This window comes from Callospermophilus lateralis, chromosome 14 (assembly GCF_048772815.1).
Source record: "Callospermophilus lateralis isolate mCalLat2 chromosome 14, mCalLat2.hap1, whole genome shotgun sequence".
Taxonomy (NCBI): Eukaryota; Metazoa; Chordata; class Mammalia; order Rodentia; family Sciuridae; genus Callospermophilus; species Callospermophilus lateralis.
The window spans coordinates 44,481,673-44,625,851 of NC_135318.1; the positions used below are offsets into that span (position 1 = coordinate 44,481,673).

The 144,179-nt window shown below is 34.7% G+C and overlaps 2 protein-coding genes across 4 annotated transcripts; both read right to left on the reverse strand.

Moving 5' to 3' along the window:
- Nucleotides 1-659: 659 nt before the first annotated feature.
- Nucleotides 660-65,036, reverse strand: Ppp4r3b (protein phosphatase 4 regulatory subunit 3B). 3 transcript variants are annotated; one of them, XM_076833166.2, is made up of 16 exons: nt 64,507-65,036; nt 62,943-62,998; nt 51,991-52,089; nt 46,073-46,696; nt 38,393-38,470; nt 37,305-37,421; nt 35,342-35,458; nt 24,612-24,743; nt 22,958-23,060; nt 19,885-19,926; nt 17,846-18,004; nt 14,444-14,613; nt 12,405-12,544; nt 11,825-11,988; nt 10,289-10,491; nt 660-2,367 (listed from the first exon to the last, which is right to left on the reverse strand). In XM_076833166.2, the coding sequence occupies exons 1-16, from the start codon at nt 64,646-64,648 to the stop codon at nt 2,272-2,274; spliced, it is 2,442 nt and encodes an 813-aa protein (XP_076689281.1). In that variant the 5' UTR covers nt 64,649-65,036; the 3' UTR covers nt 660-2,271. The 3 variants fall into 3 exon arrangements, with proteins under 3 accessions (XP_076689281.1, XP_076689283.1, XP_076689282.1); XM_076833168.2 differs by having other exon boundaries at nt 11,825-12,009; nt 64,507-65,028; XM_076833167.2 differs by lacking the exon at nt 37,305-37,421 and having other exon boundaries at nt 11,825-12,009; nt 64,507-65,034.
- Nucleotides 65,037-71,069: 6,033 nt separating this feature from the next.
- On the reverse strand, nt 71,070-116,568 carry Pnpt1 (polyribonucleotide nucleotidyltransferase 1). The gene is made up of 28 exons (XM_076833298.2): nt 116,402-116,568; nt 110,651-110,711; nt 109,830-109,904; nt 108,779-108,884; nt 107,815-107,864; nt 106,660-106,723; nt 106,509-106,556; nt 105,492-105,605; nt 98,616-98,802; nt 97,925-97,976; nt 97,509-97,566; nt 95,581-95,677; nt 95,026-95,128; nt 91,160-91,230; nt 89,414-89,450; nt 86,988-87,054; nt 86,789-86,878; nt 85,668-85,721; nt 81,222-81,328; nt 80,712-80,783; nt 80,553-80,616; nt 79,635-79,718; nt 78,698-78,781; nt 77,707-77,813; nt 77,548-77,603; nt 76,414-76,492; nt 73,622-73,669; nt 71,070-72,239 (listed from the first exon to the last, which is right to left on the reverse strand). Exons 1-28 carry the CDS (start codon nt 116,560-116,562, stop codon nt 72,081-72,083), a joined length of 2,355 nt encoding a protein of 784 aa, XP_076689413.2. The 5' UTR covers nt 116,563-116,568; the 3' UTR covers nt 71,070-72,080.
- Between the last annotated feature and the right edge of the window lie 27,611 nt (nt 116,569-144,179).

Sequence of the window (144,179 nt, forward strand, 5' to 3'; positions counted from 1 at the left end):
TGTGGACTCCTATAGTTGAGCTATCAAGGTATGTTTTATTCTCATGTGGATAAGATATGTACCATGAAAACTCATCCTGTATTTCAAGAAAACATTCACATTTCTGCTATAAGGTTTCCATGATGAAGTTGATTTAAAAGTTTGAGACTCAAGTCAGTTTTTTAAAAAGGAAAATTGAAGTACTCATAAGATACAAAGATAACTTCCCACTGGAAATTAAAAACTTGAGTCAAGAATACATAGGGAAATAGTTTAGGTTTGGGCTGCTTTTAGATTATAAGAAGGAATTTAATAAAAACTAAGAAGCTTGATAAAACTTGCTTGAAAGAGTGTTTATATGATCTTGGTTGAAAATAACCTCACTTGTGTTATGAAATTGTAAGGTTTTTATTGTATGTATACCTGTAATCAAAGAAGTAAGAATAGCTTTTTGCTGTGATCTTTGGTGCTGAGATTCTACTTGCCCAAGGCTCACTTTCTATAAGTAATCAGTGATGTTAAAAGTGCAGTTGACCTTTATTGGTTTAGGGCTTTCATTCAGACTGTTGTATGATCTAGTGGCTTATAATAAATTTATGGATGATAATTTTATTGGCTTTTAAAAGATAATTTAAAGTGGAGTTAATTTATATTTATCATAAAACAAACACAAGCATCAATCATGGAATTACAGGGTCACATTTTAATTCCTGAATTTTACAGTTCAGCATTAATATCACCACATGTATACAAATGGTGTAAAACAAGTACAGTGGTATTTTTAATACAAAATAAACATCTGTTTTATGGAAAAACTATACTTCATATCTACACAGACAGCCCATCTTTTCCAAACAATAGCCAAAATTAAAATTAACTACAAAATCTCCAAAACAGGGGAAACTGCTTCAGTTTAAGCTATTCCAGGAAAAAATGGACCCATTAACACATTACAAAGGTGATCTAAAGACTGTAGCTGGAATTACTATTTTTAGATTTTTTTTTTTTTTTCCAAATGCATTAAATTGTAGTTTGGGGACATTTTTTCTCATCTCAGCGTGATCTCAGATCATAGATGAGCAAACTAACATTAAAATATTTACAGTTAACTGCTGTTCTAAAAATAAAACATTGTAACTGTTTGCCTCAATTTGTTATTTTAAATTCCTTTAGGTACATGGAATGTGCTTTTAGTCTTTTAAAAAAGCAGCTGTTTGTATTACATACACCCTTGTCTGCTTGTGGGAAAGTTTCCTGTATTGCATGTGACTTGACACTTAACTCCTTGGATCAAAATGGCTTCTGGATATTGAACACTACAATTCAGCACTGTTTTTTTTTTTTTTTTAAATTAGTCTTTATAAATTATGCTTTAATACTTGCCTTCAGCTCTGAAGATAAACACTTTTTACTAACAAAGCAAAAAGGGACTTCAGAATTTATCTTCTACAAAGGATTGTACTGGTAGGTTACTGAAAAACATTCTGTTCTGTCCATTTCCAAGATTCTGAAGAGGATCATTATAGAATACTAACAAACTGTTTTCTTGGCTACTATTATCTCAAAAGTGCTGATTTTAAAATTTTATTAACAAAACTATCCATTTTGAATGCAGCTTATTTTTGTCAAAATACATACTGAAAATTCTTGGTGTAGAAAATTTAACGTGTGCTGTAATACAGGGTGTATTTCCCTCCAACTACTCACAAGGTTGAATTTCTGTGAAGTCTTCAAAGAAATGGTCCCAAAAGCTTGACTACTACTTCTTTTTTTTTTTTTTTAAAAGAGGCAACTGATTAAAACAATAACATGGCCAGCACCATTATACAAGTAATGTTATTGGGTTTGCAACTGAAGTTTTGTAACGTTTTTCTAGACTGGATACCCCCCAGAGCAACCCTGCATTAATATTATTTTACCAACCTTTTCCCTCCCCCAAACCTGAGACTTTCCTTGCTGAGAAACTATCTCCCAGGTTCTGGTAACTAGCCTTTTTTTTTAAATTAAAAAAAAAAAAAAAATTTTTTTTTTCCCCATTTTTTACAGCCTGAAAAGGCAAACCCCTTAATTACTAGCAAGCAATCAAGTTCCTGGGAATCCTGTTTTTTTTTTCTTTTTTCTTTTTTTTACAGAACTAAACTCTCCTAGATGATATATTGAGGATCTTCTGCTACTCCTTGTATATTTATAAGTTCAAGTGAGAAAGCTTTCTGATTCAGATTTTTCCACTCATTGAACAGTTGCAGCATTTTAGTAAGAAGACCACACGTTGGGAGTCCCCCAGTAAATATTTTATGAGCCAAGACGAGGTCTTTTCCTGGGGGATGTTTCTTCTTCTTCATCTTCCTCTTCATCATCTGGATAATCCACTAAGCCAACCAAACTTCCCTATTGAAGAATTAAAAAAATGTTTTAAACAGGTAACTTAAAAAAAAAAAACTTATTGGTACAATTATTAGTACAAATGTTTTCACTAAAAGATATTAGAAACTATTTTTCTAAATCAGACATATCTGATATTAACACATTGGAATTTAAGAAAGGAACTGCCTGAAATCATGAACATTTACTGAGTACTAATTGGTAGCATACTCAGTAAGCCTCAGCTTTTCTACTATTTCTTAGATTTTTAATGAAACCTCAGAACTCAATTCAATTCAGCAAAACTTCACTGTGGGGAAATAATGTCTGTAGTCTGTTCATGTGTGTATTTTATTACTTAGTACACATTGTTTTCATTCTGCTTTTGAAGAATAGTTTAAAAGGCTGAAGACATCACTAACCAGTAACATCACCTGGTTACTAAAAGCTAATAATTGAAAATAAGGATGAGGCAATTCAAGGTTTTGACCTTTTATGAACAACGGACTCCTTTTAAAGTCCAATTGAAGCTCTGTACTCTCCAGAAAATTGTAGCAGTCCACAGAATTGCAATTACTTTGAACCAATTCCATGAAACTTAACAAATGTTCCACAGGTTAAGAGGGCTAACTGTAGACATTATTTAGTTCAAACCCTTCAGACCTGTAGTGGATGAACAAATACAACTGAAGTATAACTCATCCTTCATACCTAAGAATATAGGCATCTGGTGTTAACATTTTATCAGAACATAAGAGCACCTAGAATAGTTATTAGAAAGTCTGTGAACTAAATATATTTGTAAGAATCCTACTTCTTCTCAGCAAAGTCAGAGGTGGGTCTGAAGTTCTAGTAAGCAAGAGGCAGCATATTAATACATTGATTGTAGTCTTGAGTTCAAATTGCAATGTTTTTACTATATATCTGCACGAACCTGGGCAAATGACTTAATCTCTCTATATTCAGTTTTCTTCATCTGTAAAATTTGCATAGTAGTAGTATTTAGATCTCACTGAACTAGTTGAAGATTAGATTGAAAACACAAGATATAAAGCACTTTGGCTGAGTACTTGGTATGTAGTGTTCAGTAAGTGCTATTAGCTACCATTTATCATTATTTCTGTTATTTGGTTTCTAAGTCACACAAATTGGGAGAGAAGAAAGAAGAACTGCAGTATAAAAAGGCATCAGTGATATTCACAAAGATGACCGTGAGTTACCAATACATTTTAATTATGCGTAAGAAGATGTACCATAATGTACAAATATTTCAGTCTCAAATGGTTAACACCTAAATGATATTTTTTGGCTTAAGATTAATAAATTGTCTGAAAAGCCCACCAAAACAATTTAATTTTGAATTTTATTCATATTTCAATGCATATACATACCAAAAACATACATTTAAAAATCATGTTTACAATAAAAATAAGAATACAAAATGTGAAATGTTGGAAGTCAAAAGGCTTATATAATCCAGATGTACCCTATGAAGTTGGATAGATTCCATATTTTTAATATATACATCCAGAAATTTATTATTTCAAAATATCAAGTTGTTAATAAGTACAGGTACCCACAATCATGTTCTACTTAAAAATACATGGTAGGAAGGTTCTGATGTTAGCACATAAATTCCATTTTATTATTTTAAAACTTTTGTATTCCATTGTATGGACTCAGCAAACATTTTCTGTTGACGTTTGGATTGTTTTTAAGGAGTATTCTCTTAAAAATTTCATTTTTTATAATGATTTTTCTTATTAATGAAGTTGAAAACCATTTTTGTATGTGGAATATTATATGGATAAGATGTGAAGTTATTAAGGATTTTTGCACTATAAATTCATCTAGTTTTTTCTTAGCACTAATTTTTAAAAATCATTACATCTGTGTAATTTTAGAACTTACATTGACTATAGCTGTTGGAAGATCGATAAATGCATTTACTGTGCCTTCTAAAACTTCACTAAAGTATTTGAGAACTTACATTGACTATAACTGTTGGAAGATCGATAAATGCATTTACTTCTGCCTTCTAAAACTTCACTGAAGTGAAAGAAATTTACCCTCAAAGAAATGAAGAGGGAAAAACAGCATAGGAAAGCTAAGGAATATTTGGACAAGAAAAATCAGAGACAAGGTAACTCTTATAATAGAAACCAGAACTAAGTATCTATAATGAGATAAAGAAATGAGAATCAAATTGATTTTTCTTAGAGAACTTCAGAAGACTCAACAGCAAAGGTACAAAAACAGTGGGGGAAAAGAGGGAAGACAAGTAAAACAGACAAACGGGTCATTGATTCTGTCCCTCTGATAGCCACGAAATCTGTGTTCTTCTATCACCACCATTTATAAAGAAAATAGACTCTATAGAGAAAATAACTCTATAAAGAACTTTGGGACTTCAGGCAAAGTAAAGGGCAAAGGTAAGATGCCAGGATGAAAATGGGATAAACTTAATTCTGCAAAACTGAGCAGGCACCACCACTCCCCTTCTTTTTTAGGCTCAGAACACCTCAGTGAAGCTTATACTTCCCAGGTGTGGTAGACTAGCTATGCTGTAACAATTAGTTCCTACCCAAGCCATTGGAGCCATCTAAGTGGGTGGTTAAACTAACTACCTTCCCCAAAGTACTGCTCTAAGTCCACATCATAAAAATGACCCTTTTAAAGTATAGAATTCAGCAATTTTAGTAAATTACAACCATCATTACTAATACACCATCACTACTAATTCCATCACCCTCCCCTATTCCTAAAAGTCTCAAACCGCGTTAACAGTCACTTTCCAGGGTCCGTCCGAGGTCTTTTTTTCCACGGATTTGTGGTGTGTGGTTTTTGTGATTGGTTTACTTTGCTTGTTTTCGAAGTTTAATCTATATTGTAGCATATATCAGCACATCATTCCTCTTCATATCTGAATAATAAGCATTATTTGGATATACCACATTTTATTAAACTAGTCATTAGCATAGCTGATGGACACTTTCTGGCTATTCTGAATAATGCTGCTATTAACATTTATGTACATGTTTCAGTTTTCTTGAATATATACTGGGATGTGGAATTGCTGGAATCACATGGTTAACTTGTGTGTTTAATTTTCTGGGGAACTACCAGACTGTACTCTGAAGCTGCTGCATTTTTACCTCCCCATCAGCAAGTGGGTCACAATTTCTTTGCAACCTTGCCAACACTGCTTTTGTCCATTTTTTGTTAAAATTACAATCATCCTAATGGGTGTGAAGTGGTACTTTATTGTAGTTTTGTATTTCCTTAGCTGGCTAATAATGCTAAATATTTATGTATTTTATGTATTTTCTTTGGAGAAATGTCTATTCAAATATTTGTCCATTTCAAAACTGGGTTGTTACATTGAGGTATTGGGTACCTTCCTTATATGATCTGCAATATTTTCTCCCATTTTGTTGATTGTCTTCACTTTATAGTAGTATCCTCTGAAGCACATTACTTTTTAATTTTGATGAAATATCTAAGATATCCCTGCCTAATCCAAAGTCATGAACATTTACACCTGTGTTTTCCCTCAGGGTTTTATGTTTTTAACTCCTATGTTTAGTTCTTTATTCATTTTGAGTTGTTTTGTACATGGTGTGAGTTAGGGATCCACCATAACTCTTTTGCATGTGGATATCCAGTTTATAACATCATTTGTTGATCCTTTCTTTTACTGAATTGACAACTTGTTAAATCTTTTTCTTTTTTGTTTCTGAGACAAGGTCTTGCTATGTTGCCCAGGTTGGCTTCGCACTCCTGGACTCAAGCAAGTCTCCTGCCTCAGCCTCCCAAGTAGCTGGGACTATAGACTTATGCTACGGTATCTGGTTACTTATATGAAGCACCAAAAATGTAAGGAAAATATCAAATACAAAACAAAGGAACCATTAACAAAACAAAAGTTAAAAAAGGAATCAAGACAAATTATGAAGAGACAATGTAATTTTTTTTCTGAAACAAACCATTATCTAAGTAAATTATCACTATCATCTAAGTAAATTATCACTATGCTTCAACATCCAGTAATTAGAGAACAACAGTATTTAGTATGTATAATATATAACATTAATGATATAAATAACTCAAATCTGAAATGGAATTCAAGAATCATCCTTCACTGAAGGAAATAAAACGATAGTTTTTATATTTCCCTTTTGATATTAACAACTTTTATCTCACCTAACTGCCTTGATCAATACACCAGAACAACAGCAGTGTTAGTGGCATTTTGTCATGTTCCTGATTAAGTGGTATTTCCTATGTACAAAACTAGCTTTTAGTAATGGAAGTATATATCAGGTTAAGAAATTATCCATTTATTCCTATTTTACATTTGGAATAATTATCAGAATTATAAACACATTCTATGTAGAAAAATACATGTATGTGAAATGATGACTGTAGGTCACATTGTTGCAGTGCTTCTAACTGCAAAGAGCAGGAAATAACTTTAATGTCCATTAATCTGGTTTAATTACAGATTAAGGTATATTCATCCTTTTAAAGTCTATGGAGGAGTTTTTCTAATGTTTTCACATGGAAAGATCAAGTGAAACTTTACATGAAAAAAAAATGAAGGGTTGATTTTTTTTCCCCTGTGAATTGTAGCAAAAGAAGTATCTATTTTAGCATTCACTAATCACATTAAGAAGCTACTAAGTTTTTTCCTCAGAAAATGTGTATATAACAAAGTGCTTTGTGTCTTTATAGCATTCAAATCTTTAAAAAGTATCTTTTAAAAAATTTCATTAGGGGGGCTGGTGCTATAGGTCAGTGGTAAAGCGCTTGCCTTGCATGTGTGAGGCACTGGGTTCATCCTCAGCGCCATGTAAAACTAAAGTGTCTACAGTTAAAAAAATATTAAAAAAAAAATTTCATTAGGACCTAAGTCTTGCCCATCTTCAACTGTATCAATTGACACTGGTGGTGAAATAGCTAAACTAAAGGCCACTGGGATAAAGAACCTAACATCTTTAAGGAATGTGGCCACAGTTTTTCAAGAGTATTGTAAACAAATTAAACTAGTGCTTTACTTCTATGAACTCCTATCTTATTTAATTTCAAAATTTTGTGAAAATCTAGTGTAATGGGGCAATTAACGTGTTTTAAGAACTGTTTTTATCCCAAAAGACACAGAATATATTTTATAATCTGTTGTTAGTGACAAAGCGTTGGAAAACACATTTGTGCTTGCACTTAATTGAAAAAATTGTCTGGAAGGATAAGGAAAAAAAAAAAAGGGACAGGAAAACACAGAAATGATTAGTAGGACAAATCCAGAAGACTCCATCCAAATAATAACTTATAGTGAAACAGCAGAAAATGTTCCAAAATAGAAGGACATGACTGTTCAATGGAAGAATGACTGTTAAATTTTCAAATGTAGGGCTAAAACCCTAAATGCTTTCATGAAGAAAATAAAGTCACACAAAAAGGATGAGGAATAAGAATGTCTTTAAAAACTCTGGACAGCAATAGCTTCAATTTTTTTTTAGAAAAATTATTGCCAATCTGGTTTTGCATTCAGTTAAATTGTTAATACTCCATCAAAATGAGACAGGAAATCAAGAAAAAAACAGAGACATAGGATTTGGGAAACAAATAATATTACAAGACAGGAGAGAAGCAAAAATAAAATCTTAGAGTAAAGGTAAAAAAAGGAAGCCTCAAGACAATGGCTATGTAGCAAGTTTTGAGAGTAGTCTAGATTGGCACAGAATGAAAGATTTCAAGAGAAAAATGCACGAAAATAACATAAGAAAAGTCCTTCAGAATTAGCAATGGACACATAACTATTTTAACAAAAGAAAAGGCAGTACTGATGTTTACTCTAGAAAAAGTGAAAATTTATAAAGACTAACACTACAGAAGAGTATAAAACAAACAATATTTATGTTGTCTTCATTATCACAAACTTATCAAACACTTTTTAAAAAATTACGATAAAGAGAGAAATAAAGTGAGGATGCTGTAAGGAGTATTCAAATGTGAAGATAAGAAAGCTAAATATTCATTCCATAATAAGGAATTAACAAATTATGTCTGAATTTGATAAACAACACAGCAGCAATAACATATTACTTACAAAAGTAAAAACAGCTATTAAGAATATAAAGCACCAGCTGCTGTGGTGCACAGCAAGTTGGGAGGCTGAGGCTGGAGCCAGATCACAAGTTCAAAAAGCTAGTTCAGTAACTCAGCGAGGGCTTGCTTCAAAATAAAAAATTACAAAGGGAAGGGGATGTGACTCAGTGTTTGAAAGCCCTAGGGGTTCAATTCCTAGTACCAAAAAGAAAAAAAAAAAAAAAAAAAAAATATATATATATATATATATATATATATATATATATATTTTTTACAGAAACATAGTACTGACTTTTAAAAACAATATAAATGTGACCAGTATTTGACTTTTGAAAATAAGTACATGTTTTATGTTGATTTAAAAAAGAAAGTGCTAAGTAGTAATCTAAGCACGATACATTTACTAAATAATTTAAAATTTCTTAACAAGCTTTATAAAGCAAATGCTGATATATCTCCATATAAAATCAGATAACTAAGGCCTGGAGAAATAAATAACATATTCAAGGTCAAATAGCTAGAAAGAAGCAGAGCCAAGATTTGAACCACACAGTAAAATTCCATGGCAGATATTCTTAATGTCTTGATATCGATATATTCAATATACTTACTGAAGAGTGAAAATTAATTTTAAAAATTTCTAGTTAAAAAAACCAGAATGTTTCAAACAGAATCTCATTGAAAATGCTACTTATGTTATATTTAATCAAAAGCCTACCTCAATACAATACTGAATGATTCATTAAATTATGTGCATGTACAAACAAGGCATAATAAATTATGTGTAACTATAATGCACCAATAAAAAAAGTTATTCTACATTTCTGCTAAACAGTAAACTCAAAGTATATTTCCTGTTCAAAACAAGATGTATTCCTTCAGTTAAGTTTTGTACTACTATAACATTTTCTTTGTTTTCAGTCTATCTATATATATATATATACACATACTGATGTCCTATATTCTAATGCATTTTAATTTTTAAGTCACTCTTTTTTTGTGAAAGAATGGTTTCATGTAGTGAAAAATCTAAATAAACAATAGTTTGATATAAAATTTAAATTTGTTTATAAAAAAAATAAGCAATGGGAAGTACATTTGCTGTGAGAATTACAGATATATTCTTAATATCCTTAACCAAAGATTCATTTACATTAAGAAAAATATAAACCAATTTTTAAAACGGCACTATGAACAGACAACACACAAAGGAGAGAATTCAACCTTACTACTATAATAAGTGACACATAATTGGAAAAGAGATATTACATACTCTACCTAACTGGAAAAGATTAAGAATAATTATAACAATACTGACAAAGCTGCGGTGATTCAGGCACACCCATATACTGCTGATGGGAAAATAAATTGATACAGACCTTTGGAGATGAATTTGACAATATGTGTGAAAACATTCTAGTACTTTAACTATTCAATAAAATAATGTAAAATACAACTAGTAGTCAAATCAGTGAAATATGAGAATCAACTTAGTACTAAAAAAACAATTAGGTATGGGGAGGGATGGGGAAGGATGCTTACATATATTATGATATACTAAATAAAATGAGATTCTACAGTCAATAACATTTTAATAACACAACATTCTTATAATAAACAGAAGCAGACACACAATGTGTTTATAGGAGTATTTCAATTTTGTGTCAGATAAACTCAGATCTGAAGAAAAGTAAATAAATATTAACCATCATGTTCTGATGGTTTAACTTCTTTCCTCTTTGAAATTGCTCTGATTTTACAAATTTTCTTCAGTAAACATGAAACAATTTTACAGATGGAAAAGGCAAAGTTTGTTTTTGTGTAGTGCTAATTCACATACCTTGGTGGCTGTTACTGACGTAGTCAAGTTTGTAGTTTTGGAAGAAGACCCATTAGAACTTGCTGGTGCTGTCTGAGCCACAACAGATTTACTGTTTGTACTGTTTGTTCCATTAGCAGTACTCGCAGAGTGGGAGAAAGTAAATTTGAAGCCACCAGAAGATGTCCTTTTGGGAAGGTTTTCCTTATCTTCACTTTCTTTTGCTAAAAGCAAAAGTAAAAATTTGAGCCTATATCAATAAATAATGCTAAATCAAATCATTTGAAAATAACAATTAAAACATCAAAATAAAACACTGCCTTTGCTTTCTAAGAGGATAGCATGTGTATGGTGATATCTGTATAACCTGGAGTCCCAGAAATATAATTTTGTGAGCATCAGAGTATTAAGAATCATATAAGAGGGATGTGGCTCAAGCGGTAGCGCGTTCGCCTGGCATGTGCGGGGAGCTGGGTTCGATCCTCAGCACCACATAAAAATAAAATAAAGATGTTGTGTCTACCGAAAACTAAAAAATATTAAAAAATTCTCTTTCAAAACAAAAAAAAAGAATCATATAAGAATCAGCCATTCTATGCTAGAGTTCTACAATGTTGTACTGTTTTCTTGAAAAGATTCAGGTACTGTCTACTGTCTGCCTCTTCCTTTTATTGTCTTCTGTTCACTGACTCTATACTTTATTCCTTGTTAAAACCTAATAACCTCCCCCACAATTAATACTTAAAACATCTATGATCAAGTCTATCAGTGTCTCATTCCCTGAATATTCCAGTTTCCTTATATTTCTTTTATGGTATAAGCATCCAGCCCCTTTAATATCCAGTTACTTCTATTTCTGTATGTGATTCTTAACAGCATGGCACTCAACACTGACTGCAATACTTAAAAGTATGGCCTTACTGCTGCTTTCAACAGTAGTAAGAGTGGTACCTATAAGGATTAAGAAGAATCTGTCTATCAAAAGGTACATATTCCTTGTAAGTCCAGGAAATGCTTTGTCTTTTAACATATAAATTTTTATTAAGCATTTAAATGATATTTGCAAGACAGTATTCCAAAAATGCCAACTCCTCAGGACCAAAATTAAAGTGATTATTCTGAAAGATAAGTAATAAGATCTTAGTTTTATAAAACAAGTTAGACATATCTGAATGTCGGGGGAAATTTAGCTTTTTTTCTTAATTATTTTCTTTAGGCAAGTTTTATAAAAGCTTTAAAATTTAGAACAAAGTTATTTCTTTGAGCTCAGTTGTCTAAGCTTTAAAAAGTGAAGGTAAAGTACTACAGAATATTTCTTTGAATCTATATATTTTTTATTATTTAATAATAACAGAAATCCTCAAATAATCTAGTAATAAAAATCCCTAGAGGAATTTTAGTGTAGAATAAAGCCCAGACTCCATAGAAGGAAAAGTGTTAGTAGATGATAAAATTTCTAAATAAAAACCAAACATGAAAAAAAAAATGCCCATACAGATAAATTTCTGTACTAAACAAAAGGAGGCACAATTTTTTAAAATTTCAGAATGTTAATACCTTTTTTAGTCTCCATAAATTTTTCATAACTATCTGGAAAATCATCTTCTGGCTTAGATTTTTCAACTGGTGCCACAACTGCTTTTCCTTCGTCCTCTTCATCTTCATTAAACCACATTTCTTCATCTTCTTCCAAGGCTTTTGCATCTCTGCGAAATCTGTTACTACGCAATATAGATGGTACACTGTAAGAAACATATCACAAATATTGAGTAATGATTTAAAATTCATGACTACATTAGTTCCAAGAGAAACTAAGGTAATTTTAACTGTGTGCAAATTATATCAAAATCACCTCAGTCTTGGTACAAAATATAGTCCAATTCTCCAAAATATTTTCAGATATTATAAACTCAACTAAAAATTCATCTTGAGTTATCACACAGGGTAGCAAGTCATCATAAAACGGATTTGGGGTTACTTGATTATTTGGGGTAAGGAGGAAAGTCTGTTCTCTTACACAACCCTGTGCTATCTAGTGACAGAAAATTCCTTGGTAAATTTCAAATAAAAAATCTAAACTATGGAAATGTTTGGATTCAATCCTGTGAGCTATAAGTACAATATACTCCAGCAATACCTGTTCAGTTTCTGATTTTGTCTGTCTTTTTCTTGTTCGTATTTAGTCTTCAATCCTTTGAATGTCTGAACATATTCAATCGATTCAAGTGCTTTATAAAAGTTTTCAACTATATGTGCAGTCAGAGACTTGATATCTTCCTGTATAAGCACAAAATTTACATTTCAAATACAATACAATGTTTGTTAGAAGAAAAATTTTAAAAAATGTAGTTCCAAAGCTGATTTAAAAAACATTTTTCAAAATCACTTTCCAAAAATAAATGTCCCAGTTTCTTTATACATGAACCAGGACTCCACAAAAAACTTGGGAAAAAGGAGAAGCAATTCACTGGAGCCCTTTTTGGAGACTATAAAGAACATTTGAAAAGTAAATAGATTTAGTTTACATCTTTGATTTTTTGCATTTTTGTAGCACTTCAGTTTAAAAAGCACTTTCACATACAATTTAACTTGATTCTCACAATTCTATTTCATTTTATTATACTGTTTTCTAAAAACACAAAATGAGACAGAGAGGCGGCTGGGTGTTCTGATTAAGAGCACATGGCTTATTACTAAAGGGCAGATGTTAAAATCATATTTTAACATCAATTTAGTGACTTCTGTTTACCAAAATAGCATGTTGTATCTAAATAATAAAGTAGATTCCTTTGACAATAGTACACACATAGTACCAATGAAATACATATCTGGAATTCTACTTGTTTATTCCTGCTATATACTATTTTATACGGACCAAAAGGATAATTTTGGGAATTCAATATATTTATTACTCAAATTTACTTTCAGAAAAATGTAAATTCAATTATGATACTAGGGATGGGATTGTGAACCAATGTATCATTTTGTCAGTATTAGATAGGAAAAAATACTTGTAATAAAAAAGTACACAAGAATATAAAAAGCTCTTGATTCCTTAAAAAATATGCTATGAACCTGGGTTCAGATACTAGTGAGCCAGTTAACTGCATTCCTTCTTTACTAATATTCTCAGAAAAACAATCTAGTTAGCCAAATAATCTTCATATGAGAATAACATGTAATCAGTGGAAATCACATTTATTAAGAAAAAACCAGAGAGTAAATTTCTAGCTGTCATTTTTTTTTTAAATGTTCTTTCCAATAATGTAGCCATTTCCTTGATGGAATAATTTCTGTGTGTATATGTGCAGTAGAGGTAAATTTGTTGTACTGATTAATTTGTTGTACTATCTTATTTCTATAGTTCAAACATAGCTCTCTCAAGATCTTTTTATGACACATCTTTTGTTGCCTGAAACTGAGACATAGTTTCAAATACTGATTGTGCTACTAATCAAATGAAAGCTCTTGATCACTTTGGTTATCTTAATTTCCTCATCTGCAAAGTAAGGTAACTGAAGGAATACATCTAATCCTTGTCTTTCTGGTCTCTCCAACTTAAAAATTATAAGATCTCATCATATCTTTTATGTATTTTGCATCAATGTCTACCAAATTATTTCACAATCTTATCTATCCATTTTTTTTTATTACTACCCTATAACAGAAAACTACCTTAAATCACCTGAATGGTATGCATGATTGAAATGCTCATATATGCCAAATGCGATCCTGAAACATTTGGCCAGTAAAAATGGAACTGACAAAACTAAGTAATTGAGGGGCTATATATGGCTCAGTTGGTAGAATGCTTGCTGTGCATGCAGAAGGCCCTAGGTTCAATCCCCAGGACCACAGAAACAAAACAGTTTACACTGAATTTCACTTTTAGGACCTGGATTTGATCCCCAGCAACAAACATACACACACCAAAAACAAAACAAAACACACTAAACTATAACCACATGGCAAGTAAGAATATAATAGTATCTGATTTTTAAAAAAACTTTAGTTTATTAGAATAGATTCTAAGACACTTAGAATCACAATTTTAGGAGAAAAGGGGGAATGAAGAAATCACTTGTTTACATATTATTATTTTACTTTTACATATAATTACTTCTTCACAAATAGTTAATTTTTTAACATATGATCACTAAGAGTTCTTTAACTTACCACTCTTATAAATTCAAACAACTCAATAACAGCTGAATTCAACAGATTGTACCGAGTTCCATTATCCAGAAGAGCATTTATAACTGGCTCAAAAAGATTTCCTTTGGTGATGTAACGATTGTAAAATTCATCTTTAAGGCCAATTATCCGTCTCATAAAGCGAAGAGCACCTAATTAAACATAAACAAGGGAATAAGCTGATGATTTTACTATAATTTATTATTTTAGAAGTATTTTTTGCCATAAAGTAGTATATACATTCTTCTAAAATAAAAAGTAAAATTGTGCACTAAAACAATTGGGTTTTGAGAAAAATAAAGAGTTCAGGGAAGATAGGTAAAAACTGGTACAACTTTATAGCCAGAATTAACAATATCACAGGAAAAAGTATCTGGGAGATAAATAATCCACTTAGGTGGTCAGCTCCATGGCAAAGAGAAGGAAAAAAAATATTAAAACCCTATAAATGACAATGATGATAACACTTAGCAGTGCTTGGTAGACACCGTAAAGATAGTTCAGTATGAACTGGGGGGCAAGTCTGCCAAGAGTCAAGATAGCCTTTCTGGGAGAAGGAAATCTGAAGGCAGATGTTTCCAGATTTTCTGAAAATACACCAAAGGACAATATAGGATATCTTAAAAAAATCTTTTTGTTTCATTTTTTAAGTTTTCCAATGAAGGTTATAATTCCTCTCCCATGATTCTAGCTCTTCCTGCCTTGAAAAAAACCATCTGTGAATTACCGCTACTTTCACATTATAATAACATTCCCTTATTTACCAACTGTATGAACTATTTTTCCTTGGGAAAGCATGCAGTGTGGTAGATAAAAATATATTTATAAAAGAAAAAATAGCAATGAGCATCTCATATTTTAAAATATTAAAAAAGAAATTTCTCTTTTAACGAGCTTTTCCTAGCTAAATAAATTTAGCAATATCATTACTAAAATTTTTAGGGAACACAAAGGATTGTGTTTTTAATCTTTTTTGTATCTGATATTGTAACCTTTCCCTCTTAATTTATTCTACAGATAACATCAATTGTCTGTTCAAGAATGGAAGTTGGTTAAATGATCCAGTTGTGCCTGTTCTAAGAAGCTCAAATATCTGAGAATAAAATAGAAACAGGTTACATAAGGTATAAATGTATGTTAACTGGAACACCACCAAACAAATGTGGGGAGAAGTGCTAGATTTATAATATCACCTCTTTTTGTGGCAGGATAAAAAATATTTCATTTAGGATTAACAAAACAAAACAAAAAAACCCCAAAACCGAATAACTGACAAAGGTGTGAACAATCAGGCACCCATAAACTACTGTGAATGAAATGACATGCATGCAAAGCTACAGTTACAATGTAACTATTAATGACAATTCTAAAGCAACATATTTAAATACTGGAAATTCATTCCATTAGAATATAACCATGTTAATGGGAGTACTGCACAATCATCAAAAAGTACTATTTATCAAAAATCAGATGGGAAAATCTACTATGAATACATTAATGCTTCCAAAATTAAAATTCAAATAGAGTAATTCTAATCAAGATGAACTGAAGAAAACAATTTTTAAAAAAATATTTATTTTTTAGTTGTAGTTGGAAACAATACCTTTATTTTATTTATTTATTTTTATGTGGGGCTGAGGATCGAACCCAGGGCTGCTGCACATGTGCAAGGCAAGCGCTCTACCGCTGAGTCATATCCCCACAGCCCCTGAAGAAAACAATTTTTAAGATACTGCGCAAGGAAAAAATTTGAAGAGTAACAAAGAAAATTATGAAAAAGAAAAAAGGGGGTACTCAGTAGGTTCTTATAATAGAAACATTTTAACCTCCCAGTACTGGGAACCTGGGTAGTTTACCACTGAACTAAATCCCTAGTCCTTTTACAGGCGAGTGCCACTGTGCCCAGCTCTACAACAGACATATTATAATGGCACAATAAACATTGCTATTATTTCAACTGATAAGATTAAAGAATAGACAGTCCATAATTAAGACATAAATGTATCTGTTTAACTTACTGTTTAATAAAGGTGGTATTTTAATTTTGTGGGGAAAATGTGGTTTATTTAATAAAGGTGTTGGTATGGTTGTCTTATCCTTCTAGAAAAGAACAAATCTAGACCATCACTTCAAATCATATCAAAAACCATCTTTCAGATGCATTATACACACACACACACACACACACACACACACACACACACATATGTAAAAAATGAAAGAATAAAAATATTAGAAGAAAACTGAAAAGAACACTTAGAACATAGAAGACTTCCTGAACAAGACAAAAACAAAAAACTATCAACAAAACAAAACCAAACCCCAAAGACCAGGAGGAAATAAACTGTATTTTTTATTAAAGAACTCTTAAGAAAAAGATAACATGTAATTCATAACAGAGATAAACGAATATTGTACTAAAATTGGGACAATGCAAATTAAAACAAGAATGGAATACCACATTATCATCAGATTGATACCATTTTAAAAAGGCAATAAAAGTATAGGGATATTGTCAAATGCTTCAAGTTTTGGGGAAAGAAATCTGGCAGCTATATGTTAAGTTAAAAAAAATATAAAAATATATGTTAAAAACTATGAAGTATACAAGCACTTTATCCTGGCAATCTTATTACTGGGAAGCTATTTTACATAAATAAATAAATCAACATATAAAAAAATTAGTATTTCAGGCTATTTACAACTGTAGTTTGGAGTGGCAAAAAAGCAAAAATAATCTTGCAATCCATTCACTAGAAAATGATACAACAGTTTATGAAAGAGATTATGAAATGATCTGCTATCTTTAGGAAAAAAATTAATCTATACCATATCAACTAGCTTAGAGTACCAAGATTGAGAGGCAAAGAAATAAGTATGTTAATATGATTCAGTTTCTGTACAAATAAAAACAAAAAATCCTATGTGTGTGAATATGTTTACGTAAATTTGTATAGGCACAGAGAAAGGAATGAAAAGGAAAAAATGTATACAGTTAATAGTAACATTGGCTATATTAAGATTATAAAAATAAAGGAGGTCAGGGAGATTAAGTCAGTAGAACATGATAGTCTCATGAGCAAAGGGAAAAGATGGCAGGCCTGGTTCTATTAGTGAAATGCTGTCATTGCATTGTATTGTACAACAACAAAAATTAAGCTAACTGGGTGCCTGATTCAAGTTGGGAACCACTGTAATCTACTCCCCTGTCCCTTTAAGAACAGAGAAGATCAGGACTTCTTACAATCATCTCATTAATAGCATACACACTGCTCAACAAATAAATAGAAATAACTTCAAATGGTAATTTAGCTATCATCTCTACCAAAAATGTTGTTTCTTAAAAAAACATTTTACAGAATGTCCATTTAAATTGTTACTTACACAAGGCCAGGAAAGTGTGCTTCGAATTCATCAAGACCAAAACTCTTCTTAGCAAGTCCTTGTTCATAATGTAGTTTTTTATATGGTATGTGTGATGTTCCACACAAAATGTAAGTAACTCTAAAATTAAGGCAAGTAGCTGTGCTGTTTGATAATTATCTAAAAAAGAAAGTCATCTCATGAAAATAAAATATTATAATACATCTTAATAGACTAAATAAGCTTATATCCTATATATTAGAGCCATTTTCTTGTCTGTTTTTATGACAATTAAGAAGGCTGTAGATGTATACTTTTTCTTAGACGGACTATCTGAAAGTATTATCAGTTTTACCTACTAAGTAGATATTTTCTAACAGAAAGAAAACAATCTGAATCTACAAATGTAATATAACCTTCATTTCACTGAGTTTTCTTGGTAATGCTTCCTTAGTAAGTATTATCATTAATATTAATGATGCTATAAAAGGGTTGATACTAATGTTTTGTCTAACGTGCTCAATACAAATCTCTTAAGAAAAATTACTACGCTTTTTAAAAAATATTTTTTAGTTGTAGATAGACGATACCTTTCTTTTATTTATTTTTATGTGGTGCTGAGGATTGAACCTAGTGCCTCATATGTGTAGGGCAAGCACTCTACCATTGAGCTACACTGCAGCTCCAACTATGCTTTCTTTGAACACATCTAAGGGAAAGATATTTTTGGCTATTTGAATATAAAGTGAAAAAATATTACATTAAAAACTATTAATTTTAAAAGCATCAATTCATGATATCCATAAAGAGAGGCCTACTGAAATAAACTAGTGTGCTTTTCCCCCTCAAGAGGCTTTGATTTGTAAATTCAAGAAATAATTATGAATTGCTATCAAATTTTAATGTGTATTAAGGACTTATATGGATAATTATGCTGTATTACAAATGTTTTAGGCAACGAAATAGGAAATATTAAACTGTGAAAAAACTGGAATCACAGCCTTACAAAATAGAAAAAAAAAAAATTAAAATCAACATCTCCAAATACAATTTTTTCTTTAAATACAAAAGATGATAAGCACATACCCTGTGGAAATATAAGCCCATTTGGAGTAATGCAACATTCTTTTTCATAACAAAATGGCCATAAAAAATATAATTCTAGTATTTCAAAGATTGCTTCCACTTTAAATGCAAGTAAGAAGTTTTACTTATTCCCAACATAAATAGCCAGTATGTCACAGCCAAAATTCCTCACCATTAAAAAATAATTTTTTATTTTTCAATTCTACAATTGTATTTTAAAAAGGATGCATGGTGTTTAACAAATATCTTGTTTACCCTTTCCTACATAAGGTGAAGAAATTACTCATATCTCTACATCTCTCTTTCTAACCCAATTTAATTTCTAAATAGTCTCCTTATTTGAAATTGGTTCTCCTGGAATTTTTAATTTATTTTTCAGTATTGGGGATTGGATCCGGGACCTCGTGTATGCTAAGCAAATACTTTACCACTGAACTACATCTTCAGACCCCATTCTACATTATTATTAGAGACAGAGGCTCCCTAAATTGCCCAGGCTGAACTGGAAATTGTGATACTCTTGTTTTGGCTTCCTGAGTGGCTGAGATTACAGGCATGTATCCCCTTACCCAGATCTCTCCAGGAAATTTGATGAACCTGGTAGAAAAGATGAAAAGCTAGGTGCACATAGTATAGTTTCCATACTACCAGACCCACACCTATTATACCTGTTCCAAGTGGAAATAACAATGTTTAGACTTAGATTCAAGGATAATAAGAACAGACAATACCTTCTTCAAAACCATAACAGAAAATACGCTGCAAATTTACAGAAAAAAACAACTGTTTTTTCCATATTTTGTATTGAGCAGGTGAAATTTCTTCTTTATAATAAAGAAAAAAGTGAACCTATTATTTGATTTTATCTTATGTTGAAAATAAGCTTTCCTTAGCCTTATATAAATGCTTTATACTCTGAGAAAGAAATAACTTAGAATTTGTTATTAGTTCAGAAAATATGAATTTATACTTACCAGGGCAAATTGTGTTGTTTTTGTTAGATCCAACTATGTTATCTAATAAAAAAAATTTACAATTAACTACTTCAGTAACAATATCTCATACCGCCCAGATACTTTATAATATGTAAAACTCATCTTTAATCAATTACCTTTAACCTTCATAATGATCATTAAGAGCTGGCTGCCTTGGTTAGTTATATACATCTATCTGTAATCTTTCAAAAAATCAGGCGCAGATGTGGAATTATTAAAAGACAACATAGGATAAGTATTCTGATAAAAATATAAGTGAGACCATAACCAAAGATAAGACTGACTGATAAATCTTCTTTTATCTCCCATTCATCATTAACAATCAGGATATTGTTATATCCTCTGGATCACATATTTTAAAACAGAAAATACAGAAATTTAAAAACTCTGGAATAACACATGTTAATGATATGCTTTAAAAAAATAAAAGTAGGACATTTTTTCAGGCATATATAGTTTATCAAGCACATATAGGTATACTGCATAGGAAAACGCATTGCACAGAAAAGCAAATTACACTGTATAAGAATGTATACTGAAGCATTCTTTTAATAGCAAAAAGCTGGACACAAAGGTATATGAGAAGTGGAATAGCTAAATTATAGCCTACTCACACAAGAGAATACTGTGCAAAGATTTTAAAATGCTATTTATTTGAAAATAAATAAAAACTCAAGGTATCAATATGAATAAATCTCAAAAGTAGCATCAAATAAAAGGAAAGAATGCAGGTTAATATGAATAATCAGAATAAATTTAATATGAAAAACAATGCTCTATTATACATATAAAAAGCATATGCAAATATAAGTGATAAACTCCAAATTCAGCATACCTTGAGGAATAGGGGAGTGGGGATAGAATGGGAATGAGAATTTCAAGGGGCATATTTTCATTGAAAAAAATCTGAAAAGAAGTTTAGTAACTTATTTTTTTATAAAGCCAATACAGAGTATGAGTATTTGTCCTATTATTTATTTACTTCTGTTTGCTGGAAGTGTTTTACTTTAAAATGAACATTAAATTGAATAATTATAATTTACATAAATGGAATCATTCTATAGTAAAATCTTCTGTGATGTGTTTTTGTACCCATTCAGTTCATATTTTTGAGAACTACTCAGTTGATACATCAAGATTCATTCCAATCACTATAACTCTGTATGGTATTCCATTATATGAATATACCATGCTTTATTCAATTCCCTACAACAAACAATGCAGTAACATTCTTATACCTACCATGTATATGCATAAACACTCCCTATGTTTATAGGGACATATAATCAGAAAAAAAGTCTATGGTATTATAGGGTGTGTCTCTGTTACAACTTTTTTTTGGTAAAATTCTGTTTACTTTCTCTTAATTGATTTCCAATGTTTTCAAGATAGTTGCTAATACTCTAGTATGCCCCCACATACTTGCTTCTTCTTTTTTGGTACTGGTGATTGAACCCAGGGGCACTTTATCACTGAGACACATCCCTGAGTCCTTTTTTAATTTTGAGATGGGGCCTCGATAAGTTGCTAAGGCTGGCCTTAAACTTTCAATTCTCCTGCCTCAGCCTCCCAAGGTGCTGGGATTATAGGCATTATCACAGAGTCTGGATGCCCCCGCTAATTTCTGATTTCACAAATTCAGCTGTATACTTATCTAAGTCCTTTGTTTAAGCTAGCATGTGTTATGGCAACATCATAATATGATTTAAATAGGTGGGCTCAGTGGTATACTCCTGTAATCCCAGCAGCTAGGAAGGCTCAGCCACTTAGGGTTTCACTAAGTTTTTAGGGCCTATCTCAAAATAAAAAATAGAAATGGCTGGGGATGTAGCTCAGTGGTTAAGCACCTCTGGGTTCAATCCCTGGTACCAATCAGTAAATGAATACTGCAGGCTGATGAAATTTAAGATAGCTAGAATATCTACAGTTAAATTGGATATAGTAGATATCAACTAAAAACTGATGCCGAATTAAATATATACCTGAAGATACTACTTAAAACTGTAATAGGATTCTGTATTCAGACTGCCTTAAAAATATCTTTACGTTTCCACTCCCCTTTAATAAACTGAAACCAGAATTTGCAGCTGATAAATTACAGTTATAATTTATGCAATGAAGATAATAAGGGAATACAACAAAAATGCACATGAAAAGCCCTTTGCCCCTTTATACTAGCATATGAATGTACATTTACAGGTTCAATGAAAATGTTTGAAGAGCCAGGTGCAGTGGTGAATAACAGTAATCCAAATGACTCGGGAGGCTGAAGTGAGAGCATTACAAGCTGGTGGCCAGCCTCTTCAACTTAGTGAGATCTTATCTCACAAAAAGGGTTGGGGATGTAGCTCAGTGGTAAAGTGCCCCTGGGTTCATCCCTGGTATCAAAACAAAATTAAAAAAAAATCATTATTTGCTTTAATCAACTTTTTGCTTAACCCTTCAACCAATTTCTGACCCTGACATTGTAAAAATAAGAGGGCTTTCACATAATGTTAAACTGTTCTTCGGAACTGATGGTTCTCATAGGTTTTTGTTTTTTGATCCTGGGAATGAAACCCAGGGATACCTTATCACTGAGCATACTTGCTCCTTACATTTTTTTGTTTTGTAAGAGAATTTGCTAATATGCTGAGACTCACCTTGAATTTTTGATCCTCCTGCCTCAGCCTCCTGCATCACTGAAATTACAGGCTTGTGGCACTGTCCCCAGCAGTACCCTCAGATTTCTAATGTAGCAATACACTGTTTGCTCTTAATTCTCTCCAGATAATCTATTCTAACTCTGGGGACAGTCTCCTTTTTTAAAGTGTCTCTGTCTTTCTCTCTTTCTCTCTTTATCAGTGTGTAATACTCTTAGCCACATTTTTTATATCATTCTCTTCCACAGACACTCAGAAACAAGGAAAATCAAGAATTTTACTGCAGTATAAATATTTCAGTAGTAATTTCCCTGTCACATAAAGCACGAAGTAAACAGCATGTTAGTTTTAATATTTATTTTACTCGTATTTAAAAATAGAAGTCCTAAGCAGATAAAAAGAAAACCTACCCTTTTCACATTTGTCTTCTGAAGTATTAGTTAAAAGTGGTGCTGTTAGGACATGCATACAATGATTGTAGAAGAAGTTTAGAAATTCACTTTTCTCAGTTTTCTGAAACAAACAGAATTAAGAAAACATCTTTAAGCATTATTAGTGCAGGTCATATACTAACAACACATTTTAAGATAAGGTGAAAAGAACCAAAAACTAGTTATATAATGTGAAAGAACCAAAAAATGGTTATAGTCACTTTAATACTTTTTTTTTTGCAGAAATGAAAAACCAAGTCTTTTATATTATATATTAAATAAAAATGGAAGTATGATAGAATACTAAAATGTTTTTCAGAACAATTGTTTTTTTTTTCAAAGATGCTGGTGATATGAAATGTAAGAACAATCAATCTTCCATACAACATGGTAATTATAATTCACAGACACGTATTCCATACCTGAAGTTGCTAAAATTAGACTTTAAAGTGTTCTCGCCACACATAAACTCGAAGTAATTGTGAGGTAAAAAATACAACCAACTAACCAAACGTGAGAACAGCATATATCTTAATAGTCACTACTGATCATTTGTTTCTTATTGTATAGCTTCCTGATTCTTTTCCCAAGAATGTAACAAAGAAACAAAAGAATAGCAATGGTTATTAAGGTATATGCTATTCTCACTTTGCCCAACAATGTTTGGTTAGTTGCATAAAATTCTTTCATCTTTAAGAGTATAATTCAAAAGCAGAAAAAGATCTGTTTCTAAAGAAAAACCAAAAACACTTAAAAAAAGAAAACAAAAACAAAAAAACAAACCAAACAAACAAACAAAAGAAAGAAAGAAAAAGAAGTTTGGTATGAGCTACCACAATAATAATCCCAGCAAGTTGGGAGCCTAAGGCAGGGGAAAACACAAATTTGAGGCCAGCCTATTTCAAAATAAAAAACAAAAAGGATTGGGAGCTCAGTGGTAGAACATCTGTGGTTTAAATAAAAAAGAAGGAAAAAACAGACATGAACACATGTGCCATGTGATTGGTAAAGTGCTTAAAATCAGGAGGCCTAGATTTCAATACCTATCCAAATTTGAAAAACTGCTGAATTAATTTATTAAGCCAATATGCAAAAATATGAAAATTATAATTATTCTTTAAATTTTAATAGTTTACAATTTAGAAAATAATATCTTGACTTTTTGCCATTATTTTTCACACAATTGGGCCCACAAATTAGGAAAGATTTAAAAAGAATGTACATATTCTCTAATTTCAAGGGAAAATAAAAGTAAAAAGGGCTGGGGATGTAGCTGGGTTCAATCCTTTAGTACTGCCAAAATTAAAGAGAAAAGAAAAGAGATCCTTAAGAATACATTCTTCTTTTGTGATAAAAACAATGTAAAACTCACCCTTTATTACTTTATAGTAAGCAGTTTAGTTGTTTCAATGATATTCACAATGCCATGTGTGAATTTTTATGATGTTAACAGATTATCAAGACTTTAATAATTATAAACTCGTATATGATGCAACTGAATTGCTACAAGAATACCACTGCTTCTTGAATACTACGTATACAAAGGAAGGAATTTACTATTTGTCAAAATCTCATTGCAAAGCCAGGTGAAACTGCCCATGTCAAAATTTTTAATATCAGGGTGATTTCTTACATTAGTTGTAGCCAACATGTTCTCTGGATCAATTAGAGTACGAAGAAGTCCCATTAACTGAACTGCACCTCCTAACTCAGGATCAGTATCACAGATCATCTGTTCAATTACTACATTAATAAGAAGAATATCCTGAAAGAAAACATGTTTCCATTAAACCCCTGTTTGGATGTAAGACAAATACACCAACTGAAAGAACAATATCAGAATCATATAAAGAAAAAAAAACAAACACAAGAGTTTCTTTAAACTTTTTTCTTCCTAGAGTTTTTCAAAATTCTGAAAACACTACACTGAAAAAATATCACTCCAAAAGAAAGAAATTAAGAAAAAAAAAAGAATATGCCCCGGCTTATAGGAAAATAAAAAACACAATATAGTGAATATTGTTCACCAGAGGTTCTACATTAGATTCTCATTCTAGATTTCAGCCTCAGGCATAAATTTAGAGGTTGACTAAACAAGTAGATCACACATTGTGTTATATTAAAACACAGAAAATCTGAAAACCACTCAGCAAAACAAAACAAACAAAAATGACAGACAAGGAGTATAACCTAGTAATGTAACTCTTTATAGGAGACAAGTGGATGAACACTGTTATATAATTATCTAATATTAAGTAGATTTGCTATTTTAGCTTTAATTTTAGAGTCAGAAAGCAACTGGCAATACAAAATATCTTTGCATTCTATAGATAAAAAGTAGAAATTCTAAGCATAACAGGACAAAAAGTGATTGGTATGTCAAAAAAAGTTTTGACATTAGCTCAGTGGATTTGAGGAACATGTTCTGAGAAATGCATTATTAGGCTATTTTGCTGTTGTTCAAACATCACAAAGAAGTTACAAAACCCAGATGGCACAGCTTGTCATATACCCAGGCTATATTTATAAATATATGGTATGGCCTACTAAATAAGATAAATCAAGCACAAGAGGAAATGATGAAATCAAGAGATGAACCAAGAAAAAAATGTACGGGGATGGTCCCTTCCTAACATAGCATATTGTTTTGTAGTGAGAGTTTTTTTTTTTTTTTTTTCCCAGAGACAGGATCTTGGCATTCTTATCCAGGCTGGTCTTCAACTCCAGGGCTCAGGCAATCCTCCTGTCTAAGCCTCCCAAGGAGCTGGGACTATTGACACATTAAATCTGTGTTTGAATATGTTTATGTAAATTTGTATAGGCATAGAGAAAATGAAAATGAGATATAAAGGAAGTTAACACTAGTTATTTTAAGGCCATAAAATAAAGGAGGTTAGGGAGATTAAAAGTCACTAGTAAATGAAAGTTTGATGAAGTAGATGGAAAAGAGAGCAGGCCTAAAAAATTATTTTTAATAGGTACATATACACTCTAAAATAAGAAAAATGTAGTTGTTTATTATCAAATGTTATGTAATATACATAATAATTATGTGCTATTTCTTCAAAGAAGAATTACAAAATAAATTTCACAGAGCTATGCACTATAAAGAAATGATAAATGTTTTAGACAGCAAATGTGTTTACCTTGATGTAAATATTACACAGGGCTGGGGATGTTACTCAGTGGGGTAAACCATTTGCCTAGTGTGAGCAAGGAATTGGGCTTGATTCCCCCTACTACACACACATACACAAATTGACCCCCTATTACACACACATACACAAATTGATAAATGTATACACATATTGAGACACAAAGACCTCATAAATATGTACAAAACAACAATGAGTGTTGGTGAATATGTGGGGGAAAAGATACACTCATACACTGCTGGTGGGATTGCAAATTAGTGCAGCCAATATGGAAAGCAGTATGGAGATTTCTTGGAAAATTGGGAATGGAACCTCCATTTGACCCAGCTATCCCTCTCCTCAGTCTATACCCAAAGGACTTAAAAACAGCATACTACAGGGACATAGCCACATCAATGTTTACAGCAGCACAATTCACAATAGCTAAACTGTGGAACCAACCCAGATGCCCTTCAGTAGATGAATGGATAAAAATATGTGGCATTTATATACAATGGAATATTACTCAGCAATAATAGAGAATGAAATCATGGCATCTGCAAGTAAATGGTTGGAGTTGGAGGAGATAATGCAAAGTGAAGTTAGCCAATCCCAAAAAACCAATCGACGAATATTTTCTCTGATATAGGAGGCTGATTCATAGCAGGATAGGGAGCGGGAGCATGGGGTTAGAAATGATGGTGGAATGCAATGGTCATCATTATCCAAAGTACATGTATGAAGACACAAATTGGTGTGAATATACTTTGTATACAATCAGAGATATAAAAAATTGTGCTCTATATGTGTAATATGAATTGCAATGCATTCCACTGTTACATAAATTATAAAAAATTAATTAAAAAAAGTGTGCAAAATAAAAAAGTATACAACTTGGGACTCAACCATTAATTAATACCTCAAATAATTTGCTCTATTATATGTAATCCTCTTATATAAACACACCCATATAAAACATTATCACAAATAATGGATTTAAGTTATACCTAAATAAAAACACAGTGGCAAGGGCAGGGTTGTGGCTCAATGGTATAGTGCTTGGCTAGCATGTGTGAGGCACTGGGTTCGATTCTCAGCAACACATATAAATAAATAAATAAAGGTCCATCAATAACTAATAATAATAAAAAACTACAGTGGCAAAGAAAGACTGCTTAAGGTATAGATCATTTATTGAAGGAACTGTGTTCACTGAAAGCCCCATAGTTTGTTAACTTGTAAAGAGAAAAAGACAATTTATATATTTCATAGTGAAACTAATAGAAACAACTATAGAGAGCTACAGCTTTTAGGAGATAAAAGAACTGCTTTTAAAAAAATCTTCTATAAGAGCTCTCTCTCTGACAAAGGTATAAGCACCACAGAATCTCATTCTTTAGAACATTTTCAAGACAGTAAAACTTGAGAAAGGGTATAAGGTCACCAGGTGAAAGGAAATCTTCAGGGTCACAGATTATACTTAAATTTAAGATCTTCAGAATCTATAAAATCAAATAGTTTGGAAGCCTACTAAATAGTTTAGGTAGCTTAACTGTCAAATAAACTTCAGAATAAGCAACCTTTGTGATTATTCAATCCCTATACTTTACAGAACTTATACCAACAAGAAACAGGCTACAGAAGCTATCTAAAGCCCTCAAGGAAAGGCATCTTCCACTGCCTATCTCAGATATAGCTAGCCATAGCTGGGAGGGAGTCAGGGCTTTGGAAGATAACAAACAATTCGTAAAATATGAGTTAACCACAGATCTAGAGGTTAAGTTGCATAGAAAAAGAAGTAATAGCAAGATATTCCTATCCCTGAGGTACCCAGTCTCAGCAGTTAGTCAACTTTAATTCATGACTAAATTCACTTACAAGTAGTACAGTGGTCCTGTGGGTAACTGGTTTATTAAGGACCACCAACCCCACAGATAACAAAAATCTTGATGTCCTCAAGTCTCTTTTATAATACCTAAAATAATGTAAATGCCATAAAAGTTATCCATGGGTTGTGTAACTTCACATTTAACAAATATCAGATAAAAAATATTGGTTAAAAAACGTTAGTTACAATGGACAAATACATATTTTTTCCTTGCCACTATTTCCTAACCCAATACAACTACTACTTACATGGCATTGAGATTGGATGAGGAATGGATGAAGCACTGGATGAGGGATGATTTAAAGTATATGGGAGAATGTGCATGGGTTATATGTGAAGATTATGGTACTTTATATAAGGGACTTGAACATTAACTGATTTTGGCATCCTGGCCAGGGTGAGGGGGAGTCCTGGAATCAATTTTCCAATGATACCAAAAGACAATGGTATCTGGTAGATTTTTTGGGTAGCATTAATTGCTACAGTAGAAATCCAAATTTGTTTCCTTGTTTCTTCAACAACCACATGGCTCAGGAAAGAAAACTCATATTCAAGGAGTTTCAGGAGGATAATGAAAAATAAGGATAATGAAAATTAATGGAAAATGCCTTCTTCTAATGTCAATGACTTGGTCTTAAACTCTTATGGAGGAACCTTAGTTACTCAATTCCAATGTTGTATCACCAAAAACTATTTTAGAGAATCTCCTCTTAAAAGATCCCAATATCTCCTTCCCAATGCCTGTTTACTCGTGTTTTCCTTGCTTTTGCTCCTTTTCCTAAACTGCCATTGTAGCTTCTGCAACTACAACTTTCAATTTATAATGAGTCTTTAGATGCCACTATTGATTTACTTGGTGTTCTGAGAAAGAGGTCTAACACAGGAGTCAGCAAAGTACAAAACTACCCTACTGATTCCTTGCTTTATAATAAAAATTTTACAGTAAAACATTAATTGGGATAAAGCCACACCCATTCATTTTCAAACTGTCAATGGCCAGTTTACGCTACACTGGTAGAAATAAGTAGTTGTGACAGAGACCACAGGACCTACAATGTCCTATTTTGCTATTTGGCACTTAGAAAAAATAACAATATTCAAGTGAGTTTAACCAGTCTGGGAAATATTTCAAAGTTCTAATTCTAAATCAAAGTTTTAAGAAAAATGATGCCCCTGTTGGTTTTATTCACTCCAACATGAAACCATTCTTACTTAGAAGCAAATACTTTGCTTTTAAAGTACATCTTAAGCAGCCTTAAGAATAATGTCCCAAACCACACTGAGATCCCATCTCCAGTCAGTACGGCAATTATCAAGAACAATAAATGCTGGTGAGTCAGGGAGCAGTGGTGCACACCTGTAATCCCAGCAGCTTGGGAGGTTGAGGCAGGAGGATCCTGAGTTCAAAGCCAGCCTTAGCAAAAGTGAGGTGCTAAGCAACTCAGTGAGATCCTGTCTCTAAATAAAATGCACACACAAAAAAAGAGGCTGGGGATGTGGCTCAGTGGTCGAGTGCCCTCGAGTTCAATCCCTAGCACCCCCCTCCCCCCAAATAAATAAACGTTGGTGAGGATGTGGGGAAAAAAGGTACATTCATACGTTGCTGGAACTGCAAATTGGTTGTGACCACTCTGAAAAGCAGTATGGAGATTCTTCAGAAAACTTGGAATGGAATCACCATTTGACCCAGTTATCCCACTCCTCAGTATATACATACCCAAAGGTATATTTTAAGAAATCAGCATATTACAGTGAGGCAGCCACATCAGTGTTTATAGTAGCTCAATTCATAGTAGCTAAGCTACAGAACCAACTTAGGTGCCCTTCAACAGATGAATGGATAAAGAAAATGTGGTATACATACACAATGGACTCAGCCATAAAGAATAATAAGCCTGAATGTTCTCTCTGGTATGTGGATGCTAAGACACAGTAAGGAGTCACACAGTAAGTGGGGTAGGGAAGAACAGAAGTTCATTGGATTTGACAAAAGGGAATGAAGGGAAGGGATGAGAATAGGAAAGACAGTAGAATGAATCAGACATAACTTTCCTATGTTTATATATAAATATACAACCAGTGAAACTCTACATCATGTTCAACCACAAGAATGGGATCCTAATTAGAATAAGTTATACTTAATGTATGTATAATATCGAAATACAATATACTGTCATATATATATCTAAAAATAATATTGCCCAAGTTGGGAGTATGGGAGCATATGCCTGTAATCCCAGCAACTAGACAGATGGAGGCAGGAGGATCACAAGTTGATGGTCAGTCTCAGCAAATTATCAAGGCCCTAAGCATTGTAGTGAGACCCTGTCTTACAATTAAAAAAATTAAAAAGGCAGGGGATGTAGCTTAGTGTTAAAGCACCCCTGGGTTAAATCCGAAGTACCCCTTCCCCCAATCATAATTCCCCAAATAATTAGATAGTTTGGGATACCTAACCATAGAATTCTGAAATTATTCAGATTCTGAGCTACATCTCTCATATTCTGATTGAGGATCAGAATTCAACATGCTTTATTTCGCTGATTCCTATTAATCCTTTTGAAACTGTGACACATCCTGTAATTCTATTGTCACTATCAACCAATGGTAATGATTACAAATTTACATGAAAATTTTCTGACACTTTGTTAAGACAAGGAAAATATTAGCATTTGTGTATATTAGGTTCCAGAAATACAGTTAAAAAAGAGAAGAAAGAACAGGAAGAACAGGAAAACTATTCTGAAGTAGTAGAGTAAAAAACTGATAGATGTGTAATGTTTTGAACAACCAATAAAAAACGAAGCATAAAAAAATTAGATAAATGATTACCACAAGTATATATATGTATGTGTGTGCATATGTCTAATACTTAAACCTATTCTGACATTTTAGAAGAAAATAACAATAACAACTCAAACTTTACATTAGAACTTAATGATCCAACTCCTTAAATCTCTGAATTGGTAAAAACAAGCTGGACAATGACAAAAAAAGCTCATTTTTAAAAGTTGGGTATGGTGGCACGTGCCAGTAATCCCACCTACTCTGGAGGCTGAGGCAGGAAAATCGTAAATTTTTTTTAAAAAATACTTATTTTTTAGTTGGACACAATACTTTTATTTATTTATTTTTATATGGTGCTGAGGATCAAACCCAGGGCCTTGCACATGCTAGATGAGTGGTCTACACTGAGCTACAACCCAGCCCCAGGAGGACTGTAAATTTGAGGCCACTCTGGGCAACAAAGTGAGATCCTGTCTCAAGAAACAAACCAAAATATCAGAACAAAAGTTAGGTATAATTCCCAATATGACACAATGAAGGAAACACAACATCTGAACCATTTCTGCCACAGAAAAACAACTTGATAACTGTGAGGATACATAAGACAAACCCAAATTGTTGGGACACTGGATCAGAAACTTTGTTTTTTTCTCAGCTAAAATAGAGATCACTGGGCAACAGACGAAACATCATGCCATCATTTCTATCTTTTTTTTTTTAATATTTCTTTTTTATTTGCAGCTGGACACAATACCTTTATTTTATATATTCATTTTTATGTGGTGCTGAGGATCGAACCCAGGGCCTCACACATGCTAAGCGAGTGCTCTATCACTGAGTCCCAGCCCCAGTCCTCATGCCATCATTTGTGTACCTTATTCTTCAATGGTTTAAAAAGAAAACAGTACATGTGTAGGTATATATGAGTGTATATAAAAATAATTAAAAGAAAAAAAAAGCAAATGACAGATAAAATGGTAACAACCGGGGAACCACTGTGAAGGGTATATGTGAGTTCTTAGTAGTCTATTATTTTTATCTTTGCTACAAATTTGTAGGAGGATCCCAATTAGCTGGGTCTGTGCAAATTAGCAAGATCCTGCCTCAAAATAAAAAAAAAACTAAAAAAAGGGTTAGGGATATGGCTCAGTAGTTAAGTGCCCCTGGGTTTAATACCCACTATCAAAACCAAAACCAAAAACTTTTAAAAATGTGGAGAAATTTTAAGAAATGAAATGTGGTATTTTTCAATACAAAATATTCAACATTTTACAAAAGAAATTAGCTTGTGGGTTTCTTTTTTTTTTGTATCAGGGAGGGAAGCCAGGAGTGCTTAACCACTAAACTATACCCTCAGCCCTTTTTAATATTTTTATTTAGAGACAGAGTCTTACTGAGTTGTTTAGCCTTGCTAAGTTGCCAAGGCTGGCTTTGAACTAGTGATCCTCCTGCCTCAGCCTCCCAAGTCACCGGAATTATAGGCATGTGCTTTCAAGCCTGGCGTAGTTTTTATAACTTCTTTTCATGACAAATCTCAGAGATAGAGAAAATCTCAAAGCTAAAGAAAATAACATAATAAATTCTATGTACCTATCATTCTACTTTTGCAATTATTAACTCATGGCCCATCTTGTTTAACCTGTATACTTCCAACCAAATTATCCATATCCTCTAAAAATTATTTTGAAGCATACTCCATATAAAATGATAACTATAATATTTCAGTATAAATCTTTAAAAAATAAGGACTCTTTTAAATAATAATTATCATCTTCAAAAATTTTTAAAATTCATTCTTAAATGAGAAAATACTTGCCAGAATAAGTAATAATAGTGGCATTACTAATCCTGTCAGATTCTATAGTAAAGTTCTACTCTATGTTTCAAAGGCAATTAGTACAAAAATGTGTGCAATCTGTGGCATAACAAAAAGACAACAGTTACTGCGAAACTGATCCTTCTCAGAAACAATAACAGCTGTAAAAAAAACTTAATATTTCCTTGTGCCTTGCACATATTCGAATACTGTAATATATGTTGCTAAAACCAAATTTGCTCCTTAATAGGAGTAAAAGTTTCAATGTTGATTTTTTTCTAAAGGGCATTAAAGTATCAACTATTCAACAAATATATGTTATCTTCTTTTTTCTTCTTAAAGGTCCAAAACAGAATTCAGTATGTAGGGCTGGGACTGTAGTTCAATGGTAGAGTACTTATTTTCATACACAATCCTCTGGGTTTGACACCCAGCATTGGAGGGGAAAAAAAAAAAAAAAGTAGAATCCTCAATCTTAAAACATATCTCTCTTCTAGGCTAACAATTACTTTTAAGACAAGGAAAAGTTCAAATTATAAAATTTTTAAGTCTTAGAAAATTCAGAAAATGAAAGACCTTGAAGACTATAATTTTAGAAAAAAGAGAAGCCAGGTTCAATGGCATATGCCTATCACCATTGCTATTTAGAAGGCTGGAAGGGTGAGTGGGTGGATATTAAGCCCAGGAGTTCAAAACCAGCTGGGAAACACAGGGATATCCAGTCAAAAAAAAAAAAAAGAAAAAAGGAAAGAAACTGAAAAAGATCCTTTAACTGTTTCTTCTCTAGTCTTATCCATCAATTAAATGAAAACAATATAATATTGCCAATGAAAACTGGAATCAAATTTTTGACAGTTAAAAATTCTAGAAGTTAATTATTTAGGATTATCATGATCTGAGTGAGATTTATGGTCACTTTACAATGAATGCCTTTAATCACACACATCACTAAAGATAGAGCAATGGAAATGTTAATATATTTTTCTTTTTTTAAGACAGCAATTTTTGGCATGCTGAGTTATTTTTTTCCCCTAGTACTAGAGATAGAACTAGGGTCTCGAACATGCTAGGTAAACAGTCTATCCCTTAACTGGAATCTCAGCCCAGGACCATTAATTTCAAAGTTATCTTCTAAAAAGAATGGTATTTTTCTTTATTGTCTAAATATAATTAGACAATCAATTCCAAAATTCCTTTAAAAAAAATTGGAACTGGGTAGTGACATGTTACTGTAATCCCAACAATTTGGGAGGCTGAGGTAGGAGGATTGAGATTGCAAGTACAAGGCCAGCCTCAGTAACCTAGTGAGGACTTTGTAACTAAGTGAGACCATGTCTCAAAATAAAAAAATAGAAAGGGCTGGGGATATAACTCAGTGATAAAGCACCCCTGGGTTCTATCACCAGTACAGCAAACAAACACAAAGTATTAAAAATACAGGAAATAAAATTTAAGTAGACATTAAGAGACACCTAGGTGGGGTTGGGGGCATGGCTCAATGGCAATGCAGATGCCATTGAGCCATGCACCCATGTGAGGCCCTGGATTCCATCCCTAGCACCATGGAGAGTGGGAGGATTTAAAAGAAAAAAAGGAAGAGTAAACAAGAAATATGTAAAACTGTAATTTCTAATTAACTCTATAATTGAGTTAACCAAAGTAAAATTGGGAATCAAACACCTTCCTTCAAGGCATAGTTACACTTCAGTTATCATCTATTTAACACTAAAACAATTTTACATTATAAGAAAAAACACTTAAATTACAGTTACATGTTCATTTGTCCTTAAAATAGTTTGGGGGAAAATCCTAAATTTTCTCCAATGGGAAGACACAACATTGGCCTCATCACTAAACTTTCATTTCCAAGAAAATTTAACAAGGGAAAGCAATTTCTTAGCTAAAAGGACCTGACTTGCAAATATCCTAAGGATCTAAAATTCCATTTCTTTAACTCTTCAAATTAAAAAGAAAAAAAAAAAAAGAAAAAAAATCAACATTTAAGAATCTGATTTGAGGACTGGGAATATGTAGTTCAGTGGCAGAGCACATGCCTACCATGTCCATGGCCTTGGGTTCAATTCTAAGTACTGGGGGAATAAAGAAAAGAAGCTGATTTATGCTAATACTGGTTTGTTAAATATCTGTTTTTTCTTTGCAATAAACAAACTAACTGTAACATATTCTGAATTTGCCAGTCACAACTGATCAGAAATGTATTATTTTTGAAAATTTAAGATTACAGTTATGTGTCACGAGCTGTGGGCTGTGTGTAGACATAGGGATACACCACCTGATGCAGGTGAATTTTCCCCTCAAATTCTGCCTAAGAGCCCATAGAGCACCTGAGATGGGTGTGACCTGCCAAGATGTCAATCAACCTGCAGACTGCAAGACATCACAAAGCAAGACTCCGCCCTTAAAACCTTACCCCTGTTTTTGATGTACCTACCCCCTTAAATAAACCCTGGAGCCATTTTGTCTTCCTCTAGTTCAAGCATCCATGTGGACTAGATCTACCAGGGGTTTTGGTTTTGTAAATATATTTCTGAGTGTTTGTGTTTTATTATTTGTTAATTATCTGAGATATTAAGATTTAGGGTACCTAGGATTCCTCTGGCCAAAAGAACCCCGCAATGACACGCTGTCTTCCTCCCTAAAATTATGCTTTTTCTCACAATAGTTTATTAACACTATTCCACAAACAATTCACATAGAACCCCAGAATTATTACTTACATCATCACTCTGCTGGGCTTCTTGCATTACAAATTCTCGAACCATAGATGGACTAAACTCTACTAGATAAGAAAATATATCTGTAGCAGCTGATCTGACTTGCAAATCATCCATGCCCTAATAAAAGGAAAGCTAGGTTATTTAGAGACTGTTAACATTTATTCTTGCATTTACCTTTCCCCCATTAAACCCATGTATTACCTCTAAGGTTGAATTAAGACATTGAACTGCAATCAAAATACACAATTTCTCCATCATTTTCTTTCTTTTTATAAATATTACAATTCTGGGGCAGCTCTCTGATTAGTTGTTGCTGGTTTTTACCATCACAAAGAAATATTCAGATTTTAAATATAAGAATCAGCATAAGATTATAAAGCAACGCTTTAAAAATGCTACCAAAGCTGGGAGTGGTGGCACACACCTGTAATCCCAGTAGTCAGGAGGCTGAGGCAGGCGAATTCAGAGTCCAGAGCCAGCCTCAGTAAAAGTGAGGTGCTACGCAACTCAGTGAAATCCCGTCTCTAAATTAAATACAAAATAGGGCTAGGGATGTGGCTCAGTGGCTGAGTACCCCTGAGTTCAATTCCAGGGAACACCCCCCTCAAATAAAGCTGCCAAAAATTCAGAAAGGGGATTTATTAAAAATATATTAAAAAATTTGAATATGCTTCCATCAAAGCCTTTCAGAATTCTGTCTTTTGTTCTAGACATAACAGGATTACTCTTCAGCAACTGACTCCATCTTCCTTGATTTGCCTAATAGATGATGCTTTTGAAAACACTTCTAGGGCACTTTTATCCCTTTCCCATAACTTAGTTTTCCAAGGCAGTGACTGTGGAAACAGTCCCTGCAGTGCTTAAAGTGTGGTTCAGGGAATCCTATTGAGGGGTCTAATACTCTTTTTTTTTTTTTTTTTTCAGGAAGTGTACAGATTAAAACTATTTTCATAGTATTAAGTAATAGATATTTTCTTTTTCATTCTCAATCACAAATACAGTGGGATTTTCCAGAGGCTACATGATGCGATAGATCTAACAAGTTAAACATAGCAGTAGCTATGGGAATCTAGTTATATACTATGAAGACATTAAAGGGATAAGCAAAACAAACAAAAAATGGGCAAATGATGCCATGCTCTTCACTAAATTATTTTTGATTTGGGAAAATTTTAAGTTTATGTTAATATATAATGGATTATTTATCAAATCAAAATGAATAAAATTTTCTCATTTTAGTCAGGCACAGTAGGGCTCACATGTAATCCCAGATATCTGGGAGGCAGAGGCAGGAGAATCACATTTGATACTGCCCTGGGCAATTTAACAAGACCCTGCCTCAAAATAAAAAATAAAAAGGGATAGGGATATAGCTTAGTTGTAGAGCACTTGCCTGGTATATACAAAGCCCTGGATTCAATACCTATACCACCAAAAAAGAAGTCTCATGTTAATTTTTCATTCAGTAAATGCCAATGGATAAACTCGTATCTAAATTTTGAGAACCATGCCCTGAACCCATATTGTAATACTAGACTCCTGGGTCCAGTCTGCCCTCGTTCCATTCACTGGTCTAAAAAAAAGATATTAAAGAAAAAAAAAAAAAGTAAAAAAGAAAAAAATATTTTATTGGCTTCTATGAAACATACTTGTTACAGAAAATATAATGATCTTTCAAAAACATGAGATATTTTTCTTCACTCAGAGATGTATCATATGCAAATTATAACACTGGTATTATAAATTAAATAAAAATCTGAGAGCTGACATCGTTGTTGCGGTTAATCATTTTCAGGTGAATAAAACTAAATTAAAGAATTCAATATGTCTAACTAAACTCTCTTGAGGTGTCAAAAAATAAAGAATGTAATACATTGTACTACAATGAATTCTTTCCCATCCATAATATAAATCAATTTCAAATTCACAATTCCAAAAGCATGAAAAGAAACCATATAATTACCATTACAATTTCAAGAGCAGGAAGAATTCCCAATTTTGCCAAAGTTTTGAAAAATGCATCCCTGTTTTGAGGTTGTAATGTTTGAGAAAATGCACAAAATTCCTTGAAAAAATTAACCTGTAATGTTAAAAATTATAGTGAGAAGATGATAAACATAAAAATAAACTTGGGCACACTATAATGTGATCTGCCACAGAATAAAATTCACCCTTCTGAAGGATCTTGTCTTTTCATAGTATCCTGGCTTCCCAAAACCTACATTAAAAGAGATACTAAAAACTAGCACCCCCATTAAAAGTAGTATTTCTCAAACACTATTCTTTCTAAACACATTATAGTACAAGAGTGCTAAATAAGCCATTTGAATAGAGACCATCCTATAATAAACTATAGCTGAGTTCCCAATGAGCCCTCAAAAACATGATATAATTTTACAAGTAGAAAGGACATCAGAGATTCTGTTTTAAAACACTGATTTTACAAATGAGAAACCTAAGTAAGCTTGTAATAAATATAACTACAAAGATGACTCATAGCTTTAAGTCATCAATTTTTCATGATTTCCTAAAAATCCTGGAATCTGATTATATTTGAAAAAGGAGCAAACATCTGGTAATCAGCAGTCACTATTCTTTTTTCCCAAACATGTTTTATATCTAAAAATAAAGTTTGTAAATACATTAGAAGATGAAAAATATTTCCAAAAAGACAAACCATGATTCCCTTATTCAAGAAGCATCCTTATACCTCTTGTTTAAAAAGCAAAGAATCTCCCTATGTAAATATCTGTAAAAACAAAAATGTGTGTGGGTTTATAGTTCTGACACTTATCTGATTTTGGGATTTATGAGACACTCAAATTCCCTTACTGGGGGAAAAACACATTGGAACATCTCAAGTTTTCTAAAACATATACAAGCAAATTTTAGAAACTTTGAATGATCATTATATAGTTCAACCTAAATATATATCTTTCATTCCATACTTATTGTTAAAAAAAAAAAAACTCTTAACAAATTCAAGATAAAAGCTATGCATGTCAAAAGGGAAAGTCCTCTTGAAGAATGAAAATTTCAAGAACAGCTTACCAATTCACGCCTTTTATCATCATCTGTAGCCTCATCTGTTAATTGTGCAAAAACTTCAGACAAAAATTTCTCATCTTCCTGCATGAAAACAATTACTATGAAATATTAACAGAAGTATGTTATGTTCAATTATGATTTACACAAACTATAATAAAAATTGATGAGAAGTAAATAGCATTTTCATTCCTGAAACCTAAAATTTCAGAGTATATTTATAATTTTCCATAAACTGAGTATATCATTCACTTCTAGTTATACATTCAATAATATATTAATTTAGCTAGAAATCTCACTTATAAAGGACTTTTTTTTTTTTTTTTGTACCAAGGATTGAACCCAGGGGTATTTAACCACTGAGCCACATCCCTAGCCCTTGTATATGTATTTTATTTAGAGACAGTGTCTTGCTAAGTTGCTTAGACCCTTGGTAAGTTGTTGAGGCTGATTATGAATTCGTGAGTCTCCTGCTTTAGTCTCTGGAATTGCTGGGATTACAGGCATTACCACTGTGCCTGACTGTAAAGAAATCTAAACAAAAAGAGATGTCTAAAAGGTGTGGCAGCAACTCACTTTGATACTTTTTCCAGTACCCTTTCAGGGCCTACTTACTCTTTATTTTATGTAAACACAATTCATAAAGTCAGCATACACAGCAATACATGGGTGCACCCATATGTATAGCAGCAAGTCACAATAGTCAAATTATAGAATCAGCCTAGATGTTCATCAAACAGATAAATGGATAAAGGAAATGTGATATGTGGATGCTAGAGAATAAAAAAGAAAAAGAAATAAGGGGAAGGGGGAATCTCATGAAAACAGAAAGGAGACCAGTAGAATACAAGAAAGAGACCAGGTGGAGGGAAGAAGGGAGGAGGGAAAATATTTCTGGGTAATGAAACTGATCAAATAAGGTTATGTACATGTATGACTATGTTGAGAAAACAATAGTTCAGCCACAGCGGGGTATGCCTATAATCCCAGTTATTCAGGAGGACGAAGCAGGAGGATCTCAAGTTCAAGGCCACCCTTAGCAATTTAATAAGACCCTGTGTCAAAATAACAAAAGAATAAAAAGAAATAAGTGGTAAAGTACTCCTGGGTTCAATCCCCAGTATCCCACCCCCCAAAAGCAGGTAAAATTATAAAGTCATTTAAAACATAAGAACTCAGTATAACAGTCTACAGATAACTGGAGCAGAGTCTTACATGTTGTTGTGGTCTCTAAGAATATAATTTTATGAAAAACCACTACATTTTACTTCATTTTGATGACTCTGAAGTATTAAGACAGGTAAATATTAATTTCCCTAGGTACTGCTTAAAAGGAAAAACAAAACATATAGCAGAGTATGTATTTTTTTAAATTTAAATGTGTCTCAAGTTCCGAGGTTATAATTAAAACGTTACTTGTGGTTGTATTTTGGTGATTGATTGTGTTTTTTATTTTTGCTTCACTATATTTTCTAAAATAAGCAGAACACGAAATTATAAAGGAAAAAAAATGTTGTCAAGATTGAAATTCACCTAGGTGCTGTGGTGCACACCTGTAATTCCAGTGATTTGGGAAGCTGAGGCAGGAGAACGGCAAGTTTGAGGCCAGTCTCAGCAGTTAAATGAGACCCTAGCTCAAAATAAGGAAAAAAAAAAAAGACTGGGAATATGGCTCAGTGGTAAAGTGCCCCTTGTTCAGTTCCCAGTATTGCCAAAAAAGAGGAAAAAAAAAAAAAGAAATTTGCTTTGGGAGATTTATATCAAAAACTGCTAAAAGAATATAACTGAAATTGATGCGTTTAAGCTTTAGTTTTATTTTCAGAATTCCTTCTCAAATAGTTTCCATTAGTTTTAACAGCATGTTTTACAAATGTTTGTAGCAATAATATATGGAGAGCTGAGAGTAAAATCAAAAAATACCTAAGGATGTACTTCATCACTTAAATCCTTTCTTGAAATACACTGGCTTTCATCAATGAAAATCACTGGGAGACTGGGGATGTATACAGTCCAGTGGTAGAGTTTTTGCCTTGCATGTGTGAGGTTCTGAGTTCAATCCCCATCACCAGGTGGGGGAAATCACTAGATACAATCCTAGAAAGTATAATATGCTCACCCACTAACCATCAATGAGTGCTATTTAAAGACAAACTCCTTCATTTGCCTAACTCAAAACCATGTTTCCTTCCTTACTGACTTCACCGATTCCTTATGTACTCTGGCCTGCATCATCCATCTTCTGAGGAAACTCAAATGTGTATGCAATCTATCATTTATTCCTCAATCACTTTTTCCCCAAATAATTCTGGTCTCAACATTTCTTTTGGGGGATGGGGAGAATACTTTAGCAGGGAACTACATCCCTAGTCCTTTTTATTTTTTCTTTCCATAAAGGTTCTCACCAAGTTGCCTAAGGTCTCCCTAAATTGCTAAGGCTCACTTCAAACTTGTGATCCTCCTGCCTAAGCCTCTCAAGTCCTGGTATTACAGGTGTGCACCACTGAGCCTGGCTGGTCTCAATATTTTTAATTTAATAAATAAGTACATATTTACCTCCATTCGCACCTTCTATAAATTCTTATCTTCCTATATCTCTCCCAATTAAATCTTCATCCTTTCCTGTCTGAAGATTAACTCTGTCAGAATATTTTCATAGGAAAAAAGTTCCAACTTCTTGATAAATGCAATTTGCCAATTAAATTCTTCTTATATGACTCAGTACTTGTGAGCTGACAGCTGGAACTACATAAAATATTATACATAGAAGTAATCTCAAGTGTTATAATTCATCGGAAGAATGCTTTCTGATTCCTAGTATATTTTCTATGGACTTCAGCATTATTATTATTGATAATATTTCTTAAGATACACAAATAAACTGTTCCAATGTAAATTAAGAAAGTAAATTAAGACAGCTTAAAAGCCCATCACATAGTTGGAATGCTTTTTTCTGAACTTGCTCCTCAAACTAATTAAACTAATCCCTTTAGATCTTTTAGTTTTTCTTTTCTACTTGGTTTTAAGAACTTTTATTTAAAAAAACACAATTGTGTGGGATAAATTGTATGTGGCTGTTTTTCCAGGTAACACAACAAAACCTTGTGGGAGGCCAGGTGTGGTGGTGAATACCTGTAACTACAGTTGTCAGGACGTTGAGACTGGAGGCATACAGGCCAGTCTAAGCAAATCAGCCAGTATCGTCTCTCAAAATGAAAAAATAAAGAGGGCTGGGAGTATAGCTCAGTGGTAATGGGCCCAGGGTTCAATTCCAGTATAGTAAAAACAAAACAACAATAACAAATCCCACAAAAAATCAAAATAACACAAAACAAAACAAAATACCTTGTGGGAAAAAGGGGTTACTAGAAGTTGGTGTGGTGGCGGACGCCTGTGGTTCGGGAGGCTAAGACAGGAGAATCCTGAGTTCCAAGCCAGCCTCAGCAAAAGTGAGACACTAAGCAAATCAGTGAGACCCTGTCTCTAATAAAATACAAAATAGGGCTGGGGATATGGCTCAGTGGTTGAGTGCCTCTCAGTTCAATCCCAGGTATTAAAAAAAAAAAAAAAAAACAAAAACAAAAAACTATTTCTAAAAGTCTAAATCAAACGTCTTTGCAATCATGTAAAAACAGACAAAATGAAAGAGAACCTGTTCATCATTTTTAGAATCACATAAATAAATTTAAATTTAGATCAAGCTTTGTGTCATCATTCAAAGATTGCCTAGTTCCATGAGTGGACTTATCTTAGGCTAGCTAGTAAATTCAGAATTCAGGTCTCCCAAATAATAAGACAAAATAAAGTCACACCTAGCAAATAAACTTTGGATAGGTTCCTGAGTTCAAACTTAAGAATGGAACCAAGCAAAACTCAAGCAGAAAGGACCAAATCTAGTAAGATAATTTACTATGTTCAGTCTTATACCTGAATCCAAAAAAAGTCTTAAACACAAAAGAATCACATCATAGCAAAGGGCTTTTTTCTTTTAAAGTTATTTCTAGATTTTATGTATTTAATTAGTAACTGAAATCATTACTATAACCTTATTAACTACAGAATATGTGGGGGAAAAAAAAAAAGAACCAAACCACTAATACTGCTGGGTTTGTGGTATGCTCAACTTTTACCTATGGAATAGTGAAAATATTATATTCAAACATGTTAAGGAAGCAAACAACTGACAACAGTTAGCTTTAGATCAACTCTATCATTTCCAGTAAGGGGAGAAATTAAAACTTATTGTTGTGAGAAGGATGTCATTCTGTAGTTATTTGTGAGGAAATGATCTCATTTTATTGGCTTTTAGGGATTTAATTTATAAAATACTTTTTGAGCACAGCAGGGCGGTCCACACTTGTAATACCAGATACTCAGAAGGCTAAGGCAGGGGAATAACAAATTCAAGGCCAGAAAAACCTGCAATTTATTAATTCGATCTTAAAATGAAATAAAAAGGCTGGGGGGATAGCTCAGTGGTAGAGCTCAATCCTCAGTATCATGGAGTTGGGGAAAGTTTGAAGCATATTTATTCATTCTGCAACAGGGGTTTTGATCTATAATTAGCTAGAAAATTCAGATGAACTAAAATTTAATGCTCCTATCTTGACGATTTAAGAGAATGTCCACATGTATACTAGAGCCATTATGTACTTCAATGTAATTTCTCAGTTAATTAACCTAATTTAAGCTATTATTTATATGAACCTTTGTACTTCCTTATTTTGGTCCAGTTAGATAAAACGCATACATTTTCACTTGCCTTATTTAATTCATGCAACAGCAGACTAACACTCACTTAAGAAACCACAGATATGCATACTAGAAAACCTGAAAACACCTAATACCTAACTAGAAACTTCTATAAAGAAACCCAAGTTGGGCTTTAGGCAATGAGTAGAGGCTATGAACCACAATCTTAATTACTTTCCTTCTCATACATCTTTTTAAGTAGAATTCAGCATTACTGCTAGCACATGAGCCATAATTGACTTGTAAATACTAGATAAAAAACCCAAGCTCCTATGTATTATAAAAGAAACTTAATTATGTGCATGTTTAACCTTCTTCTCACTCTTTATAGAATAATGAGAAATTTCAGTTTGGAAAACTTATAGTTTGTAAAAGAATCATCTGGAATATATTCTACACTAAAAATAAAGTTACAGTAACAGAAAGATAAATATTGGTTGGAAGTGTCACAGAATAAAGTCAAACAGGTAGTTAGTTCATAGTACTTGGGCATTTCAGAAAATGAATCTCACGAACCAGAAATGAGTAAGACTTTCTTTTTTTTTTAATTCTTTCAAATTCTATTTATTTATTTATTTATTTTGGTACTGGGGATTGAATACCAGAAACATTCAATCAATGAGCCACACCCCCAGCCCTATTTTCTATTTCATTTAGAGACAGTGTCTCACTGAGTTGCTAAGCACATTGCCATTGCTGAGTCTGGCTTTGAATTTGTGGTTCTCTGGCCTTAGCCTACTGAGCCACTGGGATTACAGATGTGTGCCACCGTGCCAGGCCAAATTTATCTTCAGTTTTGTAGTACTGAACTTCATTTTGGGGACTGAACACAGGAGTGTCCTGCCACTGAGCTACACTCCCAAAACTTTTCATGAGAAAGGAACTCACTAAATTTCTGAGGCCAATCTCAAACTTGTGATCTTCCTGCTTTTGTCTCCTGAGTACCTGGGACTATATGTATGTGCCCATAGTACCTGGCAAAACTTTCCTTTTTTTAAAGTTACAGTTGATTTATATTATAAATCTCACAAACCTGTTATAAAATATAAGATGACAAATATGTATCACAAATATTTATAGATTAACTTGCACAAATTTTTTAAAGTATAAAAGAGCATTTGATGATTCATTGTTAAGGGTTTGGAAACCCTTCTGAAATCAAAACCAGTTAACTGGAAAGCTAATTTTAAGATCCTGACAATAGGTTCTTTACATCAACTATAGATAGTGACTCCCATCTCCTGAGACTGTAATCATTTTGTCTATAACAACATCCTGAATTGTATAGTATGGTTTACAAAACAAAACAAAACAGGTCTTATATATTATAAAAAGAACCTGATGTGTAAGTTTAAACTCCCTCACACTTACTGCAGGAGAGTAACAAAAAACTCATTATTTGTAACAATGATTTGGAGACAGATATCCTATACAAAATATAAAGTAACAATATAAAGGTGAATATTGGATGGAAATATCATAAAAATAAAGTCACATAGCTAAGTACAAAGTCTCAATGATTTGGTCTCAGGATCCCTTTAAACTCTAAAAAATTATGGAGAGCCCCAAAGAGTTTTATTATGTGGGCTACATTTATTGATATTTAACACAATTAAAATAACAAAGGAAGCCTTTGAAAGTATTAATTTTTAATAAGCCATTATGTGTTCAAGTAATTATATATATTTTTAAAATTTTTAGTTGTAGATGGACATAATACCTTTATTTTATTCATTTATGCGGTACTGAGGATGAAATTCAGTGACCAACACATCTAAGTGCTCTACCACTGAGCTACAACCCCAATCCCTCAAGTAAATATTTTAAGTAAGAAACAACTATATGATTCTATATTTTTAAAGTTTAGAAAGGAGAATGGCTCTTTCACGTTTTTTTTTGCAAATCTCTTTAATGTCTGGCTTAAAAGACAACTAGATTCTTCTCTGCATTCAATCTGTTGTGAAACACTGATTTGGCTTTAGTTTATGAAAAAATAACACACTGACATGAAGCTGAAAAAGGGAAAGTCTCATGAACTCCTTTGAAAGGGTTTCAGGGACCTCCAGAGTTCACAGACCACATTTGGAGAACCATTACCCTAAGTATATAACAGCTGCTCAATAAACTTAGTGACTGTTAAGGAAATAACAATGATAATTATGTAGGAAATTGTTTATACTCTAATATCACAGTGTAAAAATCTTCAAATGCATGATTATTATATAATGAGAATGTAAAGGAGTAACATGATAAACTCTTATTTACAACTGAAGAACAAAGAATAAAATCAACTTTGCAAAGTCAATAACCTAAGTATCATTTCCTAAAAATTACTCTTTTTCAATGTTGGTTGCACATTGAAGTTATCTGGGACATTTTTAGTACAAATACTCATACAGACCCCAATAATAATTGTGTTTTTCAAAATGAAATAAAATATGTTAAAAAAAAATAGTTGCATAAGGTGAGGGATGCTGCTTCAGTGGTAGAGTGTTTGCCTAGCAAGTGCAAGGTGTGGTGGGACATGCCTTTAACCCTAGCTATTGGGAGGCTGAAGGAGGAGGATTGCAACTTCAAAGCCAGGGTAGGCAACTAACTTTGAAGATCTTTTCTCAAAATAAAAATAATAAAAAAGACTGGGGATGCAGCTCAGTGTAAAGTGCCCCTGGGTTCAATCCCCAGTACTATAAAAACAGGGTTATTCATAACGTAACTCCATTTAAAAAACACAAAAAACTTAAAATAGCTGCATGAGAATACTTACAAATACAATTTGTGTTAAAAAAAACTTTTCTCCTTCACAAAACAAGATAAAGTCAAATTTTCTATGCTTGATAGTACATTTAAAGTAAACAAAGTAGTATTTTTGAATACCAGCTTGACATACGAAGGAACTACATATCTGAAAACAAAATCGTGAAGAATTACTTTACTTACCTGCAACATGCTGACTATTTCAACTTTGTTGAAGAAAATAAAAGATGTGAGAGTAGAAAGAAAATTCTCTTCAAAAACCGATGGTGTAGGCAAAATGATGTCCTGAATATACTGTACCCTGTAAGTCTGATGTATTTTTTGCCTTAGTTCAGAGTCTGTAATTGGTATAACTTCTTTAAACTTTGCAGTTTTGGTCAAGAATTCTCTATGTCTTTTTGGCTGAGCCAAAGCAGGATCATATTCAAGGCATCCCACAACATCCATGATACACTCATCAGAAAACATCACCTCAAAAAGAGTTGCCTTATTTAGGAATAAGATTCCTCTAATAATTTCATACAAATGATGTAAGCCTTCAGTGTTTTCTAGGTTCTCACAAGCTTGAAATAGCTGCAGTAGTTTTTTAATATAGCCTTCATTTTCCAAGGCCAGAGCCAGCTTTTCCCTACGGATAGGTGAGGAGAGAACTGAGGTAACCAAGTCAGCAATCTCTTCAAGTTTGTTGAGTTCACACGTGGGCAGGTCAATTAGATGACTGGTTTCAGGCATTTCTTCAAATCGTTCTTCTTCTGATTCATCAATGAGGTCCTGTGTGACTTCTACTGATGGGTCCTTACCTTGAACCTAAAATTCAGAAGTAGAGCTGGTTATCTTAAAATTTAAAAGAATTCCAACATTTTGGAAATCAACACACTGACCAGTGAATTTAAGTAGTTTAGAGTTACCTGAGTCTCAAGTAACTGACCACAGATAATTTCACCTCTTAATTTTCCACCCTATATTTTCAGGATAGCCTGAATATTTCAGCTGATATTATATAACTGTATAGTCATTTGATCTTCACTATATCCAATAATTTTCCATTTTAAAGAAGACAAACTCTTCTATTTCACCTCCCCCGACCCAGCCACTAAGTATGATATTTAGCAACCCATCAGTGTCACACTGGCTGGGATGAGGATACTACTAAGTTTAAACCAAACTAAAACCTCATTCCTTATAATGAGTGAGAAAATAAGATTTCTCCAAAATGCCTTTGAAAAATACTTTGCTTTTGCTACAAACCAAAAGAAATAAAGTCTAATTTTAAAAAACGATATTCAGCCAGGCGCAGTTTAACACACCTATAATCCCAGCAACTCAGGAGTCTGAGGAAGAAGGATCAGAAATTCAAGGTCAGCTTCAGTCACTTAGTGAGACCCTGTCTCAAAGTAAAATCTAGTAAGTGCTGGGGATGTAACTCAGTGGTAAAACATCCCTGGGTTCAATTGCCAGCGTCATCAAAAATGAATAAAATAAAAACCCAAGAGAACAATATTCATTTAACATCTGTGATAAAGCCTCCAACTTTTAATCTATATCAAAATTACAAAACAATAAATAGCGAACTATTATGATTCAGATTGTCAACTCAGGTTAAGCAAGGCTAAAACAAATTTTCTATAATAAAGTACTCTATTCAACAACAAAAAATAACTTTTCATAAAATTTTTCTAATTAACACAAGAATGCAACTATTGTCTTCTCCACTTCAAAACATCCTAAGTAGAAATGGTTCTACAAATTTCTGTATCCACCAAAGCAACACATGAAAAAAAGATCTAAGAGTTTAGAGAAATGTAGATACACAGATGCACATAAGTTCTTTTTCTACTAGAGATGAATATTTTTACTTTTGATTTTTCAACAGTGTGGCTGGGTTTGGGGAAACTGACACATAAGTAGCAAGATCATAGAGCAATTCACATAAAATGCAAAGATGATTCAGAATTTCCTTCAGTTCTTGGTGTGTGTGTGGGGGGGACTTGGGTGGAGTGAAGGGGAGCAGGAAAAGAATTATAAAAGTAGCAGTACTTGAGATCTTCAGAAGCCAAAGATGGGTAAAATTTAGATAGGCGATAAACTATCTCAAAACTCAAAACTCAAGGGAAACTGCACAAAGGCAGAGAGACAGAAATATATGTGACATGCAAATGCCAAATACCCAGACTGGAAATGTAAACTGATGGCAAATCATGGAATGACAAGCTAAAACACTGAGAAATTATGCAGGAAGTGTAAGTACAGAACCTTCTTAGAAAGTTAATGTGGTTGAGCTGGGGATTAGAGCTCAGTGGCAGAGTGCCTGCCAAGCATGCCCAAGGTACTGGGGTTCGATCCTATGCATGAACAAACTGGTGGGGGGGGGGGGGAAAGAAGGAAGGCCATGTGTGTGTGGTGGAATAAATATGGAATAAATTTTAGACTACAGACAAATTAGAGCATTATTCTAAAGTTTACATGAGCAACTGATTTTGGTGGTGGTGGAACAGATAAGAGAATGGATAGATGAGGAAAAACTAGAAGAGGAATCACAAATGTCTATATAGTATAAAATGTGTTACCAGCAGGATTACAAATTCTTGCATTAGTTATGTTCTTCAATACACTTATTTTTAGCTGTATAACTTAAACTGGTCAATAAAATGCAAGCAAAAAAAAACCAAAAAACAAAACCCACATGTAATATCTGGGCAAAACTTTTAAAATCCCAGCAACTAGGAAGCTGAGGGAGGAACATTCAAGTTTGAGGACAGCCTGGCAGTTTAGCAAGACCTTGTCTCAAAAAAAGAAAAAAGTTGGGGGAGAAGAGTGGTGGTGTAGATAGATGGCAGAGCACCGCTGGGTTTAGTCATCAGTGTGGTACAGGAAGTCAGTGCTCTGATGTTACTTTCCTTTCCACTTTGCAATATTTTAAAAAAATTAAAATGTGTTCTCTATCAGTCTGGCCCCTGAGTGTCTGTCAGAAGCAAAGTATCTTTCCTTCTAATCCTGGCCTACACTGGTCAAATAGGGAGATGCAAACCCAATCCAGAACCAAAAAGTAAAACATAATTTATAGGAACAATAACTAAATGTATAATCAGCAACATACACAAATCTTTCAAGTAATCTATACAATAATTAACCCTATAGGACTATCAGAGTGGCCAAAGCTAACATTCCTTCAAATGTTGGAAAACTTAGCATAAAAATCAATGACAAAGAGGAGAAATAGTAACTGAGGGCAAAGGAATTAATAAATGGGTAACGCAACAAAAGAAATTCAATGTTAATAACTGTGTCTCAAGAAAGGTTCAGAGCAAGATGATAGGATCTCCTAGCTCAATTACAACAGATGCCTAGAATGGTGAAATATTATGTCTTCCAAGATCATCTCTGCTCTGAGAACCTGATATAGGTGAATGGAAGCCTGTAAACTCTGATGAATGACATCTCTGACATTTTATCATATAATATTATGATGAACTGGACTGTTAATGACTGAAGTCTAGTATATGCTAGTATCTATTAATTCTTACTTTTCAGGTTATATCTACTACCATACTATAATATGCATAACACTGGTACAGTTGATTAAACTACTTTTATGTATGTACATAAATCTTATAACAACAATATTGATTATTTATTAAGTCAATTGACAAATGGGAGTTAAGCTTCCTGAGGATATGATGCCAACAGAAAATGACTAGCCTGAGGAAGAACTGGATTTTATTAACTACTGGCTAAGCTGTATGCTAAACAGTTCTGTACAAATTTATCAAAATGTATAAATTACAGTAGATCAAGAAGGGAAATGAATAATCATATTAGTAAACAAATATAAAAAGTATGTTGTGGCTTTATAAAACAGATGAGCTGTTTCTTATCTATCTCTACCTTATACTGGCTCTTTCAAATGACAGGCACATTCACACTCATATTGCTCTGTCATTTAAATGATTATATTAGATGTAGATCCTTAGACAGTCATGATCATTTTGATGGGAAAAAACCTTGGCAAAGAGATTGACCTTTCCCAATGAAAGGTTTGGATCTTGCTCAGCTTCTGAGAGATAATCTTTCTGTACCTGAACTATTCTTTCTAAAGCTGTGACTTGGTTTACCAAGGAACATCAGGCTATTCTGGATATTCTAAGCTAATGATATGGTTTATGATAGAAGGTAGTCTTCACTTTTTGAGGTGTTGAAGACTAAGGTTAGCCATGCTTTTGTGACTGATCCCACTGAAAACCTTGGACACAAATATTTGGGTAAGCTGCCCTGGCTGGCAATACTTCATGAGTATTGCCATACCTGGTTGCCGAGAGAAATAAGCACTGTCTTTGTCTATAGGAGAGAAAACTGGAAACTCAAGCCTGGACATAACTTTCCTGGATCCTGCTCCATGTATCTTTTTCCATGTGGTAATCTTAATCTACATCATTTCACTATAATAAATTGTAGCCAGAAGTATATTAGCTTTGTTCGGTTCTTACATTCATTTCAATGAATTATATTGGACCCTGAGAGTGGTTTTAGGGATCTCCCAAACTACCTGAGTAAAAACAGTACAATACACATTTTAGCAAAAAAATTTTAGTACAAATATATTTAGTCTTTAATAGTATATAAATATTCAAAACCACAAATTAAACAGTAAATACTAAGGTGGAGAACAAGGTATAACCTATATGTTGATCACTGCAAAATATTATCCATCCTATAAATACATGTTATAGTGAATATATCAATCAACATCCTAGTTCTTCACAAGGCGTTTATCTTCTGCATTATTTTTTTCTTCTTTAAATGTTTACTGAGTACATGTATAGTTACCATGTTAGCTACCATGCTATTACGAGGGAGAGGAAAAGAGAATGAAATAAAACATCACTTTTGTTAGAATTTATAATTTAAGAAGGCTATTCTTATATACTTTCATTAACATTCTGAACAATCTCAAATACTTTCTTTTATTTTGTCAATTAATAATTTTAAATGAGTGATTTTTCACTTTTAATGTTTTCTCTATAATATTTTTTATAAATTAGTGATTTTAATAGTTCATACCCTTCAGTATGTTTTATTATTTACATGGGTCAGCCCCTGCCCCACTGCATGGAAGAACACATGATCCAAGCTCATCTTAAATCAAGAACAGAAAAGCAAATATTTGTTGCATGCATTGTATATGTCTACAAGTTAAGACTTAATTTCTTAAGTCTTAAGTTAAATCTCATTTTATAGAAAACTTCTCACATGAATTCAAAACTTCTCACATCAATTCAATCCTCACAGAACACCTGGAAGAGCAAAGAAAAAAAAAACAAAAACAAAAACAAAAAAACAAAAACCAGGACCCTTTCACCATCATCCACAGGTTTAAAGGCAAAACAGCAACAAAAACAATTTTGGTTTTTTCTATGTATAGTTTATATGAATCACAAAATTTTATTTATTAGTTTTTAATTGTTTATCAGTGGAAACTATGTTTAATATTGTATACTAATAATGCTCTAGCAACGTAAGATTCACAGTAAGATACAAGGTAGAAAAGAAACAAAGCAACCATTCCCAGTTAAAAGTTTATTGATTCAGGGCCTCATATCAAATAATTCTTTTCTAGAATGGGGAGGCTCACACTACACTTTCTTGAACCACTTTATTAAATTATCTGGCACTGTTATTAGCAGAACCAAGGGAAAAAATGATTGTATTATTATCAGATCCATAAACTAATTCAAAAAACTTAAGTACTAAAAATCATTAGAGGCAGGTGCAGTGGTACACATCTGTAATCCCAGTGACCCAGATAGGAAAATCTCAAGCCTAAGAGCAGCCTCAGTAACTTAGTGATGCCATAAGCAACCAAACCAAGTGAGACTATGCCTACAAAAAAAAAAAAAGTGGGCTGGAGATATGCTCAGTGGTTGGGCACCTCTGGGTTCAATCTCCAGCACCCACCAAATAAACAAACAAATAAATAAATAAAATTTCAGGACTCTGGAGGGATGTAGTTCCGTGATAGAGAACTTGCCTACCAAGGCCGTAAGTTTCAATTCCCAGCGTTGCAAAGAGAAAAACAAAAATTAAAAAAAAACCCAAAAACTTACCTGACAAATTTTTTCCCAGATCTCATCACAGCCAGCTTTTTCCTGAAAACTTAGAGCCAGATCATAGTTCTCAGCTTCTGACCAAACAATTAACGTATCCTGTTGAAAAATAAAAGATTTCTACATCATGATGACAGCAAAGATATGTACAAAGTGTACATAAAGTTGAAGAGAACTGAAACAGAATAGCAGTGACAAATGCCGTCTGATAAGCATAATTAACCTATACTCAAATGACTTTAGTAATATACTGGCAATGAAACAGTACTTTGGTATTCAAAATAACATTGATGAATTTTCTAAAACAAACAAAAAATACTAAAACAGGTTAGTGGACTTTGTATGTTACCAAGATAAAACTTAAACGGACTAGTTATTCTTGGCTAAAGTTGTAATGTAGACAATTCTAACCATCTACTTTCTATTGTTTCCAGAAAGTCAGCTGCTCCATTCATTAATGGCCTACATGTTTGCTCTTCCTTTTTAGCTAGTTGTCAACTAGTTAAAATCATGCTGATGAAAGCCAACTATACTGGTGCATGCCTGTAATTCTGTAATTCCATTGACTTGGGAGGTTGAGAAAGGAGGATCACAAATTCAAGGTCAGTATCATCAACTTAGCAAGGTTCTAAGCAACTTAATAAAACCCTGTCTCAAAAAAATGAAAGGCTGGAGATGCAACTCAGTGGTGAAGCACTTCTAGGTTAAATCGTCAGTACCCACCCACCCCCACCAAAAAAAGTATGCCAACTAATACCTGAAAAATGTTAATGTTTAACTCTACTTTTGGCTTTTTTTTTTTTTAAATTGGGAAAAGCCTTTAAGACCTTAAGCAATCTAATGGTGAAATGAAATCACTCATTCTACCTACAAATACTACCAAGAGCACCCACTGGTCTGGCAGCTTAGGTTGTAGAAAAATTAACCCAAGGTTTAGCTTAAGTGCCTTACTACAATGTCTTCTTACATCATATTAAAAAGATTGCTCCTTTAAATACAGGTTGTCAACCACTATATTAGAAATTAAGGTTTGGGTTTAAATTAAAACACATACAAAAATCACATTTAAATACTAAAGTCACTATGCAATACTCAAATATTTCAGGATTCATAGTAAAATTAAAAAAAATTTTTTTGGTAGTTGTAGATGGACAGAATGCCTATATTTATTTTTTTATGTGGGGCTGAGGATGGAACCCACATGCTAGGCAAGCACTCTGCCACTGAGCTAATAAAGCCCAGTCCCTCATAGTAAAATTTAATAGAGCTACGATGCTGATTTTAAAAATAAACATGAACTGAACATGATGGTGCAAAACCTATAATTCCAGCAGGTTGGGAGGCTGAGGCAGGAGGATTGCAGATTCAAAGCCAGCCTCAGAAACTTAATGAGGCTCTAAGCAACCTGTCTCCAAATAAAATATAAAAAAGGGTTGAGATGTGGCTCAGTGGTTAAGTATCCCTGGGTCCAATTCCTGGCACACACATGCACACACACACAAAAGGCAAACAAACAAACAAAAAGCAAAAGTGGGCTGGGGGTATAGCTCAGTTGGTAGAGTGCTCGCCTTGCATGCACAAGGGTCTGGGTTCAATTCCCAGCACCACAAAAACAAACAAACAAACAATAACAACAACCCAAAACCAACCAAAACCCCAAAACCAACCAACTAAACAAACAACCCCAAAAAGCAAAAGAAACAAACCAAACCATGAACTTAGTTATACCTCCACCAAAAATATAATCTAAAAAATACCTTATATTTAATAATTGTTCATCTGACCAGTACTTTTAAATATTATGGCCTGATATTAAGAAATGTAAAACTAGGGATAGGGATGTGGCTCAAGTGGTAAGGTGCTCGCCTGGCATGCGCGGGGCGCTGGATTCGATCCTTAGCACCATATAAAAATAAAATAAAGATGCTGTTGTTAGGTCGGTGGCAGCGACTTGGTGGCAACTTAGAACAAAGCAGCCAGCGCGGCTTTGAACATAAATCAGATGCCGGTGGAAACGCCTGTCAATCAGCAGGACCCCCTGGCCAATCCTGGAGTTCAGCCAACTCCCCTGACCAACTCCAAGGGGGAAAGGGACCCTAGAGACACCTTTTCCTGTCCCAAGCCCTTCCCTTCCTGCTGTAAGCCCCATAAAAGTCCAGTCCGGTAGAGCTTCCACGTGGTTTCTCCTCAGACCCTTCCCCTGTCCCCTCTGTGGGACTGATAAGAGTTCTGCCCGGGAGTGATATCTCAATAAAGCTCAGCGGCCCTTTTAAATCTGCCAACTTTGGTTGCTGCCTGCCCACCCTGATCTAACAGTTGTGTCCACCGAAAACTGAATAATAAATATTAAAAAATTCTCTCTCTTTAAAAGAAAAAAAGAAAGAAAGAAATGTAAAACTAGCTGGACACAGTGGCACTTACTTGCAGTGTCAGTGATTTGTGAGGCTGAGGCAGGAGGACAAGTTCAAGGCCAGCCTCACCAACTTTGTGAGAACCTAAGCAACTTAGTGAGACCCTGAGTCAAAAAAAAGGGAGGATAGCCCAGTGTCAAAATGCTGCAGGGTTCAATCACCAACACCAAAAACAAAAAACAAAATAAAATTTAAAAGGGCTGGGAATTAGGTCAATGGTAGAGTACTTGATTAGCATGGGCGAGGCCCTGGGGTTTGATTCAATACTGCAAAACAAAAGAAAAAATTAGAAATGAGCCCCATATTAATAAAGACAAAGCCTTGAAAATGAAAATATTGGTACTTTTTGACTCTAACAGTACATGAAAAACATCCCTTAATTAATCCAGGCCTCAGATTAATACTTCTTATATGCTATATAATAAGGTAAGAATAAATGGAAATCTGTGTTATCACCAAAGTTATCTACTCTAAAGTTTTTATCAGTTGCTCTCACCATCTATGTAAGAGTTTTTCAAACCTTTCTGAAAATTTCTAAAACCATTTTTATAAACTAAATTTTACTAAGAATATATATACACACACGCACATACGTGTGTGTATGGCACCGCCTCCTCAGTCTCTAAATACATAAAATGGAAATAAAAGGCTTAAAGATAAAATAAGCAAAATTTTTGAATATTTCAGTTACACTGACTCCACATTAATAGACCGCATTTAAGACCCAATATGTACTTAGGGTATAATATACTCATAAAATGACAGCGGATATATATTTATATTTAAAAACAATCCTTTATGCTGGGTGCAGTGGTACATGCCTCTAATCCCAGAAATTCAGGAAGCTGAACATAGAATTACAAGTATGAGGCCAGCCTTAGCAACTTAGCAAGACCCTGTCTCAAAAAATAAAAAGGTCTGGGGAAAGGTACACTTATACATTGCTGGTGGGACTGCAAATTGGTGCAACCACCTGGAAAACAGTATGGAGATTCCTCAGAAAACTTAGAATGGAACCACCATTTGACCCAATTATCCCATTCCTCCCTATATACCCAAAGGACTTAAAATCAGCATACTACAGTGACTCTGCCACATCAACATTTACAGCAGCTCAACTCACAATAGCTAAGCTATAGAACCAACCTAGGTGCCCTCAACAGATGAATGGATAAAGAAAATGTGGTACATATACACAATGGACTTTCTCTCAGCCATTAAAAAAAGAAAAAGAAAGAAAGAAATTATGGCATTTGCTGGCAAGTGGATGGAATAAGAGACTATCATGCTAAGTGAAATAAGTAAATCACACAAAACCAAAGTCTGAATGTTCGTTCTCTCTGATAAGTAGAGGCTGACTTATAATGGGGGAGGGGGTGTGCCACAGTCTGGCTGGGCACAAAAATAACCGAGCCTCCACTGGGCACTTGTAGGTTCAAACAGGAACTACTTTATTGCCCCAACTCTCACCGGCACTCCATGCGCTCTTCCAGGAACACCACACACCAACCAGAACTCCCTCTACCGGACCTTCACCAACCACCGAGAACTCTCTAGGAATCCCCACTAGAGCTCAACCGGAACTGGAACTCCGGGAGAACTCAAAAATAGCAGGCCCCTGAGGCATCAGGAGCCGCCCTATTTATTGCCGGACAGCAGGGGTCTAATATACAACTGAATACACATGGAAATCTGTGTTAGCACCAAAGTTATCTACTCTAAAGTTTTTATCAGTTGCTCTCACCATCTATGTAAGAGTTTTTCAAACCTTTCTGAAAACTTCTAAAACCATTTTTATAAACTAAATTTTACTAAGAATATATACACACACACACACACATACGTGTGTATGGCACCACCTCCTCAGTCCAGCATCAACCAGTCACAGCAATTATACACAGCTTAACTTCTTAATGGCTCACTGGCATCACCTACTTCTGGCAAAATGCCAGGGGCCATTCCGACTTGGCAGTGGCTCTCAACAGGGGTGGGGCCCAGGAATTCACTGCATTGGACCTGCCAGAGTGGGGGGAAGAGAGAGGGATGGGAATGGGAAAGACAGTAGAATGAATTGGACATAATGTTCCTGTGCTTATATATGAATATACAATCAGTGTAACTCCACATCATGTATAACCACAAAAATGGTAAGTTATACTCCATGTATATATGATATGTCAAAATACATTCTACTGTCGTGCCTAACTAAAAATAATAAAAAATTTTTAAAAACGGGCTGGGAATATAGCTTAGTGGTAAAGTACACTGGGTCAGATTCCCAATACCATAAATCTAATATCCTTTAAACTTTTTAGGAGTGGCAAAGCTCTTGTCACGAGTTATCAGATCATTATCATCATCTCTATTTTGTCACACAGCTCACAGCTAACACTAAAAGTGTAAATATCAGTCTGGACCATTTGTATGTACTGTTTCAGTCTTTTTTCCATTTTGTTGGGGTTAGAATAGTTGGACTACAATAATTTGTACCTACTGAACAAAGTAGGTACAACATATTTTCATCAAAGAGCTAGTTTTCTCTTGGAATATCATATTTTTGACATGATCACCTGTTTAATAAACATGAATAAAACTCAGTTATCTTCTTTTGATAAAATATGGGAAAAGAAGGTTTCTTCTTCTTCTTGATGCCAGAGATTGAACCCAGAGGCGCTTAATTGCGGAGCTACATCCCCAGGCCTTTTTTAATATCTTAATTAGAGACAGGGTCTCTCTGAGTTGCTTAGGGCCTTCCTAAGTTCATGAGGCTGGCTTTGAACTTGAGATCCTCTTGCCCTAGCCTCCTGAGTTGCTGGTATTACAGACCTGTGCCACTGAGCCTGGCAGGAGATTTTTTTCTTAATTCCTTCATATTGTATATTTCATTTTGACATCACTAGTACTACAAAATGAAATTCATAGCCCTTCTTAGAGGTATCTTAGGCATTTTATATTCAGGATCTAACCACCTTCTGAAAGAAAGTACAGCTGGGCAGTGGTGTTGAACACCTGTAATCCCAGTGACCAGAAGGCTGAGACAGGAGGATCATAAGTTCAAAGCAGCCTCAGCAATTTAGTGAGTTCTAAACAACTCTGTGAGACTCTGTCTCAAAATAAAAAAAGCGCTAGGGATGTGGTTCAGTGGTTAAACATCTCTGGGTTCAATCATCCCTGGTACCAAAAAAAAAAAAAAAAAAAAAAAAGTAAATCTGGATTAGGACCTGAGTACTATTCTCAGCTTCACTGTTGACTATTTCTGTGGCTTTTGGCAAATAATTTAAACTCTTTGATCTTTCCTGAGAGGAAAATCCTGCCTACATCAAGAATGTAATTATCATGAACACAGTTCTTTTACTGAATTTATTATGTCTAGGCCCTGTGCTAAACCATTTTTCATATGTTAACTTGTAACTACCATAAGATAGGTAGCTTTAAAAGATAAGGTTCAGAGAAAAAAATTGTTCTAAATCACATAGCTAAAAATTTTCCTCATTCTCCAATCTTTCCAACTACGTATTCTTCCACTTTATTGTGTATTCATTCTTCCTACTTACAAAGGTCTAATCCATCAGCATGCGCTGTCAATTCCATCCTCAAAATATATCTCAAATCTCTCTGCCTTTAAACACCTTCACCACCACCATATTCAGTCACACATTATTTCTTACTTGGACTAGGCAATGATCTCTCAACTAGTCTCTCATTTATTGCTTCTTTCCAATTCCACCGACTTGATATTAAGATTTTCAATTATGTCACTCCCCTACTTAAATTCTTCAAAAGCTTTCAAATTTAATATAAAAAAAATCCAAACTAGAGCTAGGTACAGTGGTGCACATCTGTAAACCCCAGACACTCAGAAAGCTGAGGCAGGAGGATCACAGTTTGATACCCTTCTGGGCAACTTAGTCCCTGTTTCAAAAAAAACAAAACAAATGAAAAAAAACAAAAAAAAAACAAAACAAACTAGAGAGTGACCACAAGCAAAACTCAACCAAGTATTATTGGATCAATGAGTAAATGTAGATAGTTCAACAAGGCTTAGTTTTAAATTCTGTTTTTAATTTATATTTACTCCCTCAAAGGAGGTGCCCTCTTGCAGCTAAAAATTGATGATTTTTAAATTAGAACCTCTTTTCCTAAGCTACCATACCACTAGTCCCAGATGTCATTTATAAAATTTTCCTTTATTATTTTTTTTACTACCACTTCAAAGTCTAATGAAAAATAGCAAGACACAGGACAGTATATTGTATGCTTTTATTTAAGGGAGAATCTATGTATGATTGTGTGCATTTCTGTTTACACGTTCATACTTCAAGGAAAAGAGATATGTGTATATATACATATACAACACACACACAAACTCAAGTGGTAATACTGGTGGCTTGCTTTTTTTTGAGACAAAGTCTCCCTAAATTGTCCAGGCTGACCTCAAACTTGTTAGCTACTGCGATTATAGGTGTGTACCCAGCATGTGGGTGGCCTTTAACAAAGAAATTATATGGATAGAGGAGATTTTGTTATATACATTTTGAAGCCTCAACAACTGAAGAGGCTTAGTCAGGAGAATAACAAGTTGGTGGGCAGCCTCAGCAATTTAGCAAGTACCTACACAAATTAATAAGACCCTGTCTTAAAAAGTAAAAAAGGACTGGGGATATAGCACCCCTCGGTTCAATCCCCAGTACCTTCCTCCCTCCAGAAAAAAAATTTTATTTTTAATTTTAACCATGTATTACATAGTCAAAATAGTTCCCCCCTCCCAAACAAACAAGCCTCAAAATGAATAATTAATGTAAGCCTGCTCAACTTCCCATTTTCTTCCAATTTTTCTGGTCCCAAAGACTCAAACACAAGATAGAATCAAATTCTATCTTGTTCATACTAAAAAATTCACCAAATCTTCTAGCACTTTAAGGAAAATATACTGGATCTCTATCCCTTTTTTTTCAAGCTCATAAATCATACTTTCATGTATTTTAATTACTGCAAAAGGTCTTGCTACCAAAACCTCTTCTGCTCTGCCTACCCATTTTATTATTCACAACATTATCACACTGTTTTCCTTAAACACAGTATTATTTTCATTATCTTATGCTCTTAGAAGAACCTATAGTGGCTAGGTATGGCACAACACATCTGTAACCCCAGCTATTCAGTATGTGAAAATGAGTCAAGTTCAAGGCCTGTTTGGGCAACTTAGGGAGACCTTCTGTGGGGGGAAGAGGGGAGGTTGGGAATGTAGGTCAGTTATACAGCACTCCTGGGGTCAAATCACAGCAGCAGCATCAACAACAAACCCCAGCCCAATAGTTGCCACCCGCCCCTCAAAGCAAACTAAGCTCTCAAAAAACTTACGCCTTTTATAGCTGGTGCTCTAATTCCTTCCATTACAGTTCTTTCAGCAATAACCACCACTAAGACTGAAATTTTTCTGATTCTGGCTTATATCAATCCATCCCATCTCTAATTTTCTACTGCCCAAAGCTATAAAATATAAGTTTACTGTTTATACATTTTATGTTGGCACATACCTGTTTTACAACCCTAGTCAAGACTCTTAACCTTTCTGTACATTAGCTGCCTCTCCATGAAATCTTTTTGAGGGATGGGTTAAATTATTTTACTAGCAATATTATCATCATTCTGCAACTGTTTCATTTGTGATATTTGCCAATAAAACTGAGGTGAGGATTTCCTTCTATGCCCTTCCTAACCCTAACACACAACTATGTTAAATATAATAAGTAAACTTACATTCTTATGACTCTGCTTTCCATTTTGACAAGATCAGTGGAACTGATTTCAAATAACTTAAAAATTTTGACACACATCAGGCACTTTTTTTCACGCTGTATTATATAATCATTCTTTTCCCAATGTGTTTAAAAACATAACAAAGTGTAGTAACAAAGTACATTCCCTTCTCATTAACTTCTTCAGTATTACACACAGTAAGGAAGAAAGCAATGAGAATGATATTCAGTATTTGACATTCAACAACCTGAGTTTATTTAATATGTTTAAATGTAGCAAATCTACAAATACTCCATTCACTCATAAAGCTTTTAATTAGAACTCCCTAATGAATAATCTACTTTATGTAAATTTTAGAAATACTTTTCTAGATTAAATTACTGAAAAACTCAAAGGATGATGTTTAAAAATTAATTCTCATGAATAAAAAATACTAATGTATTTGGAAATCTCAATTTGTATACTTGTAAAAAATGCAAACCAAATTTAAGATTTTGGTGAAAATACGAGAAACCACATCTACTACAACGAAACTAAATTTAACACTTAATTCTTTTAGTAAAGTGCATTTGATTTAAGTAAAAATAAAGAAAATAAAAAACCAGGTTACTCCACTTGCAGGTTTTTCATTTCTATACAAAGTTTTTCCATACCAAAGAATTCCCTGATGAATTTCAATGTTATATAGTAAAAGCAAACTACAAAGCAAACAAAGCAAAACAAAATAAAAACTAGCATTGAGAGGTGGTGTGCTCCTGTAACCCTAGCAACGCAGGAGGCTGAGGCAGGAAGATCGCAAGTTTGAGGCCAGCCTCAGCAACCTAGTGAGACCATGTCTCAAAATAAAAAATAAAAAGGGCTAAGGATGTGGCTCAGTGGTTTAGCACCTCAAAGTTCAATCCACAGTACCAAAAAATTGTGGGGAGGGGAAAAGGGTTTGAGATATACAGCTCAGTGGTAACATGTGTGAAGCTCTGTGGAAAAAAAATGCTCAAGATATGGTAAACATGTTCATATATTCATGACAAATGTTTGATTTGTCACCAAAAAAAGATATATGACATTTTCTAAGTAGAGGAAAAAGCTATTAATTGAATACTAAGAATTTTAAAATATTTTGAAGAACTAATTATATACGAACGTTTTTAACAGTAAAACTTTTCATTAGTTGTGCAACAGACATAATTTTAGACCCTTCACTGTTAAGTATTTGTTTCTGGGAATCCACATTTTCAGATATCTTGAACAAAGTACTTGATGCTGTAAATGTAATTCTACAACAATTTCTCTTTTCCTTAAAAAAAATCCTCTGCCATAATAATTTTATATACTATACATGCAAAATTAAAATAATCCAAATGTTTGGTGGGTATATATCACATATTAGAATTCAATAGTGTGGGCTGGGGTTGTGGCTCAGTGGTAGAGTGCTTGCCTGGCCATGTATGAGGCATTAGGTTTGATTCTCAGCACCACATATAAATAAATAAAATAAAGGTCTACCAACAACTAAACAAAAAACAAAAGAACACAATAGTGTCTTAAAAAAAAAAAACCCAAATATATCTACATTACTAACACATAGAAATCTTCAAAATAAATGAGTGGAAAAAAAAATGCAAGTTGCAGAGTACATGTAAGAATATATGACAATTGTGTAAAGTTAAAAAAAAAAAACATAGAAGACCTCATACTATCTTTGGATCTTTATATATGCAGAAAAGGTATAATATCATCTACAAAAAAGAATATACATCAACTTTAGAACAGGGTTATCTACAGGGAAGTAGAGAATGGATAGAATGGGATGGACACAAAGTGGGCTTTAACTCTACCCATAACGTTCAACATTATAAAAAGATTTAAAACAGATATGGCATATCTTTTTTAAACTGGGAATTGAATCCAGGGGCACTTTTCCACTAAGCTACAATCTCAGCCCCCAACCCCCCTTTTTAAAATTCTCTACATCACATAGGGCCTCATTAAATTGATGAGGCTGGCAACTTTCCTGGCCTCAGCCTTCTAAGTTGCTGGGATTACAGAGTATGTCCCATCATGCCTGGCAAATATGGCATAATGTTAACATTATTAAATCTAGTGGTGTTACAGATATCCATTCTAATATTCTCTTTACTTTCCAATTATGATGCATTTCTCATAATAAAAATTAAACACATTCACACAAAAAACTTTAATCACTGCTACCATTTTCAGATTAAATAATTAGGCACCTTAAAACACAGCACAAGTTTTCTTTCCCAAAATAAGACAATAAATGTACATGGGAAATGCTATATAACTGGCAATGTACATGTCCATACAGTACCCACTGATTATTAAAAATACACAACAATCAGAGATCAGTACTTACATGCTTCTACTTCAAAAACTTTTACCTGAGTTAAAAGATTTAATTCCCACTAGAAACAGACTTCCCTTCAAATTTTCTTTTATGCTATTTCCTTCAATCAAAGGTGATTCTGAATAAAAGGTTTAGTGTACCAGGTATAAGAGAGATCCAGCTTACTGCAGTTAAGTCTAATGAATACAGTGTATACTAATATAAACTAAACAGTGGCTCAATTTAATAATTAAATTATTGACAGTACAAAACCCTCCAATTTTCAGTATGAACCTGTCAACATGGAAGGGAATCACACATGGTCTCTTTGTTTACGGAACATTTTTTCCTTGTCAGGAAAGCATTCCCATCTTTGTCAGGTTAATATTTCCTTGGTGACAGATGAAGTCTTTCAAATTAAAAAAACAACTACTTGCCTGTTGTTTCTGATAAGCAGTGTTTGGATTTATCTTTGATTCTAAGAGTAGTGATCCTGAAAGATAAAAAATAAGTTTCAAATTATAAAACTGTGAATAAAAAACTAACACATTAAAACATTAATAACAACAAGCAGGGCACTGTGGTACAGGCCTGTAATTCCAGCGGCTAGGGAGGCTGAGACTGGAGGATCTCAAGCCAGCCTCAACAAAAGCAAGGTGCTAAGCGACTCATTGAAACCCTGTCTCTAAATAAAATACAAAATAGGGCTGGGGATGTGGCTCAGTGGTTGAGTGCCCCTGAGTACAACCCCCCCCAAAGAAACCAAATAAAAAAAAAAATTAAAAAAAATTAACAACAACAAAAAAATCTTTTCAGGGCAGAGGTTGCAGACAAGTGGTACAGCACCTGCCTAATATGAGCAAGGCCCTGTGTTTACTCCCTAGTACTACATAAAACACAAAAATCCCAAACTGATCATGTCTTTCCACTCTGCTGAACACCTTAAGTAATTTCTCTCCAAATATATGCTTCGTTATTTAATTTACAATATTTCATTGTATCCCCACCTACTCCTACAGGAAAAAAAAATCCATCTAAAACTAACACCCAGACCAAGAAGATGAGGAGATGGGATGATTATTTAAGTTTCAATGAAATGAAAATTTTAAGGTCAAAATGACCATTTGAAATCAAACTTTTAATAAAAAGTTGCTTTTACGGTATTTCCAGTTTAACAAATAGGATAAATTATGAGGGACCACGACCAAGATCTGTAAGTATTCAGTATACAAATTAGTGTTGCATTTATCCTTTTCCTAACCCTAAGAACAAAAGAATGCCTTATAATACAGAAATAAATGCCCTTGACTGTTTAGCTATATATTTTATAATTTAAAAATACTTCACATGACTCGTATCATCAATCAACGAAATCGAGGAGTTTACAATCTGCTTTGGTACCCTTGCTGAGATTGTGATGTATCCACTTTTTCATAGCACACTCTACAAAAGCAGCCCGGAGGAATCCCAGACTAAAGATGTATGTGTTTGTGCGTGCACATGTATTGTGGCAACTAATCTGCAATAACCCCAGGAAAAGGAGCCTTCTGGTTTTCCGCCACACCTGTCGACTGTAGCAACGAAATCGGTTGCTTAAATTTAGTGTTAAAAAAATTAAAAGAAAAATTAAAAGGTACTCATAAAAGTTTCGCTAAATCTTTTGTACAAGACACATAATGGATAAGAATATAACTGATGGAGGTGTCAGCTCCCCAGGGTAGGCAGATCACTATCGCTTCTCTCAGTACTTCCTCCCACTCTCTCTCAAAGGAGGAACTGGAGAGGAAGGGGTCAAATCCTTAATAGGGATGGGAGGCGGGGGAACGGAGAATCTGCGTCTGACCGAGGGTAAATCCAGGCAAAGTAGTTTGTTTTTACCAGATGAGCAGGCTCGACACCAATCGCTGTCCCAAGAGATAATAGGAGTAAACGGGCTTAGGGCCTAAACCTCGGGCTGCACCCCAACGGAAGAGACTTATTCTATGGTCCCAATAACCTTACCGTCGGACTCTGCCCGAACCAGCAGCGACATCCCCTTGAGTTCCTCCACATAAGTGGAGGAGACGTGCCCGGTGCCTCGGTCGTCCCATTGCCGGTCTTCGTTCAGGGTATAAACCTTCACTCGTCGCCGTGTATCCGACATGGTGGCTGCTGTCCCCACTGCTCCGCCCGCCGCCTCCTCGCTCACCTCTTCCGCGACCCTCACTCTTGAGAGACAGTAGTGGCGGCGGCGGCGGCGGCGGCGGCGGTGGTGGTGGTGGCGGCAGCGGCGGCGGTGGCGGCTCTGGAGAGGCCCCAGTTCACCATGGCTCCAGAGGTTCAGCCGCGAAAAGGGTTGACAAGAGCCACTGAGACCCCTCCACTCGGAGTCCCCGTTATCTCTTACTTCAGCCCCGCACACCTCCACCCTCCCGTCCCTTTGCCCCCCAGAGCTCGCTAGCTCTCCCGCCGCCGCCGCCGCCGCGGTAACTACTACAGATCCGCCATCTTGTAACCCGATTCTCTCTGCCTTTCTCTTCCTCCTACAGCAGGCTCGTACGGGCTGTCCTAGCAGGGGCTACGGCGGCCGACGAGTCCAAGGCAAGGACTCCTCCGCACGCGCTTCCCGGGCCCGAACGCTCGGCGCTATCGCGAGGAGGGGTGTGCCTGGGGTGGGAGGGGCTATGTAGGCCTTCCTTCACTTCCGGTCCCCCCCTTGCGCGAGATCTCGGTTGGACGGGAGGTTCCCGCGAACTCCCCGACTCCTCCGGCGTTGAGATTTGTTTGTGCGGCGCGTGATAGCCAGGTGTGGCTCGGGATTGGTAGGGCTGGTACTGGCACGCGAGCTCATAGATCCAGTTTTGAGGAAAAAGGGAAGCCAGCTTGAGAAGTACATGTCCTTGAACAGGACTAACCCGAAGCAAAAAGGAAAAAGACGTGCTTGCAATCCTTAGTGGAAATTCGCCGTCAGCCAGAGACAAAATTTAAACTTTTTTCCTATGAAGACGAAGGAATGCGGTGCGCTTTCAGCCTAACTAAAACTCATTATATAATAAATTATTACAGTTGAGCCTCGGTCCAGGAAATGTTATATGGATACCAGATCTTTAGGAGATTTTTATGTCCTACACAAGTGTTGAAGGTTTCCTATTTCCCGCCAATGCCTTTTACCATTAGTCTCGTAGTAGTTGGCCATTTGAAAAGCAACGTTTCCACTTCATGAAAATACAGTAGTTATGTTACCAAGAAAAATAAATTTGTAGGTAAGGGGAGTGGGGGAGCTACCTTCTTAACCCATCAGAGAATACTGGATACCTTCGAGTCTCTCCTGCGGGCATTTCCTGAGTTTTCTGTCTTTCGCACTGAATAAGTGAAGGAGGAATTCTTGGCATTCATATCGTCATACATTGTGTAGTGGATACAGGTGACTCACTGGGTCTTAGTACATGTCGCTTATTTAAGTCCCTTTATTTGTTATCTAACACGGTCTTTAGAACCCTTTATCCCGAAAGATGAAAACCGAGGTACAGACCTTGACCCTGTAGTGCATTTTGGGAGTTCTAGTCATCATTTATCAATAATCTTGTCAAAACGTGCTCATGTTTTGACCAGATTATTTATTACTTATGTGTGAGTACACTAAAAAGTGAGACAGTGCCTTAAACAGAAAAGACGCCTGGAAAAAATTAAATTCTAACTTGAAAATCTGGATCAGCTGAACGTGGTGGCGCATGCCTATTATCCCAATGACTAAGGAAGATTAAAATAGGAGGATCTACGTTCCAGGCCAACTTTAGCAATTAACCGAACTTAGTAGGTCTCTGTCTCAAAAAAGTAAAAAAAGGAGTGGACTGGGGATGTAGCTTAGTTGTAAAGAGCCCCTGATTTCAATCCCCAGAACAAACACAAAAATCCGGATTTCTTTTCTTTAATCTATAAAGAACTTCAGAATATGAACTTTGTTATACATAACAATAAATGCTCAATAATTGCTGTGATTGATGTGCACAAAATGTATTTTAAACCCCAAAATAATTGTCTTGGGTGAAGATTTAGAGACAACTTTTGAGCCCACTGTTAGAGGACACTTCAGCCTTAAATCCAAGACCTTTCTACACTCCTTGAATATAGTCTTAGGAGGATGTAGCTTGGGAAGAGGATTTAGCAGACCCTGGAAATAGGCTACAAAGTGGAGAGTGAGTTTTAGGTAGACATGTCCCCTTGATTCCATGGACTTCTTGCCCCTGGGGAAATGCAGGGAAAGAGGCCCCTAGATTAATCCCTAGTATAATAAATAACAAACAAACAAACAAATAAATACAACTTTTTCCACCCAAGGTTGTTTATATTTGTAGGTGCAGAACCCCTGAATACAGAAGGCCAACCATAATCCCTTTCTGGTATCTTCTTCTCTGAGGACCAGAGCTGACATAGGTGGTACACTGAGTGGTGCAAACAAAACAAAACAAAAAAACAGTAAGATGAGATTTGGAGAGTAGTGGAATGGCTTTACTCAGAACTTGGTGTAAAGTGGCCACCCTGGTGATAACTTTATCAGTAGTGATTATAGGAAAACATATCAAAAGAGAGGACTTACTTGTCTATGTGACAATTCAGACATTTAAAAGATATGGGAAAAACAATGTTTATTACTAATGCAAGTAATACTTTGCAAACTCTTAAGGAGAAACTGAGGGCACTTCAGTTAGAGGCTAACCTTGGAAGCCTGGGGCCCTCTGTGGAGCTTAACAAAGAAGCTCTTTTTGCTGCAGTGCAAGAGTAGACAAGGGATTGGATAGTCATAGAGCTTTACAGATCCTAGTTGGGAAAACCTGAATCTTTGAAACTCGGATGGCTTACGATATTGGCTCTAAAGACACCTCTGGACCCTCAGAGCTTGCAGAAGCACTTCATAACTTCTAGTAAGAGAAAGCACTTAACTTCCTGCAGTAAAACCTCTTTCACAATTGATCTCATTTCTCTTCTGGCTGCAAAGCCATAGAAACCAGGTTTAAATCTCAGTATAATCTATGTGGGGACTTCTGGGTCTGATAAAGGAGGAAGAACTACATATTGAAGGAACTGAAAAGCTAGTATGTACTATCAGGAGCCAGAAGATTACACTTGAGATGGGATTAAGGGGGCTGGAATTAAGACTGGCTAAACAGGTACTTTTTTGGGGGAGATGTAAACCTTAGCAAGAACCCCAAGGAGCTGAGGTTGTAGCTCAGTGGTACAGTGCTTGTCTAGCATGTGTGAGACAATGTGTTTGATCCTCAGCATGACATACAAATAAGTAAACGAACATATAAAAAATACAATATTGTTAAAAAAAGAGAACTCCAGGGATTGGGGCAAACTCACTGCCTAGGAAAATAAAGGCTTATAACTGAAAGCAATGAAAATGAGCTCACACCACAGAAACTTCTTTGACTTCTGGGAATAAAGCTATTTATTTTGGCATGTTCATGCAGTTGCTGTTCACTTATTAGTACTAATTTTTTTACAGTACTGGGGATTGAACCCAGGGCCGTACATGCTAGGCAAGAGTTCTTTCCCTGAGCTATACTCCTAGCCCTGTCTTAATTGCTTTGAAACAACTTAAAAATTGCTTTTTAGATTATTATCTGCTAGTTCTTTCTCCCCACCCCCTTTTAATCTCATCATGTTGATTAGTACCTCCAGACTATTGAGTTACAGTGGCGATTCTTGTTTTGTTCCTGACTTTAAAGGTCATGGTCATGCCTCTATTGTTAAATACCTATTTGTAATTCCTGATAGATTCCACTTACTGATATAAGGATATTTCCTAATATTCTAACTCTCCAGGAACTGTATATCATATTTATTTATTGTTGTACCAGGGATTGAACTTAGAAGTGTTTAGCCACTGAGACACATCCCTAGCCCTTTTTATTTATTTTTACTTTTGCTAGGGTCTTGCTAAGTTGCTGAGGTGATCTTGAACTTGTGATCTTCTTGCCTCAGCCTATGGAATTGCTAGAATTAAAGGTGTGTCACTACACCCCAAACTGTACATTGAATTTTATAAATTATCTCTTTTGCATCTGGGTAATCATATGGGTTTTCTCTTAATATTTATTATTTTGTGTGTATGCTACCGTGGATTGTACAGAGGGGTTCTTTACCACTGAGTCACATCCCTAGCTCTTTTTTATATATTTTATTTAGAGATAGGGTCTTACTAAGTTGCTTAGAACCTCGCTAAATGCTAAGGCTTTTAACTTGTGATCCAACTGCCTCAGCCCCCAGAGCCACTGGGATTAAAAGTGTGCACCACCACACCTGGCTCCTTTTTTAAATTTTCAGACAGGGTCTCACTAAATTGTTTAGGGTCTTGCTAAACTGCTGAGACTGGCCTTTAATTGGTGATCTTTCTGCCTCAGCCTCCCTAGTTGCTGGGATTACAGGCAGGCACAGTAACACCCAATGATCCACACTCCTATCTATCTGGATTAATCTAAGTTTCTTCATTATCTCTTTACAATTGCTCAAGTTATGAAAGTATCTTGGTATTTCCTTAACCTTTTTCTGAACACTTCTTTTGTAAAAAAGACTTGTAAATCCTGGTTCTAGGATGTGTGACTTGGCTACTTTGAAATAAACTCATAGTCCTGCAATAAATCCGTCCCCCCCCCCACCTTTGCTTTAGCTTAGCTTGGGTTGTCTTCTAATCGTTGATACCCAGCAAGTCTTCAAAATATATTCTTTTCCATTTCTGCTATCATCCTAGCCCCACTTTCTCTTAAGCCTGGAATTTTATAAAAGCCTACTAAACTTTTCATATGGTTCCAGTGTTCTACCTCTTCCTTAGAAATAACCAAGCTTAAATGATTAACACTTTGAAGATATTACATTGAGCTGGCTATGTCCTCTTATTTCTTAAGATTAAGGCATAAAAAGCAGTTGAGTGTAGTGGTGCACACCTGTAATATCTCTTCTGGGGAGGCTGAGGCAGGAGGATTCCAAGTTCAAGGCCAGTCTGGGAAACTTAGTGAGACCCTGTCTCAAAATGAAAAATAAAAAGGGATTGGGATATTGCTCAGTGTGTAGACTGCCCCTGAGTTCAATCTCTAGTACTGGGAGTAGGGTGAGGAAGACATGAAAAGGCTGGTTGTAAATGGACACAATATCTTTATTTTACTTATTTATTTTTATGTGGTGCTCATGATCGAACCCAGTGCTTCATACATGATAGGCAAGCCCTCTACCACTGAGCTACAGCTTGAAAAGTCTATTCTTTTATTTTTAAAAATTATTATTATTGTTGTTATTGTTTTCAGTACTGAGGGGTAAAGCCAGGGGCTCTTTACTACTGAGGCACAACTCCAGCACTGTTTATTTTTTTGAGACAGGGTCTTGCTAAGTTGCTGAAGTTCTTGCCAAATTGCTGAGGCTGGCCTCAAACTTGTGATCTTCCTGCCTCAGTCTTCCCAAGTCCTTAGGATTATAGGTGTGCGCCACTGTGTCTGGCTATTCTATCTTTTAAACTTACAATACCAACTGAAAATGAAGTTGCTAAAGCCTCTATCTGAAATTCTTTCCCAAAAAGCTGCATATGTCTCTCCTTTACTTTATTTGGATCTCTGTTCCAATGTTATCTACTCAGAGAAGCTGTTCAGGATCATTTTATCTAAAATAGTAACTTCTTATTGCTCTACCCGCTTACACAATTGTTTTCTTTAAAGCCCCTATCACTACTTCACATATTGTGTATTTATTTTCTGTCAGTTTCCAGCCACTAGAATGTTAGCACTGGAACTTTAGCTGCTTTGCTAACTGACACACCCACTGCACAAAATATAGTGCCTGGCACATAAGTGTTGAATAAATGAATGCTATGCTTGGCTGAACTGAACTAGGAAATAGGCTGATATTCATACTTCTATCTTAGATTTAGAAATTTAACATATTCTGGAAGAAAAGAAAAAATGGTTGCACAAAAATTGTAAAAGAACAGTAATTTATGGAGTGCATATCAACAAAATTCATAGAGGCCGGCATAAGGATGGGCACTCAATTTGAATGACTATAAATTAGTCACTTAAAGAAAACTTCATTGGAAAGTAAGAACTGGTTTCATTTTTCTAAATTTTTAGCAGTTAAGTGCTCCTCTAAAAAAGAAAACAGAACACTTAAGAAGAATAGAAATTATAATTCTGAATTTCTACCATTAAGGATTATCTTAGAAAGCAAAAGTGAGAATAAAAATATTTTTGTCACTATTACCAAAAACAGCCAATCAAATATAGAAGGTAAATTTTAATCTTTTTCAATTAATCTTTGCTATTTCAGAAAGAATATCAAAATTACCTAACATGTTATTTTAAACATAGTAGATATATAATCAGTGTTTTTCGACTTAAAAATCTTAAAAATCTTTGCTTTGGCTAGCTAAATTTTATGAACTAGTTAACCTTGAGTTATAAATTTATATATTTTTTGTAAGATTATAAAAGATACATTCTAAATGACTCCTATGTACCATTTACTTTTTTTCTGAAATTATAATGCTTTAAGTGATGGGAATGAACAATAATTACATCAATAACCGCCATATATGATTATTTAAAATTACTATTTATTAACTGAAAATCATGATTCTACCAGCTTTTATGTCAAGAATATCCATGTTGGCAAAATACACACTAATAAATGATCTAGTTCTATTTGACAAGTATTTTGTTTGGTTAAATTTGAAAAATTTATTCCTTCATTCTACTGAAAGTCCCATTCTAAGATTACTCCACTATGTTTATGTTTTTGGGATAAATTTGAAAAATATCATATCATTAAAAATGGGTCAAATTTAGCTCCTTTCCACTTCTTGTTATATGTCTTCACATTTCTTTCTTTTTTCTTTTTTTGGTACTGGAGATTGAACCCGGGGCCCTTTACCACTGAGCTACATCCTCATCCCTAAACTCCTTCATATATCTAGTAATTACTTGGAAAAAATAGGTCCTGCTTATTTCCAACAAAATAGAAAATTCCAGTTTGTGAAATAGTTGTAGGCAAGAAAAGCTGTTAGGCAAAAAGGTAAGCCATAATATAACTAAGGGAAAACTTTACTATATATAAAGAAGAATAATAAGATATATAGGCAGAGATCCATAATGATAGCATAGTGATCTATTATTTCTAAGCTTTTCAGGTATTTCATAATAATAGGAACAAAAGGGTAATCTTCCCTAAAATGTATATAAATGGTTTGCCATTAATTAATTAATTAATTGAATCCAGCAATATATACCACTGATCTACACCAGCTCTTTTTGAGACAGGGTATTGCTAAGTTCCTAGTCTGGCCTCAAACTTATGGTCCTCCTGCCTCGGCCTCCCAGGTCACTGGGATTATAGGCATGTGCCACTGCACCCTGCATGGTTTACTTTTAGTAATAAATATTTATTGGTTTATATTATAAATAAAAACATGTTATTCTTGTAATAAAAAATGGCACATGGGAGCATTTTAATACAAATGATTAGAATATATTTATACTATATATAAGTCTACACATTAGAATACTAAAATTTTGCTCTATATAACATCACCTTAGAATTCTTTAAAAAAATCACTGGGAAGAATTAGATGATGTTTGTGAAATAGGTTCTCCCATTACAATACTGCTTCTGTCATTTAGAGTTTTGACAACATTTGTAGCTGGAGACTGAAGCACTTTACGAGAAAGCCTCATTCTTCCATCAGCTGGATCACGACCAAAGTATTTCACCTGTGTTAAAAAAATTTACTTTTTAAAAATTATAGCACATTGATTGACCTTCAAAATTAAACACATATGATCCAAATAAGGCAATTATTAATGTTTAATATTAATAAATATTATTAATTTATAAATATTGTTAATTAAATTAATAAAATTATTAAATTAATAATTTAATTATTAAATTAATAACTGAAAGCATAGCTCAGTGCTATGAAGAAGTATATGCTCAATAAATACAACTTGGTTAGGTAATTATTATAAAAAAAAGGAAAGAAGGCATTTAGTTGTCTGATTATAACCTACTGTTAAATCATCTGTCCCTTTTTAGTGTCTCTGAGTCTCAATCCTAGAAGACCAGTCAAAGCCACAGTGATTCTTGACAAGGCTTTCTGTACCTATTTGTGCTATAAACTATACTAGGTCGTGCTCAGATTTTCATTACTGCTCAGGAAACTATCACACTGGAGTTTATTTGGCTTCGCTGTGGAAAATGGAAGTTAGAGGGGAATGTAGAACTTTTAAAGTCCATCCTGATGTAAAAAAAAAAAAAAAAAACTTTAAATAGAGATATGTTTTAGTTCTTCTTCTTTCCCTAGAGGCTCCATGAACAAAGGGATTATAGATCAGGAATAAACTAGTGGCCTTAGTTTCTCAGGTCATAGGTATTAGGTATAACTGGAACACAATGTGGTGCAGCCAAAAAACCCAGATCAGCAATGACTTCTTTCATCTACTAAAAGGACTAAAAAAAGAAAAGAAAGTCAATTTTACTATCAGCATTGTAGACTTGAATAACATAGCTCTTATCAAGCTCAAAGTGGTGGAGAAACAGAGTCTCAACTCCTCAAAAATCACAGTCAAGGTTTCCAATAAGGTTAATGAAGAGATTTTTATGTCTATCTCCAAACCACTGAGCCTGCGTAACCAATATGCTCATGTTCTCTCTTTTTTGGTACTGGGGATTAAACCCAGGAGCACTTTGTCACTAAGCTACATCCACCATTCACAGTCCTTTTTTTTTTTTTTTAATTTTGAGGCAGGGTCTCATTAAGTTGTTGAAGGTCTCTTTGATCTTGTAATCCTCCTGCCTCAGTCTCCTAAATTGCTGGAATTACAGGTGTGTACTACCACACCAGGTTTCATGTATTTTTTAAAAGCTCTAAAGATAGCTGTTTTAGCTTAGTTATAAGTTTCTTGAGGGTAAAAACTGTGTCCTAAATCCTTAATGAATCTATATAAAGCAACCCTGAGGTTATAAAAGAAGACTACATATAAATAATATACATCATAGATGCTAATTCTATTCTTTCAACTTACTTCTTGAAAATGATAATTAAAACTTCAAGTATAATTTAGAATTTAAAGGCTAAAAGTTTGAACACAGGTACCTGAATTTCTTGGCCAACTTCTAATCCTAGGGCAGTGGGATGTTTAATCTGAAAAAAAAAGAAACAAAACCAAAAACACCATGTTATAATACATTTTTTTTCCCTCAAGTGGACAAAAGCTTTATTGTTTTTTCTGATTATAAAATCTGTTAGTTGGGAATGGTGATGCACACTTATAAATTCAGCTATGTGGGAGAATGAGACAGGAGGATTGCAAATTGAGATTGTGTCTCAAAAATAAAAAGGCTAGAGATGTAGCTGAATGACATAACACTTGGCTACATATGTGAGACCTTGGTCCAATCCCCAGTATTCTGCCTCTGCCCCCCAAATCTGTAATCTCCAGTACTCTACCTCCACCCCCTAAATTTATTAGTTACAAAATTAAAGTAACATAGTGGTACTAAGAAGAAATTAAAAATCATCCAAAATCCTTCTACCTGCAGATAACTACTGCTAACATTCCAACGAGTATCCCTTCAAATATCTACTGTATTGCTTTTATAAAAATGGGCTTTTTTTTCATTCAATAATATGTTAAGAATGCCTTTTCATATCAATAAATGAAGCATTAGAGAGGAGTATCCAAACTATATAATTTATTTAATCAATCCCTTAAAGATAGTCATTTAATTTCTTGTAAATTCCCAATATCACAAATATTAATTACGGATAGATTTAGGTGAAAGGTATATGAGTGTTGAGTGTATTATTCTTTCAACTTTGCAGCAGGTTTAAACTTTTTCGAAATAAAAAGTTGGGACAGGTGTGGTGGGGCATGCCTGTAATCCCAGCAACTTGGGTGGCTGAGGCAGGAGGATTGCAAGTTCAAAGCCAGCCTCAGCAACTTAGCAAGACCTTGTCTTAAAGTAAAAATATTAAAAAAGGACTGAGAATGTAGCTCAGTGGTTAAGCTACCCTGGGTTCAATTCCTAGTACCCCCCCCAAAAAAAGTTGAGGAATACCCCCAAAGTTTTAATGTTGCACTGATCATTTAGTTATCTAATTATCTTCTGATAATAAAGTCCTACATATGGAACTTGTGGGATCAGGGACATTTACCAAACACTCCCCAAAGTGTGTCACAAAATTGTCCCTTAATAACAGTCTAGAGAATATCCTTCTTTTCTCTTACCAACACTAGAAATTTCCAACTATTTGAAGGTTAAAAATATATTGATTTTATTGAATTTTAAAGAATTATTATTAATATAGAATACTATGATTGGTTTGAGAAGAGGGGGAAAAAAAGCCTGGGATTAGGGCTATAATCAGTAGTCAGAGTACATGCTTGGCATGTAGGAGTCCCTGGGTTCAATCCCTAGCACTAAAAAAATAAAAAATAAACAAAGCGTCAAATGAAAATCAAAAAGCCTGCCCATATTCTTTGCTCATTTTTCTATTGATATTCATTTTTAAATGATCTATAAAACCTGTGTATATTCAGCCCATCTTATGTTACAAGCACATTCCCATAGGTTGCTGTTTGTCTTTCATTATTGTGATTTTTGCTATACAATTAAATTAAAAAATTGCAGTTAAATTCTTATCAATTTATTTACATTTTTACCTTTGATACGATGAGAAAGGGTTCCTCAGCACAAATACCCAAACATCCTTACTTTCTTCTAGAGTCTCCCTCCTCCAAAATTTTATTTCTTATTCCTACCATCTCTTTAGAAAATTTAACTGTTTAATTTAGATGGAATTTTGGTATAAAAATGACTGAAGATCCTACTATGATAACCAATTATATACAGTGAAAATTGAATAATTTGTATTTCTTTTTTTCTTTCTTCTTCTTCTTCTTCTTCTTTTTTTTTTTTTGTACTGGGGATTGAACCCAGGGGCACTTAACCACTGAGTTACATTCCCAGTCCTTCTCATTTTTTAAAATTTGAGACAGGGTCCCACTAAGTTGCTGAGGCTGGCCTTGAACTTTTGATCCTCCTTGAGGCCTTGAAAGTTGCTGAGATTATAGATGTGTACTGTTGCACCCAGCAATTTTTATTTCTTCATTTAGTAAAAAGGCAACTTTAAGCATATATTATGGACCTATGTATATAACAGAGTTTATTTTTTGCTCTCTCTCTCTCTCTCTCTCTCTCTCAGAGAATAAAAGAAAATAATATTTTCTTTTATTCTCTGTAGCTTTATATTTTAATATATGGTAAAATGGACACTCGTATTATTCTCTGACCCCTGTATTTTCATTGAGTAGTCTTAGTCTGCCAGATGTCTGAATTATAATTAAGATTAATGAATTTAAAACATTTCAAGAATTAGATTCCCATCATTGGTTGGTCAGTAGAAAATTGGGAAATCATAGTTACATGTAGATATTTTCAGTCATTGCTATGTGCTAGTTCTAGATGTTGTTCAACCTTAAAATGCTTAGGAGAAACATAAACATCTGTGCTAAACAATGTAAAATCTTTTGTCAGTAGTATCTCTGCCATTTTTGTTTTCTGTACTTAAACTAGCAATCTATAAAGTGTACAATTCTCACCAATCCAAGTAATTTCTTTTTTTGGTCCAGGAATTGAACCAGGACACTTAATCACCGAGCCACAACCCCAGCCCTTTTATTTTTTTAACTTTGAGTCAGGGTCTCACTAAATTGCTAAGGGCCTCGCTATTTAGATGAGACTGGCTTTGAACTTGTGATCATCCTGCCTCAGCCTCTCCCACCACTGGAATTAGAGGTGTGCACCACCAAATACCCAACTGATCCAAGTAATTTCAACATGGTTATATTCAGGCAATAAAAATAATCAAATCTGTATTTTTACCTTGCGTTGATCAAGTTGTGTGTTATGAAGAAGCACAGCAGTCATATTTGGATATAGTTTTACCATTACTCCAGTGTCTCTACAAGAAGGGAATAAGCCTGGTTAAAACAATAAGTCTATCTACTGACAAAACTTATTATGTTTTCATAGACGGAAAAAGTAACAAAACAAAACAAAAGCCCACACCAGTATATAATTATAAAAATTATGATTACCTAAAACAGGTACTTTTCAACTGAAAATATACTAATACTTGTCATCAAAAGAAAAAGCTTTTAGTATATTTACCTATATCTCTTTTTGTAACTTTCGAATTTTTTTGAAATGACATTAAATATTTTAAAATAGTATAGAATATTAACCTATTAGAAGTGATTTAAGAAAGGGGTTACATAAAATAGAAAAATTATTTAATTAATAAAGCTCTCTTCCTTTGCTTTAATCTATTAAGCTAAGCCATCCTATTTCTTATTTTTTATCTGCAATATTAAAGAAATTATCCCATGGCCTTTATTCATTTTAAATAGTTTTAAACATTCCTGCTACCTTGGTAATTTCTTTAAAAAAAAGGAATTCTGGGATTATTTTAGCTAGTTAAAAATGCTTTTGAAGTTGAAATTGGCTTTAAAAAATGTATATATTAAACATTAAGTAGTACAATCTTTAACTGCTGGTTAGCCAACTGCTAGGTATGGTAACTGCATGCCTGTAATTCCAGCTCCTTCAGAGGGTGTGGCAGGAGCATCACAAGTTGAAGGCCAACCTGGGAAAGTTAGCAAGAACCTGCCTCAAAAAAGGAAAAACATTTTTTTTTTTTTTTTTTAAACAGGCCAACAACAACAAAAAGAAAATATTGATTTTTGTGTTTTGGGCCTATTTATTGTTACTGGAAAAATTAAAATGGTACAAAATTTGGCTAAAGAAAAAAACTCAGAAGAACTTATCACTTGAAAATCTACAAACTGGCATAGAAAACAAAATACAGTACAACTTAAAAAATATTAATGATTATATGGCAATTGACATATAATCCAAACAAAACACTTTATATTTTCAAAGTAAATAAAGCAAATGTGAAGTTAACCTGGTCTTGAAATCTTTAAAAACCCAGTGTAGTGTATTAGTTGGCAGTACCTGATTTCAGTTATTGTGGCAGTATAAACTGCTCCAAACTCTAATTGTTGCTCTTGCTGTGGATTAAAAAAAAAAAAAAAAAAAAAAAAAAAGCCATAAGATTCACAAAGAAAACAAACAAAAAGAAGATAAAGCAATTAGTATAAGATCTATACTTACATCATCTTTGCAGATTTCACTAATGAATTCTTTTGCTTCATGCATTGCACTGGGTGTTGGTGCAAATACAGAAAATGTTTCTTCATCCAACTGATTAATAGTTACACCTTTTAAAAAAATAGTTTAGTTCCCAGCATCAAAAAAAAAAAAAAAAAAAAAAAAAAAATCATGGAGACTAGTCTGAAAGTCAATAGGAGAGCAAAGAGGGGCAGCTGGGCAGGTTTATTCAGTGTAATCACTGCTTTGGGAAGGGATCAATTCACCAACACTAAGTATATACTGCACACCTGCTATGTATCTGGCATTATATTAGGTCCTGGGGATAAAATAGAGAACTAATGTCCTATAATATCAGGGCTATTTTTGAGGCTCTCGTTTTATTCTCTTAATTATGACTAGAAACTATACTAGAATCCTTTCCTCACCTTTTTGTCTCTCTTCCTCTTATCCTGTAGAGTGAACAGATGAATGAGGAACAAAATCATGTGAGTTTCTCATTCTCAACAACTAGCTATGGCAACTTTGCTTCTTATCCTTCTTCAATAACCTCAAAGCTGCTAAGTATTAGGAAACCTAAACACTGTTTTCAGAAGAAACAAATTAAGGCATAACTATTTCTACATATACTCTTAAATAAAAAGAGTGTAAATAAAACTAAGCAAAATTAGTAATAAAAAATTCAAACATAACTTCACTAAAGGGAAACACTAAAAATCATTCAGGAACAATCCATTTTAAAATGTTGCCAAAAAACCTTGATGAATGCTTGACTATCCTTCTTGAATATAGTTAAGAATTAAACATTTACTGATTTATAAAGAGGCACACAAAAAACTCACAAGAAAAACATGAAATCCTTCTCTCCTGGTCTTTCTCTTTGTTTTTCAAATATACATATTTTCGGAACAACATAGTAGAGATGAAATAGCAAAACTACATATGTAGCATTTAATAAAACCCACCTGTTTTATTAGATTAAATAAAATCTCACCTGTTTCAGCTTGAAGTTTTTTTAAATGATATCCACCTGGTCCAATAAATCTTGCTCTTTTTGATAATGGAACCTGAACAGTTTCTGAAATGCAATACAGATAAATACATAAATGAACCTAAAACATGTAAAAATATTTCATTATGAAACAGAAAGACAATGTTACTTGACTAAAAATGTCTAGGAGTACCCCTAGGTTAAAATAAAGTATTTTTCTTTTATTTTTTAATTGATACATAAAAACAAAAAAATTATACATGTTTATGGGTTACAATGTGATGTTTCTATACACACAGAGTAATGTTGAAATAAGGGTAAACATATGCCCTTAGGTAAACATATACCTAAATATTTTAGGTATTTCTCATCTATGGTGAAAATATTCAAAACACTTCTAAAGTATTTTAGCAATAAAAGTACTTTGAATATTTTTATTTTGCGTATGGGGTAAAAAAAATTTAAAACCTATAATATATTTTCACATACTAATGTTTGTTATCGTGAAATCAGTATTCATTTGTTTGTTTGTCTGTTTGTAACAAGGGCTGATCCCAGGAGCCCTTTATTCACTGAGATACATTCTCAGTCTTTTTTTTTTTAAGAGAGGGTTTTTTTTTTTTTTTTTTTTTAAAGAGAGAGAGAGAGAGAGAGAGGAGAGAGGATTTTTTAATATTTATTTTTTAGTTTTCAGCGGACACAACATCCACAACATCCTTGTTTGTATGTAGTGCTGAGGATCGAACCCGGGCCGCACACATGCCAGGCGAGCGCACTACAGCATGAGCCACCTCCCCAGCCCCCCAAGAGAGGGTCTTGATAAATTGCACTGTCTGGCCTGGAACTTGAGATCCTCTGGCCTCAGCCTCCTGAGCCACTGGAATAATAGATGTGTAGCACTGTGCATGGTGTGACATTAGTGATAATTTTAATGTATTACCTACAACAGGTCCATTTTCTTTTCTAGATGCTCGAGGTTTTGAAATAGTTTTGTTCATAATCTGTAGTATCTCTTTCTTTGCCACTAGAAAGATAAAGACAAAATAAAGGTTACAGTTACATAACATGGGACCCGAAATAGCTGCATTTAAACATTCTAGGCAAGCACTCTATCACAGAGCTATATCCCCAGTACTTTTCCTTTATTCCTCCCTATTTTGAGATAGGGTCTCACTGAGTTGCCCAGGTTGGCCTTAAACATTGTGATCCTCCTGTCTCAGTCTCATGAATAGCTGGGATTACAGTTATGCAACACCCTGCTTAGCTCACTCTTAGTTTTTATGGAATAAAATGCAAACTCTTTAGCCTAATAATCAAAGCTCTCCATATCATAATTATTTTAAAGATTCACTCATATTCCCTCCTTTATAAAGTCTATCTTAGATGCTTAATTGCTGAAAATCAAAATTTCTCTGGTCTCTTACTTGGATGATTATGTGCTCAATCATTATGTCATGTGCTCAATCATTAATACTTCTTGATCCCAGTTAAATCATATAAAATTCATTTTTATTTTTGGCCATGCTAGTGGTCAAACCCAGCATCTCACGCATATTAGGCAAGCACTCTACCATTGAACTATATCCCTAGCCATATGAAATTCCATGTATTTATATTTGTTTGTATTTTTTTTAAATTGGTACTTGGGATTGAACCCAGGGACACTTTGCCACTGAGCTATAACCCCAGTCTTTTACTCTTTATTTTGTGACAGGGTGGTCACTAAATTGTCACACCTATAAGCTGGGATTATAGGTGTGCACCATGATGTCTGGCTGAAATTCCATTTTTTTAAAGGAAATATCTTATAATAAGTCTAATGAAAATTATTGTTCCAGTTGACTAGACACTGGCTTACCTGATGCTTGCTGAATGGCTTCCATTACAATTTTCATTGGTATTCCAGGTAATTTAATATCAGCCTAATATGGAAGGGCCAAAAATAAATGAATAAAAACACTGATTCATAACATTATTTAAATTTACAAAAGTGAGACAAAGTACATTTTAAAAATACCTGTAATGCAGTTATTCCCTTATTAGTACCAGCTATTTTGAAATCCATGTCTCCATTGTAATCTTCAATTCCCTTTACGAATTTAAGAAATTATGAAAAAATTTTAAACAAAAACAAAATTCACCCATAGTCACTGTAGAAGAATTTTAAAACATAGCCTTAGAAGTAAACCATGTCCTCTAATACTAAACATAAAGAAAAGTCTCCTATATTAACTGCTGCTTCCAATTTGTGGCTTTTTAAAGATACAAATATTTTCAACAGAAACATTATTTTTAGATCATGCCTTTCACAATAAATGTGTAAGAATTAATTTACAAATTATCCTAAAGCAAGTCATTATGGATACCTATCCTGTAATATATATATTTAACATATCCTTTAAAATCCAAGGCAATACACAGAGGATAAAAGTAAGAATCACTTGACCTCTATTCTTTGAGAACCAGCATTCTTCTAAGCATATGCTATTTTTGAAGTATTTATAGTTAAAACTGGGAATATACTTGCCAGAATATCTGTCAGCAAACGATAATCTTCTATTTCACCCTTCTCAGGATTGCTTTTGGTGACCAATCCTATTGCTACACCTGCAACAGCAGATGAAATTGGAACCCCTAGAAGCGAGAAAAAATAATTTTGTGTAATGTGTATATCAACCTAACACATATTTATTTATTCTGTTGACATTTATTTTAATGAAAGGGGATGATGTTTCCTAAATAGACAATCACGAGAGCTAAGTTAGAAAGGTCTTAACAGATCCTCTAACTACCTCATTTCTTTTGGAAACTATAATAAAGTCCCATAAAACAACTTTAAGAGGTAATCCTATATTTGGCATAAACCGTTATCAAAATTGCAAACTTTATAACTCAAATGACTCACTGCTTTTGGTGTCTTCTTTTTGTTGAAAAATAAGCATGTATTTGGTGTGTTCTTCTAGCCTGAACCCCTCATTGGCACCATTAATAGAACTTCCCAGAAAATTTCTGCACACAAGTATAAATGTAAACCTAATTTAAAAAAAATGTTTTTTTGTAGTTGTAGATGAACAGAATGCCTTTATTTTCATGTGGTGCTAAGGATCAAACCCAGTGTCTCACACATGCTAGGCAAGTACTCTACCACTGCTACAGCCCCAGCCCTAAATTTTTATTTTCTTTACTCATGGGAGCAAGGTATAGGCATTTGTTACTCTGCATATACCCTTTTTTAATTAACAACTTATCTTGGATAATGATTCATTTCACTAACGAATCTCTAATTTATTTCTTTGAATGACTACATACTACTCCTCATATATATTTTTTCCACATGTTCCATATATTTTTATTAGTCATAAACAGAAATAAAATTGCTGAGTTAAAAGATATTTGTAGGGCTGGGGTTGTGGCTCAGTGGTAGAGTGATGATGGTCTTAAGGGGATAAGGTTGGACAGTGCCTTGCATGTGTGAGGCACTGGGTTCAATTCTCAGCACCACATACAAATAAATAAAATAAAGGTCCATCCACAAATAAAAAATATTTTTAAAAAACGTATTTGTATTTTATACTTGCTATACTGTCACATTATGTATAAAAGGATACATGCTATTCTAAATTGTACCTAACTCTTGTTACACTTTTTGATCCCTGTCAACCTAAGTAGCAAAAATGGTTACTTATTTTTAAATTTGATTTGTTTTTAATAAGTGTGGTTGAATACATTCATGTTTGTAAGCCTACTTACATATCTTATTTTGAAGAATTGCCTGTTTATGGTCTTCAACCACTTTTTACATAGTAACCTTTTCCTATTTTGTTTGTTCATTTTGTTTAAAGTGACTTTTTCTGCGTAGAATTTTTAAAATTTATGTAATCCTGGCTCCCGGATTTTGCTTAAAAAGGCATTCTTCTCTAAGATTTTGATAAAATCTTGTTTCATTAAAAAAAAAAAAAGTATGTTTTTATTACTTGTAACTTATTTTTAGTATAAAGGAATGTGAAGAGCCAATAATAATAATAATAAAAGAATTGTACATTTGCCTTTAAAAAAAAAAAAACCTTAAAGGTATAAAAAGATGAAAAGATATTAGCAATTCAAAGAAATAATACAAATGTGTACAGGACACACAGGGAATAAATAATGAACTAGGTTGAAGGTAACTGACTCAGAGAAACTCTCATCTCATTTGGATGAGAAATGGAAGCGCCATAAAAACAAGGGCTATTTTATTAATAACCATGTCCCATCTGGTTTTAAAGACTGTGCAATGTTATGAAGCAGTAGAGTATGTTTCTAAGTGTACTAATGGTAGAGTGCTTGCCTAGCGGAAGGCCTTGGGTTTTTCTATCTTAGCACCACCACAAAAAGGAAAGAAAAAAAATCTCCTGAAGGAAGATAATGGAGAACTTGAAATATTCTGAGTGTCATATTTTGAGCCTGCTTTTTAACTTTTTTTCTTTTGAGTAAGCTATTCTTAACTTAGATAATGGCCTTAAGGAGATAAGGTTGGACAGTCTAGGAGGTCAAGGCACAGAAAATCTGGAAAGCCAGCAGGGAGATTGCTACAAAAGAAGAAATGATGTGAACTTGAACTAAAGTAATAGCAATAGGTACTTCAGTAGTTAAGGGAAAGGATATTTTTCTTAAAATTTTCGAAGATATGGGCTGGGGATGTGGCTCAAGTGGTAGCGTGCTCGCCTGGCATGCGTGCGGCCTGGGTTTGATCCTCAGCACCACATACAAACAAAGATGTTGTGTCCACTGAAAACTAAAAAATAAATATTAAAATTCTCTCTCTCAAAAAAAAAAATTGGAAGATAAACAGATCTTTGTGACTTGAGAGAATGTAAGAAATGAGAGAACTGTTGATTCTGGCATGAATGTCATAGTTGCTTTCTACCAAGATGAATACAAAAGGAAAACTATTTATTTAGAGTGATTCAATTTTAAATGAATTAAAATATATATTATGCTGTGGGGGACGTTAGGTAGAGTTGTCCAAGAGGCAGTTTATATGGATCCAAGACTTGAGAGCTAGGTTGAAGGGGTAAATATTTAAGTCATAATCATTATAGTGGTAGTTAAAACATTGAATATAGGTGAGATTGCTTAGAATGTCATCCTGAACTTTTTATCATTACATCACTGCCAGGATGGGTTTTACTTTACAACAAAAGATCTGAATTAGAGCTTAAACACAGGGGTTCTATCACTGAGCTACATTCCCAGTCCTTTTTTAAATTTTATTTTTAGAAATGGTCTAAGTTGACAAGGCTAGCCTCAAACTTGTGATCCCTATGCCTTAGCCTCCAGTGTAGCTGGGATTACAGAGATATGCCACCATGCCCAGCATGATGTCTCTTATTTTATCTTTTGATTAATCTTTTTCAGAAGTTTTTCTGTTTTCCAATATAATATTTGGATGAGAAATGCAAGCTTCATAAAAACAAGGGCTATTTTATTAATAACCATGTCCCAAGAGGTTAGATCAGTGCTTGGCTCACAGCACACAAATTTGTTGAATGCATACATGAAGATGAAAACCAGTAGCAGAATATTACCACCTATCTTGTATATTACATTTTCCTTCAGTGAACACAGCTAGAAAAAATTCCTTAAGCATTTTTTCTTTTGTTTAGCCTGATCCAAGTTTTAATTTTTCTGGAATATTTCTATTATATATCCATACTATTTCATTTCACCTTTGGTTGTCTTCCTTTCCACCTTTCACATATATACTGTAAATGTGTGAAATTATTGGAGAATTCCTTTGTAGTCTCTTTACGTTCCTTTCCTTTTTCTTCTTCTTTTTTTCCCCCGGTACTGGGAACTAAATTTAGGGACTTGTGCATAGTAGGTGAGTACTCTACTGCTGAGCTACATACATCCCCAGCCCCCCTTTCTTCTTAAATAACATCAGCGATACCTATATGGTAGAAACTGATAATTAGTTTTGAGTGCATAACATGCCAACTTTTTCTCTTCTAGTATTTCAGATCCAGGATGAACCACTCACATTCTATCTTCCTAAAATTCTATGCACACTTTTGGAGTAGCACAATCTCAAAGGTTACATGTTGACTTTCTCTAAAGGGCCCTAATCCTTCTGTTACTAATCAAAAACTTCTCTGGTGGTTGGAATGAATTCTGGGGCTCTACTTTTTTGGAAGGTAAGAAAATTCTCTGGGTCACTGTAATGGTCAATTGAATAGTCAACTTGATTGGATTAAGAGATGCTGAGGATTAAAAGGCTCAAGGGGTGTCAATGAGGGTGTGTCTAGGAATGACTGGCATTTGGGATAGCCAATTGAAATGGAGATCCTTCCTGAGCATGGGCAGCACCATCTAATAGGAGGATGACTTGGATGGAATAAAAGTTGGAAGAACAAGGAAGCAGCAACCCATGCAAGCTCCATTCTTCTTGAACAGGTTCTTGATCAATGCTGTAATTATCTGAGGATATCAGACTCTCACTTCTTCACTCTTCCAAAGCAGATTCTGCCAGTGATTCTCCAGAAGCCTTCTGTCTTGTATTAGGGTAGCACTGTTGATCCCTCTTGTTCTGGGGCATTAGCCTCTTAGAATGTGCTGCTACTGGTTCTTCCAGCTCTCCAGCCTGTAGATGGCCATTGGGAACTATCCAGCTTCTGGTCCCATAAGCCAACCTAATAAGTCCCCTTTTTATCATTATACTTCCTGTTGATTCGGCTCCTCTAGAGAACCTTGACTAATACAGTCACTAACACAAGTAATTCTCAGTGTACTGCTTTTATCTAAAAACAAGAATTAAAAAAAATATCTGGATATTTGAAGGATTACTTTTGCTACTATCTTACCTTTGGCCTGGCTTGGTAATCTACAATTTGACTTCAAGTCTTACTAAAATTCAGTTTTAAAGAAATCTTATATTTTATGCTAATCAAATTATGTATAAAGTAATAGCAATTTTGAGACACAATTCTTTTACCTGCATCCATTAATGCCAAACTTCCTCCACATGCAGATGCCATAGAAGATGACCCTATCAAAACAAAAGACTTGCTTTATAATATACTGATTTTTTAAAAAATGTACAATATTGTTACATCAATGATATCTTTATTTCTTTTTCTTGTTTTTTTGGTACTGAGAGTTGAACCTTGGAGGCACTCAACCAGTGAACCACATCCTCAGTCCTTCAAGACAGGGCCTCACTAAGTTGCTAAGGCTAGCCTTGAACTATGACCCTTCTGCCTCAACCTCTTGAGTTGCTGGAATTACAGGCATGTGTACTTCAATAATTTCTTTAAAAATATTCAATAGCCTTTTCATCCTACCCTTTTTTTTTTGGTACCAGGAATTGATCCCAGGGACAGTTATTCTCTGAACCACATCCCAGACCTTTAAAAATTTTTTTTTCTTTTAAAATTTTGAGATAAGGTCTTGCTAAGTTACTTAGGGCCGCTCTAAGTTGCTAAGGCTGGCTTTGAACTCAGGATCCTCCTGGTTCAGCCTAATTACAGGCATGCACCATGGCACTCAGCTTCTTCCTACTTTTCAGATGTGGTTAAAATCAAGTTCTTGAGCTGGGATTGTAGCTCAGTGGTAGAGGGCTTGCCTAGCATGTGTGAAGCACTGGGTTTGATTCTCAGTACCACATATAAATAAATAAAATAAAGGTCCATGGACAATTAAAATAAATTCCTAAGCCACCAACTACAGAGTTACATGGCCCAATATAGTAGGTGTTAGCCATGTGTGGCTACTTAGTGTTCCCTGTCTAATGAATCACTGTATTTTTGCCCCTTTTCTTTCTAAGCTGGCCTTGTTCTATGTTTTGTCAAAAATGAACAAATGACCCATATTGGATCAATTATAACAGATACAAAAAGAAAAATACTTGTCTTATACTGATTTACAAAGAGTTCATTAGCTAAGAACAGAGACTCAAAACAAATAATAGGCTCAAGTTTATGATCAACCAAACACAGTTTTTCATGCAATAGGTTTGGGCCCTGTAGTAATAAACATCTTGTAACATTACTTTTGAAAAGTTAAGAATATAACAGGGAATCTGGTCTTTTCCACTAGGGAAAAAATAATACATACCGTTCGACTCTAAGACTTCAGATGTCACTCTTATGGTAAAAGGAAAATCTTTGGGAATAACAGGATACAAAGCTTTCTCAGCAAGAGCACCTAAGTTAGAATAAAAAACAGTAAGTAAAATATACATTAAAAACAATAGGCAAAAGTGTACTAAAAAGTCTCTGTAAAAACACCATAAAAGTTTATAGATTATACTCACCATGCCCAAGCTCTCTTCTATTTATGCCAGTGATTTTGCCAATTTCATTAGTTGCATAAGGAGGAAACTTCAAAGAAAACATTCATATATAACCAACATGGAAAGATGCCCAAGATACATTACCAAATGAATAAAACAAATTACAAAACAGTAAAATCCCAATTATTTTTTTAAACAAAAGTAGGTTCATTTATGCCAGAACATGTCGGGTATAAATCTAAAATAAACTGCTAAAAGTAGCCATTTGTAGTGTGTAAAACTATGTTCTAGGAAGTGAATGATTATAGACAACACAAATTTCCATACTGTTAATACTAACAATAACAAAGTATCTTTTTGTAATAATAAAAATGTTATCTGCAAGGTATACAAATTAGTTGATCATTTAAAAATTGAAGCTGCCCCATAAAAATCTGAAATTCCAGTTTAACAAAAATTTTTAAAAGGATCAATAGGGAGGCTAAGGCAGGAGGATTCTAAGTTCAAGGCCAGCCTCAGCAACTAAAGGAGGCCCTAAGCAACTTACTGAGACTCTGTCTTAAAATAAAACAAAACAGCAATAATTCAAGAATCGGATCAAACCCCTGGATCTAGCAGTCAATTTGCAGGAAATAGAGGAGAGAGAGGAATATGCTGACATATACCATGAGTGTGCAATCAACAATGCCCAGATCAAATGGCTTTGGACTTTAGTAGATAGATTGTAAAGAAAGTGATGGAGTAGAAATGCACAGATTAAAAGACTTAAAGAAATATCACATATAAGAAAAATTGACAAGTCTAAAGTATCTATGGATATACACTGAAAATGTAAAGAAATGGTTACTATGAAACTTAGGAGAAGGGGCTGGGTTGTGGCTCAAGCGGCAGCGCTCTCGCCTGGCATGCATGCGGCCCAGGTTCGATCCTCAGCACCACATACAAAGATGTGTCTGCCGGAAACTAAAAAATAAATATTAAAAAAAATTCTCTCTCTCTCTTTAAAAAAAAATAAAAATAAAAAAATAAAACTTGGGAGGACAGTTGGTACTTTTAGGGGAAAATGGTTGTTGAGACTGGGATGAAAAACATGGGGAAGATTCGGAGGTGGCTGACTTGAGTGGTTGTTAAAAGGGTGTTTGCCTTATAAAAACTCACTGTCATCTTCTGTTTTATATGGTTACAGAGGGTCTTAAAAATGGAATGATATGGCAATAATAGCCCATTTCTTTTCTGGCTTCCCCTTTCACCCTGTTCCACAGTTACAAACCAGAGATGCATTTTCTACAACTGTCCTTTCTAGATTATCACATGCTCACTAGTTAATGACAAAGGATGTGCTTTATTCAATTATAATTCCTTTCTGGCTTTCTGTAGCTTCTGGATATATCTAGAACAGTGTATTTTTAAGGGATTCAGATCAGTGATAATCTCCTGGTTCATTGCTATTTGCAGCAAATACTTTCTATATAATATATTCTGTATTTTTGTTACTGGGGATTGAACCCAGGGGTACTCCACCACTGAATTATATCCCCAGTCCTTCTTTATTTTATGACAAGGTCTCAGTAGAGCACAGTGGCACATGCCTATAATCTCAGCAACTCAGGAGGTTGAGACCCTGTAACAAAATAAAAAATAAAAAGGGTTGGGGATGTGGCTTAGTAGTAGAGCTTCCCTGGGTTCAATTCCCAGTATAAAAAAAAAAAAAAAAAAAGATAGGGTCTTGCTAAATTGCTGAGGCTGCCCTTGAATTTACAATCCTCCTATCTCAGCCTCCTGAGTTGCTGGGATTACATTTACGGGTCACTATGCCCGGCTATAATATGCTCTCTATTGATTATAGCAGGTTTGCCTAATGTGAAATATTGGGATTCTAGGCAGTCAACAGTGTTATCCAAAAGTGAAGTAACTTATTACTTTATACTAGCTTCCCATAGCATATACCTCAAGTAATAAAATCAAAGAATTATATTTTATATCTAGTCCCTTAGAATTAGTTGTAAAGATCAATCACAAAATTAATCATATATAATGACTTCATATAAAGAACAATGTTAATTACCTTAGATCATTTACTAATCAACTAAGTAAACATGAACATTTAAATGAGCTAATGGGATTGGGTGATTTTTTAAATCAAATTTGAAATGTTCCACTTTTGTTTGACACATGTTAGGTATAACTCTCTTACCTAAAACAGCACTGTCTAATAATATAATTTCATTTTATGTATGACTTAGAATAAGAAGTTACTATACTATCTCTCTAAATCCCTTCTGTATGCAGTAAAACAATAGCCCCTAAATTAACTTAATAAATGTATGATAAAATGTTAATGGGATAATTTAGGTAGTAAAGAGAAGAAAATTCACTGCAAAATTCTTTCAATGGTGCTGTATCCTAGAAATTTTCCACAATTAATGTTGGGGAAAAATTCACCTTACCTCATAGTGCAGCATGAAATTTTTGTCTTTTATCCCACTATAAACAAAAAGCATAATATTAAAAACATCATAGGGATAAATTTATTTCATTAAATAAATTTCAATAAATTTATTTCAATAGACAACTAAAAAAAAAGATTTAAGAGCATTTGAAAAAAACCTGGATATTAATGAGAGTTGGTTGAAACAGAAAACATGAAGAATTAGATGAATGAGAGAGGATATATAAGTGTGTATGTGTGTATAAAATATAGACATATTTTTTTCTCCTTCTTTTGAGATGGGGTCTTGCTATGTTGTCCAGGTGGGTTGTGAACTTCTAGGGCTCAAGAGACCCTCCTGCCTCAGACTCCCAAGTATCTGAGAGATGGTATTTTTTTCCCTGTGACTTATGAATTAATTCTACAAGTACTCACGAAAACGATTTTGCTTCAAATACCCTTAAATATTAGGTTTGAATAGTATGGAAGAAGACATGTATTTTTAAACATTAGTAACAATTGAGAGAATATCAAATGTTATAAACACAATAGTTCAATCTCAGAATAATCATCTTTCTCTTCTTAGTCACCCTGTAAAATGAAAATTGGTAACTAAAATGATACAACAACCAGAAGATCTGTCAGGCAAACATAAACATCTTTTCAGGGTTGGGAAAAAGAACTACTGTCAAAATATCTAAAAATGGTAAAAAAAAAAAAAAAATGGTAAAAAAATAAGGACGAGAAGAAACAATTCCTGGAGGTAGGAAACTGGGTTTATTATGAATAGTCACATAGTAGGGTCAAAGAACAGATGATGCCCACTTTGCATAGAATAAGCAAAACACACTTATCTGTGTATAGAAATCACTGGCCCATTTTACTTGCATTTTACAAAAAAAAAAAAAAAAGGAAACCAAAGGCCAGATAGATGACTGATGTGTGTTCCCTCATTTACACAATTAGAGATGTAAGACTAGAATATACAGAAAACAGAAAGGAGTCAAAAGTGAAAAAGTGCAGGGCAACCCAGTTTGGACTCAAATATTTGATAAAATATAGACAAATTATTAGGATGAACATTCCAGCCTTATATATAATTTTTGTCAGATACAAAAAACAAAACAAAACAAAACAAAAAACAACTAGAGTAACTCCTGAAATACTTGAGATTATCCTTGTTAGTAGGGCAGTAAGAAGAGGAAAGCAGGGAAGCAGGCTTTCCCTATTAGCCAATGAGGAAAGAAAGTAGTTCCAGGACTCTGAGGTGGTGGTGCTGTAGGGCTTGTTCATCTAATAGTGACTGACGTGATTTTACTACTGATGTTTTAGAAACAGGAGGAGAGCCAGTATTTCTGAACACAAAATCACAATGTGGCTTGGATTACATTTTTCATTAACAGCCTCCAGATTATTCTCAGCAACTGGGACTTTTGCCAATTTATTTGTTCTCTAATTTAAAATAGAAAAACTAATCCATTCAAAATTACCTAGAAAATCGGTCGTGAGGAATGATTCGAGGCAGAGAATAATCTAAATGTATTCACATTAAATAATTAAATTTGTTCCAATTACGTGTTCAAAACCAATAATTTAGAAGAAAATACAACACATGCACACACAAATTCCTTGAAATTCTGACTTCATAAACAGAATAAAGTACAGAGATACTGGTTAAAAAAGTAATAATGACTAATAATATAACACATGAGCTTTAATTCTTTATAGGAACATCACAAAATAACATTGGAAAAACATAACTTACTTTATTGCTGTTATAATTCGGTCTGATTTAATACTAGATTCTAATGAATCAAACGTAACAGTACAAAGCACCTAAAAAAGAAGGAAAAACTTTTTGGGCTTTAATGCACTAATGGCAAAGATAAAAACAACAACAAAAATACACACTTTTTGTGTTGGGGGGGTCTTTGTGCATCCTCTACTGCTGAGCTACACCCTTAGCTCAAAAATAAAAGTGAAGAACCCAATTAACTCTTTAAAAAAAAAGGTAATAAATACATTCTATACAATACTGGCCATGACACTTAATATAGTATAAATACTTATTCATTCTCTGTATATTCAAACTGTATGTAAAACTGAATAATCCAAAGGTCTAACATCATCATATAGACTACATATATAAAACACACAACTTAGGCATATTAGGGAGGAAGAAGGAAGAAGAAAGAAGGAATATTTTAAAAAACTATGTACTAGTCCAAAGAAGCTTCAATAAAGGTGCAATCAATGAAACAGACTGCTTAAAAAGAAAAAAAAAAAGTCAATCTTCTTTGGAGGGATACAACATAATTCAGAAATGGTACAGTGCATCATTCACAGGTTCAGGATACATTCTAAAGAAACAGGAAACAAGGCCCAATCTCAAGACAAAGATACAGAATGGAGACTGATCTTTAGTTAAAATGTTAGATTAGCAGGGCAGGTGTAGGGCAGGTGTAAGGGTACATATCTATAATCCCAGCCTCTTAAGGAGGCAGAAGGATCACAAGTTCAGGGCTAGTGGAGGAAATTTAGTGAGACCCTGTCTCAAAAAATAAAAGGGGCTGGGGACGTAGCTCAGTGGTAAAGTGCCCCTGGGTTTCACCCCTAGTATCAAAAAACCAAAAAAACAAAACAACAACAACGACAAAAAAACAAAAACAAACAAACAAAAAAACAACACCATCATCATCAACAACAAAACAGGAGATTGATAAAAGACTTTCAACAGCTCTAATAATTATACTGAAGGACATAAAGAATTAACAGAAGCTGGGCATGGTGGTACATGCCTGTAATCCCAGAGGCTTGGGAGGCTAAGGCAAGAAAATCAAAACTTCAAAGCGAGTCTCAGCAACTTAGTAAGGCCCTAAGCAACTTAGTAAGACCCTGTCTCAAATTAAAAAATAAAAAAATAAATTAAAAAAAAAATACAGGCTGGGGATGTGACTTAGTGATTAAGTGCCTCTGGGTACAATCCCTGGTACAAAACAAAGCAAAACAAAACAAAAACCAAAAATTCTAGAACTGAAAAATATATTACTTCATAATTGAAAGGAGATGAAAAGTCAATGAACATGAAGATAGATTAATAGTAACTGCCCAAGTGGCTAGGGGTGTAGCTAGTGGTAGAGCACTTGCCTCACATGTGGAAGACCCCGATTTCCATCCCTAGTACCATGCCCACAAGAAAAAAAAAAAAAAAGCCCAATTTGAAGAAGGGGAAAAATACACATTCTCAGAGACCTATGGTATAATATCAAACAGACTATCATAGTGTATATGTAATCCCAGAAGGAGAGAAAAAGAGAATAAGGAAGAAAAAAATAGTAGTTGAAATATTTCAAGCTTGACAAAAAAAAAAAAAAAAAAAGAAAAGATAAAAAATTATGGATTCAAGCTTAAAATTCTAAGCAAGATAAATCCAAAGAAAATTTTGCATGGTCATACTGCTAAAAACCAAAGACAAAGAGCAAATCTTGAATGTGCCCATTTGAAAACAATAAATAACATGCAAGAAACAGGGATTTAAATGAGTTCTTTCTTTTTCGATACTGGGGATTTAGTCTACAGGTGCTTTACAATTGAATTACATAAGTTCAATCACATCATAATTAAACTAAACACAGATTGGATAAGTATCCAGTTAAAAACGCAGACTATCAGAATAAATAACAAAAGAATGAATAATACTAGAGATACCTTAAAAATGTTATTAAAGTGCATAAAAGAAAACTTGAATTAAGACTGATTTGAATTGTAAAAATGTCATTTCTCTTGAATTAACAGGTTAAATTCAGTGCAATTCCAATAAAAAACCCAAGGACTTTTTTTTTCTTTTGAGAATGTGATATAATTCAAAATTCAAACGAAGGAACAAATCTGCTTGAATAACTTAAGGCAATTTTGAGGGAGGAGGAAGCAAAAAAGGCAAGATTTGCTTAAGACATTTATATAAACTCCAAGACCATTATAATTAAAATAATTTGACACTGGCCCAGGAAATTCACAAAATAATAGGACAGAACATAGTTTAAAAGTTAATAGAAAAAAAAAAAAAAAAGGAGATGCATAAATTTTGACTCTGAGGTAAAATATGATTTTTTTTTTCTTTTTGCAGTACTAGGTATTGAACCCAGGGGTGCTTTACCACTGACCAGTAAGCTATATCTCCAGTCCTTTTTTAAAATTTTGAGACAGGGTCTTACTAAATTGCCTAGGCTGGCCTTGAACTTGTGATCCTCCTACTTGAGCCTCCCAAGTCACTGGGATTATAGGTAGGCACCAGGGCTCCCAACAAGAAACGATTCTTTAATAAGACTTTGAAAATAGAAGTAATGAAAGTGAAAATGACAAAGATTAACTACATCAAAACTAAAAATTTCAGGTTTTTTTCTACATGTAGAGAAGGGTATCAAGCAAAATTAAAAAGCAAACAACAAAGAACATCTACATAAAGTTTGGTTTGTTACTAGAATAGATTAATGTTTAAACACAAAAGAGATTACTGCAAAATAGTAGGTAAAATACAGGCCATATTAAAAATAGAAAAAAAAAATTTGGTCAAAGGCCAAGGACAGGAAATTCACAAAATAGCACACCTGAAGCAAGGGCACCACATTTTACAACTCTAGGGACAGTGCACTTAAGATGCACAGTCCCTCAGGGTATGGTTTACACAGTGACCATGTTCATTGGTTATTATATCGAGATTCTGAGTCTTACTAGTAAACAGGGAAATACAAATTAAAACATCATGATACTACTTTTTAATACCTTTCTGACTGGTAAAATTAGTTACTAATGTGAATAATTTTTAAGAAAGAGGTAGACAGCATAATACCATACACAGAACAATGGGTACATGTGTTGGTTTAAATAAATTAACTGCTGGCAAATTATGTGAAATACAAGGGAGTATCTATGTAAAGAAAAAGAATGGGGCTGAGGTGAAGGCTAATGGAGAAAACAAATGAGGGCCTTGATCAAACCCCAAACAATAACATGCCATAAACTGGGGAGTATGAGTAACTCAATTTTGTGCACTTAAAATAAAAATATAATAAAAATACCTAATAATTTACAACATGTCAACTATAGTAACAAAAGCAGATCAGCAGTTGTATAGAGGAAGCAGGAAGAAGGGATTAAAAACAGGCAAGAAACTTTTGGGTGTGACTGCTATGTTCATCATCTTGACTATGGCAATCATACACTTAAAACATATATAATTTACAGGATAGAAATGATACCTCAAAAAACTCTTAAGCCAGGTACAGTGGCATGCACATGGCCAGTAATCCCAGTAATCTGGCAGGCCGAGGCAGGAGGATTGCAAGTACATGCCAGCTTTAGCAACTTAGTGATATCCTGTCTCAAAATAAAAAATAAAAAAGGCTGGGATATAGCTCAATGGTAAAGTGCCCCAGGGTTCAATTTTTAATATAGAAAACCAAACCAAACCAAAACAAAACAAAAAACCTGTTAAAATCATATTTTAAAAAATCCGACATTAATCTGAATAATATATTCCATATAATGAAAATTATAGCATCTATAAAATGTACTTCTAGATCTAATTAAAAATTCCTAATTCAGCATGTAGTTTTTTAAAACATGTATTACCTGTGTTTGTCCCCTTTGAAATAATGCTGATCCATGAAGAGTTTTAAACATATCTACCTCACAACTTATATTTCTAAGTGAAGTCAAATCGCGTCCATCACACCTATAGTCATAAATAAAATAAGTAGTAAAGCTGTGTTGGAAGTCAGAAAAATCACATAATATTTCTTTAAATCTACCAAGAAGTTCAACTCTAGCTGCATATCATAAAACCCTGTGGGTCTTTAAAAAACAATACAAATACCTGGGCTCCATCCTAAATCCCACTGAATCAAAATGTCTGGGGTTGTGGCCTATGTAACTGTATTGTTAGTACTATTACTGCACATCTGCAGGTAACTGTGATGTTCAGGCAAGGCTGTGAAGCATGGCTTGACACACAAGGCCCAAGACAGTCACATATCCACATATTCTTTCTTTGATACAATTTACACAATAACTATTATTCTTTACTTTCCACTTAAAAATCATTTCCTTCCTTTGAGTAAACAGCCACTTTCAAGGTAATTTGCAGAAACAGTACATACTTCACTTCTATCAAGAGGGTATGTTTACCTTTTGTATTCATTCAAAACAATACTTCTGAAAACCTCCTTTGCAACAACATTGAAGGACTCTATTATTTCATATGGATCGACGTCTGGAAATGTTTCTGGAGGAAAAGAAAGAAATCAAAACAAAGATTTTCTTTTCTGAAAGGCAGATTTCTCCAAAGTTCACAGAATCAAATCAATTACTAAGGGAGTAAGCCAAGGGGGCTGACTTGAGTATTTGGTCCTCAGGCAAACAAAAGTAGATAAATCAAATGTTCTCAAGCAAGTGAGACACACCAAATATTAATCCCTTAAACGTGTTGTGATTGGGAACTTAGCTTATATCATGTCACCTGATACACCGAGTCAACCATATTGTTAAAAGGTTTAACTGACAATATTAAGAGTAGTCACCCTTACTCTTTTTTGCCTTGAGAACTTTTACTTAATCTTCTAATTAAGAAATAATTTTCTTTATATATTACAAATTCCAAACAACAAGTTTTTCAGTTAACGTTACCAAGTGCTTTCATATAGACACTTCACAAGTTGCTTTTTAAAAATGCCTTTAATCTTCGTAACAATTTATGAGGTAAATTTATTATTATCCCCTTTTACAGAAGAAAAAGCTAAGGCTTGAGGAAGTAAACTGCCTGAGATAACACAGACATAACTATTACAGCTGTGACCTGAATACAGATCTGTCTGCCTTAATGGCTTATGCTTTTAAAATGTTGTTATTTTACTTCATTAATTTCCTTGTCTCTCCTTCCATCTCTTTTAAAAAAAAAATTTTTTTCTAGTTATAATTGGGCACAATATCTTTATTTTATTTGTTTATTTTTATGTGGTGCTGAGGATCGAACCCAGCGCCTTGCACATGCTAGGAGAGCACTCTACCGCTGAACCACAACCCTAGCCCTCTCTCTTTTTTTGAGATGTTGCCCAGGCTGGGTTCAAACTCATGATTCTCTTGCCTCAGCCTTTCAAGTAGTTGGGATTACAGGTGTGCACTGCCATTTCTGGCTATACCAAATATTAGGTACTCTCAAGTCTTTGATTTACTAAATAAATGTATAACTTTAAAGTAAACTGAACATAAGAAATGGCAACAAAAAAAGAGATAATATATTAAGTATTCCATCTCATCAGGCAAGAATAACTTTTAATATTATACTTCAATATGAATTTTTATGCTTTAACTGGGTTGAACATGGAAAGAATAAGTAACAAAATACTTACAATGTTATACTACTAATTCAGAAAATAATGACATATAATACAAAAAAACCCATAAAACTATTCTTTTTAAATAACATGACTTATACGGCTTTTCATTCTTAAAAACAAGATGAAATGTAGTGACAAAAGACTAAGCATTTCAGTGATTAATACAGATAATGGCATTAATATCATAGCTAACAGCAGAGTTTTAAAATAAGATAAACACTCTTGTGAGAGAATGTCAGTGAAAAAATTAACAAGAGCTCTCACACTTCCTTTGTATTCAGTTTATATGAGATTGACTATGTGCCAGGTACAAATGTAAATGATTTACTCATTTAATCTTCATAGACCAGGTATTACTGGTACTGCAGTTTCATAGATCAATCAAACAGGAATTTTAAAAGCTATATTTTAGGGTTTCAAATGACAGGACGCAATGCTATCCATTTTAGAGGAAAAATATGAGACAGAAAAGATTCAGACATTTCACATTCAATATTTACTAGGTGCTTACTCTGTATTAATTGTTGTGTTAGCTATATTTATAAAAATTAGTTTAACCCTGTGATATTTCATTATCACAAATTGACTTAAGATAAAACCAAGGAGCAATGAGAATAACTGACTTTTTCTGAGAAATTTTTACCAATGACTGAAAAAAAAAACAAAACAAAACTATATTATTTCCTTCAATTTTTTTCCAATTGAAAAAACAGAATTCACCCTTTAGTTGTTCCTCTGTATCTAATCTTATCTTGTTAACAGCTTCATCTCTGGAAATCTAAAAGAAAGTTAAGGTTCAGTTATTATATAAAACATGATAACATTTAACATTTCTATTTTTATATTGTAAGGGTACTCATATTTTTCTAATGACAATATTCTTTAAGAGACTACAACTTGTCATTGATTTTTAAGAAATACTATTTGTTTTTCATTCAAATGTATTTGCAGACTTCCCTAAAAGTTATATTAATTAATAATAGAAGAATGGAGAAGCAGACAGGTAGGCTTTTACTCAAGACTTTTGACTGGAGATTTTTAATAAAAATAGGACAATTCATAAACAAAACTACATGAGTTATGAGAAAAAAATAATACTGGAACAATTATACAAGACAAACTTCAGGTATACCTACTTTATCATGTTCATAATTTGTAAAAACTGCATAGAGTTTCTCCATGGCAAGTCTTTTTAAAATAGAAAATAAATGTTAGCATAATAATATTTGAAACAAGAGTCAATTTCTATTATTAGTGAAACAAATATTTAGTAAACTACAGATTATTTATAAACATTTCATAAAGAATTAAAAATATGGACATACTATTGTTTATCACTGCTAATCTGTCTACTACTTATGATATGGGAACCCAAATATCTTTACCTTTCAAGGCAAATCACTTATACATATACTATGCCCCCCTGCTTTGTTTTTAATTTTTAAATTAATTCCACCTGAGACTTATTCATGTGTGCCAGGCATTGTTCTAAATACTAGGCAAATAGTGGTAGTTTATACTTGATTTCTTTTTGAGAAATTCAACAATTTCCTAGATATTTAAATATCTATGCTTATTCTCTTTTTCCTGTCTGGGCACAGAGAGATACAGTAATTTTGTATATCTTGATCAAGAAGTGTCTCTCCCACATTTAAGATTTCTCCTGGAAGAGCATGGGTTTTTCCTGTTTTAGACATTGGACAGGAATTTAGAGGATCAATATTTAAATCAGAAAAGTGTTATTTCTGAAGTAATGTATGCAAATTTTTTCCTTAAAGGAGATTAAATCTGGAGACAATCTGTTATTTTTGGTACAGATGTTCTTACTTATGAACATATTTCACAATCTCTTGTGAAGGGGTAAATATCTTCTGAGGTGTTCTCTTGGAAACACCAATTTCTTTCACCAACTGCTGGATGCCCTGAATTATTTGTTGAGTGTGTTTCACTCCCACTTTGATAGCATGGCAAAAGTCTTGCTGTAAAATGTTCTCTGCAGAGGCTTCCAACATGACTAAGAAAAACAAAAACAAAAGATGATAATTGTCATTGAAATGATCAATACAGCATTTCAAGTACCATGATGTGACAAATAATACAGATCAATTTCATTCTGTGATGATATATACACTTATAAAAATTTCTTTCCTTAGAGTCAACCTACTTCCAAAACATATACAATAGATGAATAAAGAAGTCTTGACATTTTAGTTTATATTCTCCTAAAATTTAATGAGGAATTTCCTATCCAAACCGAAACAGAAGCTGGGCATGATGGTACACACCTGTAATCCCAGTGACTCAGGAGGCTGAGGCAGGAGCTTTACAAATTCAAAGCCAGACTCCACAAATTATCAAGGCCCTGAGCAATTTAGTAAGACTCTATCTCAAAAATTAAAAAGAGCTGGGAATGTGGCTCAGTGTTTAATCCCCATTACCAAAGGGGATTCAATCCCCATTACCGGGAAAAAAAAAAAGAAAGTAAAAAACTTAGTAACTTTAGTATTAGCTTTATTAACAAAACTCAATCTTTCAAAGTATACAATAGCATTTACTTTTAATGTACATTTTTAAGTTAAATTTAAAAACATACAACATACTAGGTAACCAATAAATGTTTACTGTTTAACAATTATTTGAAGTGACCTCCTACTTAATTCTGACTCCTCACATTGTCTAATTCTTCCACAGGTAGGAAAATCAATGCAACTCTAAAGCTGGGCTTCCATGATGTTATGATGTATTTAAATTTGCCATTCAGCCTGGCTTTGCATTCTGAAAAGCTAAACAATCTCCTGGCTAATAGTGTTATCAATTCTGGTGGCTTTCAACTTGTATAAAGTCAAAGATCATGAAAATGCATAGACATATCTCATATATTTAACCACATCATGTTATCATTAAGATTTATTATCCAAATCATTGCTTTTAAGATATTAAAAAAAATCTTTATGTACTTTCTTTCTTTTTAGGGGGCGGGGGGAGTTACCCAGGATTGAAGTCAGGGGCACTCAACCACTGAGCCACATCCCAGTGGTTTTTATATTTTATTTAGAGACAGGGTCTCACTGAGTTGCTTAGGGCCTTGCTAAGCTGTTGAGGCTGGCTCTGAACTAGAGATTCTCCTGCCTGAGCCTCCCAAGCTGCTGGGATTACAGGTGTGCACCATAGCACCTGGCAAAATCTTTATGTACTTTTTGTGTAGGAATTTCATCATTTAATTCAAGTAGAACCCTGTGAAAGATCAAACATTTGTGTTATCAGAGTCATGGAAGAATAGGAAAGAGGTAAGGCCTTTCAAAAGAGCACTGGAAAAAAAAAATGGCTGAAAACACCCCAACTCTGGCATTCATAAACCTAGAGATTTAAGAAGCCGAATAATGGGGCTGGGGATGTGGCTCAAGTGGTAGCGTGCTCGCCTGGCATGCGTGCGGACCAGGTTCAATCCTCAGCACCACATACAAACAAAGATGTTGTGTCCGCCGAAAGCTAAAAAATAAATATTAAAATTCTCTGTCTCTTAAAAAAAAAAAAAAAAAGAAGCCGAATAAACTCTGACCGAGGCAAACCCAAGAAAGGTAGACAATGACATCACAAACTTCTATACATGAAAACAATTCAACTAGCAGATCATCATCAGAAACCATAGAGGCCAGAAGGAAGTAGTTCATATTTTACAGATGCTGAAAGAAAAGAATTGGCAACCCAGAATCATTGACCCAGTGAAAATATTTAGGAGTTGAGTTTTGGGAAGAGGGGGAAATTAAGATTCTCAAAAAAACGAGAACCAAGAAAATTTGGTGCCAGCAGACCTACCCTAAGAAAAATAGTAATAAAAGGAAATTCTCTAAACAAAAAAGGAACAAAACAAGTCACAGACTGTTGGGAAGAAAAAGAACATGGCAGGGGCTGGGATTGTGGCTTAGCGGTAGAGAGCTGGCCTAGCATGGGGGGGGCAAGTCTGATCCTCACCACCACATAAAAATAAAAGTATTATGTTGTGTCCATCTACACCTAAAAAATAAATATTAAAAAAAAAAAAGAAAAAGAACATGGCAAACAAAAATAAGGATAAATAAAATAGGCTTTCTTGAGTTTTCTAAATCATGTTTGTTGGTTTAAGCAAAAGTAAAAATAGTAACACTGACAGATGTAGTGTTCTGAATGTAGAGGAACATTAAAACAATTGTATTACAAGTCATGGAGGGCCAGATAGGGAAAGATTTCAATTCTTCACTCCAGGCATGAAAATGCTTCCTCTGATGTCATGATAGTGAGATGGTCATACCTTTTTCTCATCTGTACTTCTAAAACATCCTCTCATTTTCATAGAATTTAATTGGAGATAGAAAAAATATAATGCATTCAATATATTTTTTTCCACTTATTGATTTTTTATTTTTTTTTGCATTCAATATATTTAAGTTATATCTCAATAAATTTTTTTAAAAATAAAATTTGCAAAGGAAAATACTCTTCAAATAAATTTTGTTTTCACTAATTAAGCCTTAAAGCAATTCCTTTTTGACTTCCCTGTACTATCTTTTTGTTTTTCCATTTTTTTATTGGTGCATTATAGTTGTATATATTAATGGGATTTGTGGTTACATATTTGTACATGCACACAAAATAACAATACATTTTGGCCAATATTCCTCCCCAGCACTTCCCTCCTCTCTCCCTTCCTCCTACCCCCTGGTCCCTTTCCTTTAACTGATCTCTTTGATTTATAGGAGATCCACTCCCACCTTTGTTTTCTTTTCCTCTCTAGCTTCTGCTTGAGCGAAAACATACAACCCTTAACCTTATTTTGCTTAACATGATTATCTCTGGTTCCAGTTTTCCTGCAAATGCCAAAATTTCATTTTTCTTTATGGCTGAATAAAACTCTATTGAGTATATATACCATATTTTCTTTTCCCATTCATCTGTTGATGAATACCTAGGCTGGGTCCATAATTTGGCTATTGTGAATTGTGCTGCTATGAATATTGGGTATGCATGTATCACTGCCGTAAGATGACTTTAATTCTTCATGATAAATACTGAGAAGTGGTATAACTGGGTCATAATATGGTGGGGTGGTTTAATGCCTAGTTTTCTAAGGAGCTTCCATAATGATTGCCATAGTGATTGTACTAATTTAGAGTTCCACCAACAGTGTAAAAGTGTTCTTTTTTCTCCAGATCCTGTCTAGCATTTGTAACAGTTTGTATGCTTGATGACTGTTATTCTGACTGGTAAGAGATGAAATTTCAGCATAGTTTTGATTTGTATTTCCCTAATTGCTAATGCTATTGAACATTTTTTCATGTATTTGTTGGCCATTTTGAGAAGGTTCTGTTTAATTCATTCACCCATTTACTAATTGGGTTATTTGACTTTTTGGTATAGTTTTTTGAGGTGTTTATATAATCTAGATATTAATCCTCTGTTAAAAGAGTACCTAGCAAATATTTTTTCCCATTCTGTGGGTTCTAGCTTTACAATCCTAATTGTTTCCTTTGCTGTACAGAAGCTTTTTAATTTGATGCCATCCCATTTATTAGCTCTTGGCATTATTTCCTGAGTTTTAGGGGTCCAAAGCAATTTGTTTTAAAAAATGCTTTAAAGGACAATTTCTGATAGTTCTGGATCCACAGACCTGTGCTGTTCAACATGGTAACTGCTAGTCACATATGGCTATTTGCACTTAATTAAAATTATACAAAATAAAAAATTTGTTTGCCCACTCTAGCCACCTTGCAACTACTCATTAGCTATCTGTTCAGATAGGAAATATTTCCTTCATTGCAGACTATTCTACTGAACATTGCCACAAATACAAAAAATTTAAATTAAAAACTTTGTTAAAATGATTATTTTAAGCCATTAACTATTTTTAGTAACTGAAGATGAAGGAATTGTAGGATTAATTAAAGTTATGAATTTGAGACACAGAATCTAAAAACATGGTGTTGCTATACTTTTCCCTGAGTTATATCCTATCACACACAGAATGATAAGTAATATCAAATGTACCAATTTAAAAACAAGTACCCAAATGTACCAATTTAAAAACAAGTACTGTGCAGAAAATTGGTTAAAGATCTGGACTACTACATATTTTAGTACTGATATGGTAGCAATTATTATTATTGTATCCCAGAAGTTTCATGATGGCGGTATTAATCATAATGCATGAACAAGGGGTCAAAAAACATATCTGGTATACTTTACAAAAGCAAAAAGCTTGCTGAATATCTTTATGGAAATAGTGTGTGAAAGTCAAAAACTGTAGGTTGGTAATTCTTGAAGCTAGTTACAGGTTGGTTCTGAATTACCCTTGGCCTCTCCTAATTATTTAAAACTACCCTCTGAGGTTCACTTAGCCTCTAGAGTCTCATTCTTCCATCTAGGGAGCAAAAGGTGAGAACATCCAGCTCAAAGGCTGCTTATGGTGTTTCCACAGCACATCATAGATGCCACAAAGATCCTTTGTTCATTCCTCCAAGGTTTACTTAAAATTAGAGTGGATCAACTCTAATATAGATTGGGATTATAATAACAATTAGAAACAGATTTTTTTTAATCTTAATGACAATAGCAGGTAATAACTTTATGCTAATTAGAAACACTACTTGTCATTTTGCAAACCTTGACTTCTGTCTTCATACTACCCTGTAAAGTAACTGGATCAATTTACTAAATGAAAGTAAATGAAAAACACAACTTTAAAGAAAAAAATTCAGATGCAGATCAAGCGAACTTTAAACCGTTAACAAGTACTTTCATGGAGGCTCTTTTCAAGATGCCCATTTATAATGTAGGGATCATCTGTTACTCATGGCTTTCCTAAATTTTGGAATACTCTCTTTACATTGTTATAGTTCCTGGTGGTATAAATCCCACTCTCTGGAGTTAAAATTCAAAAAAGATGTCCTTGCCTTTTCTGCAATCAATGATGTGCCACAGTTATGCCCAATGAGATGTAAAAGAAACTGCTGGGTGGGGATGTCTGGGAAAGCACCTTACAAGGCAGGGTGACTCAGTCAGCGGTCACATGGCTTTCTGCTATTTCACTCTTTGATCTTCCTCCTGCCTATGGTCAGATTAAGTTGGCAAGAGCTCTGGCAGTAAGATTGTTAAGTATGAAGATGAGGTCACACCTTGAAGGTAGCAGAGCAGAAAGTCAGAAGGAGACTGGATTTCTTAAGACAACATGGAGCCACCATCACTGTCTTGGACTCACCAACTCTAAGTTTCTTTTACCTGAGAGAAAAATAAATTTCCATCTTGTTTAAGCCTTGTTATTTGGTTTAACAACACAAGCTAATAATGTGGATAGTACACAATTCCTATGTGTTTTGTCCATCATACAGTGCCTAGTTCTACTTCATTACTGACCAACATAACAGTAGCTAGAAATGAGGTGTTTCATGCATTTATACAAAAAAGTACTAAAAATTTAGTAGTTTATGTTTCATCAAAATGTTGCCACATCAGAGGCCGGGTGCAGTGATGCATGCCTGTAATCCCAGCAGTTTGGGAGGCTGAGAAAGGAGGATTTTGAGTTCAAAGCCAGTTTCAGCAACTGCGAGGAGCTAAGCTACTCGGTGAGACCCTGTCTCTAAATAAAATACAAAATAGGGCTAGGGATATGGCTCAGTGGCTGAGTGCCCCTGAGCTCAATCCGCAGTACCAAAAAAAAAAAAAAAAAAAAAAAAAAATTGCCACATCAGAAGATGCAATGTCAAAAAGTCCAGGACATCAAAAGTTCTATAGCAGAATAAATGAATAAGGTTTCTAATTTGTTCAAAGTCAAATGATTATAGTGGTAAAGGAAGGTTTCAAACCCAAGTCATTCTAACTGCTAAAGTCTATTCTCCTTCCATAGACTAGAACAAGGCCAAAATTTTCATTCATGCAATTAATGACATTTTTATTACAGGAATAAGTGAAAGTGACTCATTGTTAGTATATTTCTTCTACTTTATTACTGGTTTTCCATTTACTAGATGTCTTTAGAGGACATCAAGGAAAAGCTTTATGATGGCTGAATTGTTTAAATGAAAATATTTAAACCAATAAACAATAATTTGTTACCAGATTTAAAACTTCTATTAGTTTAAAAATAACTTAGTCTAAAAATAATTACTGAAATTATCTGGCTAAAGATTTTTGAATATTTTAACTGCATAACATTCTGTAATTTTAAGTATTATGTGATAAGAAGCAAAGGCTCTGCTAAAATATGACAGACATAAAACAAAAATCTTCACTGCTACTGAAAATACACATACAAGAGTGCCACAGTCCGGCTGAGCAGAATAACCGGGAGGTGACAAGCAACTTGAAGGTTGAAGTGGGAACAGCTTTATTGTAGGGAAAACTCAGCAAGAACTGAGCAGGAACTCAAGGTAGCGGGCACCCAAGGTGGGAGGAGCCGCCTTATTGTAAAACAGCAGAGGTATATATACCTAACTGGTTACACACAGCTTGACTCAATTAGCATCATCCAGTTACAGCAATCAGCCAATAAGGAATCCCTACCATCTTAATGGCTTGGTGGCGTTGCCTTCCAAACCACTCCTCCTGGCAAATTGCCAGGCGCCATCTTGATTTGATATGCGGTCCCCAACACAAGAGAGTTTAAAAACATTTCTTAAGAATCAAGAACTTATGAGTAAAATCCAGAACAAATGTGGTACTTAAATTACTTACCAATCTGACTTTTAGGTGCTCCAGCAACGACTAAATTTAAAGTACTTGAAGACATTTCTTTTCTTGTTGGATTAACAATACATTCTCCATCAATCATTCCTATTCGTACTGCCCCTAAAATATATTAAAATATTGGTAATTGTTTCAAGGCATTATTCCAGTGATGGCTTCAATCCTCTATCTTTGTGACCACAGAACAAAATTCCTTTTTCTCATGGTACTAAAAAAAAAAAAAAAAAGCCCACAGAACATCCTACCCTACCTCACCTTCTAGATCCAGTGAGTTGTTCAAGTATATCATTTCTTCCACACATTTTCAGTTATGCTGAATGCTCTTCTGGTCTACAATGTACTCTTTCCAAAAGAGATGTTTACATCTGATTCTACTGAGGTTCAACCTCCATACTGGCTACTTTAAGAAGCCCTCCTTGATAAATCAAAACCACAAAACTAAACCTGACCTTCCCTATCATTTTCTAAGCACCTCAGCTATGTCTTTAACATAATAATGTAAATAATTATCTGTCTCTCTCGCTTAAGCTAATAGCAAAAATAGTTTCTTTTGTCTTTGTGTTGCTAGTCTGTCTTTGTTTCTTCAGTGCTTAGCTCACTAGCTTGTATTTAGGATACTTGATAATCATTTATTTGATAAATAATTTTTATATTTATGATTACAACTTACAAGAGCTATCCGTTACAAACATTTGTTTGTTTTCTCCTGAAAGACCGGGTGCTCTGATAATTTTCAAGTGCAAATAAAGAAAAAGTTCTTTTATAAAAAGAGGCCACTAAAAAGTGAATATATCTAGAAACATTAGATCTAAATGGAGCGTCTTCACACATTGCTATTAAAAGCAGGCAAGGATCAGAATGTCTCAAAGACCTGCAAGGACTCTTGGATTATCAAACCCATAAGAAGTAATAAATCAGAGTCAATAAATCTATAGCCTTGCTAAAACATGCTTACCACTATTAGAACAACATAAATACAGGCTTTATTTTCATAGCCTAACTTACCAACAGGTCCATTCCAAGGAATATCTGATAATGAGAGAGCGACAGAAGCTTTAAAAAAAAAAAAAAGGAAAAAATAAGAGCTGAAATTAAAATATTTCATTATTTTTCAAAAATCAACAATGATCCTTTTAATCTCTATTTTTATACTTACCACCATTAATTGCTAGGACATCAGGTTCATTAATACCATCTACTGCTAACAGATTACAAAGGACCTGGTAGAAGGAGAAAAAATTTGAAGTACTTAACAACAAATGTATTTGATTTGAGAGGACTATCTTGGCCTAAAATATAGGAATACTACATGTTAAAAGCATGGTTAATTTTGGTTATATTTAACTAAATCCTTGACATTGGGTAAATTAGCTAAATTAAACTTTGAAAGTTCTCTCAACTTTAAGAAAGAAAAATAATGGCATCTTCCCAAAGGGTTTCTATGAGAATTGAAGAAATACTGTATATAAAATATTTACCACAATACTAGTCGCATTGCACGAATTCAGCAAATCTTAGCTACATATTTCTATTATCTGTTTATAAGTAAAGATGAAACAAATCAATGAACTGCTTAATACTGCAGTGATATGCCTATGTCAAATTCTTTTTTTTTTGTCTATGTCATACTCTTAATGAAGTAATTTCCCTTGTAGTTCCTAGCAATGAAAAAAAAAAAAAAAATCTCCCTGAAGCTGTGTCATCCTTGTAAAGGTAGAATTACACATTTAGTTCATGTAAGTAAAATGATTACTTAATTAAGTACTCTTAATTAAAGTATATGTATCATTATGAGCTAGTAATCAGAAAATATTAAAATGTAATGAGGTAGAGTTTCAGAGGATCCAATAATAGAGATAATTTATTTATGCCTCAGGGCTTTTTTTTTTTTTTTAAGAAAGAGAGAGAATTTTAGTATTTATTTTTTTTAGTTTTTGGCGGACACAACATGTTTGGTTTTTTTTTTTTGTATGTGGTGCTGAGGATCGAACCTGGCCGAACACATGCCAGGCGAGCATAAAATGGTACTGCTGGAGCCACAGCCCCAGCCCATGCCTCAGGGCTTTTGAGCTTCCCATTTCCACTGCCTTGAGTGCTTTCCAACATTCCTGGTTAGCTGACTCCTCAGAATTCAGGTGTCAGCTCCAACTGATACCAAGTAAATGTTAGCTTTTCAAAAGTATTATCTTTTTTTTTTTTTTAAATGCAAGAGCACTACCAAAATTTTTTATAATATTTAGCCAAAGAAGAATTACAGAGATTAAATAAGTTTTGATTGACCAGGAAACAAATAACATAAAACAGAACTTACTTGTGTATCATAAAAGTAGCCAGCAGGAAAGAGAGGTCTAATTGAACGATCTCCAAAAAGAAAGAAAAAAGACATTAAATAGTATTGACAGAGTTGCTTTAGAGTCCAAAACTTTTGAAATAATACTGCAAGTTGTTCAATATGTCAAAACAAAACCAAACCCATTGGGTTGATTTGCTAACGGGAAAGTTGATAAATATAAATCCTTCAATTAATAATAGACCATGGCCTAACACTAAGCAGAGGAAAGACAATTAGGACTAAGAGCAGACCAAAAGAAAATGGCACCTTGGTAGTTTGTGTCTTTTCATCAACTACCAATTTCTGGGTATGGGAACTATAAACTATATTTATATTTATAACTGTCAAAGACTTTGAAGATAATGCACATATGTCAGTAATTGATACATATCATATTTAGGAATAACTATTCTCAACATAAAAGAATGAAAAATACGAGGGACAGATCAACACAGTAGAGGCATGAGCTATGGAATTCATATGCTCAATAGATATTTATTAATTTAGTCAACAAATATTTATTGAATGCCTATCCTTTTTTGTTTTTTGGTATCAGGGATTGAAACCATGGGCACTTAAACACTCAGCCACATCCCTAGCCCTGCCTTTTTTTGAATCAGGTTCTCCATAAAATTGCTTAGAGTCTTGCTAAGTTGCTGAGACTGGCTTTGAACCTGTGATACTCCTGCTGCCTCAGCTTCCTGAATGGCTGGGATTACAGATGTGTGCCACTGCACCTAGCTGAATACACTTGCCAAGCAGTGTACAAGATAAAGAAGATTTGGTAGGTAAAGAGACATTTTTTTTTTTCTCTCATAAAGCCTACATTCAAGTGAGAGAACAGAGACACTAGATAATCTTTAGTGGCATTCATGCAATGAAGGAAAATTAAAGAAACACTGGCATATCTGAGAGCATTAATGCCTCTATCTTAATATTTTACCTATTATTCGACTTGTAAGAATTTCTCTATCAGAAGAACCAATCTCTCTTCTAAGATAGTTTGTGGGAATTCTACCTGCTGCAGCAGCCTTCTGTCTGTAGTCAACCTGCAACAGCAATGAAAAAATAAGGTTTGTATGATTCCTTTTTTTTTTAAAATAAAAACCATGTCACAAAATCTATTATATAAATACTAATTTTCTTGAGTTTGCTAACAACATACTCTATAGACTAGGAGTAAAGGTTGTTTAATTTACTTTTAAAGTTTTTATATTTTAGGGAAAGGAGAGTTTATAGAAATATATCAGCCAGAGTTGGGTGGGGTCGTGCATTTCTATAATCCCAGTGACTCAGGAGGCAGAGGCAGGAGGATCACAGGTTTGAGGCTAGCCTCAGCAACTCAGCGAGGCCCTAAGCAACCTAGTGAGACCCTGTCTCAAAAATAAATAAATAAATAAATAAAATAAAAGTTAAAAAGGGCTGGGAATACAGTTCAGTGTAAAGTGTCCCTGGGTTTAATCCCCAGTACCTCTCCCTGAAAGAAAGAAATATTTCAGCCAATTATTTTAAAAAGTCTTCTACTTAGCAGTCAGATGACTACCTAGCTTCACTACTTTCCACAGTGGCTTATTCTGTCAAACACTGACTTTTTGTATCAACTGTTAGACATACCTGCATTCCCTTTCATACTAGAAAGAAGCCATAACATCCTAAGGCTCTCTTCACTTACCATACACTTGTTGACTCATACTGAAGGGAAACCCATGAAGGCAATGAATTCATTGCTTATTTGTCATCACAGCACTCATGCACTTTATTCACTTATCTCATCAACTCATATAACTGGATATTCTAAAGAATGTTTACTACTAGCATGAAAAGTGGCTATAAAATAACCCATCAAACTCTCTTAACGATTCAGTATCAAACAACTAAAGACGACCTTTTCCTGAACAAAGTTTATATTTTGTACTCATAAGAAAATGGAAAAATATTACAAATTCTACATTTATGCTATAACTACAGTTCAGATAAATTAGCAAATTACTTACCACCAAAGGCATGAACTGGGAAGGTGAAGGTTTTGTTTTACTGACAGCTGTGACCATCACTGCAGTGTCACCTGACTTAAAACATAAACACTGGTAAATACCTTTGAAATCAGATATTAACATCTAAGTAGCAACTGAATACTCACTCCAAAAACAAGCAAAGAGATGTCTTATTCCAAGTGATGATTATTCACAAATAGTCCACTCTCGGTTCTCCCCACCCCCTGCATTTTTTTTGTACTGGGGACTGAACCCAGGGGGCTTCCCTTTTTTATATTTTATCTAGAGACAGGGCTTCACTAAGTTGCTGAGGCTGGCTTTGAACTTGTGATCCTCCTGTCTCAGCTTCCTGAGTTGCTGGGATTACAGGCGTGTACACCCGGCTTGGCACCATCCCTTCTATATGAGCATGATCAACATTAGAACAGTCACTAAATTTTTGAAAAGGACAAAGGGGGATCACTGATAGCTTAGTCACACCAAATAAACTGAATCATATTTTCTATTTCTAATGAGGAAATTTAGGTTGTATATAATAAAAATTTCCAATTTCACCGTTCTATTGAGAATAATGAAATTACTTTCTCTAGAAATGTCTAATAGATTCTATTAACAAAAATATAATAAAATCCCAAGTTTGGAAAGGATCGTCAAGGTCATTTAATACATTCAGGTCTGACTCTGGTTTTGACACTGGGAAAGATCTTAGTGTCTGAATTAATTCCCAATATCACATTTCTAAGTTATATGATGTCATAAAGATTTAGTACCAATATCCATAAATATTTTTAGGATGAAGTTCTAAAAACCTGGATTTTTACCTGTACTACAGCAGAGCCATCTGCAAATCTGGCCAGTTTTCCAGAGGATATTTCTATTTTTCTGTTTAAAAATAAAAATTCAACACAATGACTTAGTAGCATATAAAATAATCCAAGATTCTAATAGAAGAACTAAAGGCTATCAAGCCTCACAAATCCTCTTCCCTCAGCAAAAAAATAAAAAGAATGAGATTCATGTACAAGGGGAGCTGCTTATAGAAGATAAAAAGAAGGTACAGGACAAACCTGAATGAGAGATAAAGTATTTTAGGGGCACAGAAACCAAGTGCCTTTCTAAATATTAATTCCCATTTACCATCTCAGTTCAATCTCTTTGCATCCCTTGCCTTGTTGACTACAGTAACTTTTTAGTACACAAACTACATCATTTCCCTATTAAAAATCTTATAAGGGGCTGGGGCTGTAGCTTAGTGGTGGAGCGCGTCCTTGCTGGTGTGAGATGCTGGGTTCATTCCTCAGCACCACATACAAATAAATAAATAAAGATATTGTGTCCATCTACCACTAAAAAAATAAAAAATTTTAAAAAAATCTTATAAAATTTCCCTCAGTGCTTTCAGGGCAAAATATAAACTACTAAATATTGCCTACAAAGACTTTCATGTTTGAGAAAAGTGTCAAGATAATTTAATGGTGGAAGAATAGTCTTTTCAAGCAATGGTGCTAGCATGATTGGATATTCATATGCATACACATGCAAAATGAATTTGGACTCCTTCGTCACACAAAGATAAAAACTAACTCAAAATGGATCCTAGAACTAAAAGAACTAAAACTACAAAATTCTGAAAAAAAAAACAACACAGCAGTAAATCTTTATAAATTTGAGCTAGACAATTTTTTAAAAAAGATATGATATCAAAAAGCATAACTGACAAAACAAAAAATAAAGTGGACTTCATCAAAATTAAAAACTTGGCATGAGTCAATGGATATTATTGAGAATGTAACAGAAAGTCCACAGAGGAGGAGAATACATTTGCAATTCACATATCTGATAAGAGGCTTACATCTAGAATGTTAAAAATTCTTTCAAATGAATAAAAAGACAACTCAATTTTGCTAGGCGTGGTTGCACATGCCTGTGATCCCAGAGACTCCAGAGGCTGAAACAGGAAGATGGCAAATTCAAGTCCAGCCTCAGCAACTTAGCAAGGCCCTAAGCAATTTAGCAAGACCCAGTCTCAAAATTAAAAAACATAAAAAATTAAAAGGGCTGGAGATGTGGCTCAGTGGTAAGTGCTTCTGGGTTCAATTCCTAGTACCCAAAATATAAATAATATAAAATAGCCCTCCCCACATCACCAATCTCTATAAACAATATATGTATATATATAAAAAAGATAATTCAATTTAAAAAATTGGCAACAGATTTGAAGGGACATCTGTCCAGAGATATACAAATGGCCAATTAATACATGAGAAAAAGCTTAATATCATTATCCACCAGGGAAATGCAAAGCAAAATCATAATGAGCTACCACTTTACACCTAGTAGGATGGTGTACTCAAAAAAACTGGTAATATATGTTGGTATGACATATATTGGAGAAACTGAAATTCTCATACTGCTGGTGGGAATACAAAATGGTGTTCTAGCTTCATGAGATAAACTGGCAGTTCCTTAAAGTATTAAATAAAGAGCTCCTAGTGGCCCAGCAATTCTACTCCTTTGTATATACTTAAGAGAAATGAAAATACATCTGTACAAAAATCTGTACATGAATGTTCATAGCATTCTTCTTATTATTATCATCATCCTTTTGGTACTGGGGATTGAATCCAGGGGCGATTTACTACCAAGTTACATCCCCAGCCCTTTAAATTTTTTTTTTTTTTTTAAATTTTGAGACAGGTTGTCACTAAGTTGCTGAGGCTGGTCTCTAGCTTGGGATCCTCCTGCCTCAACCTCCCAAATTGTTGGGATTACAGGTGTGCACCATTTCCCCTGGCTGTACAATCTATATTAGGCAAAGAAAACAGGTGGTTGCTTATCATTTTATCTCACAATCTCAGCTGGGACTAAACTGACTTATAGTTTTTTTCTGGTCTATGTACTTTTAGTTGTTTTGGGTAAAATTCTGTTATTACTTTTGCTCCATGGTTCATTTTACCTGTGATGGTTTAGATATGAGGTGTTCCCCAAAAGCTCATGTGAGACAATACAAAAAGGTTTAGAGATGAAATGATTGGGTTATAAGAAGGTTAACATAAATAGTGCATTAATCCCCTGATTGTTGGTGATTCACGGTGTGGCTGGGGGAGATAAGTCTCTGGGGGCATATCTTTGGGGTATATATTTTGTTCTTGTTGAACAGAGCTCTCTACTTCCTAAAGTGATGCCCGAGCCACTACTTTTGCCACACTCTTTTGCCATGATGTTCTACCTCATGTGTGAGGCATTGGGTTAAATTCCTCGAGCCCCAAGGAATGGAGCCACATTCTAGGGACTGAACCTTCTGAAAACAGTGAGCGCCAAAATAAACTTTTCCTCCTCTAAAATTATTCCTGTCAGGTCTTTCAGTCACAGCAGCAAAAAAGCTAACTAAAGCAAACTCTCAGCCAATTGACCCTTCAATATTATATGCATAAAATATTTCCAAATATATAGAAGACTGATAATATAGGGACGGCCTCTGGGGGTTGGAACTGCCTGGCTATGGAAATGTATGGAAGACTGTCATGCTATTTAAATGTTGAACCACGTAAGCGAATACCTAAACAAAACACACTTCTGAAAAAATAAATAATAATAAAAAGGATGATAAGATGAGCAGGGGGATCTTATTGGTGGGGAGAAGAGTAGGAGGAGGCAGCTAAAGAAGGAATTGGAGAGAAAAGAGGAGCCACACAGGAAGTAGAACTACAGGGAAAAAGGGGTACTTAAAGAACATTTTTAGAAATATTGCAGGATGATATAGAATGTAACCACCTTCCTAAAAATTCCACCAAAAAAATATTCAGTAAAAATACTTGCCTCCACTGAAAAATGAGGGGTGGAGGTACTTTAAGATTTGGCTTTGGACTCTGTAAAAAATTTTAGATTCAGATTTTTACTGTTTGCTACATCCACAGTGAATTATCTATAGTTACTAAAATGCCATTTCACCTTTCTATGATAGTACCTTCCAATTTTTCTGTTGCTATTCTCCTTACTATTTGAATTACTGATAATTCCTCCTTATCCTTCAAAATTCACAACAATCGCAAGCTTTGGGGTAGGAAAAGTAATGCTTTGTACTCCCTTAGTGCCCTATTCTTATCTTTCCCCACAATGATTTTCCAGTGAATGTGTATTTATTTCATTTCTTCATCAGACCTTATATCTCCAGTTCCTGGTACATAGCAGTTGTGCAATAAAAGCCTGTGAAATGAAAATTAAACACTTGCCTCAAAGGCACTATGAGCACTGAACATACTATCTGGAAACACCTACCACAATAGTATATAGTCTCCCATGGTGTTAAAAAATATTAAATATAATGTATCTGGAATATAATGGCTACTCAATAAATGTTGCAAATGACAAACTTAAGACAAAGATGAACTGATTTATCTAGCAGGTATCAAACTCATTGAGTTGTATTTTTCAACACATGGCACACATTTACAAAAAAACTAGCTTCAAGGGGGCTGGGGATGTGGCTCAGCAGTAGAGTGCTCGCCTAGCATGTGCGAGGCGTTGGGTTCAATCCTCAGCACCAAATTAAAAATAAATAAATAAATAAAGATATTTTAAAAAATAACTTCAAAAGAGATCCAGATTGATTAATAAATGAATTAAAGTAGATTACTTATGGGAATTATGGATGTCACTGCTTTTAGTAGATCACAGTAAGTGTCTATTGAATGAAATGTTGTAGGGTTTATCTTTGGGCAAGAATGTGCAGTCCTTAAAGAATGGAAGAGAGATCCTTTCCTTAGTTCCTCTTCCCCCCAAAATCAGAATTAACCAAGGGTAGAAAGAGTCTTAGAGATCATCTAGTTTAGAGGTAAGGAAACTACTGCCTATGGCCTGTTTCTGTAGAGTTCTTCAACTGAAAATTTTTGTATAACGTTTAGAAGTTTTGTAAAGACACGTACACACAAAGAGGAATTGAGAGGGTGACAATATGCCCACAAAGCCTAAAATATTTGCTGAAAAGTCTGCATACTCTTGATCAAATCCTGTCTGATCATTTGTCCCATGTTGTGAAGTAATTAGTTTGTTGTTTATTCATTAAATTACGGAAGTGACTCTGGATTCTAAGCCAGTTTTTTTTTTTTGTTGTTGTTGTTGTTGTTGTTTGTTTGGTATGAATTAGGGTCAAAATATTTTTAAAGTGCAATAAAAATTTTTAGATAAAAAAGTATGCATTAGCAGTTTCATTTGTTCTAAAAACGATCACATCAAAAGTGATTTTTTCAAATTCTTGTGGTGTGAACTGATAAATACAATCAATAAGAGTGTAAATTATAGGTTATAGATTAGTAAAAAATATAGATTATAGATATAAGATTTTGATAAGTGAGATAAGACAATTTTAAAGCAAGAACTGTCATAGACAGGCCTAAGACTCCATTTTGCTGTCTTCTATAAAACACCGTTACAAGAGCTGTTTCTGAGAAACTGAAATAAAATTTGTTTTCTTATTAAAAAAACTGTCTTTCTGTACTTTGTACCCCACAAATTGTACCCTATTCAGGATGCAGCAGTGGTTATGGTGAACTACATCCTGGGTGTGAATGCCCTTGTAGATTCTCCCCCACCGACTCCTGCCCAATTTCAAGATGCCACTGTCTAGCACCTGCTTGAACCCAGGACTGTGGTCAGCTGAACTGAAAAGCTAATGCTATTTTAGCTTCTGTTTATCCCTTGCTTGCTGACTGGAAAATTACAGTCCTGCCTAGAGCCCAAAGGTCCCACTTACCAATGTTTTAATTTCAATGATTGGCTAGCTTACATGACAATAAGCAAGTCACTGAGCTGTGGTTTATGTGCTCATATTCTCTTTGGATGAACCAGGAAGATGCTGTCCTCCCACAGAGCTTGAGTCTCTGTGATGGGTAACAGTCCCTGGCCAGGTAAATAAAGCTCTCTTTTGATTTGAAATTCGGATTTAGAGTGTTTTCTGAGGCGTCTCCCCATAACAATGTGAATTCTAGCAAATGGATCCCTGGGAAAATTATGGACTTAATAAGACACACTATTTCACAATCCATCTAGCTTGGTTTACTCTGAGAAAGTTACCTAACCTATAAAATGAGGGTGATAGCACCTTTACTATAGGTTTAAAAATATTGCGTGCATCATTTAATTGGCGTTCAATAACCTGACTTTCCATTTCCTTCCAGGGTCATGCTGGCCACACTTTTAGGCAATCAGTTGGGCTGGATGACGAGTGCACACACAGTCAACTCGTTATCTCAAGGTGGAATGCCTCCCACTTCAGCGCCCAAGGGTCTTTGAAAATTAACAGAATAGATGTCAGATGGAAAGACAGGCTCTGGAGAAAAGAATCCCGAACAGAGGAAGGAAAGATTCAATAAGCAAAGTCACAAAGGCACAGCGGGAAGGAGGAAAGTCCGAGAAGACAGACTCCATATTCGGAAAAGGAAATATGGAATTAGATTTGGGGTAAAGAGAGGTTAAAGAGACGTCGGACGGATTTGTAACCAAGAAGATTAATGTATCTGGGCTGGCCGGAAAGGATACCTTGGGACAAGAAGGGAGTGCACGCCGTTCCTTACCTGTTGCCTAGGTCCACAGCCACAGCTCGGGACCCCACGCTACCCCATAGTGCTCGCATCTGCAAATATGTGAGCGCCGGATTCCGCCTGGGCATGCGGAGGGGACTATCGCCCAGCGGCCGGAGCCGGAGGCCAGAGCAGCAGCGACTGCAGGCCGCCATGACATCCAGCACGCGATCAGCCCGGGTTGTGCCCTGATTGGCTCTCTCCCAGTCCGCGGGGAGGAGCCTGGTGCAGTTTCGTTTCCGCGGTGCTGGAGGAACCTCTGGGAAGCGGATACCTTGTCTGCTTTCTACGAAGACTAGAGAGGGTCAAACCTATGAGAATGCGATTGCGCTCTTTCCTCTTTCCATTTACCCACCTATTAAAGGCAAATACATAAAATCGTAGTTTGAAAAGAAAGTCCTTGAATAATATAAGCCTTTAATAAGTAAATATAGTAATAGTGGAAGTCACTGGATAACACAAATACAAACAAATAACAAACAAATAACAGTTTATTTGGCTCTGTGAATTAATAACTGCGAGGCTCTCCATGGAAAGAGATCCTTACATCTCCTCCGCCCCGGTTTCTATTTTATAGATTCCACATAACAAATATGTTACTGTAAATGTTTCTGTTAATTGATTTCCAGTAAACTAATTTTATTTCTCGTTGACTCCCATATCATATTTTTAAGTATCTATAGTGTCATTCCTGATTCATCTTCATTTTCGTTGCTAATATTCAGCATTTCATTTTCTTGCCCCTTTTGGTTAAATGTTAATGTTTTCTAAGTCAACTCTTTTATTTTTCTTTGTTATTATAGTATTATAGTTACACGTGGTAGTTGGGTTCATTTTGACAAAATCATACATGCATGGGCTTGAGTTTACTCCATTCAGTATCCCCTTTACCCTTCCTTCCCTCTTCTCTCCCCAATTCGCCTACCTCTGATCTGTTGATCTTCCTTTTGCTGATTAATTAATTTATTTTTATAGGTGCTTTCTCTATATACATAAAGTTATATTTATTTATTTATTTTTACCTTCTCAAAAGATTCCTTCTTCTATTTATTTATTTGTTTGTTTATTTGTTTGTTTGTTTGTTTGTTTATTTATTTATTTTGTGGTACTGGGGTCCAACCCAGGGCTCCACGCTTGCTATACCACTGAGCTACATCCCCAGCCCGCTGCAGTGTATTTATTTATGTACATAAATGTGATTCTGCTAAATTCATTCAGCATTTCCTCCCCTTTTCCATCCTTCCTCTCTCCCTCTTGATCTTCTTCTATTCCACTGATCTTCCATGTATCTTTATGATATTTGATATACACACACACACACACACACACACATGCCTTTTTTCCTCTTACTTTGTTATAGCTTCCACATATGAAAGAAAACATTTGACCCTTGATTTTCTGAATCTGGCTTATTTCACTTAGCATAATGTTTGTTCTCCAGTCCCTTGCACTTACTGGCAAATGCCATAATCTCATTCTTCTTTATGGCTGAGTTTGTATCTCTGTAGTATGCTGATTTTAGTTCTTTTGGATAAATATCAAGGGGGTAGGATAGCTGGGTCATATGGTGGTTACATATGTATCTGGGCTGTCCGGAAAGGATATCTTGTGACAAGAAGGGAGCAGCATGCAGGTTTCTTACCTGTTGCCTAGGTCTACAGCCACAGCTGGGGCTGTGATCTAGTGTGTTGGTTTTTTAATCTCCCATCTGCTTTCCAGAGTGATTGTACTAATTTGCAGCCCCACCAACAACGTAGCGTGTACCTTCCCTTCCCCCACATCCTCACCTGCATTTATTATTATTTGTATTTTTGATAATTGACATTCTGACTGGAATGAGATGAAATTTTGGTGTAATTTTGATTTGCCTTTTCCTGATTGCTTGCAATGTTGAACATTTCTTCATATATTTGTTGGCCATTTGTGTTTCTTTTTTAAAATGTCTGTTTAGTTCTTTTGCCCATTTACTTATTGGGTTATTTGTTATGTTTTATGGTGTTAAGCTTTTTGAAGTTTTTAAAATATATTCTGGATATAAAGCCCTCCCATTCTAAAGTAGTTTTTCTCTTCATGTTCTTGTTTCCTTTGCTGTGCAGAAGTTTTTGTTTGTTTGTTTGTTTGTTTTGTGCCAGGGATTGAACACAAAGGGCACTCCGCAACTGAGCTACATCCCCAGCCCTATTTTGTATTTTATTTAGAGACAGGTTCTCACTGAGATGCTCAGCACCTCACTATTGTTGAGGCTGACTTTGAACTCAGGATCCTCCTGTGTCAGCCTCCCTAGCCACTGGGATTACAGGCATGCACCATCACTTCCGGTAGACGCTTTTTGATGACATCCCACTTATTGATCCTTCATTTTATTTCTTGAGCTTTAGGAGTGTTGCTAAGGAAGTTGGTGCCTGCATCAATATGTGTTTTCTTCTGGCAGTTACATAGTTTCTGTTCTAATTCCTACTTTGATTTGACTTTTGTGCAGGGTGAGAGAGAGGGATCTAGTTTCATTCTTCTACATATGGATATCCAGTTTCCCCAACCCCATTTGTTAAAAAAGTCTCTCTTTTCAGGAGCTTTTTTTTTTTTTTTTTTAACTGATTTTGGATTTTCATGCTTAGAGAAGGAATTATCATTAGCTTCGTTTATGAGTATTTAGTGTTAAAATTACTTTTTGCCTCTTTTTTCTTTGACTTTACCTTGTGTTGCTACAGTGATTTCAAGACCAATGCATTGAAACCTCTCCTGAAGACAAATCTATCAGGATATACTTGCAATAATTCAACATGACTTAGGATTTATAAAGTAAAGATACTAAGTCACCTTTCAATAATGTGCCTAAGTACTATGTTTTCATTCATGCAATGTTGCCTAATAGTTTAGAACAGGTACTTAGTCCCAGGTTATTCTAAACTTGTCTTTCTCACCAGTTGTGTGTGTCTCTCTTTGATCCTGTTTCCTTGTCTATAAAAATAGATAATGATATGAACCTTGCAGAGTTTTAGTTTTTGTAAGGATTGTCACAGAGGATAGAAGATATTTATTACACTACCTGACATTCAGTCAGCTTCAGCTTTGAGTCAACTTTTTTTCCCCCCAGCCCTGGAATTTGAACCCAGTGGCCCTCTACACTGAGCTGCATTCTTAGATCTATAATTTTTCATTTTGAGATAGAGTCTCACTGAATTTTCAGACTAGCTTCAAATTTGTGAGTATCCTGCCTCAGCTTCCTTCTTAATAGCTGGAATTGCAGGCATGTGCCATCATGTCCAGCTCAATCAGTCTTTTCTTAATTTTCCTTCTAATTTTCTTTCCTTTTTGGGGGGTGGGAGTGGCATGTACCAGGGATTGAACTCAGGGGAACTAGGCCACTGAGCCACATCCCCAGCCCTACTTTGTATTTTATTTAGAGACAGAGTCTCACTGAGCTGCTTAGTAGCCTTGTTTTCTGCTGAGGCCGGCTTTGAACTCGCGATCCTGCTGTCTCAGTCTCCCAAACCACTGGGATTACAGATGGGTGCCACGGCGCCTGGCTTCTTTTTTTTTTTTTTAAATTTACTTAACTACTTTCTTACCTTCAGAACCCCTTGATTCAGTTAACTTCCATCCAGTCAGAATTGCTGGAAAGGAGCATTTATTTAAAGAGCTCACCTTTGTTTCCTCACACAGATTCAAAATAATTAGAATAGTTGTAATTGAATTATAAACTCAAAAGCAAGCACAGCACTGAAATCCTGCAGCAGAACTTTGTTATAAAGCCTTCATACAGATGATACACAAAATATTTAAGTAGTTTAAAATTAGCCTAGAAACAAAAATATATAATTTTTAAATTTTTGTGGTTGTAATTACTGAAACTATGACTCATGAAAAGACGATCCATTGAAAAGATAACAAATTCTAGAAGTATAATTCTGTTACATATAATTCCACAGCCACAGTATAATTTAAAATGAATTTTTCTATTTGTGACTCTTGAAAGACATTAAAAATTAAACAGTTTAAATCTACAAGCAGAGTTTCTCAGATTTTCTTCTCTCTTTTTTCATACTCAAATGAACTTGCATCAAAATAATACCATTGCATGCTTGTACCAATTTCATTTAAGTAAAACATCATTGCATTAAATTGTTTAATTAAAATTTAATTTGGTTTATAATTGGTTTAGACAGTATATACATTTATTTTACTTTTGTGACTATCTAAAAAGCTGCAAGAATAATGAGTCTATATCTTGTTAAATATTTGTAGATATTTAAGTAACTTTTTAATTAGAAGTATTAACAAACAGTCCCTGAGAATTTTCTCTCTTGAAAGAATACAGTCTACTCAACTTTAAGAAACATTACTCTATGCAACTGCCAAAGGGAGCTTTCTAAATCACAAGTATAATTGTGATTAAAATTCTTCAGTAGCTTCCCAAGTTTTTAATCTGCAGGGTAAAACCAAAACTGCTTTGTGTGGTCTATAAACATTTTCTTCCTGGTTAGTCTCATTAACTTCTGTTTACTACTTTATTTTTTTCTCCACTTCTTCATCTTATACCTTAAGTAAACTTCCATTTCCCCTTCTCCATATTTTTGTTGGTGCATTATAGTTGTACATAATTGTGGGATTCGTTGTCTCATACTCATACACATACACAATATAACATAATTTGGTCAATTTCAGTTCCCAGTATTACCCCTTTCTTGTCTCTCCTCACTCCCGGGAGTCTTTCCTCTATTCTACTAATTTTCCTGAGAACCCCTCCCTGCTTCTTTTCCTTTTTTCTTTAGCTTCCATGTATGAGAATAGGAGAAAACATATAAACAACCCTGGACCTTCTGAATTTGGCTTATTTCACTTAATATAAGGTAAATTAAGTTCTTATTCCCTTGTATCGTGTGCCTCCTTCCCCTTCCTCTGTACTTATCATATGCTCCCTCTTGTGTCAATCTGGGAAGCTTAGTTTTCAGTGTTATGCCCAGGCAGACTTATTGATACAACCTATGCTACCATTCCACCTTATTAATTTATTTATGTAGTCATTAATTTATCCATGAAAGTAAACTTGAGGGTAGGTATTGCTTCGTGGTTAAAGTGTTGACATCAGATTGCCTGGGTTTGAGTCTTAACCTCTTTCATCTTCTAAACATGTGACCTGAGTGAGTTGCTTACCCTTCCTTCCTGTACTTCAGTTTCTTGTTTGTAAAAAGGGAATTAACCTCCTCCTCCTCTTCCTCCTCTTCCTCCTCCTCCTACCTATCTCCTAGGGTTGTTATTCGGATTTAAATGCAATCATATTTTGATGGATCTAAACATAGTTCATGTTACTTGGAATAATAAAGTGTTGTCTGTCTTATTAAATAACTAATGTATTCTTCAGGGTGAGAGAGTGACAGAGAGAGGGAGGGGGGTGGAGAGAGGGACAGATGTAGGGAGGGGGTGAAGAAGGGAAAGGCAGAAGGGGAAGAGAGGGAGAGGGGAGCAGGGCACATATTCCCCCACTCATTTTTATCGATTTGTACCAATCTTCTCTGGAAATACCCTCACAGAGATATCCAGAAGTGATGTTTTTATCAGTTCTTTATGTATTACTGATTCCACTCAAATTGACACATAAAACAAATCATTGGAACTGAGCACATTTATTTTGAAAATAATTTATTTGGAATGTAGGCATTGCTTTTAAGAAAACATACCATGTAGTGTCATACCTTGTAGTGTGTTACAAGTACCCAGAGAGCTAATTCCTGCTTAGAGGTGTGAACTGGCCAAGAAAATAAAAAGTTATGAAAATAATCAATAAGGAACAAAAGACAATAGGCAGAAGATAGTTTTAGAAGTGGGGAGCCTGGTGGATCTTCCAGCCCTGGTAGGGACTGGAACTGGAAAAAGGCCCATATTGTTTATTTAAGGGGAAATACAGAGTTTTCAGTGTGCCAGACTTCTTAAAGAAAAACAGGATAAAGATGTGAAAAAACAAGTTGTTTGGGAGTAGGGAGGTTATGCCCTGCTTCAAGGGGCTGCATTTGAACCCAAGACTATGAGCTAAAGTAGAGTGTTAACTTTACTCTGAGCAATCTGCATCTGGTGGATTCATACCAAGAGTTCTCAGAAAAGCAACTGTCCTACCTTTTGATGGCTCAAATGAACCCATAATTCATACATGGCCTCTAGCAATGTAGGTTGTCTAAAAATAAAGTGCATTTAAACTAAAAAAAAAAAAAAACCAAAAAACCAGTCAACCAAACAAACAAAAACCCCATCACTTTTTGCCAGTTGCTGTCTAGGCTCAAGAGAGCCATAGGGCATACTCCCTGCTTTATGGAGCTTGCAGTCTAATGTGAGAGAATGACAAAAGACACAAGGAAACAAATAAATAGATAAGTTAGAATGTGGTTAATGGTAAGAAGAAACTGGGTACAAACAGAGAATAAAGGGACAGAGGGAGAGTGTCTTCAAATACAGAGGCTGGGGAAAACCTTCCTGAGAAGTAGAGATTCAAGTTGAGCTGAAGGAGGAGAAGACAGCTCAGCTTCTGAGGCATGAGTCAAGTGGGAGGAGTAACTTATGGGTAGAGGTTGCCCCAGAGCAGGAAAGTATTTGGATTAAGTAAAGACATGGAAGATGTGGAATAGCCATGGCTAGAGACTAGAGAGCAGGTGTGCAGGAGATAGGAGATAGGAGACAAGGCAGACACTAGTACAGGATTTAGGAAAGCACTGGAGAGTTTTAACAGAAAAGAGGCATGACCTGATCTATGTTTTAAGATGGTGCCCATAATTGCAAAGCCTACAAGGATCAAAGGACAAGAAAGTGTAGCACGAGGAGTAATATAGTAGCACGGACCAATATGTGGCAGAAGTGAAAAGGAGAAAGGATTGGCAGATTCAGAATGTTTTGGAATGGTAATTGACAGGACTTGATGAATTGGTTAAGGGAGGGAGGAATGAAGACTATGAATATACCTAGATGGGTCAAGGATACAATGTCTGAGACATGAGAGTAGCTGTCAAGAAGTAGTTGGACTGAAATACAGACTATAATCAGAAGCTATTTTGAAAATTTATACTCCAATAAAATAGAAATTCTTGAAGACACCAACAGATTTCTATAGACATATTACCTACCCAAATTGAATCAGTAGAACATACACAATTTAAATAGGTCAATTTCAGGCAATGAAATTGAAGATGCCATCAAAAGCCTACCAACAAAGAAAGGCCCAGGACCAAATGGATTCTCAGCCAAGTTCTACCAGACCTTCAAAGAAGAACTAACACTAATCATCCTCAAATTATACTACGAAATAGAAAAGTAGGGAACTCTTTCAAACTTATTCTATGAAGCTAGTATCACCCTGATACCAAAACCAGACAAAGACAAACCAAGGAAAGAGAGCTTCAGACCAATATCCCTGATGAACATAGATTAAAAAAAAATTCTTAATAAAATACTGGCAAATTGCATACAAAAATATATTAAAAAGATAGCACACCATGATCCCAGGGATGCTAGGTTTATCCAACATACAGAAATCAATAAATGTCATTCATCATATCAATAGATGTAAAGATAAGAATCACATGATTATCTCAATAGATGCAGAAAAAGCAAGTGACAAAATCCAGCATCCATATATAATCCATATATAATAATATATAATCTATTATATATTAGATATAATAGAAACATACCTCAACATTGTAAAAACTATATATGTTAAACCCAAGGCCAACATCATTCTAAATGGAGAAAAATTGAAAGCATTTCCTCTAAAAACTGGAACAAGACAAGATATTCTCTTTCACCACTTCTATTCAACATTGTCCTTGAAACTCTTACCAGAGCAATTAGGCAAAAGAAAGAAATTGAAGGACTCTGAATAGGAAAAGAAGAGCTCAAACATTCCCTATTTGCTGAGGACATAATTCTATATTTAGAAGACCCCAAAAACTCCACTAGAAAACTTCTAGAACTCATAAACAAATTCAGCAAAATAGCAGGATATAAAATTAACACACATAAATCAATTATGTTCATATACATCAATGATGAATCAGCTGAAAGAGAAGTTAGGAGGCTATTTACAATAGCCTCCAAAAAAAAAAAAAAAGCAGGAAAAAAAAAAAAAACTTGGAACTCAATCTAACAAAGGAAGTGAAAGACCTCTACAGTGAAAACTATAGAACACTAAAGAAAGAAATTGAAGAAGACTTTAAAAGATGGAAAGATCACTCATGTCCTTGGGTAGACAGAATTAATATTTCAAAATGACCATAGTAACAAAAGCTCTATACAGATTTAATGCAATTTTTATTAAAATTCCAATGATGTTCTTCATATAAACAGAAAAAGCAGGATGAAATTCATTTGGAAAAATAAGAGGTCCAGAATAGCCAAAGCAATTCTCAGATAGAAAAGTGAGGCATCACAATACCAGGAGGCATCACAATACCAGGCCCTAAATTATATACTACAGAGCTACAATAACAAAATGGTATGGTATTAGCACCAAAACAGACATGAAGACCAATGGTTCAGAATAGAAGACACAGAGACAAACCCACACAAATACAGTTATCTCATACTAGACAAAGGCACCATTAACATACATTGGAGAAAAGATAACCTCTTCAATAAATGGTGCTGGGAAAAGTGGAAATCCATATGTAGCAAAATGAAATTAACCTCTTTCTCTCACTCTGCACAAAACTGAACTCAAAGCGGATCAAGGACTTAGGCACTAGAACAGAGACCCTATACCTAATAGAAGAAAACGTAGGCCCAAATCTCCAACATGTTGGTTTAGGAACTGAGTTACTCAACAGACTCCCAAAGTGAAAGAAATAAAATCAAAGAATTGATAAATGGGATGGTATCAAACTGAAAATCTTCATAGCAAAGGAAACAATCAAGAACGTAAAGAGAGAGCCTACAGAATGGGAGAAAATCTTTGTCACCTGCACCTCAGGTAGAACATTAATCTCCAGGATATAGGAAGAACTAAAAAACCTTAACACCAAAAACAAAACAAAACTAAATAACCCAATCAATAAATGGGTAAAGGAACTGAACAGGCAGGCACTTCACAGAAGAAGAAATGTGAATGGTCAACAAATATATGAAAAAATATTCAATATTTCTAGCAATTAGAAAAATGCAAATGAAAACACTGAGATTCCATCTCACTCCAGTCAGAATGGGAATTATCAAGAATACAAGTAACAGGGACTGGGAGTGTAGCTCAGTGGTAGAGCACTTGCCTAGCATGTGTGAGGCACTAGGTTCAATCCTCAGTACCACATAAGAATAAACAAATAAAATAAAGGTATTGTGTCCATCTACAACTAAAAAAATAAAATAATAAGAAAAATAAAAGTAACAGATATTGGCAAGGATATGGGGGGCAAAGGTATACTCATACATTGCTGGTGGGAGTGCAAACTGGTGCAACCACTCTGAAAAGCAATATGAGAGTCCTCAGAAAACTTGGAATGGAACCATGATTTGACCCAGTTATCCCACTTCTTGGTTTATACCCAAAGAACTTAAAATCAGCATACTTCAGTAACACAGCCCTGTCAATGTTTATAGTAGCTCAATTCATAATAGCTAAGCTATGGAACCAACCTAGGTGCCCTTCAACATATGAATGGATAAAGAAAATGTGGTATATCTACACACTGGACTATTACTAATTCATAAGAAAGAATGACTTTATGACTTTATGGGTGGATTCAGAGACTATTTGCTAAGTGAAATAAGCCAATCCCAAAAAACCAAAGGCTGAATATTCTTTCTGATATGTGGATTGATATGGTTTAGATATGGTGTCCCCAAAAGCTCACATGTGAGACAATGCAAGAAGGTTTGGAGGCGAAAATACTGGGTAATATCATTAACCTAATCAATGAATTAATCCTTCATGGGATTAACTGAGTGGTAACTGGAGGTAGGTGGGGTATGGCTAGAGGAAGGGGTTCATATTGGGCGTGGCTATGGGATATAAATTTTCTATCTGGAGGATGGAGTCTCTGCTTTCTGATCATCATGTGAGCAGGTTCCCTCTGCCATGCTCTTCCACCATGATGTCCTGCCTTACATCAAGTCCCAAGGAATGGAGCCTGCTATCTATGGATTGAGACCTCTGAAACCATGAGCCTCTAAATAAACCTTTTCTCCTCTATAGTTGCTCTGGTCGGTGAAAAGCTGTCCAAAACATGGATACTAACACACACTTAGGAGGAGGGGGAGGGAAGAAAAGAAGTTCTGTGTATTAGACAAAGGGGAATGAAGAGAAGGCGGGTGATGGGAATAGGAAAGACACTAGAATGATTCAGACATAACTTTCCTCTGTTCATATATGACTACATGATCAGTGAATCTCCACATCATGTACAAGAACGGGACCCTAATTAGAATAAGTTATATTCCATGTATGTATAATATGTCAAAATATGCTCTACTGTCATGTATATCTAAAAAGAACAGATAAAAGAAAGTAGTTGCATCTGAGTATAGGACCTGGGGGAGAGGACTAGGGTGATATAAATACAAAGATACCATATCAATGACATAAGCCATGGAGATGCATGATATCACCTAGAGAGAGGACACAGAGAGAAAAGTAAAGGGCCTGGGGTCTGAGTCCTGAGTAGAAAGAGGCCACCAAGGGTATGGAGTTTGAGCCAACATTGACAGAGGACAACAGCTAGGAAGCATTATGCTGGGTGTTTTCCATTAGCTTCCCTCTGAGAATTCTCTACACTTCCTCTGCCTTATGCTACAGGAATTTACATTTATGGATGCCACACCCCAACTTCCTGACCTTCTGTCTGTCGGCAGGTCTGCTGATGAGAGGCACCAGTGGGAGATCAGAGGGCAAAGGGGGCAGGTGGTCCCTCTGCCATGGTAGCTCCTACCAGGTAGCTTGGCTGGAGCTCTCATTTCAGTTACATTGCTGCTTCAGGCCTTCACAGCTTCCTGAAGTTGCTAGTCCCTCAGCGCCTCAGCATTCTTCTTCCTTAGTTTCCGGAACATATCCTCATGTCTATAAATAGTCCTTTCATTAATTTCTCTTCGGGATTCATCTGAGCATATGCTCTGTTTCCTTCTTCCTTTTGCACTACTCCTCAGAGAAAGAGAGTGTCTCTCTCACACTCTTGCTGCACTCCCAGCAATAGGTATTATTACCTATTACTAGAAGATTATTGGCCTGGAGGTGGGAGGTGGGGGATTGCTACTTTCTCTTCTGTGTCACCCTCAGTCTTTGGCAGGCCTCATCTCTAGGTCTTGGGTGGAACTCGCGTTCTCAATGTTCATTCCCCTTTCCCACTTTAATTCTAGGCCCACCATGAATTTTTTCCCTTTCCCAGGGATCAGTTGAGTTTCTTCTAGCGGCGATGGGTTTTCACAGTGCCTTAATCAGGGTAACAGCGTTTGTTGCTTTCCTAAAGTTTCTACGGCTTCTTCTATTTCTTTGATGAGACAGGAGAGAAGGATCCAGTGCAGCTTCTGTTTTTTCCCTCAGTGACCTCTCTCTTCTTTCCCCAGGCCTGCACAGGAGGGACACTTTCTCAGGATTCTTCCCTTTACCCAGTCTTTGTCCAGTGTGAGCATCTTCTGAAGTCCGTGGAGAAGAGTGTCCCAGTGGTTGCAAGTTCCTCTTCTGTTTCTGGCCTCTGGGGGCCTTGTATTCTCTGTGTAGCTGTGTTAGTCTTCTTGGGCCAGAATACCATAGACTAGGTGGCTTTAAATAGTGCTCATGCTTTTAGAGAAATTTATTTATGACCCTTTCAGAGCGTGGGAAGATCAGGGTGACAACTGATTAGGTTCCTGGAGAGGACTTTTTCTTTCCATTTCCTCCCAAGGCAGGGAAATAAGGAAAGAGAGAAGGGGAGAGGGGGAGAAGGAAGGAGATAGGGATGGTGGCAAGAGACAGTAAGAGACCATCCTTAGCCTCTCCTTAAACGAACACAGATCACAGCATGAGGATCCCATCCTCATGACTTCATCTAACCCTAATAACCTCCCCAAAGCCCCATCTCCAAACATCATTGCATTGAGGATTGGGGCTTCAAATATGAATCTTGGTGTGATACAATTCAGTAAATATCAATAGCCTACACCTGGCCTTTAACAATTAGTTAAAACATTCAGTTGAATTCTTGTCACCAATGTTTGGTGATAACTGGGCCAGGTGAGCAAGAGCTCATGACCCTTCTCTCTTTTGAGGTATCAGTTTTTTCCTTAGATTTCCAGTGAGTTGGTTGCCCTGTCGCTTCAGCTCTGTGATGGGTTCAAGGAGACATGAGCACTCTCATATTGTCTGGTCTTATTGTTGTTAGTGTTATTGTTGCTGTAAGGGTGGAAGGCTCTTTCCAGATTTTCTACAGCCTAAGCAGAAGCCAGAGGTCTCATGTGCAGTTCAAGACCTCTCTTTTCTACCAATCCAAAGAGGTGAAGAAATAATATAATTTGTTCTTTCACTATTTTTTTTTTCTTTTTAGGCTTTACCTGCTTCCATGATTTTTATAGCTGTTCCAGAATTGGGACACAGGTGAAAGGAGTAGGAGAGAGATGAAGTAGGTGTGGGTTATCTGGGTGATGTCTGCTGGGACCAACAAACTGTTTTCCTAATATGAGAGAGTGACCCTTACTGACCTTCTCAGCCTCTACCCCTGGTTCTCTGTTGTATTGCTTCTCACTGCAGAGATCCTTTCACCTTTGTTCTTATCACTCTTGGGTAAGGTGCCTTCAAATGGTTTTCTTGGATTCTCTTGACTCACAAGTTCATACATCCTTATCCCCAAACAGGCAGAATTATAGTGTGTCTCAACTACTGGCCTCTTTTCTTGCCCTTCCATTTCAGTCGGTCTTTGTCTTCCAAATTCTCTGTGTAAGAAGCAGGAACTAGTGTTTCTATTCTTAAAATCCCTGTCATGGACACTTCATAGAAACAGGATGGACCACCATCTAAAATTTGGTTTGGATGACAAGACTGACGATGTCATATATATATATACTCTAAGAGGTTATGAAAGGTTTATTGCTTATATTATGAGCCTTTTTAAATTTTTTATTTATATATGACAGCGAAATGCATTACAATTCTTATTATACAGCACAATTTTTCATATCTCTGGTTGTATACAAAGTATATTCATATCAATTTGTGTCTTTATACACATACTTTTGATAATAATGACCATCACATTCCACCATCATTTCTAACCCCATGCTCCCTCCCTTCCCCTCAAACCCCTCTTCCCTATCTAGAGTTTGTCTATTCTTCCCATGCTCCCGCTCCCTATCCCACTATGAATCAGCCTCCTTATATCAGAGAAAACATTTGACATTTGGATTTTTGGGATTGGCTAACTTCACTTTGCATTATCTTCTTTAACTCCATCCACTTACCTGAAAATGCCATGATTTTATTCTCTTTTATTGCTGAGTAATATTCCATTGTGTATATATGCCACTTTTTAAAATCCATTCATCTACTTAAGGGCATCTAGATTGGTTCCACAGTTTAGCTATTGTGAATTGTGCTGCTGTAAACATTGATGTAGCTGTGTCCCTGTAGTATGCTGTTTTTAAGTCCTTTGGGTATAGACTGAGGAGAGGGATAGCTGGGTCAATTGGTGGTTCCATTCCCAATTTTCCAAGAAATCTCCATACTGCTTTTCATGTTGGCTGCATCAATTTGTAGTCCCACCAGCAGTGAAATACAAAAAGCAATCATGAAATTCATCTGGAAAAATAAGAGACCCAGAATAGCTAAAGCAATCCTTAGCAAAAAAAGGGAAGCAGGTGGCATCACTATGCTAGACCCTAAACTATACTACAGAGCAATAGTAACAAAGACAGCATGGTATTGGCACCAAAACAGACTGGTAGGCCAATAGGCCAGAACAGAGGACATAGAGACTAACCCATAAAATTGCAATTATCTTATATTAGACAAAGGTGCCAAAAAACATGCATTGGAGAAAAGATAGCCTCTTCAACAAATGGTGCTAGGAAAACTGGAAATCCTTATGAAACAAAATGAAATTAAACCCCTATCTCTCACCATGCACAAAACTCAACTCAAAATGTATCAAGGACTTAGGAATACAACTAGAGACCCTGTGTTTAATAGAAGAAAAAGTAGGCCCTAATCTCCATCATGTGGGATTAGGCCCCAACTTCCTTAATAAGACTCCTTTGGTATAAGAATTAAAAATCAAGAATCAATAAATGGGATGGACTCAAACTAAAAAGTTTCTTTTCAGCAAAAGAAACAATCTATGAGGTGAATAGAGAGCCTACATCTTGGGAGCAAATCTTTACCCCTCACACATCAAATAGAGCACTAATCTCTAGGGTATATAAAGAACCCAAAAAGTTAAACACCAAAAAAACCAAATAACCCAATCAATAAATGGGCCAAGGACCTGAATAGACACTTCTCAGGTGATGATATACAATCAATCAACAAATAAATGAAAAAATGTTCATCATCGAAAGCAATTAGAGAAATGCAAATCAAAGCCACTCAAAGATTTTATCTCTCTCCAGTCAGAATGGCAGCTATTATGAATACAAACAACAATAAGTATTGGTAAGGTACATTATGAGCCTTTTTAGGGACAACAGGAAAGGCTCTTGAAATCCCATCTGAAAATGGCCTGAGAGAATAGGGAAAGACTGGCTCATTTCCTCATCTCTACCAATGATTCTCTTGGGCTCCTACTACTTTGTTTGGGTGATGGTGGGAATTTACAGGGAAGACTTTCTCTCCCTCCACAGAGAAGAGACATGACTCATCATTTCTAACTAACTACCCTGGCAACTCCCTACCTCAATGGTTCTCCTCAATTTCACTTCCAAATATCTAATGTTCTCCTTTTGACTTGAAAGGGTGATTGTAATTTGTGATTATGGACTGGTTCTGCTATTTTATATTTTATGGAACACTGGGGTAGTGACCACTCATTGTTTTCCATTTTGGAACCTTAACACAAATTCTGACACCATCAGAAAAGCCCCCATTCAACACCCTGTTGTATACATACGAAGAGGAAATTTTCTTCACTGTAGTGGAAAAGAATATAAGGCTGGGGACAGATGTAGGTGATTTTTGGAATTTGCTTAAAAGAGGATCAGGGGAATATGCTTTGTTTCAGTCTCTAATGAAGTCAGAAGCAAGGAGCAGCAGCTGAGAGTAGGAGAAGGGAGAGAAGATATGCAAAGTTCAGAAAGAAAGTTATTTTGGAGGATGGAAAAGTATGTCTATATAAGGAACATTGTGGGATTGCCAGACAGACAGTGGTGTGCTGCTACAAGCCCTTCGAGGTTTGTGATCATGAAACCAGTGTATTAACTTGGGAGATTTTTTTTTCTAGCTTTTTAATTTTTTGAATTTTTTTCTGAACCTTTTTGGTACAGACGTGGAAAAATGAGTCCCCAGCTTAGCAGTTTTGGGAGATGGTGTGGAACCTTTAAGAGGTGGGGCCTAGCGGGAGGACCTTAGGTCAATTGGGGAGTGTGCCTTTGGGAGGTATTGTGGAACCCCAATTGTTCTCTGGCTTCCTGTTTGGAGGTATGCTCTTCTTCTCACTATCACATACTCTTGCCATGATATGATGTAGCCAAGAGGGCCCTTACAGAGCTGAGTCAATGCCAGTGCCATGCCCTTGAACCTGCAATACTGTGAGCTTAATAGAACCTATTTTCTTTTGTAAAGTTATCCTGCCTCAAATATTTCATTATAGTAACAAAAATTGACTTAATACAAGTCTGTAAAAAGCAAACATTATGGAAAAATTATGCTTCCTTGCTTTATTTTCTGTTCTTTACTTTTGATTATTTATTTATTTATCATACCAAGGATTGAACCCAGGGGAGCTTTGCCACTGAGCAATATCTCTAGGACTTTTTATCTTTTTATTTTGAGACAGGGTCTCATTAAGTTGCTGAGGCTGTCCTTGAACTTGCAATCCTCCTACCTCAGCCTCCTGAACTGCTGGGATTGTAGGAATGTGCTGTTGCATCTGGCTCTTCCTTACTTTTTAATATTTTAATTTAGGCAACAAAATATACCTGCTCCTCATTATCATAGATACATTAAAAAAACTGGGACTAGTTACCACTGCTGGCCTATCCTTTCTTCTCTGAGGAAGGTAATAACAAAAGGGTTAGAACTTTTTTCTTCTTCAAGATGGTCACTCAGCCATACTGGGATGAGGTAGCAGACATATTTTTGATATCATCATCTCCAAAAACCAAGAAAACTGAGTAGTTTTGTGGCTTTGGACCATTTGGATACTTAAAAACTCCCAAGGTAGCAGCAGGTTGGGTTAGGTCTAGATGATACTTGCTGCTGCATTCTTTTTGGAGAATAAAGGATACAAGGATAGCAAAAATCCCTTTCAGCCTGGTTTTGTTTTGTTTTTGTCTCTTGACATGCTGGAATTTTTCTTCATCTCAATAAAATAATCAGAAAGGGGTCTATTCCAAAGAAGGGATCACCCCTAGTTTTTCCAGATGTTAAAACAGCTAGGTTCAGTATCCAGACCCTCAGTTTCATGGGTGTTCCCCTGTGTCATGCTACCTTCAATCACAATTTTGGTTGTTTGTTACCTTTTAACCTTTTTAAAAAATAAATTATTTATTTTATTTTATTTTAAAAAATAAATTATTTTAATCTTTTTTTTTCTTGTTGGTTACCATCAATAGTAGTCATTTTTCCCAGTGGGTGGATTTTCCTGTACTGATCACACTCTTGATGGCCTTCCTATCTTGTCACATACTGTTTCAGAGAAAGTTTTACAGATTTGTGATAAACAGAATCAATTTACATATAGACGTACGTTTGTGTTTGTGTGTGTTTAGGATTCCAACTAAATGCAGCCCCCTCCCCATGGTGGATTGTCATTTAAATTTTCATGTTGGTTAATTATTTAGCATAGTGGAATCATTATTTCTTCTGACAAAATTTTCTTTAAAGCCAGCATGAATGAACAGTAATTGAGCACAAAAGCCTGACCTTGCCAACTCTGTGTTGCATGCTTAGTCAAATTAGTTCAGACCATTACGGTTTATATTAACTGTGTTTGTCATTTGTAATTAATGTGCATTGAAATTTGGAGGAGACTTTTGGAATTGTTTTTGGTTGATTGCGCTAGTAGGAATTTTAGACCTTATTAACATTTTTCTCTGTTTCTTAAAATTTATTGTCCTTCTCCCTCCTCCTCCTCCTCCTCCTCTTCCTCCTTCTCCTCCTCCTCCACAGATTGTGTCCTTTTTTAAAAAAATATATATATTTTTAGTTGTTGGTGGACACAATACCTTTATTTAATTTATTATTTTTATGTGGTGCTGAGGATCAAACCCAGTGCCCCATGCGTGCTAGGCAAGCACTCTACCTCTGAGCTACAACCCCAGCTCTTAAGTATGTTTTTGATCTGATTTTGGAATAGGCTCACTTTAATGTTAGCTCAGGAGCCATATGGAGGTCACCCTTCACCCATTTTTCTCCGGTTACCTTTGACAATTGACTTAAAAGGCTGATCCATAGAGGAGTAATTTATATGTTTGAGTTTTAGCTCATTGTATAAGATAATAATGTTGATCCAAATTTAGAATGTCTTGGAATAACTTAAGGTTTTATACTAAAATACACTTATTGTAGCTTAGATATGTAACAGGTGGCCCCGCAGATGCACAGAGCTGTTGTTAATAAATGGACTGTTGTGTGCAAAGGAGCTTTACATTATTATCTTTGACACTCATTTAAAGAAATAATGTTCAAGGTGATGCAATAATTTCTGAAATTTACATTTAAAATAATATCTTTCTTTGTGTGCATTCATTTTATGAGAGGAGGTTTTGAAGTTGAACAGTAATATGAACTTTATTATTTTTTTCTTTTTTAGTCTTTCATATAGCTTTCAAATATTAGTCAAGTTCACAACTGTTGAGCATCCACATTTGCAGTTTTTCTTCCTTTTAGCAATCCCTCTCTCTTTTTCCTGCTTTCCATATGCATCATTCTCATTACTATTAAATATTTGTGTGGTCTATACCATTACTTGACAAAACACAGACATTTCTTTAGCAAATTAATTGACATTTTATCCCCTTAAATAAACTTTCATGGATGTTAAACAAAATAATAGTGGGATGAGAAGGGTTTATAAAATTTCCCCTGCCTGGTTCTCATTAGGCCTATTTTAATTTGGTTTGGCCTTAGATACATAGCCTAATTTAATCTCTCCCAATATTTTCTTATGGAAATTTTTAGTTTGAGTTTTTATCTTTTATAAATTTTGTTACTTTTGTTAAGAGATGAACTTAAGCACATTAAAAATTTATTGAATTTATTTTAACAGACAGGGATTCATGAATTGGGCAGTGCAAGACTACAAATGATTCAGGGCCCCACCAAGGGGGTGCCAAGGGAAAGCTTTTATAAGGTGTTTGTGGAAGTAAGACAAAGAAAATATTTGATTAATTAAAATGGAAAGTCCCTAGTAGAGGTTAGTTGGTGATTTCTAGTTGGTAAAGCCTCCATTTAGAGGTTAGTTGGAAGTGTCTGATGGGTTAAGTTCAAGTTTCATTTTACTGTTTACATCGAGTTGGGTTTCAGGCTGCTAGTAGGAACTCAAGGAACAAGAAGTCATCTCAGGCTAAAGGCCTCCCAATTAATTTTTTTTTTTTTTTTAATTTTCAAAACACGTTGTTAAGGAAGGATACTTCAGTAAAGCCTTGAATTATGTGCACAAATTGTTAACCCTTTTGGTGAAGAGGTACAATTGGAAATGGAACTTAAAGTATTGAGATTCAATTTCAACAATATTTTATTGGATCCACTGGGTGTATGCAGTATGCTGTTTTTTCATTTATTATTTTGTCTAATTGTAGAGAATAGTGGAACATGGCCATGTAGACTTGGCCTAATATAAACTGATAATCAATGTGCTACTAGGGATTCAGGTGGCATGGAAGACTATATCCTCTTGAGAAATTTGTAGGAGGCATATAAATCTAGTGGGGTAAAATTTTGAGACACTAACTTATTCCTCTTTCCCAATATTTTCTGCTGTCCTACTATTTTTGTCCACTTCTGCTCTCAGTGTCTCTAGGGAAGGTTGTTAAGAAAATAACTTTGTTTCTGAGTTTCCAAATAGATGCAGACAGTATTTTGAAAGACACTGTTTTTCAGAGCAAGAATACTTTTCCCAGAAGGAGAATTCAGGTTGGAGAAGGATTATAATAGAACTTCTCATAAATTTGAGGATCGGTGGGTAGAGGGGACTTCTGTCTTATGAGCTACTTTTAGTCCTTTTAAGAGCTCTGCTCTCTCACTTTTCAGTATTTTGTTCAAGGTACTTTCACATTTGCTTGATGTGTTTTCACACATACATTTCTTCTGGGTAACGCTTGACTCTCAATATGCAGCTCAGGTGTCATTTCTGTTGGACGGCTTTCCTTGGTTCGCTCAGCAGCCCTCAGTAGCCCAAACTCTGCACATTCTTCTCAAAGGTTTTCCGTACTGGTTCTTCAGTGGCTTTTGGGAGATAACTTCTGAGGCCCTGAAATATCTTTTCTGATAAGAGTGTTTTTATATACCTGAGATTTTTTTGCTACATCAGGTAGTTTATAGTAACACTGATTTATGGTGAATGGCTGTTTTTGTATGTCTGGAGACCAGGGCCACAATTTATCAGTTTGACCTCTGAGTGGGAGACTGGAGCCTGAGTAACTGAGCTCAGTCATGGAGGTGCTCCATGCCTTCATGATTGATCCCCCTCACCCCCAAACAAAACAGAACAAAACAGAAACCTGGAACCAAAGCTTATGTGAGGTTCCCTGGTTGGCAATACTTTGCACCTGTCTCTCCTAGAGAGGTGAAACTAACTGTTCCTTAGATGTGAAGAAAGCCAGATCTGGGGGAAAAACAGGTGAGTTCAGGTTTGGTTGTGTAGATGTTGTTTAATATTTATTTCCTCTTTCCCTCATCTCTAAGCTCTATTAAGTCAACCAACACTTTTTATTAAAAATATTAATTCTGATATTACTTAATTATTACTAAGAAAATTCTCACTATGTAAAGTATGTTATCAAATTATTGTTTCAGTAGAAAAATGAAATTAGGGGCTTGTGAGTTTTTAGATTAGTAACAACCAAGTTATTCTTGCTGCAGGAATTTCAATAATAAAGGAATTTTGAATATGTTTATTTAGTTATCAAATGCGAAGAACAATAAATTATATTAAAACTGACAAAACAAACTTCATTTTCATTACATTTCACTTATTCCAAAGCCTTTTTCTATTTTTTAAGCTTTGGCCTTGCCCTGGTAATCTTACTTGCCACATACATCACAAACACCAAAGGTAAACATAAGAGCAAAGACCAGGTAAATAAATATGTGAGATGCTAACAGTGTGATTAGCTACTTCAGAAAAGTGGCTTTGTAGCCTAGGCTTTGTACACATTTTTTGAACTTAGCTTTCTATCACAATCAAATTATTAAACTGTTGATCACATTATATCATAGAAAAATTATGAAAATTAGCACTGTTAGAGAAATAGCTGTTCTTCATTCCCTCAATGAGATGATATGCTCCTTTTTAAATTTGCTCAATTGAGGAAAACTGTATTAAAAAAAAAAAAGAAAAACTCAATAGGAATTCTTATAATCAGCTTTGTAGATGATGGCTATGGATAATGTGAAGATATGTGCTATAAGTCAGAATTCCTTCTCTCCAGACAATCTCCTGATGGTGAGATGGCATGAACATAATATTTCAGTTTAAACAACACATACGGAATGTATGAGATGTTGGGCTAGGAGTTGAAACTAAAGATAAATTGTGGGTTAAATATGTTACTGGGAGAAACAAACATAACCAGAAAATTTAAAAAATATATATGGCAAGGAGCTATGATAGAATCCATTTGCACAAACTATTGAAGAATTCTAGGGGAGCTTTATGGAAAAGATGGATTTAAAATTTTCTTTTTTTTTTTTTTTTTAGCTATAGATGGACACAATATCTTTATTTTGTTTATTTATTTTTATGTGGTGCTGAGGATTGAACCTAGTAGTGCCTCACATGGGCAAGGCAAGCGCTCTGCCACTGAGCTACAACCTCAGCCCCAGGAAGGATGGATTTTTAATTGAACCAGAATGACAGGTACCTATGACTTCATCACATGTGAAAGTGGATCTGAGAGTAACAGGGGCCACTACTGACACAACTAAGTATATACTGTGTGAATGATGCCCCAGAAGTCATGTAATACAGAGACTCTGGAAGGAGTGGGGCATTAATCCAGATAGAATAAAGGCAGACGAGTGTAAAATAACAGAGTTTCCAGGGAACTGGAATCCATTTGATGTTACTAGATTGTAAAATGAAGTTGGAAAGTGGTAGGATGTAAAACTAGAGGATGAGAAATTCTATGCTATGGCTCTTGGTCTGCACTCCGTAGGCAGTAGAGAACTACTAGGAGGTTCATGCAGGGGAATGACATGGAGTTTTGATTTTCCAAGACTTTGTGTCATATGGTGTGGAGGATGAATTTGAAGGGGCAATGAAACGAGAGTTTCTCTGCTGCTTGTGGTGGGTGGAGTCTGCTTAAGCTTCAGGTCTCTACAGGCATAACTACCAGTTTCTTCTTTCTGGGTTCTTATCTTGTGAATTTGAAGATTGAAATCCACAGATGAGGATGAGTGAGCATAAAAGTAGGATTTACTAAAGTGTGAATAGAAGAAACAGAACTCCCGCAGAGCGAGAAAGGATGCTAGAGGTGTTGCTGCTTGAGTTACATCAATCTAGTAACATCTAGGGGTTTCTATAGCACTTGAGTCAATGCTGTTGGTCCAAATTTATGCTAATCAGAGTTTGGAAAGCACTGACACTACTGGTCCAAATTTATGCTAATGAGGGGTTGGGAGAGTACTAACGCTATTGGTTAGCCCTGCCATCCTATTCTGGTCTGCCCCACTTCTGTTTTCCCACTGCTCATGGATGTGGTGAATTCTTCTGTGGCACTGTGTGGAGTGGGCCCTTACAATAGGCCCAGTCTAGGCCACCATCGGGTAACAGGTGGGTGTGTAAGGACTAGGGATCAGGGAGGAGGACTCTAGGATGACTTAAGAGAGATTTGGAGCCAGAGAAGATGATGCCAGTTTTGGTCATGCAGTTTGATGTATATATTAGCCATCCTGTCCCATAACACAAAGTTGAAAATACTAAATTCCACAAAGGAAATAGAAATAAAACCCCAGAGGGGAAAAACAAAAATAAAACTCAGAGGAGAAATCATTTCTGGTTTGCAGAATCAGGAAAGATAGAATCATAAAGAAGGTCTGATTTAGGACTCGAAGAATTGGTAAGATTTTGTTGTAAGCATATGATGGAAAGAAAATGTACATGCAAAGGCAGAGACACCCAGTTTGACTGGAGAACATCATGCTAAGTTAAATAAGCCAGACTAAGAAAGGAAAGGGTTGAATGTTTTCTCTTACATGTGGAATACAGAGAAAAATAAGAAAAAAAAAAGTGAACAGGAAGGAATCTCTTAAAAATAGAAGGGAGACCAGTGGAGTAGAGGAAGGGGATAGAGAGGGAGGGAGGAGGAGCAGTAAAGGGAGGAACTGCAGAATGAAATTGAACTAATAATTCTATGTACATATATGAATATTCCATAGTTAATGTCATCTTTATGTGTATCTATAAAGCACCAACTAAAAAAGAATAAATAAGTAGAAGGAAGACTGTAGAATAGAGGAAGGGGAACAAGGGAAGGGGAGAGGGGAAGGAAAGAGAAAGTACTGGAGACTGAAGTGGAGCAAATTATATCCCATGCCTGTATGATTATGTCAAAGTGAACCCTACTGTTATGTATAACTATAATGCACTCATACAAATATTAAAAAAAGATAAAGTTTGAGAACCAAAGAGACCTCCTGTTTGTGAATAAAGAGTATGTTAAAGCAAGAGGAGGGAGGGATGTGGCTCTATTGGCAAGTTGGAGCCAGGTATGAGAGGCCTTGGGGTTCTGTATGTAGTGAGCCCTGGACAATAATTTGAATAGAGTCATGATTAGGGAAGAATAATCTCAGGTATTACTTAAAATAAATTAGAGGTAGAGCGATTGATGGGATTGAGTCAGGATGCTGAGCCCGGAAGCAGAACATTGGGGAGGGATCAGTGAATAAAAAATGATTGGGTAGTTCATTGCATTTGAAAGTGGGGTTCAGCTGGGCATGATGGTGCATGCCCATAATCCTAGTGACTCAGGAGGCTGAGACAGGAGGATCACAAGTTCAAAGCCAGCCTCAGCAACTTAGTGAGGCCTTAAGCAACTTGTCAACCTGTCTCTAAATAAAATACAGAAAAAAGGGATGAGCATGTGGTTCAGTGATTAAGCGCCCCTTGGTTCAATCCCTAGTACCAAAAAAAAAAAAAAAAAAAAAAAAGTAGGGTCTAGGTGACATGTTACTGATGATTGGATTATCAGGAATGGAGAAGATGGTGCTGCCTTTCTGGAAATAAAGGAGACTAATAGAAAAACAGGTTTATGAAGATAATCTCTGGTAAAGGGACTAAGGGAATGTTTAAATAGAAGTCTACTTGTGTCTCCATTTATCTTTTTCTTTGTCACTGGTAAAGAGACAAAAAAAAAAAAATTAATGAAAAGGGAAGTAGTGTGCATACTGGTTAGGAGTATAAAGACATCTTGTGCTTAAATTTTTCTCCAGTCTTTACTAGCTGTGTGATCTTGTGTAAATGTTTCAACCATTGGAAGGTCAAGTTTTTTGATGTGTAAAATAGAAACATAAAGTGGTTATGAATAGCACATAACATCCAATAAACCTGGATACTATTATTAAAATTCCAAAAGGAAAGAAACACTGTGAAATCTAATCAGTTACTATGCTAAAATATATTCATTCAAAATATAATTCAGCTCTCCCAGTGGGTTGAAGGATTGGTAAGAAAAATATTGATATTATTATCATTATATTGATAGTGATATTTTATCATGACTAGTATAATATCCCAGCTATGGTTTTCTGGTAACCAAACAAGTGCTAGAGATTACTTGTTGTTTAAAAATGTTTTGAACTAAATCCTTTAGATCTGACTCTGAACATAAAGTTATATGGTAGACTAATAATAATTTGAATCCATGCACAGTGTTAGGACACTTTAAAAAATAAAAAAGTTAGTCTTACAAACGTTCAGATAAATAAAAACAAGGCTGTGACTTCAAGAAAAGTCTTAGTCATTTTCTAGTCAGATCAGTAGAATATTCAAACTTGAGATAATCTCAAGCGTTTATGAGAATTTTGTATTTGTAAATTGACATGGTATTAATGTGATCTAGATTTTGTGGTATAAATTAAAATGTTTCTGCAATAATAATAATGATTTGTTCAGGCAAGGATCATCAATGGATGCTTTGAACTAGTGATTGAAAATTTGAGGAGTAACAAATTTACATGATCTAAAATTTAGCTTCTTTCTATTTTATAACAGCGTTCTTTAAAATCTGTCATCTCAAGTAACTATTTTTCTTTATATTTGTCTTCAATACACAAATGTTCATCAACTTCAGAGGGCTAAAAATATGAGGGAAATCTTATTTATTGTTTAGCAATAAATTCTGCAGCCTTCAGGCAATGCAGAATAGCCTAATAATTTATTTCCCTCTAGAGGGCGCGCGGGTGCTACTTAACTCACCTCTTCAGATTTGGAGACCTCCTTTGTAACTTCAACTGTAAAATGAAACTTATTCGTCTCGTCACATGTGTAGGTGACTTAATAGGTATTTGGCATTAATGTAACTCTGACATTTTAAACCTTCGGTATATTTTGTTTTCTCTTCAACATTAAAAACAATTACCCAAATCAGAACTTCCTCCCCAAAGGAATAATAAATAAAAAAGAAAAAAAAAAAAAAAAGAAGAAAGTAAAACATTAAAACTTACATTATCCCAAAATAATAATAATAATAATAATAATAATAATTATTATTATTATTATTAGCAAACACTTCTGGTTCATTGCAGGTTTGAAAACAAAACTCTTTTTCCATATGATTTACCTACTCTAGAACCTGGTTATGGAGCATGGGGTCTAAGATGACAAGAACTCTCAGTTTCAGACCTGTGGTACAAGGACTCTTGTAAAATTCATGATGGTTTGAGAACCGGTATATTAATGGTTCTCAAAGTGTGGTTCCCCCACTGGCAGCATCTGCATCAGCATCAACATCATCAGAATCATCTGGGACTCGTTAGATTGCAAATTCTCAGAGGTGGGGCCTATCAATCTGTATTTTAACACTTTTTCTGAGTGATTCTGATGTATGGTACAGTTTTAGAAGCACTAAGGTGTACACATTTTGTTTTGTTTTGTTTTTCTTTCTTTTTTTTAGTAAATTTTTTTTTATTGTTGGTTGTTCAAAACATTACATAGTTCTTGATATATCATATTTCACACTTTGATTCAAGTGGGTTATGAACTCCCATTTTTACCCCATATACAGATTGCAGAATCACATCAGTTACACTTCCATTGATTTATATATTGCCATACTAGTGTCTGTTGTATTCTGCTGCCTTTCCTATCCTTTACTATCCCCCCTCCCCTCCCTTCCCCTCCCCTCTTCTCTCTCTACCCCCTCTACTGCAGTTCATATCTCCCCCTTGTATTATTTTTCCCTTTCCCCTCGCTTCCTCTTGTATGTAATTTTGTATAACCCTGAGGGTCTCCTTCCATTTCCATGCAATTTCCCTTCTCCCTCCCTTTCCCTCCCACCTCTCATCCCTGTTTAATGTTAATCTTCTTCTCATGCTCTTCGTCCCTACTCTGTTCTTAGTTACTCTCCTTATGACAAAGAAGACATTTGGCATTTGTTTTTTAGGGATTGGCTGGCTTCACTTAGCATAATCTGCTCTAATGCCATCCATTTCCCTCCAAATTCTATGATTTTGTCATTTTTTAATGCAGAGTAATACTCCATTGTGTATAAATGCCACATTTTTTTTATTCATTCGTCTATTGAAGGGCATCTAGGTTGGTAGTAAATTTGTTTTTGTAGTTGTAGATGGACACCATGCTTTTATTTTATTTTATTTATTTATTTTTTATTTTATTTATTTAGATGGACACCATGCTTTTATTTTATTTTATTTATTTATTTTTTATTTTTATTTTATTTATTTATTTTTTATTGATGAGTGCCTCATCCATGCTAGGAAAGCAAGTCCCTTCTGGACACTTGGTTTTATAAGGCAAACTACTTTTGGGCAATTTAGAGCTCAGTTTTTATTTATTAATTAATAACCAATTTATTATTGGTTAGCTCTGTTTGTAAGAATCAGGACCAGACTTTTTTCCAGGCTGTGTCAGAACCTCAAGGGGGTTTCTTTCTTTCTTTTTTTAATGAAAAAATAAGTAAAACTTTACTACTAGTACTACTACTACTACTATTATTATTATTATTATTATTATTATTATTATTTTGTGGTACTAGGGATCGAACCCAGAACCTTGTGCATGCAAGGAAAGCACAGTACCAACTGAGCCATATTCCCAGACCAAGAACTTTATTTTTAAAAAAGCATGAGAAAGAATGCATTTTCTTGTTTTTATTAACAGGTATGAATTGTACATAAATATTAATGGGGTACACTGTGATGTGTCAACATGTGAATACAGTGTGCACTAATCAAATCAGAATTTGCATCCCTTCATCATTGCTTTATGTCTGAAGTCTTTGAACTCTTCTCTTCTAGATCTTCAAAAATTTATAATAGGTTATTGTAAACTATGGTGGCCTCATTGTGCTGCTGAATACCAGAAGTGATTTCTTCTTTCTTTTCTTTTTCTTTATTTTATTTTAGTTTTGTAGTTTTACTTTTTTAAAAAAATTATATATGACAGCGGAGTGCATTACAATTTTTATTACACACATAGTGCACAATTTTTATATCTCTGGTTGTATACAAAGTATATTCACACCAATTCATGTCTTTATACATGTACTTTGGATAAAATGGCATACTATAGGGACACAGCCACATCAATGTTTATAGCAGCACAATTCACAATAGCTAAACTGTGGAAACAACCTAGATGCCCTTCAATAGATGAATGGATAAAAAATATGTGGCATATATACACAGTGAAATATTACTCAGCAATAAAAGAGAACAAAATCTAGGAATTTGCAGGTAAATGGATGGGATTAGAGAAGATAATGCAAAGAGAAGTTAGCCAATCCCATAAAACCAAATGCCAAATGTTTTCTCTGATATAAGGAGGCTGATTCATAGTGGGGTAGGGAGGGGGACCGTGGGAGGAATAGACAAACTCTAGATAGGGCAGAGGGATAGAAGGGGAAGGCAGTGGGTATGAGGTTAGAAAGATAGTGGAATGTGATTTCTTCTTTCTAACAGTGTTTTGGTACCTGTTTTTCAACTCTTTCCTACCTGCTTCAAGTTTCTAAAGGAAACTTGTTTTTCATCTATCTAAGCAGAGACACCAATCATGGAAAGAAGTTTAGGAAATAGATCATTCATATAGAGAGAGGACCAAGAGGGTCAGTGAAGAGGGCTGGGGACATAGCTCAGTTGGTAGAGCGCTTGCCTTGCATGCACAAGGAGAAGACCCTGGGTTCAATCCCTAGCACCACCAACAAACAAACAAACAAAAACAAAACAAACAAACAAAAAAAAGAGTCAGTGAAGAATTTAGGAGATGAGGTATACCTTGGT

Excerpts from the sequence above, each read along its gene's own strand:
- Ppp4r3b (XM_076833168.2), bottom strand. The coding sequence starts at position 64,648 with ATGTCGGATACACGGCGACGAGTGAAGGTTTATACCCTGAACGAAGAC. Across the intron at positions 46,697-51,990 it reads TCTGGGAAAAAATTTGTCAG|GTTCAAGGTAAGGACCCATC; the intron begins GTAAGTTTTTGG and ends TCTGAATTTTAG. Across the intron at positions 35,459-37,304 it reads CTGCTCTTGAAATTGTAATG|GGCATGGATGATTTGCAAGT; the intron begins GTAATTATATGG and ends TCCTTTTATTAG.
- Pnpt1 (XM_076833298.2), bottom strand. The coding sequence starts at position 116,562 with ATGGCGGCCTGCAGTCGCTGCTGCTCTGGCCTCCGGCTCCGGCCGCTG. Across the intron at positions 91,231-95,025 it reads TTCAAAGGGGACAAACACAG|GTGCTTTGTACTGTTACGTT; the intron begins GTAATACATGTT and ends CTTCTTTTTTAG. Across the intron at positions 73,670-76,413 it reads CACAACTTGATCAACGCAAG|ATTAAACATCCCACTGCCCT; the intron begins GTAAAAATACAG and ends TTTTTTTTTCAG.